Raw genomic sequence first — 144179 nt, 5'->3', positions numbered from 1 at the left:
TGCGACAATCACTCCGGTGCTGAAGCCTTAGTCCGAAAAATTATCAGAGCCGGTTACTACTGGAACCGGATGGAGGAAGATTTGAAGAATTTTGTCCCAAAATATGACGGGTGTCAAAGACATGCCCCGATGATTCATCAACCCGGGGAGTTACTACACTCGGTGATATCACCTTGCCCTTCATGAAGTGGGGAATGGACATTGTTTGTCCATTGCCATGGGCACCAGGTAAGGCCTGTTTTTTTTTGTTTATGACTGACTATTTCTCCAAATGGGTTGAAGCGCAGGCCTTCGAAAAGATTAGAGAAAAGGAAGTTATTTACTTCATATGGGACCACATTATTTGTCGTTTCGACATCCCGGCCGAGATAACATGTGATAACGGTCTGTTACACCTCGGAAATTTCTTCGTGAAAGTACAATGAATAGACCAACGAAGAGTATGAGTGTACGATGTTTTACTAAGAAGGGGATGACTACCTATGAGTTTTGAAAATGCGAAGTTGCAGATTCGCACTTCAGCCTAGTTGGTCGTAAAATAGAATACGGCCCGTAAAGTGGTTTATTGATTGTAAACTGCTCTCGTCCTCCAATATACAAAATTTCAACTTTCTGCCAAATGTCTACATGGTTAAATACGACTCAGAATACAGACCGTAAATAGAAATACAGCCCGTAAACTGTGACCGTAAACCACCATGACTCCAGCAAACCTTTCTCGTTCTGTTATGATTAAATACGTTCGTGAAGGACGGACCGTAAACCAGAATATGGCCCGTAAACTGGGTTTACGGCCACTGTGCACTTCGACTACTATTCATAAAAATCAGATTTTAAGTTAAGTATAAGGGACCCTTTTTCGTTCCATTCATTTCATTTTCACTCCACACTTCAAGAAACATCTACAATACTCTCTAATATTCACCCACAAGAGAAGCAAAGGAAAATCAAGATGAACAACACTAAAACCGTGAAATCAAGAGTGTAAAACTCATTAAAGTTCATCTACACCAAGAAATTGCAAAGGAAGTGAAGTAGGGTTTTTGGCATAGAAGAGTATTACTACTCAAGGCTCATTGCTACCACATCTAAGGTAATTTTTATGACTTTCTCATGATGATTGAAGTATTTATACGTCGAAACACTTGGATTATAGAAGAGTGTAGTAAATGGGTCATAAAATGTGAATAGTGACATAGTTGAATGATAGTTGGATTGAATTATGAATGTTGAAGAGTTGGGAGTATAAATATGTTATAAATGACGTGTAGACCATACAATAGGTGTGATGTATGAGAAAATGTGATGATGAGCTAAAACCCGTAAATGTGGAGAAATTGGAGAAAAATGGTGGAATGTGGTAAATGTAGATAAATGATGATTGTTTGTTATAGCACGTATATTGTACGTTCGGATATTTCGAGAAAGTCATGGCAAGTTAAGGGTAAGACCATTTTCAAAAATTATTTTAATGTACAAGTTGTTATGAATATTATTTATGAATATTATTGGTATGGAAATATTGAGAAAGACTAAGGGTAAAAAGGGAAATTGCCAGATGACTCATTGAAATACGGAAGAAGACTGAGGGAAAATTTGGAATTTGGAGAATAATTTTTCATGAATTACAAAAAAAAAAAGGGCTTGGACTTAAGGGGCCATTTGGCCGTCCAAAAGAGAAAAAAATAAATAAATGGGCCAAGGCCCAAATGGGAGCAAAATAAATAAGTGAAAAGAGATGACCCATGTATTAATTCAACTTACCACTTGGAACATTCAAGAAATTAGGAGAAGAGAAAAAAGAAGACAACAACACAAGGCCATTCGGCCAAAGAAGGAGAAAATTAGAACCTTGAATTTTGATCCCAAAAAATATTTTCTTCTAGTATACTAATTCAAGGGTCCTCTTTAATGTGGTATAATTATTGGAGCAAGAAAAACATCTGTTCTTGCAAGGAGCAACTTTAGGCAAGAAAGAAGATAAGTGGAAAAGGTAAGAATTTAATCTTCTTTTATATGTTATGGATGATTGTGTATGTTGTAGTCTGTAGAAATGAATGAAATTCATGAAAATATGGAAGAGTGTGGTGGCCGTGTATATGGAGTGTGTGTGGCCGTGTATGTGTGTGTGTGTAAGAATAATGACTCACTTATTTTATCTAGTGTTTTGGTTGTGATTGTTGTGGATGTTATGTTGAGAATGAAAGTTCAATGATCCTAGTGGAATTGTAATGGTTGGAGACTCGTTTTAGAAGTTAATGTGAATTGAATATAGTGTTCTTGTATTTATGGAAAACAATGTTGTTAGTGTGTGAATTGTTGGTGAAGTTCATGAAATTGAAGGAAGAAAATCTGTTGTTATTGTTCTTATTCCATTTTGAAGATTTCAGGTGGCATAGCATATGGGTTGAGTTATTGTGAATATTGTACGGATTGTTTGAAGTATTCTTGGATATTGTTAGAATAGTTGTTGGTATTGTTGTTGATATTTTGGCCGAGTTAAATTCTCGGATTTGTTGTTGATGATATAGCCGAGTTGAATTCTCGGGGATGTTGCATTTACAGGGGAAATGCTGCCAAAATTTCTGTAGATAAAGTGTTGGTTTAGAATTGGACTTTTAAGTGTTATGGCTAATGTTTGGAATATATGAATATTGTTGTAGATCTTGCGAAGCGAAAGACTTAAGTTAGGATTAACATAGAAAGCGGGCAAGGTATGTAAGGCTTACCTTTCTTTCTTTTGGCATGATCCCTCTGAAACGAGTATATGATGTATATGTATGATTTCAAAGAGATTTCTATTCTTAGAGCCACTAGGATGGCTAACGTCTTGATTTCCATAAGCTGTTTCATATGGCTTTGATACGTATCCATGGTTTCCAAAGTTCTATTGGGTATGCTTCCGAACGTGTCTACGATTCCTATTTGCCTATTGATATGAGCATACTTAGTATGGTTGAGGTTATGGCCTGACTGGATAACGAGCTAGGTATAAGAGTTCATGTCCTTAAATGGTTCTGTAAGTATTAATGTTTCTAACCTTTGCATACAGTCTTGGATCAGGCCGAACGTTCCTCGGCAGTAATATATTATAATTGTGGATCGGGCTGCACGTTCCGCAACAATATATTTATGGATTGGGCTGCACGTTCCGCAGTAATATATTGTATGGATCGGGCTGCACGTTCCGCAACAATACACTGTTTGATGTTCTATGAGTATGCATGCATGAATCTGTTATATGTATATATGATATATGATGTTGGCATATTGATTCGATCCATAATGATATTCGAAAGGTACTTAACATGATTGTGGCTTCGATTTTCCAAAAATGGCTTCTGAAACGTTTGAAGAAAGTTCTGTAGTAAAACGTCCATAACTTTTTCATACGAACTCCGATTGACTTGAAACGTGTTTACGAACCTCAAGTGTCGGTTTATGTACTTACCTATCGAGTCTTGATTTGTGTGCATATGGTTTCTCACTAATCTGTTCGTGCAAGCTCAATATGTCTATTCACCGAGTCCCGGGCCGGGTATGTTATTGTGCGCACTCCTCTGCATTGTCCACCGAGTCCCTTAATGGGCCGGGTACGGTATATGTATATGATGATATGATGATGATGATGATGATGTGTTATGGCGGCCAGGAGGGCGTATGGTGATTTGATTCACCGAGACCCTCACTAGAGGGCCGGGTACGGTATGTGCATGATATATGATGTGCACGTGCATGATTCTATCTACCGAGTCCCTTAACTGGCCGGGTATGGTATGTGATAACGATATGCATGATCTATGTTTTAAAGGCAAAAGTTTTTATATTCTGGACATTGTACATGTTTCTGTATTTTTACTGTCAGTTCTGCCCCTTTTCTGTGATCTCTGCATTTTCCGTACTGACCCCCTTTTTTCGGGGCCTGCGTTTCATGCCACGCAGGTACATACAGATGAGTAAAAGATTCGTCAGAAGATGTTTCAGCAGGATTGGCGAGCTCCATTTGCTCCTGGAGTGTTGCCGGGTCAGTGTATTATGCTATGATGTTTTGTTCGAAGTTAGAGACTTTGCAAACAGAGTCGTGGATGTCGGTTTTGTAAGCGGCTCCATCAGCCGATATGTCATCCTGTGTTATGATATAAATTCTATATGATTATGGATTTTGGTTTGATTTGAGAATAACGGAAAGAATATTTCTGGAAGTATTACTATGTATTTCATTCTATTTGATTTAAAAGTCCGAAAAGAGTATGTATATGATAAGAGTCAGGGTTCGCTCGGCCCTAAGTAAGGGTCGGGTGCCCATCACACCCTGATCAAGATTAGGGCGTGACAAAGTGGTATCAGAGCAGGTTTGTCCTAGGGGTTGTCTGCAAAGTCGTGTCCGGTAGAGTCTTGTTTATGGTGTGAAGCACGCCACATTTATAAACAGGAGGCTACAGGGCATTTAGGGATTGTTGACCTTCTTTCTGTCTTAGATCATGCAATAGAGCCAGGTCATAGGAACAAAAATTCGTCATATAAGCCTTACATACGACGGAGAAAAGTGAATGGTGATATGGAAAGCTACAGGGGTAGGTTTTGATATTTTGTTCTTTACCTGAAATTGGAAGCTGTGAATGGCTAGAATGTGATATATAGTCGTATGGTCTGTGAGGTATTGTCGATATTTGCTATGTACAGATTCTGAATAGTAAGGATGGTAGAGGAGACCCGGTCAGATTTTTTTTTCAAAATCCGGTTATTTGATCTGGTACGCCTAATGGGAAGGAGCGTGAAAAGGAAATATCGTAAAAAGGATAATAAGTGGGATGCACTATTTCAGAAGAGTTATGGATTTGGCATGATAGGAAGAATACTAGCGAGAACGACGATTAGCAGTCTGAAGGATTAAAATGGATAACATTCGAGGTTTAATGGGAACAAAGTCTGTTGGAGGATTCAGAGAAAGTCGACAATCAGTTTTGCTGTAAATTATTATGTATGGATGGTGAGTGGAAATCCGAATAGGCTGATACCCGAAGCATTCACAAGTAACGGTGATAAAGGCATATGTGCTACCATCGGGAATCTGGAAGCCCAGGACAGGCAGTAGTCATACACACAGGTGGGAGGTGAACACTGGGAATTGAAAAGGGTAAAACAGTAATTGTAAAAGAAAGGACGTGTTACGAAAATGTCTCGGAATCTGTAAGGCTTCAATTTTCCCTAGATCATGTAATAAAGGTCATGTGAGGAAGCGGACGCGATTATATCAGCATTAAGGTACCGGATTCCACCAAAGTTTCGAAGTTAAGTGTGCTAAGGTGGGAGCAATTTTAGGATGGGTGACCCCCTGGGAAGTATGCAAGAAATTCTATATATCGAGACATAAGAGACAAATGAGAAGTTAAAGTAACCTAAGGGAAACTAGAGTATTCGGGGTGGTTGGAGACCATAAGAGGTCGCGCAGGACGAGGCAGACTAGACTGGTGAAGAGACAGAGAGTGTGTCGCAACTATAAAAATTTGGATAGGCTTGAGTAGCGTTTGGAAGTATTTTGTGGGTTAGTTGATAATAATTATATATATATGAATGCGTATGATATCTTATATGTCATTGTATCAGTGGAGATGTGAGTCCCAGTAACCGGCGCTACGGTAAAGAAGGCCTCAATCGAGTAAAGGATACTGAAGCCCGAGTGACAGTAAAAAAATAAATGGTGCAAGTGTTATAAGATAAGCTGCTATTTTCACTATAGGTTAAAAATGGAAAAGTCTTAACACAACGATATCTGGAAAAAAAAGAAAGACTGTAGATGGAAGATAAAGAGATCAACGTGTCGGAAAAAGGTGAAAGTTAAGAAACCTTAGTGAGTAAAGCCCCGAGAGAAATTACCGGCAAGGTATGAGACTATATGGATAAAAAATTCAAAGATAGGCACGTGAAAAGAATACAGTGTGGTAATATGGAGCAAAAAGGGAATGTGCGAGGATCGAGCACCAATTCTAAATAAGTGGGGCTAAAAAAATAGTGATTGCAACAAGGAATGTAAAGTACGAGAAACGAACGATTAAGCCTTGTGACGATGTTAGAAGATTCCGGCTCTTGAAAGGTATATAAAGGAATAAAATGGACAGCTATATTAATATGGTTGCCTCGGATGTGGAAGAGCTTTCCTGAAAAGGTGGCTTAAGAATAGGACGGATTTGTGCGTTAGGAGGAATATTTCACGAACTTCAAGTTGATGCTGCAAACAACAAGAAAGGAAAAGGTACAAACCGTAAGGATTATGTGCTAAGAACAAGAGTAGCGGAATGCTCGAAAAATATGGATGCGTCGTTGCAAAGCAAGTGCATGGTTAAGAGGAATTACGAGTAAGTGAGCTAAATGAGTGACAGGACTAATAATGGATAGAAGGATATGGGAATGATTCACCAGACTGATGATATAGATAGGAGATGAAACAAAAACTTATGGTAAGAAGTTTTCGATATGTTATGCGTAGAGTTCGAAAGAAAGACGAGAAATGAAGTATAATCAAAGACGAGGGTACTCGAAGATTGTGACATATAAGGAACCCCTTATAAAGGGGGGGGGGGGGAGAACATATTATATTAGACTTAGAATGGACTCGCAACATTTTCAGGCTCCAGAAGAGGAGAATTTATTAGCTCGGGACTAGAGTTCAAAATATATCGACATATCAAGTGAATACATGAAAGGAATAGAAACGAGTTGACAATAAAGTGTACCATGAGGCCGACATGAGGAAAGAGGGCGGAAGACACCTTAAAAGAATGCTTTATGCCAACGTGAGTTATGATATGCTTAGAATATAACTTGAATCCCTCCTATCGGGCAAATTGTCGTCGTACCTAACTACGCAGTGATATGTTTTAAAGGGTAACAAAGAGAGCAAGAAAGGTCTACAAGCTAAGCGCACAAAGGATATTGCGGACAACAACGATTATTATAATAAAAGTACCAACGCTTGGTAGTTTGGAAATTCTTGAAAGAACGAAAGGACGCAGTGCCTATGAATGAAATAAAAGAGTTCGTAGATTCTAGAAAACAGTTCATGGACCACTAATTATATGAAACATGAGAAGATACGCTATGAAAATATATGAACCATCGATGTGAAGTGATGCTCGATCATATTTATAAGGAATCCACGCCGAAGAGCCAACAAGGAATAACGACGGATGAAACGAGCGCCAACACAAAGAAATTAAAGACAAAGTATACCTGAGTGGAGAAATGCGAGGGGAGGAAGTAAAGAAAAAGTTGTAGTAAGAACTTAGAGATGTTGCGAACTAAGAAGTTAAGTGAACTTGGATCATAAGTTACCATAAGGGTAACTGGGCTGCCAAGGATGATAAATGGCGAAGCAAACACCAAAGGCAGACGAATATTTATAGCATGATAAGCGAGATTGCGATACGATATATCAAATGAGAGCAAGGAACAGCCTGTGGCCATAACGGGTCGTCAAGTGAAGATTACGTACCAAAGATGTGGCTTTTGTTAAGGTGCGGTAACGAAACAATAACAGAAAAGAGATGATCTGGAAAAGACAAGGATAATGAGTTGGCGCAGCAGATTAGAAAACCCATGATATGGAATGAGGACTCATGTAAAGACCAAGGAGTTCAATTATAACGAAGATAGGGGGGGAAGATAAAGAATGGGCATGAAGGAAAGGACAACTATAAAAAGGACCCTCCCGGAGTATTATGACACCCCATGAGGTCAGTTGAACATTCGAGGACGGATGTTCCAAAGGGGGGGAGGATGTTACAGCCCGTATTTTGTACGTTCGGATATTTTGAGATAGTCGTGGCAAGTTAAGGGTAAGACCATTTTCAAAAATTATTTTAATGTACAAGTTGTTATGAATATTATTTATGAATATTATTGGTATGGAAATATTGAGAAAGGCTAAGGGTAAAAAGGGAAATTTCAAGATGACTCATAGAAATACGGAGGAAGACTAAGGGCAAATTTAGAATTTGGAGAATAATTTTTCATTAATTACAAAAACAAAAAAAAAATGGGCTTGGACTTAATGGGCCATTTGGCCGTCCAAAAGAGAAAAAAAAAACAAAAATGGGCCAAGGCCCAAATGGGAGCAAAATAAATAAGTGAAAAGAGATGACCTATGTATTAATTCATCTTACCACTTGGAACATTCTAGAAATTAGGAGAAGAGAAAAAAGAAGACAACAACACAAGGCCATTCGGCCAAAGAAGGAGAAAATTAGAGCCTTCAATTTTGATCCCAAAAAATATTTTCTTCTAGTATTCCTACTAATTCAAGGGTCCTCTTTAACGTGGTATAATTATTGGAGCAAGAAAAACATCTATTCTTGCAAGGAGCAACTTTAGGCAAGAAAGAAGATAAGTGGAAAAGGTAAGAATTTAATCTTCTTTTATATGTTATGGATGATTGTGTATGTTGTAGTATGTAGAAATGAATGAAATTCATGAAAATATGGAAGAGTGTGGTGGCCGTGTATATGGAATGTGTGTGGTCGTGTATATGTGTGTGTGTAAGAATAATGACTCACTTATTTTATCTAGTGTTTTGGTTGTGGTTGTTATGGATGTTATGTTGAGAATGAAAGTTCAATGATCCTAGTGGAGTTGTAATGGTTGGAGACTCATTTTAGAAGTTAATGTGAATTGAATATAGTGTTCTTATATTTATGGAAAACAATGTTGTTAGTGTGTGAATTGTTGGTGAAGTTCATGAAATTGAAGGAAGAAAATGTGTTGTTATTGTTCTTATTCCATTTGGAAGATTTCGGGTGGCATAGCATATGGGTAGAGTTATTGTGAATATTGTACGGATTGTTTGAAGTATTCTTGGATATTGTTAGAATTGTTGTTGGTATTGTTGTTGATATTTTGGCCGAGTTAAATTCTCGGATTTGTTTTTGATGATATAGCCGAGTTGAATTCTCGGGGATGTTGCATTTACAAGGGGAATGCTGCCGAAATTTCTGTAGATAAAGTGTTGGTTTAGAATTGGACTTTTAAGTGTTATGGCTAATGTTTGGTATATATGAATATTGTTGTAGATCTTGCGAAGCGAAAGACTTAAGTTCGGATTAGCATAGAAAGCGGGCAAGGTATGTAAGGCTTGCCTTTCTTTCTTTTGGCATGATCCCTATGAAACGAGTATATGATGTATATGTATGATTTCAAAGAGATTTCTATTCTTAGAGCCACTAGGATGGCTAACGTTCTTGATTTCCATAAGTTGTTTCATATGGCTTTGATACGTATCCATGGTTTCCAAAGTTCTATTGGGTATGCTTCCGAACGTGTCTACGATTCCTATTTGCCTATTGATATGAGCATACTTAGTATGGTTGAGGTTATGGCCCGATTGGATAACGAGCCAGGTATAAGAGTTCATGTCCTTAAATGGTTCTGTAAGTATTAATGTTTCTAACCTTTGCATACAGTCTTGGATCGGGCCGAACGTTCCTCGGCAGTAATATATTATAATTGTGGATCGGGCTGCACATTCCGCATCAATATATTTATGGATCGGCCTGCACGTTCCGCAACAATATATTGTATGGATCGGGCTGCACGTTCCGCAGCAATACACTGTTTGATGTTCTATGAGTATGCATGCATGAATCTGTTATATGTATATATGATATATGATGTCGGCATATTGATTCGATCCATAATGATATTCGAAAGGTACTTAACATGATTGTTGCTTCGATTTTCCAAAAATGGCTTCCTAAACGTTTGAAGAAAGTTCTGTACTAAAACGTCCATAACATTTTCATACGAACTCCAATTGACTTGAAACGTGTTTACGGACCTCAAGTGTCAGTTTATGTACTTACCTATCGTGTCTTGATTTGTGTACATATGGTTTCTCACTACTCTGTTCGTGCAAGCTCAATATGTCTATTCACCGAGTCCCGGGCCGGGTATGTTATCGTTCGCACTCCTCTGCATTGTTCATCGAGTCCCTTAATGGGCCGGGTACGGTATATGTATATGATGATATGATGATGATGATGATGTGTTATGGCAGCCAAGAGGGCATATGATGATTTGATTCACCGAGTCCCTCACTAGAGGGCCGGGTACGGTATATGTATGATATATGATGTGCACGTGCATGATTCTATCTACCGAGTCCCTTAATGGGCCGGGTACGGTATGACTTCATTCACCGAGTCCCTCACTAGAGGGTCGGGTACGGTATATATATATATATATATATATATATATATATATATATATATATATATATATATATATATATATATATATATATATATATATATATATATATATATATATATATGTATGTATATGTATATGTATATGCATGCATAATGATATGAAAGTATGATGACATGATTTTATCCACCGAGTCCCATAACGGGCCGGGTATGGTATGTGATAACGATATGCATGATCTATGTTTTAAAGGCAAGAGTTTTGATATTCTGGACATTGTACATGTTTCTGTATTCTTACTGTCAGTTCTGCCCCTTTTCTGTGATCTCTGCCTTACATGCTCAGTACATTTTCCGTACTGACCCCCTTTCTTCGGGGCCTGCGTTTCATGCCACGCAGGTACATACAGATGAGTAAAAGATTCGTCAGAAGATGTTTCAGCAGGATTGGCGAGCTCCATTTGCTCCTGGAGTGTTGCCGGGTCAGTGTATTATGCTATAATGTTTTGTTCGAAGTTAGAGACTTTGCAAACAGAGTCGTGGATGTCGGTTTTGTAAGCGGCTCCATCAGCCGATATGTCATCCTGTGTTATGATATAAATTCTATATGATTATGGATTTTGCTTTGATTTGAGAATAACAGAAATAATATTTCTGGAAGTATTACTATCTATTTCATTCTATTTGATTTAAAAGTCCGAAAAGAGTATGTATGTGATAAGAGTCAGAGGGTTCGCTCGGCCTTAAGTAAGGGTCGGGTGCCCATACACCCTAATCAAGATTAGGGCGTGACATTGTTGAATACAATATTGTGAACGTTGTTGTGAGCGTTTGGGAGTTAATATAGAATATGAGAAAAGTAGTATAACCAAAGGAAGTACTGCCCAAATTATCCCTAGAAAATGGTCACGCGTTCTTATAGTCGATTAACTAACGTTGATGTGAATTCTCTTGAAGGTAAAGACGCGAATATTGAAGAGGAACGATCAAGCGGTAGAATAGCTAAAGGAAAAGGTATGTAAGGCTTATCTTTTCTTTCAAAAGGCATGAATCCTTCAAGTCTTATATAATCCTTCTACAAAACGAAGCCTATAAGTCCTTCAATATATTGAATTACATACGAATATGATGGTGATGATAATGAGCTAGAGTATAGCGATTCAAGAAATTGTGGCATGATGTTCCTATAAGGATAATGATGTTATCTTTGTTAACACTCGCCTTATGCTCTATTTCCTTCAAGGCGAGGCACGATACACATAAACGTTCATAATATAAGCGGGGGCTCTCGACCTTACGTCACCCCGACATTGTTACAGATTGTTCATAAGCCTCAATGCATATCCTATGACCAATGTTTCAAGAAACTACGAGTCTATGTTCATAAAGGATTTCATGTGAGATAAAGGTAAGAGATACTCTATAGAAATGATAATGGAAATGATGAGCTTAAGCCCAAATATTTTAAAGACTAGAATGCGATACTTATACGAAATTCGTGCTAGGAATACGATGTGATTTTCATAGATTGTCTTTAAATTTAAATGTGTGCATTAATGAAAGGTTACGATAAGCTTATAAGATGTATGTGATGGCGATGATAATGGTGAGATATATTGATCCTTGTATGATGCATGTGATATGGTCGAGCCACTACGTGGCCGAATATGAAAGATATGTATGTGATATTGTCGAGCCACTACGTGGCTGAATACGGATACTGTCGAGCCACCATGTGGCCGAATACAGATATTGTCGAGCCCTACGTAGCCGAATACGGATAATGTTTTATGTGTATGAGAAGCTATGGCACTACGATGATGAATTATATGACATAATGATGTATACGCTATGATGGTTCATGTACGACGCTTATGTATATGTGATATATGTATGAAATGTATTCATCCTCAAAGGTCGCGCAGGTTTTGCCTTCACCTAATGACTTATAATTTCTCTATTATATTTGTTTCATTCATGCCTTACATACTCAGTACAATATTCGTACTAACGTCCGTTTTCTTTGGACGTTGTGTTCATGCCCACAGGTAGACAGGGAGACGGCGCAGACCTTTAGGAGCTATAAGCAGATTTGCAGAAGCACTCCATTATTCCAGAGGTGCTAATCGGGTTTATACTTTTGTGTATATATACATGTATAAGTTTTTTGGGCACAACGGGGTCTTGTCCCGTCCATATGTCTAGTACTCTAGTAGAGGCTCGTAGATACGTATGTGTGGGTTATATGGTCTCACAAGGTCACTACCGTATACACGTAGATATGTGTACATTATCTTTTGATAGCCAAAGGGCTTATGTATATAAAAGTATTTATGTTCTTTAATGAAAATGATTTTCTTATGATTATGAGTTTATGAACGAAAAATGAGGCTTAATGAGTATGATGAGTAGTAGAACGAGCGGTGCTCGGTGGTCAGCCTCGGGTACCCTTCACGGCCCCTAGCTGGGTCGTGACAGAAGTGGTATCAAAGCAGTTCGGTCCTAGGAAGTGTCTACGAGCCGTGTCTAGTAGAGTCTTGTTTATGGTATGTTGCGCGCCACATCAATAAACAAGAGGTTACAGGGCATTTAGGAAAAATGTCCATCTTTCCTCTTATGATATCGTGCGATAGAGCTGTGTATAAGATTTTATCCTCCCTAATAGTGTGTTGTGATTTCAGAATGCCGCCAAAGGGAAAAGCTACAGCCGCCCAGAAGGGCAAGACTACGGCAAAAAGGCGGGTAGAAAGAGAGCCTCCGATGTATGTAGAAGAGGGTGAGTCACATAATGAGGCCCTATCTAATACTTCCTCCACCCCGCCTGATGTGGAAGAACAAGGAGGAGCTCCAGCTCCAATTCCTCCCCCGGTTTCTTTTGGTCAACAAGTGACCGAGGCTATCCGCTTATTGACACAGCTAGTTGCCGCCCAGGCACAGCTACAGGGTTCGGGTTCAAGTGACAGGGCCGTTAGTACTAGAGCCCGCGATTTTATGACTTTAAATCCTCCGGAGTTCTTTGGGTCAAAGCCGGACGAAGACCCGCAAGGCTTTATTGATGAGATGTTGAGGACGTTGAAGATTATCCATGCCTCCGAGACTGAATCCGTGGAGTTAGCATCTTATAGACTCCGGGACGTGGCAGTCTTATGGTATAATAATTGGGTATTATCAAGAGGAGAGAATGCACCTCCCCCGGTTTTGCAAGAATTTCTTGATGCCTTCGTCCGCCACTACTTGCCACCTGAGGTCAGTTTAGCTAGAGCACATATGTTCTTAAATTTGAAACAAGGGAATATGAGTGCCCGGGAGTATAGCCTTCAATTCAATTCGTTGGCTAGATATGCCCCGACTATGGTGGTCGATATGGGAGATAGAGTGCATAGGTTTGTGAGTGGCCTAGGGCCACATTTGTTAAAAGATTGCTTAACGGCTTCATTGCAAGACGGGATGGATATCTCCCGCATTCAAGCCATGCTCAAAATCTCAAAGAGAAACGACCTCCGCAAAGAGGCGAGCGTGATATGGATCAGGGGCCAAGTAAGAGGACCAGATCCATAGATGCTGATAGCGACCATAGAAAGGGATCGAGGCAGACGTAGTCTAGGCACTCAGGTCAGTCGGTGACTAGTATACCTCCACGAGATGGAGACTAGGGGTCCGACTTCTCTAGTCATCTCGGACCGGATCAGAGTTTCACCGAGTCGGGCTCTCGGTATAGGAGTGATTCAGGCCAGAGGAGATCATCTATACCACAATGTACCCAGTGCGGTAAGCTACATTGGGGACCATGCCGATTGGGCTCGGATGTTTGTTATATTTGCGGCCAGTCTGGTCACATTATGAGAGAGTGCCCGTTTCGAGGAGGTAGCCACGCGGTTCAGCCCACAGGATCAGCGGCTGGTTCTTCTTCGGTGCGCCCGGGAGGGAAGAATTCCCCGGTTCCGACAGGGCGAGGCAGAGGCAGAGGGGGAGCAACTACTTCAGGTGCCACTCAGCCCCGTATATATGCTTTAGGTGAGCGACAGGGTCCAGAGTCATTTCTCGATGCCGTCACAGGTATATCTATACCTTTGATAATGTGTGAAAGGAGAAATAAATATTTATCATATTAAACAAGTATGAATTGAGAAGATTTATGCTATGTAGCAACGGTAATCGATAAAGTACGATATGTGGTATTAACAGTTTTTATATATATATCCTTGAGGATAGTATTTATCCACCACTGGTAATCTATATGAAATACCTTTAGAAATACTACCGATAAGACTTAAAGGGGATTGTGAGGACGATACTACACAAGCTTTAAGGAAGTACGGTGTGAAGGGTAGAACCTCCAAGATAGCAGTTGCTAAAGAATAGCGAAAAGATAGGGTCAGTTAGAAAAAAAGTAAGAGAGTGACATGCGCTACCGAGCAAGTTAGTTATTGATGAAAGCTTCCTTATCGTGCAGACTATATTGTCAATATATTTTTATGAAGATGTGAGTGTGAGGAAAATATACGAGACATGAGTTATAGAACTTTAGAAGTTACCACTATAGGATTATGGAGTTAGTAGTACGAGGCTGCATAATCAATAACGGACATGAGAGATGTCATAAAAGAATTTACTGTACGATGAAATGGGAATGGGAGAGATGTAAGTTAAGAACCAAGCTTGAAAAAGGTATGTACGTTTTATTTTCATGCTTTTGGGTCGTGTGTGGCCATAGATATGTTGCTATTATGTTGTGGCCCTGTGAGGCAATGATATTATGGGTTGTTGTGACAGGGTGGTAGTACCATATTACAAAGGAAACTCTGGCGAATTTTTCATTGAATCCCCGCTGACTTAACATTCCAGGACGAATGTTCCAAAAGGGGGGAAGAATGTTACACCTCGAAAATTTCTCCGTGAACGTACAATGAATAGACCAACGAAGAATATGAGTGTATGATGTTTTACTAAGAAGGGGATGACTACCTATGAGTTTCAAAAATGCGAAGTTGCAGATTCGCACTTCAGCCCAGTTGGTCGTAAAATGGAATACGGCCCGTAAAGTGGTTTACGGACCGTAAACTGCTATCGCCCTCCAATATACAAAATTTCACGTTTCTGCCAAATGTCTACATGGTTAAATACGACTCAGAATACGGACCGTAAATCGAAATACGGCCCGTAAACTGTGACCGTAAACCACCATGACTCCAGCAAACCTTTCTGGTTCTGTTATGCTTAAATACGGTCGTGAAGGACGGACCGTAAACCAAAATACGGCCCGTAAACTGGGTTTACGGCCACTGTGCACTTCGACTACTGTTCATAAAAATTAGATTTTAAGTTAAGTATAAGGGACCCTTTTTCATTCCATTCATTTCATTTTCACTCCACACTTCAAGAAACATCTAGAATACTCTCAAATATTCATCCACAAGAGAAGCAAAGGAAAATCAAGATGAACAACACTAAAACCATGAAATCAAGAGTGTGAAACTCATCAAACTTCATCTATACCAAGAAATTGCAAAGCAAGTGAAGTAGGGTTTTTGGCATAGAAGAGTATTACTACTCAAGACTCATTCCTACCACATCTAAGGTAATTTTTATGACTTTCTCATGATGATTGAAGTATTTATACATTGAAACACTTGGATTATAGAAGAGTGTAGTAAATGGGTCATAAAATGTGAATAGTGCCATAGTTGAATGATAATTGAATTGAATTATGAATGTTGAAGAGTTGGGAGTATAAATATGTTATAAATGACGTGTAGACCATAAAATAGGTGTGATGTATGAGAAAATGTGATGATGAGCTAAGACCCGTAAATGTGGAGAAATTGGAGAAAAATGGTGGAATGTGGTAAATGATGATTGTTGAATACAATATTGTGAACGTTGTTGTGAGAGTTTGGGAGTTAATATAGAATATGAGAAGAGTAGTATAACCAAAGGAAGTACTGCCCAAATTTTCCCTAGAAAATAGTCACGCGTTCTTATAGTCGATTAACTGACGTTGATGCGAATTCTCTTGAAGGTAAAGACGCGAATATTGAAGAGGAACGATCAAGCAGTATAATAGCTAAAGGAAAAGGTATGTAAGGCTTATCTTTTCTTTCAAAAGGCATGAATCCTTCAAGTCTTATATAATCCTTCTACAAAACGAAGCCTATGAATATATTGAATTACATACGAATATGATGGTGATGATAATGAGCTAGAGTATAGTGATTCAAGAAATTGTGGCATGATATTCCTATAAGGCTAATGATGTTATGTTTGCTAACACTCGCCTTATGCTCTATTTCCTTCAAGGCGAGGCACGATACACATAAACATTCATAATATAAGCGGGGGCTCTCGACCTTTCACCCCGACATTGTTATATATTGTTCATAAGCCTCAATGCATATCCTATAACCAATGTTTCGAGAAACTACGAGTCTATGTTCATAAAGGATTTCATGTGAGATAAAGGTAAGAGATACGCTATAGAAATGATAATGGAAATGATGAGCTTAAGCCCAAAGATTATAAAGACTATCATTCGATACTTATACGAAATTCGTACTAGGAATACGATGTGATTTTCATAGATTGTCTTTAATTTAAATGTGTGCATTAATGAAAGGTTACGATAAGCTTATAAGATTTATGTGATGGCGATGATAATGGTGAGATATATTGATCCTTGTATGATGCATGTGATATGGTCGATCCACTACGTGGCCGAATATGAAAGATATGTATGTGATATTGTCGGGCCACTACGTGGCCGAATACGGATACTGTCGAGCCACCATGTGGCCGAATACGGATATTATCGAGCCCTACGTGGCCGAATACGAATAATGTTTTATGTGTATGAGAAGCTATGGCACTACGATGATGAATTATATAACATGATGATGTATACGCTAAGATGGTTCATGTACGACGATTATGTATATGTGATATATGTATGAAATGTATTCATCCTCAAAGGTCACGCAGGTTGTGCCTTCACCTCATGACTAATGATTTCTCTATTATATTTGTTTAATTCATGCCTTACATACTCAGTAAAATATTCGTACTGATGTTCGTTTTCTTGGGACGCTGTGTTCATGCCCACAGGTAGATAGGGAGACAGTGCAGACCTTTAGGAGCTATCAGCTGATTTACAGAAGCACTCCATTATTCCGGAGGTGCTAATCGGGTTTCTACTTTTGTGTATATATACATGTATATGTATTTTGGGCACGACGGGGTCTTTTCCCGTCTATATGTCTAGTATTCCAATAGAGGCTCGTAGATACGTATGTGTTGGTTATATGATCTCACAACGTCACTACCGTATACACGTAGATATGTGTACATTATATTTTGATAGCCAAAGGGCTTATGTATGTAAAAGTATTTATATTCTTTAATGAAAATGATTTTCTTATGATTATGAGTTTATGAACGAAAACGGAGGCTTAATGAGTATGATGAGTAGTAGAATGAGCGGTGCTCGATGGTCAGCCTCGGGTGCCCGTCACGGCCCCTAGCTGGGTCGTGACACGGTCCTCAGTTCGTTGGCGGCAAAGTCAATTATTTCCTCGAAGGGTTCAAGATCAAGAAAATTGTATCAACTCCGTATCACCCGAGTGTGAACGGATAGGCGGAATCCACGAATAAAATAATAATTCAAAATCTGAGGAAAAGACTTGAAACATCAAAGCATCGTTAGAGGGAAGTACTACCGGAGGTATTGTGGGCTTACAGAACCACATCAAAATCAAGCACGTGAGAAACACCTTTCTCATTGGTCTACGCGGCCGAAGCCCTGATTGTCGTAGAAGTCGATGAACCGAGTCTCCAATTGAGGTACACAAACGAGGAGTCAAACGAGGAGGCCATGGCCATAAAACTCAATCTCACGGATGAACTTCGCGAAAACGTGTTGGTCCATATTGCAGCCTAGAAGCAGAGAATGGAAAGGTACTACAACCGGAGGGCCAATTTTCGACATTTCCAAGTTGGGGACTTGGTACTTCGGAAAGTTCCCTTGAACACCAAGAATCCCAACGATGGAAAACTAGGTCCGAACTGGGAAGGGCCGTACAAGATAACCGAGGTAACGGGAAAAGAATCGTATCAGCTGGAATCCATGCACGGGCAACGGTTGCGCAATAACTGGAATGCGGCTCATTTATAGAGATACTACTGCTAAGGTATGGACACTTGTGTTTATTTATTAACCTTTTCTTTTTATAGGAAGTCGAGTACTGGATAAAGTTAGGTGCTAGGTCTGAAAACACGTGTTGCACTCTTTTCCTTAGTACGGTTTTGTCCTAAAATGGGTTTTTCCGACAAGGTTTTTAATGAGGCAACAAGTATAACGTGTTACTAGATAAATACAAGGACAAATGCCCGGAAACTCGGGTCCACACCCTACGAGTGGGGACTTGATAGTACTTACCCGATTTTGCAGCTCGAATAAGCACTAGGGGACTACTAGACCCACATCGAGGTTTACCCCGGATAGTCGAAAATGGAGGAGCTCAACAAAGCAAGTGAATGCTAATAGATGCTACCCCGAAAAAATCCTCGAGATTTTTGTATTTCCCATCTCCGCCTAAAGCCGGACCTTCTGTATTAGGTTTCAATGTAAGGACCAAACGATCAGAACGAATCGTGTCCACTTAGTACTTGCTACGGCAAAAACAGAAAGAAACGGACAAAGTCTTCATATCATGTACATGCAAATACTTGCAATATTAAGATTATTAAAAATTCATTGCGGATGTGTCTTCTTGTTAAAGCGGCCTACCCTGGTGATTACCACCGAAATTCGGCATCATTTTTAACTAAATACCCTATACGGGGGATTATAGTCGAAATTCGACAAAGACAACAAGGTCACATTGAACCGAGCCAAAATCTTGTAAACACCCCGAATGGGGATTGCTATATTAAAAATTGGTAAGGCAGGGATTCAGGTGTCCAAACCTAATCTATGACAAGTGAATAGCCGAAACAATATCGGCCCTAAAAATGCCTAACGTGATTCGGAGACGTTTGAATTCACAAAGCATAAATAAGTCCCACGGGAAAACCACTCGATCAAATTCCCGGACAAAACATACAGGACGAAGAGAAAAGCCAATATTCAGGCACAGTCCGAAAAAATGACTCCGAGTCTCTTCTTGTCCTTAAAACGGACCAACAATTCAGGCAAAATTCATAACAAGCATTCAAGCAAAAGAATAAAGAGAATCAGAACGAAAAATGCACATTTCATCTTTGGAGGTCTTTTACACCCGAAATTCCTACGAAGTTAAAAAAAAAGCCAAAAAGGCAAAGGCAAAATAAAGGCTAAGTACAGGCTATGATCTATCCGGTGCAGCTGGAACCAGAACGCTCGAATACTGTCTGCTCGGAAACCTCGGAATCGGTATCAAGAGCTCTCTTGGCTTCATCCTCAGTCTTTCTAGCTTCGAGTATCAGGGCCGGGAGATCCGCAAAAAGATGTTCGACTTGCTCAAGGGTGGCCCTCTGGGACTTCCACCATTGATACTCCACCGCAATCGTGGTATGAGCTTCGGCAGCCTCCACACTCCTAAGGACTTCTGCCAAATCGGCCTCAGCCTTGGCTATCTTGGCCACTAATTAATCTCTCTCTTCATCGAGGACTCCTTGGATTTGAATGGCTGATTCGAGCTCCTCTTTGAGAAGGTCATTAGCCTCGGCTGTCTCCTCGAGTTCGGTTTTTCAGCTCGTCGCATATCCGGGCCCTATCATCAGCTTTTTGATCGAATACCCTTATCCTCTCCTTATACTTAGCACTCTCGGATTCAAGCGGCCGATGCCTCTCGGCCATGTTCACGGCATCAGTCTTGACCAAGTCAAGCTCCCCCCGGAGTTGAGTGATTATGGTTTCGAGTTCACCAAGCCTCGAAGAAAAACGAGCATTATCTTGGCTTAGGCCGACCTTGTCCGCTCCAGAAGCCGATTTTTCTCGACCATCCCGGCCAATTCATCCTTTAACAGAAGGTTTTCGGCCTTCGCTGCTTCAAGCTCGGGTTGAAGGTTGAAAAGGGCAACCACTCGGTTCAATTCATCCTCCTTCAATTGCAAAAGGTGCTGGAACTTCTCCGTTTCTCGACCCTAGGCATCCAGCTGGCCATTAAGGTCGTCAACTTCTTACTAAGCACAGATGAAGGATTCATTGATGAGCACCACACTCTGTAAAAGAAACGAGAAGTTAAACTTAGATAAACGAGACGCTAAAATTCACATTGAATAATGCAAGGATAGGCTGATAAGCTTACTCGATTGCCCGTGTGCATGCCCTCGTTAATGAGACTCTGCCAGGGGACTCCGGTCATCTTTCGCTTATCCGAGTCCGAGACGAGAGGCCTCAGATAGCTTGCTACTCCCACCGGACGAGACAAAAAGCTGCAATCCTCAGGGACGGTGACCATGATAAATCTGGTCCTTCTATGTTCCACACTCGGGGCCGGGAAGATACGCACCAGGATATCTCTCGAACCAGTCTCGGTGACCCGGCCGGCTGCCCTCGTGACTCCAGGGATAGGGAGAGGTCTGAAACCGGCAGCTTCCCCGGTTGTAGAAGGGGTATCCAAGAATATATCATCGAGGTTGTCGGACCTCGGAGCAGGAGTAGGAGAAGTCGGAACAGCTCCGACAGCCTCGGTAGGAGCGGTTGCCTTGGGTGTTGTAGTTGGGTCCCCGGCTGGTGTTAAACTGGTATCCAACGGAACCTCGGTCTCGGGACCGGCTCAGCCCTCTGTTCAGCCTCGACAGTTGGTGCATGCCCGGATCTTCTGGTCTTTTGCAGGGGGGTCTCCTCGGATGAAGCGTCACCTGAAATGTCAACATATTCAATTGACTTTAGAGGAGTAGGGTAAAGAACTTCTTCCCCACCTGTGTGCAATGCCGCAGCTGACGGTTCTTTCCCGGCTAAAGGAAACGGTGGAATAGTTGTATCCTCCTCCGGTATAGAGTCAATGGAGGGAGTCACACCAACCCTCCGAACAAGGAAATCGGTCTCTGTTTCGTATCTTAGATTCTGAACGACGCTTCTTGCCCTCTTTTTTAGTTTCTGCCCTTTGTCCGAGGGGTTTCTCCTCCTTTTGTTGGCAGCAGCAATAATACAGGACGTACCCGCTGAATCAAATTCAGGTGTCGGCGCAGCGGGTTCGGCTGCTGTCTCCGGTCTTGGGTCTACCGAGCCCTTGGGTAAACCTGAATACCGAAGATGTTATAAAAGGAAAAAGAAAAAGATGAGGATATAATGTGTTCCAAATCAAGCAAAATATTACTGTGGTTTTGGGCGATCCATCGGTCGCGCGACAGGATTCCCCATGTCAGTTCTCCATTGGTGTGCTGATCGAGGAGAGCTCCAACCCATTCATTCATGTTCCGGACAGGCGGATGTATCCATGCCACGGCTGATATAAAGAAGGGGAGAAATCGTTTTAATATGAGGGGGCAAGTGTTTAACAAAGCGTTCAAGGGTAGTTATTGAAAAAGGAACTGAGGAACTTACGATTATCATTCCACCTCTACGGAAAGGGCACATAGTCTGCTGAAATAATGTCCGCGGTTCTTACTCGGACGTAACGCTCTAGCCAACCTCGGTCCCTGTCTTCGTCCATCTTCGAAAAGATCGGATTTCGGCTTCACTTGGCGAGCTTGATCACACCCTCTCGGAACAACCTCGAAGAATATAAACGGATGAAGTGAGCCATCGTAAACTCCCTTTTTACGTCGTTGGCCAACAACTGGAGGCAGGCCACAGTCCTCCCGACTATCGGGCCAATTTGGGCCAGGGTCACATTATATGTCCGACACATATCCACTATAACCGGGTCTATCGGGGGGTCGAACTTGAATGTAAAGGGATAGGTATAAACCTTCAGGAAGCCCTCCCTGTAATCGGTGATCAATGCATCGGCCCCGGGTGCAAACACTTGCACCGGACGGTTATCCCATCCGCAGTCAGCCCGGACTTGGTCGAGTTTATCCTCGGTAATAAACAACGGGTATCGTCTTACATCGAACCCTCTATCAATAACCGGAGAAGGTTTCTCAACTTCAAACTCTTTGTTATAATTGGGTTTGGACGGTGCTATGTCAAAAGTAGTGGGCTCAACGACGGTCTTGCCCCTGGGTTGTGAAGTTGGCTCGGCCCCTTGAGAGAAAACCGAGGGAACATCCTGGGAGGTGGTTTCGGTGTTGGCAGACATTTGAATTAGATAATAAAAAAGGAGGTTCGGTGAACTCGAATGAGTTAGAAGGAACAAGTTACAAAAAATAATAAGAGCGAAGAGGCAGGTGAGAGAAAATTTCAAAATAGCAAAGTGAGAGGAGAAACGCAACCACAGTTTTGATCAAAGAACAACAATGGAGAAGTTGACAAAGTTGGTCTGTTGTGGCAATCAAAATAAGTAAGAAAATGGAAGAGGAAGACGATCAGAGGTGGAGAAATAAGAAGTAGAAGTGAAAGTGGTAAAATGAGAGGGTTAAAAGCCTTATATAGGCATGGGGGACTGAAACGGTTAAAGAAGCCAGCCAACCGGGGGGTGCCACATGTCCACAATTAATGAGACGTGAGTTGAAGAGACGTGCATTACGGCGGTTGCCAAAGTCGACCGCTCGGGGTGGGACCCGTGGCTGGCGGCTAAGGGACGTGACACAACTGTTCCCGCCAAAAATTTAAAGATAAGAATAGGCTTATGGCACCACCGGTTTGTTGATTCATCTACTTCCCGTTACTCCGGTAAAACTACAGTCCAGGAAGTGTGGGGACTATCTGTATACGGTAAAAACCGGATATAAGCAAAGACCGGTGAGACCGGGGACCGGAGATAAGAAGAGATGGGCATGATCACCGAGTCTTCCCTTAGAACTGGTGATATTGCACCAGCTGCGGTTGACTTGAGAAAAGTGAAGAAAATTTTTTTGGTCCGGAATCACCGGACCAAACTCTGCATCACAGCCAGTCTGGTTTCAGCATGACCGAGTTGATCGTGGCCGTTGGTCCGGTTTCAGCATGACCGAGTTGATCGTGGTCGTTACTCCGGTTAATCAGTTATAAAATCACCACGCGTCAACATCGTTCTGTCACATTGTACCGACGGCCGTATGGGTGTCAGACCGTATGGCCCAACCTTATCCTTTTAGGGTTTACTTTATTCTGAAAAAGGCTTTATGTTGTAGGCAAGGCCCATAAGGCAAAACTATAAATAGGAGGCATTTTCGTACTTTGAAGGGTGAGCTTTTCCAAGATCAAGAACATTGTAATAGAAATTATATATTGAAGCTCTCTCTCCTTTGGTCCGGATCAGTGGCATTTTAGCTTATTCTTCTAATATAGTTGGCTTAATCATAAACATTTGTATCTTGATTCGAATCACTAACACATATGTTCACATACATATGCTATAACACACAAATCTATAATTATTTCCTATAAATCCAAAATAGATTAAAGTTCATCCACATATCCTATACCTCACTTACAAATTCAATTGGTTACCTAAATTCGGGGTAAACACTTATAAACCTCTGTCAGAGATTTAAACATTTCCTTTGTCTTCAAATGATGGTAGAACTGTTTGTTGATGGCATAATTAAGTAAAATAAATTATAATTGTATATCATTTCTTTTATGTGTTCTTTAGAAATATGATATTTCCTACTTTTATCTTCTTTATTAATTTTCCGTGTTAGATCTTCAACTTTTACGACATATATGCATTTCCTTTTGAATAGCTTATAGTGAACATTTGATGAGACTGACAAAAGTCCAAAACTAACATTTAACAATCATTCGCCAAGTGCAGTTCTACCATCATTTGAAGACAAAGGAAAGGTTCAGATCCATGACGGAGGTTTATAAGTTTGTTATATTCCGAAAAATTCCAGTACAACAGATAAAAAAATCGAGCGATAATGGAGAAAAATTGCAGGTTAGCTCAAGAAAATTAGATAAGAATTAATAATCAGACATTATTCATGCATGGTCATAACACATAGTATATGACTTTCAGGAAAGTAAGACATTTGTGAGGGGTGATAACAAATTAATCAAACATTACGTGGTTGGCACATATGAACCTTTCAATGAGTTTTACATGGTAAATCGAAGAGAAGTTAACTACCTGTCAGAATATGAGAGCCCTTCCAACTTTGGTAAGGAAAATTAAGGAAGACAATAGAAATACTTCCTCTATTTTATTTCATTTTGTGTGACTTATCTTTCTTAGTCTCCTTAAAAAAGAATGAAAACTTTTAGAGAATAATTAACATTAAAATTTCATTTCCCTGTAATATCATGAGTTATTAGTAACAAAAATACCATGACTTATTTAGAATTACAAGTTTCTAAATCCTTTTGTTCTTTTGTCAACTTCTTGTTTAGTCATGTATAATTCACTTAAAATTGAGGAAATATATTGTTATTATTATTATTATTACATGTTCATTATTGTTGCCTTAGTTTATTATAGTAATTTTGGTACGATTTTGTGGCCAGAAGAGAAAAAGAGAAAATGAAGATTTATACGGATTTCAACATGTGACTCAGAATATGATGCATTAAGTGCTCCTGTGAAATCCTTTCTGTACCATTGGGATTTTGAGCTCATACTAGAGGCAGCCAATGCAAACCTCACCTAAGGTAAAATTGCAATGATTTTATTTATTCACGTAAAAATTGATGAAACCTGTATGTCTTCTGTTTTTTTAAGAAAAGTGTAGAACGATACACTAGTGAATTTTGACTTTATGTTGCAGTCATAACTTAATGTGTATGATGCTTAAATATTTTGTTTGTCCATTTCTGTTACTAGAGATTTTGTTTAGTAAAACTTATCGCACTCTTTTTGTCCCAATATTATTGTTCTTGTTAATAATTTCAAATTTAATTGAATGCAGGTTAAGAATTTTTTTATATATATTAATTATTAAGAGTGGGAACTCATTAAATTAAAAGTCGATTTACGAAAAATATCCTTTAAAATTTATTGAGTATTTTATCCATCAAAAAACTTAGCCTTCTTATTAGATGGGTAATAATTATATTTAATTAAAAATTAAAAAAAAATCCATCTGTATAGCTCACCGTTTTACTTCTTTTAACTTTCAAAGTTGCTTGAACAAGTCTGCAGCTTCTCTGCAACAAAGGTAAATATTCCTTTCTTCATATTTGGTGAGAATTTTTCTTTTTAACTTTAATAAAGGGCACACAAATGCCCTCATTCCACTTATTAAATTAAAAATGCTCTCAAAGTTTTTTTAGGTCTACAAATACCCATTTATTGATGAAGCAATGACATGGATATGTTGAGTAATTTAATTAACGGAAAAGGGTGAGAATCACCCTGTACTATCTCAGAAGGTCTAAATCATATACCATCCATCCACCTATTTTGCCAAAAATACCCATCCGCTCACCTTTCTAGCTCATTTTTGTCCTTAAAACTAACAGAACTCTTACTTATTTATTTTAATTTTTTTTAAATGTAATCTTTTTGTTGTTTTTTTCTCTTTTTTATTTTGAAAGTGACAATTGAGGTTCATATTTCACTAATTCTTAGGCATAATTTTTTTAACTTATGATTTGTTACATGTCATCTTTCTATTGGACAAATTTAAAACTCACTATACCCCACTTTTTCATAAAACGTACAAATTATTTTATTTGTTCGCCACAAAACACAACAAAAACATAGTTTTTTTATTTTATTTGTTCTTTCAAGTTTGTTATAAAACATACAAATTATTTTATCTGTTCACCACAAAAATGGCAAAATGTAAAATTAACTTTTTATGAACGAAAAATAAAATTAAGGTTGCTAATTGGTTCATAAGATTAATTTTTTATGAACAAAAACAACAAAAAATAATACTTTTTTGTTGCTTTTGTGCTGCACAAAGAAATTAATTTTTTATGAACAAATAAAATAATTTGTATGTTTTTTGACAAAGTTGAGTATGTTGGGTACGGGCGATGAAAAAATATTTTAATCTCACCCAATAGACTTATGACACGTAATAAGTAATAATTAAAAAAAAACTTGAGCATGAGACAGGTCTCAACCTCAATTGTCACTTTAAAAAAAAAAGAGAAAAAAACTAAAATAAAAAATAAAAAATAAAAGTGCTATTAAAAAATAAGAAAAAGGAGGTTTGTTAGTTACAAGGGAAAAAGTAAGCCAAAAAGGTAAGCAAGAGTTATTTTTAGCAAAATAGACGGTTGAAGGGGATATTTAGATCATTTGAGATAGTTCAGGGGCATTTTGGCCTTTTCCAGTTAAACTAAATAAGTAGCTTTATTTTAATGGTCCAAATAGATTTTAAGACGAGAAAAATTCATATATATAAGAACTTAGACCCATATATATATTTTTTTAAATCAAAAACAGCCAACATTAAGTTAGTTGTGGTTTCATTAAACAAACAATCTGTACAAAATCTGAAAATACAAGGCCAAAATTGCCTAAAGCAAGCACTAAGCAGAATAAGCAAAACTAACAAAGCCTAAATAACTACAAACTATCCAAGTCTTGATCTGATTTCACCAGAAGCCACCTCAGAGATCTCACCAGGTGCTATAAAATCAATAATCTCATAAGACTCCGTCTAACTTGGATTTTGAGTATGTTAAAGACCTGTTCTTTGCCCATCTGCATGTACTCCATGAATCTGCATTATGTTGTATATTCATCAGTACAGTTGACTTTCTATTACTATACAAATTCTTCCAATACCTTGAACATCAAGTTAATACCACACATTAGATAGAACATGCATAGTGACAGAAATCATGGCTACTGATCTTCCCTTTCAATCATCTTATCTCTATTTTTGTTGACTTTCTTGTGCTTTTACTTCCTTTTCAGCTTGTTGCAGTTTTACTGCATCCTGTGGAAATTTCCTTACATGATCTTCAATCTAGTTCTCTTGTATATACTGTCTAGAATCTGAATGATGGAATGTGCATTTTATCAATGTTAACCAGCTTCTTTGCAGCTACTGGTAGTTCTTGAAAGTTATTATTGTCCAGTGTACCTGCAAAATTAAAAATATGGTTAGCAAAAAAATTATCCAGTTGGTTTCCTTCTCTCATGACATGGCCAATGTGTATCAGTCCTTTGTTCCTCCATTCCAAGATGTTGTGAACCTCCATACGACCATGGCACTTCTCATTCACCTTCAACAATCTTCACCAGAGATAATGAATTTGTCTCTATATATAGTGCCATCAAATAGTTATTAACACAATAAACTATGGCATTGTACATTGCTTTTGCCTCAGCAACAAGACAGTGTGTATCTGCTATTCTCCTTGCACTAGCATGAATGAACTCCCCTACACTTTCCCTAACACAATATGCAGCTAAGCTAGGTCCAGATTCCCTTTTGATGCACCATCACTGTTACATTTAAACCATCCTTGAGGTGGACTTGTCCACTGAATCAAAGTAAATATCATCTGAGGTCTATAATCTTCAAGCTGTTGCACTAGATGAGGCCATGAATTGGACAAATTCTTCATCCAAGGGTACTTGGTTCTTGCCAGTTGGACTAAATTCAGATTAATGTCATATATCACCTTGTACTTAGACATGAACTTAGACCCATATTTTTCAAAAGTAGTAATATTTTCTTGTTTACCAAACATAGAAAGATTTTTGTTACTAAACGTATACAAGCACAATAAAAGAAAAGTTACTGGTAAAATTTATACAAGCAAGAATCACGGTATTAATGGATATCGCGTGATCTTCTTCCCAAATTTTCTCCCTAAACCAAAAATAGTCGATTATTCCCCTATTTTTCCCAGTTTTGTTCCACAATTCCAATCGCAATGAAGCTGCGTCTCAATCAATTTTGATGCATAATAAAAAATCTCCCATTTTATTTCACACACACTATCGAAAACCCAACTAGTTTTCATACAAATTCTAGATGCAAATTCGATAAGAATCAGCTCTACGCAGAGTTTTGGATGGGAACCCACGAATCTGGGCCATTGTACGTTATGGGGGGAAGGAGGAAGAACTAAGAATAGATATGTTAATGGTGGGGGATTCAAGTTTTCAATAAATGGTGAGTTGAAGAGTGATGTGTGCTTCAAAGCGTCTAACAATGAGAAGAGAGCTTGTATTTATAATGAAAGGTAATACACTAATTAACTCACTCATATAACTGGAAAGGAAAATTTATTTCCAATCAAAAGGAGATTCAGGATGGGCTAAATTTAAGGGTCATTGAACAAAATTTATTTCAATCTTAAGGAAAGCTTTAAAAATCAAAAGAAAATGTCAATTCTATTTCAAACATAATTTCAGGGATTAACAAAAAATTAGGAGATGAAGTAAGGGTTTCATAAGTTAGGGCTTTTTCATTTTTTAAACATGTTGCCAGATATAAAGAGAGTAGATGTGAAAAAGAAAAGAAATCAACAAACATGGAGATGTATTAAAATCTAGACAAGAAAAGTTGACATATATGTAACTACTTGCTGTTTGATGAAATATGAAAAGGTCTTACCACATGCCACTCGGATCAACCTAGAATCGATTTGGTTTCAAGAGATCTTCGTCTTTTTCCCTTTTGATTTGAATTTGACTTCGGATTTATCGCATTCAATAGTTTCCAAAAACTAACAAGGAGGAAGAGATGGATGGGAGAAAGGAAAGAGATCACGAATTTACCAGTGAAGGCGCCAAAAATCAAAGAGTGGGACGAGAGACGGCTAGGGTTCCGGGCGAGTGAAAGGGAATTGGGTGTGACTAAGGAGTGAGAATGAATTAGGCCTTAGGATTTCTAAATAAGGGTCATCTATTAAGATGAGAATGAATGTGGATCGTTAGAGCAATTGAGATGGAGGGTGGTGATTTAATGAGTTGTTTGGGTATCCATCGGGTTATTCAAATGTTGAAATTTGGGGCTCGAGATTAGGTTGAATTTGAGATTTTTGTGGATTAAATATTTACTTGTAACGACCCGTTTCGTCGTTACTGTGACTTTCGGGAAATTCGCAACCTTGACCCCCTTAAAACACTTTCAGTTCGTTGAGCCCTTAAAAATCGCCAACTTGATCGGACCAGTCGTGCGAATTATGTTGAAAATATGGCATTGGGCCACCGGGCCTAGTCATACCGTCGTGGTGACAGTCCTTCCATCCCAGCGCTGGTGCAACAGCAGTAGGAAGCTCCGTTGAAGCGGAGGTGTGGAATCATTAAAGGACCGCCCCAGCGGTGGCGGTGGGGCTACCGCTGAAGCGGTGCCTCCATAGCGACCGCTAGATCGCCACAGCGGTTGACGGGCAGTTATATCCCTATTTAAAGCTCATTTAATGACTTGACCTAATATTCATTTCCCTAAAATCTGCAGCCGCCACTAAGAGCAAATTCCAGCCCTAGGGACTTAAATGTTGGGAAGGCAACTCTTTAAATCCCTCATTTCATCTTCCTTTAATTCTCTCTCTCTTCTTGCACCATTTATGATTATAGTAGAGAATTAAATGTGGGTTCTTTCCCTTATATTAAGAGACCTTTGGGTAAATGTGGCAATGATTAACCTAGAACAATTAGTAACCTCAAGATAACTCTATTATTGCAAATCTAGACTAAATAGCTATTAAGGGTAAGGGATATTAAGGGTAAGATTGATCAGAAAGGGTGAAGGGTTAAGTACGTCTAGTCCACAGAGTGTAATTAAAAAATAGTAAGAATCGTGAATAGGATTAAGAAGTGTTATGTTATAGGATGGATTATGAACAGGATGTAATGTGAATACCATAAGAACTACTATAGAAATGAGTTAAGCCTAGCAAGGAAGTAACTAAAGGATATGATGAGATTAGTGTGAAACGGAAAAGCAAATAGAGAACGAATAAGAAATACTTACCAAGTCCTATACGGAAAGTTCATAATAGAGGTCAAGTGGTAACGAAAGTGAAAGCGAGCACAGGAGGAGAAGAAGTTAATTAAAAGAAGAAGATAGGAGGAAAGCGAGTGGGATTACAGTGTGGCGATGTGTTATGATGTGTATAGCTAAGAAAATGAGTAATATAAGCGACAGAATTGTGAAAGCCCAAACTAAAGGAATATGAGCAACGAGACAGAATGAATGCTAGAAATGACTGGTATGATAAGAACAAATAGAGACGAACAGAATATGTTTTGAAAACGAGAAAGGGGTTATGTAGAAGTAGTGTTTTCCGAAGGATATAGGGGTAGCATGAGATCCTCGTGCACAAAATAAAAGATGGACATAGACTGGAGAAATGAAAGGAATACTAAAGGAAGCACTCAAGATAGACGTAATTAATTAAGTATGAGTATAGGACAAAAGGGAAATATATAGCTGCGGACTGAAGGTGTAGTACGACGAAAATGTGATAAGACAAGACCACTATTACAACGAATTTGATATGATTTTGAGTAATATTAGAAGTTAGCGTTGGGAGTACTGCGTGTATGTGACTTCACCGCGGAAATGGTGAAATCCCTAAGGGACAAGGATTGCAGACTTGCGAAACAACTGATATATTGTGAATTTATTAGAAGAAATAGATGATATCCGTTGGGATAAAGACGGTGTTATAGGAAAGCTTGGGACACTTATCATTAGAATATAAGTGCTACCGAATGGAAGAATTTGAAACGACTATGAGCACTAGCTAGGCACTGATCGAAATAAATGGAATGTGGCTTTGGGTAAATTGCTACATTAATTACATTACTCGAGTACCAACCATCAGATAAGATTTTGTACTATATATCAAGAGTTCTCATCGCCTCGTGATTGTGTTGGAGTTTCATACATGGGTAATCTAAGTTATAAATGATATAAAGGAAGACATGGATATGGTGCAGTATACCAAATGTATTGGAAAAGAACCATATGAATTGGAAGATTAGAAATGGGGACATAGAGTAGAATATAAATAGATAATGATGTGGGTACACCCTAAAGGGGGAAGCGGATGAGAAAAAAATGCAAGTGTAAAATGCAATCAACTGACACTGCAACACGTTTAATGTGAATTCTTAAACTATAATTGAGATCCCTTGCTAAAACAAGTTAGTGAGATCTGAAGGCCAGCAATAAGCGGATAGAAGCCAAGATGGTATTGGAGACAGTGCTGAGAATTATTGGTAAAGATCTTGGATAATATAACATCAGAAGGTGGATGCTTATAAAAAGGAAGAATACGACAAGAAAATGGTAACGAGTAACTTAAAAGATATTATAAATGATAGCAAGGTTATACTGGATTAGAGGTTAAGATGTGAACAACGGAGTTATTGGCTAATGATATTGTGACATATAAGTAGCAACGGAGAAAGGATAGGAAATCTCTCCTATAGTAGGATATGAGAAAACCAAATGGTGAATAGAGGAAGGGAAAGGAGTTTGGCAAAATAGACAGCAAGTGAATGATAGTACAATAAGATATGTAGAGTAAAATAAGCCAGGAGAAGGAAAGACTATGACTAAGATTGGATGCACTTTGTACAAATTGTACAAGAATAGTTATGCAACCTACGAATATTTGTATACTAAGGACAAGACCAAGCGAGTACTTGATAAGAAGAGTAAGAATTCAGTAACAACAATGTGGTTGTGATATTTCAGATACATCAAAGAAAGGTATAAGATAGTTGAAGGCAAAACTACAGAGATATAATTAGTACTGAGGGAAAAGCCATAGTTGGGCCCCGATACCATTGAAAGGTGCGAGAGAAGAATGAAAGGTAAAGTATAAAGACTAGTGAAACGACGCTAAGGTATTTTCTGGACTGATTTGAGCACCTACACATACTCTTGTAAAGATTACAATAGGATGCGTGGTAGGAGAACTAAGAGAAAATTTGAGTAAAGGGGCAATAGAAGAGTTTGAGTCAAAAATAAGGAAATGACACGAGATAATATGCCTAAAGTAGTGCCGGTTACATTAAGGAAAATTACGAAATGATTTAACCGAGACAATTAGAACAAGCAGGTCACTGTTTACTGGATGACAGTAAAGCTATAATATGACGGGACCCTAGCGCTATTTGATAGCCAACCCTAAAGATCGAGATCAAGAAGTAAAAACAAGTGATAGTTAAAGACATTTAAAAGAAAGTCAGAAAGTGACACATGATGCTGAGGATTCCACAATACGGACTGTCACAGCGGAGTAAAGCAAGGATATTGGAGTACAAAAATGTTACCCTCTGGGAAATTTCGTTTTACTCGTAGAACCTGCGAAGGGTCCACAGGTTATCAGAGACATGCGATACTCCTCGTAGCTTCGAGTGAAAGTTCGACTCATAAGATGACAATATAATGGAACCAATATGAGGGTTATAGGAAGTGTCTTGAAAACTAATTAAGTCATAAGAAATGTCTTTGGGCAAAGCAAAGTTGAAAACCACTCTACAGGGCATGTTTGCCAATGAGTTTGTGGAAGGTCTTACTTCCTATGATCATAACCCCTTTAAATATTTAGAATTTGGGAAACCTTCTTTGACGAAAGTTGTAGATCTTTGAAATAGCTTTCCAACGATAGGTCGCCCAGCCCAAACGGAGCTACGTACAAAAAGTTATGCCCATTTTACTGAAGCCTGTCTTCGCTGGGAAATGGGTGACTTCGACGGGAAGATCGACGTTTCGTCGATCTGATCGACGGTTCGTCCTTTGAACCGTCAAATGTGCATTGTTCACTGAAAATTTGGCCAATTCAACGGAGGAGATCGACGTTTCGTCGATCTGATCGACGAAACGTCGAATGAGCCGTCGATTGGAAGTACGTTTTCAGCTGATCTAACTTCGGGAGGCCATAACCCTATTATAGGTTGGGAATTTGGAAAAATGTATAACATGAAAGTTGTAGATAATTGAAATATCGTTCCAACGGTATATTATGGGCCTCGAGGAGACATCTGGTTAGGGAGATATGAACGTTGTAAGACAGAAAGGTCATGCTGGACAGTGGACTTGGTCCAACCCGAACTCAAGTTGGGTCAGACCCATTTCCACTTAATATTTAAGGGAAATGTCCAACCCTAGCAGCCTCCTTCCCTCATATTTTCAGATTTTAGAGAGAGAGAAAGGATAGTTAGAGAGAGAAAGGAGAGGATCCAACAAGTTGAAGGCCTCAAATCCCAAGGCTCGTGAAGGATAAAGTGTAGTACAAGTTCTTGCCGTCGTTCTAAGCTACAAATCAAACTTTGGAAGTTGATTTCGTGGTGGATGCTCACAAAAGGTAATATTCCTACTCTCAAATCATTTATAGTTGAGAATTGATGAATTCTTGGGAGAATAACAAATGGGTTTGATAAAGGAAATTATATGAATTATGCTAGAGTTTTGGATTGTTGATTTGGGATTGTTGTATTCATGTGGGTGATGAAGAATGACGTTATTACACCTAATTGAGATTGTAGAATCACCTAGAAGTAATAGAATGAGAATTGTGTGAAGAAACACCATTAATGGAGATTGTGAAGCTTTATGCCCACTAAGTGTTTGATAAAATGCTTAGATGAGCAAATCATGAATATTATTGCTAATATAGAATCCCTTTGACTTGTATTGCTATAGATCAAAGTTGAAAGGGGTGACGAACATTGTATTACGCTCAAAGGCTGGAATTAAGGTATGTGAGGCTAACTAACTACGTTAGGGAATGTTCATAATTCTCCCTACGCCTCATTCTTCATACTTGTTAGCAATTTGACTCAGAATATAGTTTAGCCCTAGTTTCATGATATGATATAGAACTGTTATCTTCTAAGGTTGCAGTTACATAATTCGTTCATGGTTGTCACTTTGAACATCATGAACTCAACACGTAATCTTTATAGACTTATGCATTATAATCACATGAGTCTCAGTCAGTGTATAACCAGTTATTTGCAAGAGTCCCATAATCAGAAACAGTTATCATGCTATCAGATATAGCCAGTCTCAGTTTTGTAAATTGTTAATGTTGAACACCTGTATCTGTACTTTTGGGCCCTAGGCCACAGTTTATGCATACGTATTGCTTGGGCCAGAGGCCACAGTTTTTGTGCACATTATTTGGGCCCCAGGCCACAGTTATATTTACAGTTTTACAGGTGATTCTTCATTCAGAACAGGGAGTACTTCAGCTTCTTGCTTTCCTGTTTAGTACAGTTACAATTATCAGTTTCAGTTTCAGTTCCAGTATTTTATTGCTTCAGTTGCTTTACATACCAGTACAATTCAAATGTACTGATGTCCCTTTTTATTTGCTTGGGGGCCTGCATCTCGCGATGCAGGCAACGATATACAGGTTGACGACTCAGCTATTTAGGAGTGTACGTATCAGCTACTGGTGAGCCCCAAATTCCTTCGGGGCGTTGTCATCTATCTAGTTAATTCAGTTTATAGGCAGTTTTATTATTCAGTACTCTTAGAGGCTTCATAGACACAGTTCAGATAGTCAGATATTTGTTATGTTAGCCTTGTAGACAGTTATACTTAGTCATTCAGTTGTTTTGGTTTAGCCATGTTAGCTACTTTCAGATATATTTCAGATTGTCTAAGTATTTCCGCATTATGATTTCAGTCAGACCTTTAGTATATCAGCATGTGTTTAATTGTTTCCACATTCAGTTATGTTTTGATATCACATGTTGATTCAGTCAGCCAGTTGGTTCGCTCGGTCACATGCAGTCAGGCACCGGGTGCCGTGTTACGTCCAGGCCCAGGTTCGGGGCGTGACAAAGCTTGGTATCAGAGCCCTAGGTTCAAGTGTCTTAGGGAGTCTATGAAGCCGTGTCCAGCGGGGTCTCTTTTATATGTGTGAGGGCCCCATACATATAAATAGTTGACCACCAAGACATTCAGGATTTGTCTCATTTCTTTCTACTCTAGATTGTGCCATAAAGCTTAGAGCGATAAGTAACTTCTCTTCCTATCGAATTACGTACGTTTCGAATGCGCAGGAGACGAACAGGTAATTCAAGGTCCAAGTAAGGATGTTTACCCATAGGGGGTACAATTGAGCAGTACTTACTGGTAACGAATGAGACTTCAAGTGCTATTAAAAGTGGAATACAATGTAAGATGCCCGAGAAGGGGTGTAGTAGAAAGAATAGTAAGTTGAATGATAATGATGTTCTTGAGAAAGGAGAATGGGATACCACAGGGAGAGGATATTAGAGAAATTAGAAAAGGAGCTAAGTCTGCAGAAAACATAAATCATGAAGGATCTCAAGAAAGTGGTGGCAGACAGTTTTCTACCGAAGGTCATCAGGACCCACTCCATCTGCAGTTAAATATTGAAAGGGAAAATAAACAGGAAAGAGTAACAGGTACAGTTTGAGTTGGACATATGAGGTAAGTTCATCATTTTTATACTGTTGTTGAAATTGGAAGCCCTGTATGGCTATGATATGATATGACATATATATATATATGTTGGCCTTGTAAGGCATTGTTGGTATTTCTTGCGTGCAGGTTTTGGGATAGTAAGAAATACAGAGGAAACTCTGCCAAAATTTTTCCTAGAAATAGAAGGAGAATGAGATATAAGTTCGTAGTATGTCTTGAAAGGTCGTGTCAACAGTAATGATAGGATTTGACCAAGTTGCAAGTCTGACTTCGAGAAATAAAGTTAACTGTAAAATTGATAGTAATAGTAATTATGAGGTCAATATCGATATGGTAAAAAGTAATGCTAGGATAATTTGGAAGGACTTGTGATACTAAGAGATGATATGGAAAAGGCTGGCCAATCTTAATGGAGTATTATATTGAGGTATCGACTGAATTGATAAGCAGGGATAAATTACGACGAGTTTATATTTAAAATAAGTAATAGTATGATTGAGACAAGAATACCAAGGAGGAAGAGTTGTGACGAATATGAATGATTTTAGTTTGTTTAAGTTTTAGTCAGATCAGAGTTAGAGAGTACGACAGCTGTAAGTTAATTCAAAAGTAATTATTATTATGAGATAAGGAGATGTGACAGTCCTCTCTTAAGCTATGTGAGTAAGTGTTTATTCCAGATGGGTATAGTCTGATATGACTTTGAAATGTATAGAAAGTTTGGGTATCTTTCGTATAAGATAGATAAAGGTTTCTTAAGTGTGATCCATAGTTCAGAAAAGATAGTATACAACCATAGAATAGAGTCAGATGATGAGGGAGAGTTAGAAATAACTTAGGTTATTCAGAGCAGAATAAGAAAATATGAAGCTAGCAGGTGATTAACAGAAAAATAGTAAGTAAGTTTTGAGTAGATACAATGCATTAGCAATTTTAGCAGAACTATTAGAAATATGATTTGATTTCCTATTCAAATGAACACCTTGAGTGGGTGACAGTTCAGATACATCCGAATATGTGTGTTAGAAACCAATGGCTTAAGTTAAGTTTAGAGTAGAGTGATTAGTGGAAGAAGAAATCAACTAAGTCGTAAGACAGCAAACTACAGAAGAATAACCTTTAAGAGTTGTAAAAAAAAAAAGGGGTTTGTCCTAAGATTTACAGTGTGAGCAGAGTTAAGTCGTTAAGATGGAGTATGCCAGTTATGAATACAGGAGCAACCCGTTCATGTAAGTAAATTTAGTTTTTCCCCATGAGAAATTGCTCAGATGTGAGTCAAAAAAAAAATCGTCAGTGTTGTAGAGTACAAAGGAATTACAGAAGATAAGGAAGGTTAATTGGATCTCATCAAAAGAGAAGAATTTGTAAGTATAAGACGTTAGCCTTGGTCTAAGGGGGAGATGCATAAATCGCTAGTAAGTCCAGTGAGATAATTGAAGACCCGAAGGGTTAGTATGAGATATGAAGAACCTTAATTCAGTTAGGTTGGCATAATGAGATAGTCTCCATAGGGAATAAGCCTAACCCGAAATGAGTAGAATGATTGTCGGACGAATCGTGTTAAGTTCAATTACTATCGATTAGGCGATCCCAGAAAAGTTATAAGATCATGCCTAGTTATGTGTCAAAAGGGTAGTGCCATTGCACAAGACTCTAATATTTAAGGGGCTAGTGAAAGACTTAGCACACAACAGTACTATGAGTATTTTACAGTACTATGAGTATTTTAGGAAGTATCTCAAAAAAAAACAAAAATCAAGTATAGGAAGTACAGCTCATGATTTAGGCAGACAAGAGAACTAAGGTGAAAGAATTTCACCGCTTATCCAAGCTAGGGAATTCAACTTCCAGACTCTGAAGCGGGTGGAGTTATTGCCCGGAACATGGCATTCCTTCTTAGTCATTAAAGTTAGAGAGAAGCAGTTTGGTGATTCCTACTTGTTAAAGATGAAAGAGGGGATTCACGAATATAAAGCCTTAGCTTTTGGACAAAGGGGAGATAACGGTACCTTGAGATACCAAGGCAGATTATGCGTTCCAGATGTAGATGGGCTCAGAGAGCTAATTATGTCAGAAGCTCACCATTCTAGGTCTACCTCGTTCAGATAGGAGGAATGATTTAATTTGAGTGATTGTGGACAGACTTACGAAGTCAGCGCACTTCTTGCCAGTTAAGACCACAGATTGAACAGAAGATTATGCGAAGTCATATGTTAATGAAATTGTCGGATTGTATGGGACCCTAGTGTCCATTATTTCAGACTATAGTGCTCAGTTCACAGCGAACATCTGAAAATCCTTTCAGAAAGGATTGGGTACAAAGGTGAACCTTAGTACAACTTTTCATCCTCAAACAAATGGTCAGACAGATACGCTATTCAGATCTCATGTTATAATGTTCATGTTAGTTCAATACTCCGATATTTATGTCAGCTTAGTACTCAGATATCAGTCCAGTACTCACGTATTCATGCCAGTCCCGTACTCAGTTAATCCAATATTCAGTCAGCTCAGTATTCAGTTAATGTTACTCAGTTAATCCAGTATTCAGTCAGCTCAGTATCCAGTTAATGTTACTCAGTTAATCCAGTATTCAGTCAGCTCAATATTCAGTTAGTGTGTTAGTTTCGTATTCAGTTAATCCAGTATTCAGTCAGCTTAGTATTCAGTTAGTTCAGTAGACATTCAGTTCAATGTCTCAGCAATTCAGTAATCATGTATTCATTCGGTTCAATAACCATGTGTCCTTGATTTCAATGGTAATTGGGATGACCACCTGCCTCTTATTGAGTTTACTTACAAAAACAATTGCCATGCTAGTATTGGGATGGCACCATTTGAAGCTCTGTATGGGCGAAGGTGTAGATCACCAATTGGTTGGTTCGAAGTTGGTGAAGCAGAGTTGTTAGGACCAGATTTGGTTTATCAGGCTATGGAGAAAGTCAAGTTAATACAGGAGCGTTTGAAAACGGCCCAAAGTCGCCAGAAGTCTTACGCAGATGTGAGGCGAAGGGACTTAGAATTTTCAGTTGACGATTGGGTGTACCTTAAAGTGTCACCTATGAAGGGTGTCATGCGATTTGGCAAGAAAGGGAAGCTCAGTCCCAGATATATTGGACCTTACAGAATTTTACGAAAGGTTGGTCTAGTAGCTTATGAACTTGAGTTGCCACAAGATTTAGCTGCTGTTCATCCAGTGTTTCATGTATCCATGTTGAAGAAGTGTGTGGGAGACCCTTCGTTGGTTGTTCCTGCCGATGCTATAACAGTTAAGAATGGCCTTACCTATGAGGAGATCCCTATAGCCATTCTTGATCGTCAAGTTCGCAAGTTGAGGACTAAGGAAGTTGCCTCAGTGAAAGTCCTGTGGAGGAGTCAGAAAGTTGAGGAAGCTACATGGGAAGCTGAGGAGGATATGAAATCTAGGTACCCGCACTTGTTTCAGCCAACAAAAGAGATTTATGATGAAGCACCAAGATTTTGAGGTATGTAAGCTTTCTTTTCATGCTTTTGGGTCATGTGTGGCCAATTTATAATGCTATTGTGATGTAGACTTGAGAGGCAATGATATTATGGGTTGCTGTAACAGGTTGGTAGTGCCTTATTACAGGGGAAACTCTGGCTAAATTTTTGTAGAATCCCGAATGCTTATCATTCGAGGACGAATGATCCCAAGGGGGGGATATTGTAACACCTCGTAGCTTCGAGTGAAAGTTCGACTCATAAGATGACAATATAATGGAACCAATATGAGGGTTATAGGAAGTGTCTTGAAAACTAATTAAGTCATAAGAAATGTCTTTGGGCAAAGCAAAGTTGAAAACCACTCTACAGGGCATGTTTGCCAATGAGTTTGTGGAAGGTCTTACTTCCTATGATCATAACCCCTTTAAATATTTAGAATTTGGGAAACCTTCCTTGATGAAAGTTGTAGATCTTTGAAATAGCTTTCCAACGATAGGTCGCCCAGCCCAAACGGAGCTACGTACAAAAAGTTATGCCCATTTTACTGAAGCCTGTCTTCGCTGGGAAATGGGTGACTTCGACGGGAAGATCGACGTTTCGTCGATCTGATCGACGGTTCGTCCTTTGAACCGTCGAATGTGCATTGTTCACTGGAAATTTGGCCAATTCAACGGAGGAGATCGACGTTTCGTCGATCATGAGCCGTCGATTGGAAGTACGTTTTCGGCTGATCTAACTTCGGGAGGCCATAACCCTATTATAAGTTGGGAATTAGGAAAAATGTATAACATGAAAGTTGTAGATAATTGAAATATCTTTCCAACGGTATATTATGGACCTCAAGGAGACATCTAGTTAGGGAGATATGAACGTTTTAAGACAGAAAGGTCATGCTGGACAGTGGACTTGCTCCAACCCGAACTCAAGTTGGGTCAGACCCATTTCCACTTAATATTTAAGGGAAATGTCCAACCCTAGCAGCCTCCTTCCCTCATATTTTCAGATTTTAGAGAGAGAGAAAGGATAGTTAGAGAGAGAAAGGATAGTTAGAGAGAGAAAGGAGAGGATCCAACAAGTTGAAGGCCTCAAATCCCAAGGCTCGTGAAGGATAAAGTGTAGTACAAGTTCTTGCCGTCGTTCTAAGCTACAAATCAAACTTTGGAAGTTGATTTCGTGGTGGATGCTCACAAAAGGTAATATTCCTACTCTCAAATCATTTATAGTTGATAATTGATGAATTCTTGGGAGAATAACAAATGGGTTTGATAAAGGAAATTATATGAATTATGCTAGAGTTTTGGATTGTTGATTTGGGATTGTTGTATTCATGTGGGTGATGAAGAATGACGTTATTACACCTAATTGAGATTGTAGAATCACCTAGAAGTAATAGAATAGGAATTGGGTGAAGAAACACCATTAATGGAGATTGTGAAGCTTTATGCCCACTAAGTGTTTGATAAAATGCTTAGATGACCAAATCATGAATATTATTGCTAATATAGAATCCCTTTGACTTGTATTGCTATAGATTAAAGTTGAAAGGGGTGACGAACATTGTATTACGCTCAAAGGCTGGAATTAAGGTATGTGAGGCTAACTATCTACGTTAGGGAATGTTCATAATTCTCCCTACGCCTCATTCTTCATACTTGTTAGCAATTTGACTCAGAATATAGTTTAGCCCTAGTTTCATGATATGATATAGAACTGTTATCTTCTAAGGTTGCAGTTACAGAATTCGTTCATGGTTGTCACTTTGAACATCATGAACTCAACACGTAATCTTTATAGACTTATGCATTATTATCACATGAGTCTCAGTCAGTGTATAACCAGTTATTTGCAAGAGTCCCATAATCAGAAACAGTTATCATGCTATCAGATATACCCAGTCTCAGTTTTGTAAATTGTTAATGTTGAACACCTGTATCTGTACTTTTGGGCCCTAGGCCACAGTTTATGCATACGTATTGCTTGGGCCAGAGGCCACAGTTTTTGTGCACATTATTTGGGCCCCAGGCCACAGTTATATTTACAGTTTTACAGGTGATTCTTCATTCAGAACAGGGAGTACTTCAGCTTCTTGCTTTCCTGTTTAGTACAGTTACAGTTATCAGTTTCAGTTTCAGTTCCAGTATTTTATTGCTTCAGTTGCTTTACATACCAGTACAATTCAAATGTACTGATGTCCCTTTTTATTTGCTTGGGGGCCTGCATCTCGCGATGCAGGCAACGATATACAGGTTGACGACTCAGCTATTTAGGAGTGTACGTATCAGCTACTGGTGAGCCCCAAATTCCTTCGGGGCGTTGTCATCTATCTAGTTAATTCAGTTTATAGGCAGTTTTATTATTCAGTACTCTTAGAGGCTTCATAGACACAGTTCAGATAGTCAGATATTTGTTATGTTAGCCTTGTAGACAATTATACTTAGTCATTCAGTTGTTTTGGTTTAGCCATGTTAGCTACTTTCAGATATATTTCAGATTGTCTAAGTATTTCCGCATTATGATTTCAGTCAGACCTTTAGTATATCAGCATGTGTTTAATTGTTTCCACATTCAGTTATGTTTTGATATCACATGTTGATTCAGTCAGCCAGTTGGTTCGCTCGGTCACATGCAGTCAGGCACCGGGTGCCGTGTTACGTCCAGGCCCAGGTTCGGGGCGTGACAACTTCCATGGCTGCTCGGCCAGCCATGGATGGAGGAAAAATAATTTTGTTGCACGTTGTGATCAAGTTTCAAGTGAATTACAAGTTCAAGGGGGTGATAGCAACATTGGATATTGAATTGAGGAAGAAGAAATTGTGAAATTGGAGCAATTAAGTGTAGAAATTCCTCCGAGAAAATTAAGGTAAGATTTTCTTGTTTTGTAGTATAATTATATTAATGGTGTTGTAATGGAAGGATTAAAAGTGGATTGGACGAAATTGGAACTAAGAAAATGCATGAAATTGATGTTATATGAAATTGTGGGTTGAAATGGATTCAGAAAGGTTGTTGGGTTGTTAGAATTGTTATGGGCTGAATTGTAAGAATTTTGTATGTATATCTCTATTTTTTGTATTTCTGTGATAACAGGAGAATAATTGAAAATTCGGGTTAGGCGAATATATAGGGGAAATGCTGCCCGATTTCCGTTAAGTCCTTAACTAATGAAAAACCCTAATCGAGAAAGTATAAATTAAAGAATAAGTTCTATAGGCGATTGGTCACGGATTTATGAGCTAGGAAGTATAGTTACTAACGTTAGCGTTACTGTTATATTAAATAGGCTAAAGGGGCGACGAAGCTGTCACGACCCAACCCCGTGGGCCATGACTAGTGTCCGACCTTGACACCCGTATACGTACCTGTTAGATATAGTCAAACTGAAACTACGAACAATATGGAAACTTACGAAGAACTCCGAAGGTCCATAACGTCATCATATATATATATACGTCCTCATTGACGAAGAGATAAAATGCAACGTTTGGTTGGTATTAAAGGAAGAAAATGAACAATGAAGAGTGCTTTTCAAGAGTAAAAATAAATATGACTCCACTGCCTACAAATTCACGTCAATATCCCTACATATATATATATATGTAGCTTAGTGGGCTAATCCCTCTTTATCATATAAATGATAAGTGTTAGTATTATTAATGGTCATGCACTATTTCCACGTGTCAACATGCACTTTAAGTGTTGTTGACTCATTACGTCATAAAAGGCTACATAATGCCATTCATTACTTAAGTTGCCACCTCAACCTTTGCATAGTCCACTTGCTGCCCACCTATCCATGGCACACTTGGATTATGCCCACATAATTTTTATCCCATAATCTTCATTAATTTTTGTCTTCTACTACAATCTCCCATTGGCCAATTATACACATAGTTAATTTTTTTTATCTCAATTCACTTAAACAGTGATCACCTTTAACATACTCCATACACCTATTACCGTAATCATGTAATATAACACTAGTCCATAGCCTCATTTTCCATACATGAAATATTATTCTCAATCACCGGGGTCACACTTGTTAAATCCTAAATTATTTCGGGACCTCAAACTCTTTGTACACCGAGCTCTCGATCTTTTTTTTTTATCCTTGAATATGATCAAATTCTTCGGGCTCGGGTAAATTTTCTCATGTTGGACGATTCAATTTCCTAGTCCAAATATACGGGATATTATAGCTTGGACCGTATTTCATTCAAATAAATTTCGAACCTCGACGAAACTTATTTTCTTCGATTTGATAAACTTCTAATCCTTACGATACATGTGTACCATCACTTTAACCACCTATAAGCTTGGGGGATAACCTCGTTTCCGTTACTAATGTCATTTAACTCGCACGCTTTCCAATGCTTGAAAACATGGGATGTAACAAATCCCCACTCAATATTCTAATCATGGTCAATTAATCCCACTTCACTAATATCTCCACTAATTGTAATTACTAAGCAACCGTGCATTATTAAAATCGAGATTAAAAGTCCTTGTCTCATATCTCAAAAATAATCCTGTCCTTGAACTTATGTCGATTAGCTTACGAATAACTCGATGTATAAAAATACGGGATATAACATCCTTCCCACCTTTAGAACATTCGTCCTCGAATGTTAAACTGGTCCTAAACTCCCAATACTTTCTCAAGTGTTCTCTTATTTAATTATGCCCTTCACATACCTCTTCCATTGGTCGATTCGCTATAATTCACTATAACGCATTCCAGGTCTCTAAGTAACCATTCCTGTAATATTTCCTCTTTCTCTCGCCTCGCGAGGTAATAATTCCACATCGTTGTCTTCACTCTTGTCCTCATTTTGAGTCGGTTGTCAGTTGTATTGCGAGCTCTGCTACTGAAGGGTTACTCTTTCCCTTGTCTACATACTGTTCAGTTGTACTGTCACTGATTGATTCGGACTTGTATTCATGGTGCACTTAGTCATGACTCGACTCTTTCTTTTTCTATAGTTACTCCCTTAAGATAACGTATCGTTCACTTCACTTCACCTTCTAATCTTTAACAAGATCTGGTAATGTGCAGACATCCCTCATCGGTTTATTAGACTTTACAATTCTTAGAGTATTTCATACCTCCTGTAACTTGTAGACCCTTCATAGACTCTACGAGTAAAATGAAATTTTCCAAGGTGAAATTTTACTTCAATAACCTTATATTGCCTTGCTGTTCCAGTCTATATTCTGGAATCTTCAGCCTCAAGTATCACTTCTCGACTTTCTTTTTAACTGTCATTTTTCTTAGCTCTTAATCTCGATCTTTAGGGTTGGCCATCAAGTAGTGCTAGAGTTCCTTCATATTATAACGTCAATGTCATCCAGTAACCAGTAACCCGCTTGTTCTAACCGCCTCGGTTAAACCATTTCACAACTTCCCTTAATCCAACTTGTAACATCTTAGGCATATTATCTCGTGTCGTTTCTTTATCTTTACTTTAAACTCTTCTATTGCCCCTTTACTTAAATTTTCTCTTAGTTCTCCTATCACGTATCATATTGGAATCTTTACAAGAGTATGTGTAGGTGTTCAAATCATCCCGGGAAATACCTTAGCGTCGTCTCACTAGTCTTCATGCTTTACCTTGCATTCTTCTCTCGTATCTTTTAATAGTATCGGGGCTCAACTATGGCCATGTCCTATTTGCCCTCAGTACTAATTCTATCTCGGTAATTTCGCTCAAACCACCTTACACCTTTCCTTAATGTATCCAAAATATCGCAACCGCATTGTTGTTACTAAACTCTTACTCTTCTTATCAAGTACTCACTTAGTCTCATCCTTAGCACACAAATATTAGCAGGTTGCATAACCATTCTTGTAAAATTTGTATGAAGTGTATCTAATCTTAGTCAGAGTCTTCCCTTTTCCTGGTTCATTCTTCTTTACATATCCGTACTAAAACTCCTTCGTAGCCTTTCTTGTCATACTCCTTTCCTTTCCCTTCTCCTTGCTACTTATAAGTCGCAATATCATTAGCGCACAATTCTATTGCCAAATCTTAGCCTCTAATCTAGTATAGCTTTGCTATCCTTCGTAATATCGCTTAAATTACTCGTTGCCATTCTCTTGTCGTACTTTTGCTTTTCATAAGCATCTACCTTTTAATGCCACATCATTCAAGATCTTTATAAATAATTCTCAGCACTGTCTCAAATACTATCTTGACTACTATCCGTTCATCGCTGGCTTCCATATCTTACCAAATTGTTTCAGCCAGGGATCTCGCTTGAAGTATTAGCATCCATATCAAATATATTGCAGTACCAATTGTTTCCAGCTTACACTTGCATTTCTCTCACCCGCTTCCCCCCTTAAGGGTGTACTTATACCATTATCTGTTTATATTCTGCTCTATATCTCTATTTCCAACCTCAAATTCATCTAATCTCTTTTCCAATTCACTTGGTATACTGTACCATATCTATGTCCTTTCTTCATAATTTATAACTTGATTATCCACGTACGAAACCTTAACAAAATCACGAAGCGACGAGAAACTATCTATATATAGTATAAAATCTCATCTGATAATCTGTACTCGAGTAATGCAACCAATGTAGTAACTCGCCCAAGGCCACATTCTGTTTACTCCAATCAACTATTAATTAGCACTTGTAGTCATCCCAAATTCTCAATCAGGTAGCACTTATATTCTGATGATAAGTATCTAAGGCTTACAGTCCTTATCCTTTAAGGATTTCACTATTTCCGAGGTGAAATCATATAAACGCGGTACTCCTTTATGCCTTATGCTCTTTTACCCTTTTTGGTCAATCTTATCCTTCATATCTCACAAGCTGTCTTATCAATACCTTCATATTTGTCACAATTCTTCCTCCTCCGTACTCTTGTCTCAATCATACTATTACTCCTTTTAACTATAAACTCGTCGTAGTTTATCCCTACTTATCCGTTCACTTGATACTTCAATAAACCGTTCTGTTAAGATTTACCACCTTTCCTAAATCATACCTTATTGTCACAAGCCCTTTCCAAGTTATCCTACCATTTCATCAACAACACATAAAACACATGATCTAAGACATCCCACAAGTTTGAGTTTTCCTTCTACAAATTCCATCTCAAATTAGTTGATTAAGAACTAATAAACTCAAGGACATGAAGATATAATGAAATGTTACCTCAAGAATACAAGAACGCTCCAACTCCAAGATTACGTCACCATGAAGCATCCTCCAAAACCACCACAAGAAGAAGGACTAGAATCCGACAAACACCACGGGACTTCTAATGCTTGATTCACATAGGTTACCTTCAGATTTGTTCTTGAGTCATAAACGAACTATTTAGTTCATAAACTGCTTGCTGTATGCTTTGTACTCTTCAAATAAAAATGAAACTTAATTGTGGGCATGAGCCTCTCCTAAGGTAAAATGTGACTGGAAAGTATTCTGGTCCATTCAAATGAATTCCAAACTTTGCTGCTCATATATACTTCTTCGAAATCAAGTTTCCCAAATGAGAATGATGCCTCTTACGGATGACGTGGAAGGTATCTCTTAAAGCTTTAATCCAATACGATAAATTTACCATATCGATATCGACCTCATAACTACTATTACAATCAATTCAACCGTTAACTTTATTTCTCGAAGTCAGACATACTTGCAACTTAGTCAAATCGTATCGTTATTGTTGACATGACCTTCCAAGACATATTAGGAACTTATATGTCATCCTCTTTTTCTTTCTAGGAAAATTTTGGCAGAGTTTCCTCTGTATTTCTTACTTATCCCAAAACCTGCACGCAGGAAATACCAACAATGCCTCACAGGGCCAACATATATACGTATATATCATATCATATCATAGCCACACAGGGCTCCCAAATTTTCTCTTAGTTCTCCTACCACGCATCCTATTGTAATCTTTACAAGAGTATGTGTAGGTGCTCAAATCAGTCCAGAAAATACCTTAGCGTCGTTTCACTAGTCTTTATACTTTACCTTTCATTCTTCTCTCGTACCTTTCAATGGTATCGGGGCCCAACTATGGCTTTTTCCCTCAGTACTAATTATATCTCTGTAGTTTTGCCTTCAACCATCTTATACCTTTCTTTGATGTATCCGAAATATCACAACCACATTGTTGTTACTGAATTCTTACTCTTCTTATCAAGTACTCGCTTGGTCTTGTCCTTAGTATACAAATATTCGTAGGTTGCATAACTATTCTTGTACAATTTGTACAAAGTGCATCCAATCTTAGTCATAGTCTTTCCTTCTCCTGGCTTATTTTACTCTACATATCTTATTGTACTATCATTCACTTGCTGTCTATTTCGCCATACTCCTTTCCCTTCCTCTATTCACCATTTGGTTTTCTCATATCCTACTATAGGAGAGATTTCCTATCCTTTCTCCTTTGCTACTTATATGTCACAATATCATTAGCCAATAACTCCGTTGTTCACATCTTAGCCTCTAATCCAGTATAACCTTGCTATCCTTTATAATATCTTTTAAGTTACTCGTTACCATTTTCTTGTCGTATTCTTCCTTTTTATAAGCATCCACCTTCTGATGTTATATTATCCAAGATCTTTACCAATAATTCTCAGCACTGTCTCCAATACCATCTTGGTTTCTATCCGCTTATTGCTGGCCTTCAGATCTCACTAACTTGTTTTAGCAAGGGATCTCAATTATAGTTTAAGAATTCACATTAAACGTGTTGCAGTGTCAGTTGATTGCATTTTACACTTGCATTTTTTTCTCATCCGCTTCCCCCTTTAGGGTGTACCCACATCATTATCTATTTATATTCTACTCTATGTCCCCATTTCTAATCTTCCAATTCATATGGTGCTTTTCCAATACATTTGGTATACTGCACCATATCCATGTCTTCCTTTATATCATTTATCACTTAGATTACCCATGTATGAAACTCCAACACAATCACGAGGCGATGAGAACTCTTGATATATAGTACAAAATCTTATCTGATGGTTGGTACTCGAGTAATGTAATTAATGTAGCAATTTACCCAAAGCCACATTCCATTTATTCCGATCAGTGACTAGCTAGTGCTCATAGTCGTTTCAAATTCTTCCATTCGGTAGCACTTATATTCTAATGATAAGTGTCCCAAGCTTTCCTATAACACCGTCTTTATCCCAACGGATATCATCTATTTCTTCTAATAAATTCACAATAGATCAGTTGTTTCGCAAGTCTGCAATCCTTGTCCCTTAGGGATTTCACCATTTCCGCGGTGAAGTCACATACACGCAATACTCCCAACGCTAACTTCTAGTATTACTCAAAATCATATCAAATTTGTTGTAATAGTGGTCTTGTCTTATCACCTTTTCGTCGTACTACACCTTCAGTCCGCAGCTATATATTTCCCTTTTGTCCTATACTCATACTTAATTAATTACGTCTATCTTGAGTGCTTCCTTTAGTATTCCTGTAATTTCTCCAGTCTATGTCCATCTTTTATTTTGTGCACGAGGATCTCATGCTACCCCTATATCCTTCGGAAAACACTACTTCTACATAACCCCTTTCTCGTTTTCAAAACATATTCTGTTCGTCTCTATTTGTTCTTATCATACCAGTCATTTCTAGCATTCATTCTGTCTCGTTGCTCATCTTCCTTTAGTTTGGGCTTTCACAATTCTGTCGCTTATATTACTCATTTTCTTAGCTATACACATCATTACACATCGCCACACTGTAATCCCACTCGCTTTCCTCCTATCTTCTTCTTTTAATTAACTTTTTTTCCTCCTGTGCTCGCTTTCACTTTCGTTACCACTTGACCTCTATTCTGAACTTTCCGTATAGGACTTGGTAAGTCTTTCTTATTCGTTCTCTATTTGCTTTTCCGTTTCACACTAATCTCATCATATCCTTTAGTTACTTCCTTGCTAGGCTTAACTCATTTCTATAGCAGTTCTTATGGTATTCACATTACATCCTGTTCATAATCCATCATATAACATAACACTTCTTAATCCTATTCACGATTCTTACTATGTTTTAATTACACTCTGTGGACTAGACGTACTTAACCCTTCACCCTTTCTGATCAATCTTACCCTTAATATCCCACATGCTGTCTTATCAATACCTTAATAATTTGTCATAACTCTTCCTCCTCCGTACTTTTTCCTCAATCATACTACTACTCCTTTTAACTGTAAATTCGTCGTATTACCCCTACTTAACGGTTCACTCGGTACCTCAATAAAATGTTCTGTTACGAGTTGCCACCTTTTTCTAAATCTTCCCTTAGTATCACAAGCCCTTCCGAATCATCCTAGCATTTCACCAACAACATATGAAATACATGATCCTAGACAGCCCACAAGTTTAAGTTTTCCTTCCACAAATTCCATCCCCAATTAGTTGATCAAGAACTAATAAAATGTTACTAAACCACCACCAGAAGAAAACTAGAATCCGACAAGCACCACAGGACTTCTTAGTGCTTGATTCACACAGTTTACCCTCTGATTTATTTTTTGGGCCATGAGCGAACTATTAGGTTCACAAACTACTTGCTGTATGCTTTGTACTCTTCCAATAAAGTGAAACTGGATTGCTAGACATTTTTTCCGTTCAACGTGAGCCTTTTTCTAAGGCAAAATGTGGTTGGAAAGTATTCTGGTCCGTTCAAATGAATTCCAAACTTTGCTACTCATATATGCTTTTTCGAAATAGCATTTTCCAAATACGAACGGTGCCTCTGACGGGTGACATAGAGGGTACCTCTTAAAGCTTTAGTCCAACATAATAAATTTAACCTATCAGTATCAACTTTCAAGACATATTATGAACTTATATCTCATTCTCTTCTTTTTCCTTTTTCTGAGAAAATTTTGGCAGAGTTTCCTCTGTACTTCTCACTATCCCAAAACCTGCACGCAGGAAATACCAACAATGCCTCACAGGGCCAACATATATACGCATATATCATATCGTATCATAGCCACACAGGGCTCCCAATTTCCAGTAAAAAGTATAAAGGTGTCAGAACTTACCTCACATATCGCACCTCGAGACGTACCTGCTCCTTTAACAATCTATCCTGTTATACCTTCCGATCTACCTCCCCTTTCATTCTTCAACTTTACATGTCGATCATATCTCGGTATTCTTACCTTATCCGACATGCCTCTTTCGCACCGTTACTTACCTGTGTACTTTGTAACTTCCAATATCATCAGTCACTTCCTTTTGTCGATGTCGTTCTTAAGCTGAAATCAAAGGTTAGTATAAGGAATTTCATTTCCTATGGCTGGGCTCTATTGCACGATCTTAGATATGAAAGAAAGGTAACATCCTAAATGTCCTGTAGCTTCCTGTTTATATATGTGGTGCACAATGCATCGATAAACAAGACTCTACTAGACACGGTCTGTAGACACTCCGAGGACGAACTGCTCTGATACCACTTTTGTCACAACCCAACCCCGTGGGCCATGACTAGTGCCCGACCTGGACACCCGTATACGTACATGTTGGACATAGTCAAACTGAATCTAAGAACAATATGGAAACTTGTAAAAGAACTCCAAGGTTCATGATGACATCATATATATATATATATATATATATATATATATATATATATATCCAGATAGACTGTCTCTTGAGGAGTCACAACTAATCAAATCATAAAAATGATACACAAGCCGACAAAGCTGCCACTATATATCAATATCATACGCAAGCCGACAAGGCTACCTCTACAGACGAACATCATATTATAACACATCGTATAGACACAGCTGAACAGAACTTATACACAACCCACACATATGTCTACAGACCTCTAAGAGTATCAACAGTGAAATATGACGGGACAGGGCCCCGCCGTACCCCTGGATAAACATATACATATACAATATAAGATCTGAACCAAAGTCTAGACTCTGGAACAACGGAGCTCTCTGAGACAGCTGAGTAGAAGTCTGAAGGGTCACCAAACCGACTATCTGTACCTGCGGGCATGAAACGCAGCCTCCCGAAGAAAGAGAGTCAGTACGGAATATGTACTGAGTATATAAAGCATGAAATACAGTAAAAAGGATCATAACTGAAATAGGGAGTACAGAAAACAAGTACAATGTCCAAAATACCAAAACACTTGCCCTTTTGAAACATAAATCATGCATGTCAATATCACATATGATACCCGGCCCATTATGGGACTCGGTGAACATGGTCGCAACCCCGTCTTTGGCGCCATAACACAACATAACTCCATAAACACATCATAACGCCATAACACAACATAACACCATCATATATATATATATATACCGTACCCGGCCCTTAAGTGAGGGACTCGGCGAACAATGCAGTGAAACTGTGCACGATAACATACCCGTCCCGGGACTCAGTGAAGAACATATTGAGGCATGCACGAGCAGAGTAGTGAGCAACCATATGCAATTTAAAACATTATCAACAATCAAATAGAATAAGTAGAAGGGAATAACACCTGAGTATTAATAGCGACAATCATATCAAATATCCCTCGAATGTCATCATAAATAATATCAAAAGAGCCTTAGGAATCATAGACATATGTAAATATAGTATGAAATAGCTTATATAAGTCAAGGACATTAGTTATCGTAGAGTTTCTAAGAATAAGAGCTCATATATATATCGACTACTATCCAACGTATAGAAAACTGAAGAGGGAAGCTCAATCATTTTAAGAGTTCTAACATCAAGAAGTGAATAAGAATCATGAATCACACTCGAAACTTATGAATAGAATTACCCCAAAGCTCATATCATTCGTCACTTAAATCTAAGACATGCCAAAAGAAAGAAGGGACAACTTTACATACCTGCTGAAGGTTATTTGTAATCTCGTTCGCTTCGTCGCCCCTTTAGCCTATTCAATATAACAATAATGCTAAAGTTAGTAACTATACTTCCTAGCTCATAAATCCATGACCAATCGCCTATAGAACTTATTCTTTAATTTATACTTTCTCGATTAGGGTTTTTCATTAGTTAAGGACTTAACGGAAATCGGACAGCATTTCCCCTATATATTCGCCTAACCCGAATTTTCAATTATTCTCCTGTTATCACAGAAATACCAACAATAGAGATATACATACAAAATTCTTACAATTCAGCCCATAACAATTCTAACAACCCAACAGCCTTTCTGATTCCATTTCAACCCACAATTTCATATAACATCAATTTCATGCATTATCTTAGTTCCAATTTCGTCCAATCCACTTTTAATCCTTCCATTACAACACCATTAATATAATTATACTATAAAACAAGAAAATCTTACCTTAATTTTCTCAGAGGAATTTCTACACTTAATTGCTCCAATTTCACAATTTCTTCTTCCTCAATTCAATATCCAATGTTGCTATCACCTCCTTGAACTTGTTATTCACTTGAAACTTGATCACAATGTGCAACAAAATTATTTTTCCTCCATCCATGGCTGGCCAAGCAGCCATGGAAGTTGTTACAATTTGTTTTTCTAAGTTTCAATAAAGAAAGAATGAACTAGTTGTTGATTCATTAATCAACTGTCACATATATGATTCTCCTTATAGTGACACTTTAGTACCACTAACCTTGACCACTTGATGCCACATGGCAGCCTACTTGGTGCCACATGGCAGCCCATTATTATATTTTTTGTTTTTCGAGTTGGGCACACAACCAATAATTAAATTAATTAATCACTAATCCCTTACTTAAAAATTTAATCATAATTAATTAGTTCCTAATCTCCAATAATATTGTTACACTAATTAAAATTTATAAACAATTTATGTAATAATTAAAATTGAAAATTAAAGGTTCCTATTTCATGTCCGAAAATAATCCGCCTTTAACTTGAGTCGATTAGCTTGCGAATAATTCGACGCATAAACATACGGGGTATAACAAATGGCACAATTGGGAGTCTTTATATTGTCGCTCCTTCACTTCTATGTCCAAGGACGAAGTTGTGGGATCATTGATACTAATCCCCACATTACCCGAATCTATTACACGTACTCCAAGACTAGCTAGTTGGCGGAGCTCATGAACCATCTCTTTCTTTTCCGAAGGGATTTCACGTAAACTGCCCATCGATCGGCGACTAAGCGCATCGGCTACTACATTCGCTTTTCCCAGGTGGTACAAAATGTTCACATCATAATCTTTCAACAATTCTAACCATCACCTCTGCCGCAGGTTCAACTCCTTTTGCTTGAAAATGTATTGAAGACTTTTGTGAGCTGCATAGATATCAACATGCACATCATACAAATAATGCCTCCATATTTTTAATGCATGAATAACCACAGCCAATTCGAGATCATGAGCTGGGTAATTCTTTTCATGTTTCCGTAATTTTCTCGAAGCATATGCAATCAGTTTTCCATGCTGCATCAGTACGCATCCTAATCCGACACCGGAGGTGTCACAATATACCACATAGCCATCTGGCCCTTCTGGAAGTGTTAAGACCGGAGCTGAGGTCAATCTGCCTTTCAACTCTTGGAAATTGCGCTCACAAGCATCATTCCATTGAAATTTGGCTGACTTCTAGGTTAGATTCGTCAATGGGGCTGAAATAGATGAGAATCCCTCTACGAACCTTCTATAATAACCTGCCAAACCCAGAAAACTACGAAGTTCTGTAGGCGTCGTAGGCCTTGGCCAAGTCTTCACAGCTTCGATTTTCTGAGTGTCGACTCGGATGCCATCATTTGAAATAACATGGCCCAGAAATGTCACAGAATTTATCCAAAACTCGCACTTTGAAAATTTTGCATATAACTCCCGGGCTCGAAGAATGCCAAGGACAATTCCCAAATGATCTGCATGTTCGGATTCCGTGTGAGAATACACCAGAATATCATCAATGAATACTATCACAAATAGATCTAAAAGAGGCCTGAATACATTGTTCATTAAATTCATAAACACGGCCGGAGCATTAGTCAACCCAAAATGACATCACTCTAAATTCATAATGACCATATCTCGTTCTAAAAGCTGTCTTGGGAATATCTTCTTCTCTAACCCTCACTTGATGATAACCCGACCTCAAATCTATTTTAGAAAACCACTTGGCACCTTGCAATTGATCGAATAAGTCATCAATCCTTGGAAGAGGATATTTGTTCTTTACCGTCACTTTGTTCAATTGCCTATAATCGATACACATTCGTAGAGAACCGTCTTTCATTCACACGAACAAAACCGGTGCTCCCCATGGTGATGAACTGGGTCTAATAAACCCCTTTTCAAGCAAATCTTTCAACTGTGCCTTTAACTCTTTCAACTCTGCCGGAGCCATTCGATACGGAGGAATATAAATAGGCTTGGTGTTCGGCAACACATCAATAGCGAAGTCGATCTCTCTTTCGGGAGGAAGTCCTGGAAGCTCATCAAGAAATACATCTGGGAATTCATTCACTACCTAAACTGATCCGAAAGTTGGTAAATTTGCCTCGGGGTCATGAACCCGAACTAAGTGATAAACATATCCCTTGGCTATCATCTTCCTTGCCTTAAGATAGGAAATAAACCTACCTTTTGGTGATGCTGCATTACCCTTCCATTCAAGCACGGGCTCTCCCGGAAATTGAAATCGAACCACTTTATATCGGCAATCAACATTAGCATAGCACGATGCCAACCAATCCATGCCCATAATTACATCGAAATGTAACATTTCTAACTCAATCAAATCAGCTGTGGTCTGGCGATCACATATCACAACTACACAATTTTTGTACACTTGCTTTGCTCTCATGGGATCACCAACCGGAGTAGACACCTCAAAAGGTTTGATTGTCTCAGGTTTCACCCCAATACAACCAGCAACATAAGGAGTAATATAAGAGAATGTAGAACCCGGATCTATCAATGCATACACATCGCGGGAGAATATAGACAATATACCTGTAACCACATTCGGAGAAGACTCGAGATCCTGTTGTCCCGCTAAAGCATAAACACGGGGCTGAGTGGCACCTGAGGTAGATGCTGCCGCTCTGCCTCTACGTCAACCTGCTGACATCTGAGGCGTCTGCCCTACCGGGCGCACTGATGAAGAAGCAACTGGTGAGCCTGTGGGCTGAACCCCACCTCTACCGTACCGCGAGGGACAATCTCGCATCAAATGCCTAGTTTGTCCACAAACATAACAGGCATCCGTGTCCTGACGACATGGCCCTGAGTGTAACTTTTGGCACCGGCTACATCGTGGAACTGGTGGTTTCCTCTGACGGTAATTACCCCCAAACTGAGAACCCGAAGCTCTTGAACTCTGACCCTGTCCTGAAGGAAAAAAGCGATCAAATCCCCTATCCATGAATCGTGGAGGCGCACTAGTCACTGACTGGCTGGAATTTCAGGAATAGGTCTGCCTCGATCCCCCTCTATAATCACTGCCTATGCCCATAGATCTAGCCCTTTTGCTTTGTCCTCTGTCACCGTCGCGATCACCCCTTTGTAGTTATTGTCGTCCCTCTAAGTTCTGGGCATGGGCTTGTATTCGAGAAATATCCATCCCATCTTGCAAAGAGGCCGTTAAGCAATCCTTGAACAGGTGTGGCCCTAAGCCACTCACAAATCTATGTACACGATCTCCCATGTCGGCCACCATAGTCGGTGCATATCTAGCCAAGGAATTAAATTGCATGCTATACTCCCGGGCACTCATATTTCCTTGCCTCAAATATAGAAATCTATCCGCTCTAGCTCAGCGGACCTCGGGTGGTAAATAGTGACGAATAAATGCATCCACGCATTCTTGCCAAACCGGAGGAGGCGCATTCTCTCCTCTTGATAATACCCAGTTGTTGTACCATAAAACTGCCACATCCCGGAGTCTATAAGATGCCAACTCCACGGATTCAGTTTCGGAGGCATGGAGTCATAAAATCACGGGCCTTGGTACTTGCTGCCTGATCGCTTGAACCCATATTTTGTCGTTGTGCCTGTGTGGCAACCAATTGTGTCAATAACTGGATGGCCTTGGTCATTTGTTGACCCGAAGCAATCGGTGGAGGGATTGGAGCTGGGGCTCCTCCTTGCTCTTCCACATTAGGCGGAGTAGATGAAGTATTAGACAAGGCCTCATTATGTGAGTCGCCTTCTTCTATGTTCATCGGAGGCTCTCTTTCTACCCGCCTCTTATACACGACTCTATCGCATGATCTCATGAGAAGAAAGATGGTCATTTTTCCGAAATGCCCTGTAGCCTCTTGTTTATTGATGGGCGCGCAACACCCCATAAACAAGACTCTACTAGACACTTCCTAGGACTGAACTGCTCTGATACCACTTTTGTCACGACCCAGCTAGGGGTCGCGACGGGTACCCGGGGCTAACCACCGAGCACCGCTCGCTCCACTACTCATCATGCTCATTAACTACTCTTTTATCGGTTTTATACTCAAATCATAAGAAAGTCATATTTCATTTGTAAACATAAATAGTTTCATATACATAAGCCTTTTTAGGCTATCAAAAATAATATATATACAATTATACCATAGTAACTTTATTCGACCACGTAACCCACATTGAGTATCTACGATCCTGTAAGGAAGTAAAAAACGCATAGACGGGATAGGACCCCGTCGAGCCCAACTTATACAAATATACACAAAAGGATAATCAAGCACCTCCAGAACAAAGGAGTTCTTTTAATCGGCTAACAGCTCCTACGACTCTGGCTCAAGCTCTCCTCCCTGTCTACCTGTGGGCATGAACACAACGTCCAAAGAAAACGGACGTCAGTATGAATATTGTACTGAGTATGTAAGGCAAGAATGAAATAGATTTAATAGAAGGGTCATGAGCCATAAGAGAAAGATATAACCTGCAAGAGTGTCACAAGTAATTACGTTTTGTACATATATCACATTTTACATAATCATGGTACGTAAGTCATCACATCACAAACCTCATCACATCACATGTCTCGTCATATCACATATCTCGTCACATCACAAAACATATCTCATCGTTATCCCGCGTCCGGGTAACCATCGTATGCCGCTCAATAGTGGTGATCATGCCCGGCCCTCTAGGCTCGGTGTAACATCGCAGCCCGCCTTAGCGGTGACATGCCCGGCCATCTAGGCACGGTGGAATCATAAGCATCCCGCCTTAGCGGTGACATGCCCGGCCATCTAGGCACGGTGGAATCTCATCGTCACAAAATCAATCATTACCCATCACTATTACACATTCCATGAACGTATCATATTCTTATCGTAGCTTGGCATATTCACACATAACATAGGCATATTATAAGCTAGGGTCATTAATCATCTTATAAACATATCATGACTTAGCATTATTTCACATTTAGCATTAGGAGTATACATTAGACTTTGAAAACAACAATAGCTATGTCGGGGTGACGTAAGGTCGTAAACCCCCGAATATATTATGAACATTTCTGAGCACTTTGCCTCACCTTGAAGGAAATAGTGCATAAGGTGAGTATTAATAACAACGATATCACTAGCGTCATGGGATCATCATATCATGAACTATCAAATCTCTATAATTTAACTCATTATCATCATCATCATGCTCGTATGTAATTTACTATATTTAAGAACTCATAAGTTCCATCATATAGGAGGATCATGGAAATCTTGAAAGATTCATGCCTTTGAAGGAAGGGATAGACCTTACATACCTTTGACATTTAACTAAGCTATCGCTTGCGTGTTCTCCTTTAATGCACACGTTCTACCTTCAAGAGAATTTATACCGTCATTAGCTAAGCAATTATAAGAACGGGCTTTCTAAAGCTAGGGAAAATTAGACAGCACTTCCTTTGTTTATACTATCTCCCCATATTCTATATCAACTCCCAACACTCACAATATAGCAATCAACAATCATCATTCATATACAATGACCATAATCCACCATTTCTCTTCATTTCTCCACATTCATGGTTTTAGCTTACTATCGTGTTTTCTTGTATATAATACGTATTTCATGGCCTAAATGTCATTTATGACGTATTCATACTCACAACACAACAACATTTATGATTCAATCCAACTACCATCCAAACATGGCACTATTCACTCATTAATGACCCATTTCCTATGCCTTTCTACAATTTAAGTATCTTAATATTCCATTACCTTAAACAACATGGTTTAGTCATGAAACTTACCTTAGATGATGGTTGAACAAGTCTTGAGTGGATTTTCCCCTCAAGCACCAAAACCCTATCTCACCTCTTTTGGTTTTCTTTGAGGAAGATGAACTTTACCTGGGTTTCATAAACTTTGATTCTTAGATTTGGTGTTGTTGATCATTGATTCCCTTTGATTTTCTTGTGGATGGATGTTGGAGAGTATTCTAGAGTGTTCTTGTTTTGTGGAGTGGAGGATGGAATGAAAACGAAATAAGAAGGGTCCCTTATATTAAATATACAAGGCTGGCCGAACCACTTTATACGGACCAACATACGGTCTGTATAATTTTTACTGACCCTATGTCGGGACCGTATATTTGGTCCAGTGAGCCATGTTGTTCTGGACTGGATCTACAGACTGGACATACGGTCTGTGAATATTATACGACCAGTATGTCTGGCCGTATGTTGTCCAGTTCTCCAGAACTTGTTTTCGTCGACTCGTTTGATCTCCAATCCTTATGGAACCTCCTTGGCGCTTGTTTAACATCTCAATACCAATCTAAGGGACGTTATTACTTGTCTCCAAGACATCATTATGCCATCATAGATTCGTTGCTCGAAATTCTTATCCAATACACAACATATGGTTCACTTTCCTTGGCAACTTTCTTTCCTTGCATTATATGCCTTTGGAATCTCGTCGAGGGTCATCAAATACTATTTCTTACTCATCAAAACATCGCGTATGCTATGCCTTTTGTTAGCCTATTCACTATAGATATACAAGGGATTTTCCAAGGTGTAACAGTCGTAAACCTAGTTTACGGTTCGTATTCCAGTTTACGGGCCGTATATCGTGGTCGTATTTAAGCATATCAAAACAAGAAAGGTATGCTGAGGGTCATGGTGATTTACGATCGCAGTTTATGGGCCGTATTTCAATTTACGGTCTGTATTCCAAGTCGTATTTAACAATTTAAACATTTGACAGAAAGCTGAAGTTTTGTGAGTTGGAATACGACATGGTGGTTTACAGGCCATATACCACTTTACGGTCCGTATTTCACTTTACGGTCGACTGGGCCAAAGTGCAAATCTGTGACTTTCAAGTCTTCAAAACCTATAATTTAGTCATTGTGGAGCATAACCTATCTCTTGTTCCCATTGCCTTTGAAATCTTACTTAAGGTCGTCAAACATCCTTCCCTTCTCCTTAAAACATCAGATATCCGTATTATCCGTTAGTCCATTCGTTGTACGTTCACGGGGAAATTTTTGAAGTGTAACAATAGGTGCTTGACTGCATCCCTTCAGGACAATATGGATACTTAACACATTCAGGCCCATGCTCAGAATTTAGAAGAAAGTCTACAACAGCAAAGAAGTGAACGTGAGCATGATAGGGGACATGGCAAGAGGGCCAGATCTTCGGGTCCGATGAGTGAGTTTAGAAGGGGGCATAAACAACAGTTTTCTAGGCATTCAGGCCTTTCTATGACTAGTGCGCCTCTATGGTTTTTAGGCCAGAGATTTGATAGATCTACTTGTTCCGGGCCGAGTAAGAGTCTTCGGGGTCTCAATTCAGAGGTGATTCGGGTCAAGTGAGGCCACCCGTACCATGATGTTCCCCGTGTGGGAAGTTACATTAGGGTCAATGCCAATCGGGTTTAGAGGTTTGCTATTCATGTGGTCGACCAGGCCATATTATGCGTGATTGCCCCTCAGTTCATGGTAGAGGTAGGACCCAACCTTCAGGGTTGGTAGCCGGAACTTCAGCATCTGTACGCCCTATGGGGCCAGGTTCACATGCGGCAGTCGGCCATGGTAGAGGCAGAAGGAGAGTTCCCAGTTCCAGCGGTCCTCAGCACCGTATTTATGCTTTGGCTGGACGCCAAGATCTCGAGTCTTCTCCTGATGTGGTCACAGGTATATTATCGGTATTTTCTCATGATGTATATGCTTTGATTGATCGGGGCTCCACATTGTCATATGTTACTCCATATATTGCAGGTCGGTTTAGAGTCGAGCTGGAGTTGATCAAAGCTTTTGAGGTGTCTACACCCGTTGGTGAATCGGTAATAGCTAGCCGAGTATATAGAAACTGTATAGTTGTGATTTGTGACCGTCGCACTACGATTGACTTGCATGAGTTAAAAATGGTAGATTTTGATGTCATTATGGGCATGGATTAGTTGGCTTCTTGCTATGCCAATGTTGATTATAGAATGAAAGTGGTTCGTTTCCAATTTCTGGGAGACCGAGTTTTAGAATGGAAAGGGAAGACCACATCACCAAAAGGTAGGTTTATTTAGTATCTAAAGGCAAGGAAAATTATCACAAAGGGTTGCATTTATCACCTGGTTCGGGTTCATGATATAGAAGCGGAATCGCCAACTCTTCAGTCAGTTCCCGTGGTAAATGAGTTTCCGGATGTGTTCCCGGAAGAACTTCCAGTCCTTCCTCCCGAGCGGGAAATTGATTTTGCTATCGATGTGTTGCCAGACACTAAGCCTATATCTATTCCTCCTTATAGAATGGCTCCCGCAAAATTGAAAGAGTTAAAGGAGCAATTGAAAGACTTGCTTGAGAAAGGCATTATGAGGCCTAGTTCATCCCTGTGGGGAGCACCCGTATTTTTTGTCCAGAAGAAAGATGGCTGCTTGAGAATGTGCATTGACTATCGACAATTGAATAAGGTGACGATTAAGAACAAATATCCTCTTCCGAGGATTGATGACTTATTTTATCAATTACAAGGCGCCAAATGGTTTTCAAAGATCGATTTGAGGTCCGGGTATCATTAAGTGAGAGTTAGGGAGAAAGATATCCCTAAGACAGCCTTTAGAACAAGATATGGCCATTTTGAGTTCCGGGTAATGTCATTTGGGCTAACTAATGCACCGGTAGTAATCATGGATTTGATAAACAACGTGTTCAGGCCCTTCCTAGATTTGTTTGTGATCGTATTTATCGATGATATCTTGGTGTATTCTAGATCTGAGGCAGAACATGCGGATCATTTGCGTACTGTCCTTAGAGTTCTTCGAACTAGAGAGTTGTTTGCAAAATTTTCTAAGTGGGAGTTTTGGTTAAACCCAGTGACATTCATGGGGCACATTGTTGCAGCCTATGTTATTCGGGTAGATAGTCAAAAGATTGAGGCCGTGAAGACTTGGCCAAGGCCCACAACTCCTACAGAGGTTCGTAGCTTTCTGGGCTTACCAGGTTATTACAAGAGATTTGTTGAAGGTTTTTCTTCTATTTCTGCACCACTCACAAAGTTGACCCAGAAATCAGCAAAGTTTCAATGGACAGATGCTTGTGAATGTAGTTTCCAAGAGTTAAAGGATAGATTGACTTCTGCCCCAGTTCTGACACTACCAGAGGGATTGGAAGGATATGTTGTTTATTGCGATGCCTCATGCATTGGGCTAGGCTGTGTATTGATGCAACATGGTAAGGTGATTGCGTAAGCTTCGAGGCAATTACGGAAACATGAGAAAAATTACCCAACCCATGATCTAGAATTGGCTGCAGTGGTTCATACTTTAAAGATATGGAGACATTATTTATATGGTGTCCATGTGGATATTTATACAGATCATAAGAGTCTTCTGTATATCTTCAAGCAGAAAGAGTTGAATTTGCGGCAACGACGATGGTTGGAGTTGCTAAAGGATTATGATGTTGATATCCTATATCACCCCGGAAAGGCAAATGTTGTGGCTGATGCTCTTAGCTGTAGATCTATGGGAAGTTTGTATGATGTATGACCAGAGAGAAGAGAAATGGCTCGTGAGCTCTAGCTGTTAGCTAGCTTAGGAGTTCGAGTAGTGGATTCAGATAGCAGGGGAACTACCATTCTGAATTCAGCAGTCTCGTCGCTAGTAGCGGATGTGAAAGGGTGACAATACGAAGATTCCATGCTAATGCATTACAGAGATACACTCCCTCAGAAAGAGGAGTCATCATTTGAGATTGCAGGAGACGGAGTTCTCCGATGCCGAGGTAGATTATGTGTTCCTGACGTGGCAGGTTTACGCCACTAGATATTGAGAGAAGCTCATTGTTCCTGTTATTCTGTTCACCCCGGAGCGACGAAAATGTACCATGATCTTAAATCGATATATTGGTGGAACGGGATGAAGAAAGATATAGCAGAATTCGTAGCTCAATGTCCCAACTGTCAACAAGTGAAAATCGAGCAGCAAAAGCCGGGCGGATTGTTGAAAGCTTTAGAAATTCCAACTTGGAAGTGGGAATTAATTAACATGGACTTCATTGCAGGCTTACCCCGTTCTCGACGTAAGTATGATTATATATGGGTGATTCTGGATAGACTCACAAAGTTAGCTCATTTCTTACCAGTCAGAACGACGTATGTGGTAGAAGATTATGCAAAGCTTTATGTAAAAGATATAGTGTGACTCTATGGTGTCCCAGCATCTATTATCTCTGATAGAGGGACTCAGTTTACAGCTAATTTTTGGAAGTCTTTCCAAGAGGATTTAGGGACCCAAGTAAGTCTTAGCACGACATTTCATCCGCAGACCGATGGGCAAGCTGAGCGCACCATTCAAACTCTTGAAGATATGTTACGGGCATCTATGATAGATTTTGGAGGTAATTGGGATGATCACTTGCCTCTCATTGAATTTGCTTATAACAATAGTTATTATTCTAGCATTCAAATGGCACTGTATGAGGCTTTATATGGCGAAAGTGTATATCCCCAATTGGGTGGTTCGAGGTAAGAGAGACTAAGTTGATAGGGCCAGACTTGGTCCAGCAAGACATAGAGAAAGTCAAGCTCATACAAGATCGGTTATTAGCAGCCCAATGTCGTCAAAAGTCCTATGCGGATAATCGTCGAAGGGACTTAGAGTTCCAGGTGAAGGATTGTGTATTCTTGAAAGTGTCACCGATTAAGGGTGTAATGAGCTTTTGCAAAAAGGGGAAGCTTAGTCCCCGGTACATTGGGCCCTATGAGATTGTGCGCAAAATAGGCAAAGTGGCCTATGAGTTAGATTTACCTCCTGATTTGGAGTCAGTTCACCCAGTTTTCCATGTCTCTATGCTTCGTAAATGTGTTGGAGATCCTACTAGGATCGTACCAATAAATGATGTTCAAGTGACTGAAAAGTTGACTTATGAAGAAGTACCCATTTCCATACTAGATAGGCAAGTACGGAGGCTTAGAAACAAAGAAGTAGCCTCAGTTAAGGTTTTATGGAGAAACAATAAATGAGAAGAAATGACATGGGAAGCGGAAGAAATTATGAGATCCAAGTACCCACATTTATTTAATCCCTTAGAAGAGATCCAGATGAGATATCAAGATCATAAGGTATGTATGTTTTCCTTTTATGCTTTTGGGTGGTGTGTGGCAAAATTCTATTGCTTTTATGTTGTGGCCCTGTGAGGAGTTGTTTTTATGGGTTGTTGTGACAGGATGGTAGTGCTATAGTACAAGGAAAACTCTGGCGAAATTTTTATAGAATCCCCGAGAACCTAACATTCGAGGACGAATGTTCTTAAGGGGGGGGGGGGGGGGGGAGAATGTTACACCTCGAAAAAATTTCCGTTGATGCACAAGTGAATAGACTAGTGAAGAGCACGAGTATACGGTATTTCAATAAGTAAGAAATGACATTCGATGACATTTGAAAGATGTTCGAGATAGGGGAAGAAAGTTGCCAAGAGAAGGCAAGGCATACGATAGGTAACAGAAAGGAATTACGAGTAACGAGTTAACGAGGATTTAATGATGTCATGGAGAAGAGTGATAACGTCCCTTATATTTGTATTGAGGTGTTAAACAAGTGTTAAGAAGGTTCCATAAGGATTGGAGATCAAACTAGTCGACGAGAACGGACTACGGAACACTGGGATTATACGGCCAAACATACTGGCCGTATAAATTATACGGTCCGTATGTTAGGACCGTATAATCAGCCCAGGTTGGTACATTTTACTGGACCAAACATACGGCCCGTATAAAATGTACGGACCGTATGTTGGTCCGTATATCTGGTCGGGATCAGATTTGGTTCATTAAATAAGGGACCATTTTGAGTAATAGCTTGAATTGAGTCATGATTCTTGATGTGTTGTGATATAGATATGTTATAAATGATGTTAAGAACATAGGATAGGCAATTTATATGAATGAATGTAGTCGTGTGTTATGACCATGGATATGGGTGATTGGAAGTGAATTGAGAAAATATAGTTAATGTGGATAAATAAAGACTATTGTTATGATATTGTGAATGTATTATTGACGTTTGGGAGTTGATTTACGATATGGAGGAATGTCGTATAAATAAAGGAGATGCTACCATTTTTCTCTAGCCTTAGTCATGTATGCTAGCTATCGGTTTTCTAATGCTAGTATAACTCTAATGAAGGTAGAAACATGAGCATTGAAGGAGAACGTGCGAGTGATAAAATAGTTGAATGGAAAGGTATGTAAGGCTAACCCTTCTTTCATAAGGCATGGTTCTTTGGCTAAATATCTATTCTTCTATGAGCCTATGATGCGCTCCAAATGATTCTATCTTCAAAAAGCTACAAAGCTTATAATCCTTGATATTTTTTTTTTTTGGCAAAGCCACCAGAAAGGTGGAAATTTATTGATAAAGAAAATATGTACATATCAATCCAAAAGTGATTATTCAAATAACTAAAAACAGCAAAAGAAAGAAAATGACCAAGTGGAAATGGAAATATAGATTCTGGTTTTAAACCAGACTAAATAGCTATTAATCCAAGGGCCTTGACTTGATAACATCTATCACACCTTCAAAGTCTCACAGGTGGCATGTTTCAAATCAGTTGAATCATTCTTCAGACCACTTCAATGTAGCTGTGATCTTCTTGTTCAAACCAGAATCTGCATGGAGCCAGCACCACTCTCACCTTTGTACCATTGTCCAAGTGCATGAATCCTATCTTCGATATGTGTAGCAAATATATCTGGACATCTTAATATGTTTTCTGTATCTGAACATGCTAGTTCATACAACATTTGAATCTTCTTTCAACTACTGTACTTTACATTTCAATGTTGCAGTTGTCCATAGCATAAACTTTTGCATGAAATCAGGTCTCTATGGTACATGAACCATAATTAATACATTCTGCTACTTATGTGTTGAGTATCACACCATTTATACCAAGGAATGAGCATGCCAAGCATACTAATACCACCCTAATACAACTGCTGCAAGTACTCACAAACAATTGGCAGAATGTACTCAGTAATAGTTACAACATTGATGTCAATCTGGTGCTTTGTCTTGAAGGGTTCTTATTCTCAAGTTTGGAATTCCTCTCTTCTCCATATTCAGAATCCTCTTAGCTTGACTGGGTAATTCCTGAAAACTATGAAACTGAACTGAACCTGCAAAAACAAAAACCAAGTTAGCTAAAACATCTGCAAGCCCATTTCCTTCTCTATGTTTATGCTCCACAAATACTATTTGATCCTCCATCATCCTCCTTATATGCTCCACCAACACTGAAATGCTCCAAGGGACCTTCCATTCAACATTTAAGATCATCTTCATGGTCATGGAATCAGTCTCAATGATCAATGGAAAAAGCTGCTTTTCTACATAGTGGCTCAGTCCCATTCTAATAGCTTTAGCCTCAGCCACAATATTTGTTCCATCTGTCAACATTTTAGAAGCTGCATATACCAAATCTCCCTCTTCATTTCTTATACAAAAGGCAGCAGAACTTGGACCTGGATTTCCTTTAGCAACCCATCAGTATTACACTTATAAACTCCACATGCAGGTCTCCTCCATGTAATAATTTTGCATATAACAGTAAGCTTATATCCTTCAAAGAACTGAACAATCTGATGCCATATAGTTGGAATATTCAGCCCAGGAAACTGAACTTTACATAACATATGAATGTTCATATTTATGTCATATATCACTCTATTCAGAATCAAAATACCACCATGAAGCCTATTGTTTCTCCACTTCCATATTTGCCATACAATAAAAGCAGGCACTGCTTTGTATATTGTCTTCATTTTGAAATGGAATTTTGCTTCCCACCAACTTCTTATAGCATGTTTAACCTGAACACAATTCAAGCTCAATCCAGCCCCCTTATTGAAGTATCTCCATACCTTTGCAGCCAAATCTCCACACAGAAATGAATGGTTTATTGTCTCTATCTGAGCATTATGGTAGCAGCAACACTTTGAAACTAATGGAATGCCAATACTTGCAACCACTTCATCAATTGGGACTTTAAACTTCCACAATATCCACATTAAGACTGATATTTTAAAAGGTACACCTTTTATCCACATATTCTGAAATGGCCCTATTACATTAGCTTTTTGTCTCAGCAAGTGCCATGCAATACTTATTGTAAACTCACCTGTGCTTGTCATCATCCACCAAGGTCTATCCCATTCATTTGATGCACATTTAATGTCAATTTCCTGTAATATATGCTGCACAATATCTTTAGGAAATATCTGCATGAGTTTGTTGACATTCCATCTTCCATATGTCATAAGTTCAGAAACATCTTCAGCATGCTCATTCATGTGCCAGGACTGGGGAACCAGATAACTAAGAGCACCTAGCATAGTCCAATTGTCAAACCAAATGTTTGAACGTCCAATCTTTGGCTCCCACCAGATTTCCTGTTCTACACATTCCCTTGCTTACAACATCATCTTCCAGACTTGTGACCCTCCCTTCCATTGAACCAGCTGAGGAATTTGTTTTTTGCAGACTTGAAATTATCCCATAGTGAACTAGTGGTTCTAAACTTCCACCATAGTTTAGCACATAAAGCTTTGGATGTGTCATGAATAGATCTAAATCCCAACCCACCTTCATGTTTGGGAATACACATGTTAAGCCATGCTGCCCAGTGTCTGCATCTACCTTCCTCCTTATTATTCCAAAAGAACCTGGCAAAGATCCTGTGTAGTTCCTTTATAACACATTTAGGAGGCCTTACAGCAGATAAAACATGAATTGGAATATTTTAAAGGACACTTGTAATCAACACAGCTTTTCCTCCATAAGACAATAACTGGCCTTTCCAAGTTTGTAACTTGTCTTTGACTTTCTTCAATAATTCAGTATAATCCACTTTTCTTTTTCGGGCATGAGTAATTAGTACTCCAAGATATGTAAAAGGAAATTTTCCTCTCACAAATCTTGTAACAATTGCAACCTGCTGACTAACCTCATGTTATACTTTGCTGAACATATGAAAGGAACTTTTGCTCTTGTTTATCAGTTGTCCAGATACCTTCTCATATTCCTGTAGAGTATTCATGATCATCTGTAATGACTGGTTATCTGCTGAAGAAAAGATGATTGTATCATCTGCATATGCCAGGTGATTCAAATTAGCACTCCACTTTGGCATCCCATACCCAACAAAACCAGGCTGATCAAATGAAGAATTTAGTGCCCTTGAAAGACCCTCTGCAGCAATAATGAAAAGAGCAGGAGAAAGTGGATCCCCTTTCTTGACTCCCCTTGTAGAATGGAAGAAACCATATGCCTGGCCATTTAGGAGAACAAAATACCAATTATTTGCCAACAGTCTCCATATAAGATCAATGAAAAAGGGAGAAAATCCCATCTTTCCCATCACTTTACAAAGGTACAAACATGAGACAATATCATATGCTTTTGCCATATCTAACTTGTTCACAACATTTGCTGGTTTTCCTCTCTTCCTTATATCAGTTACAATTTCTTGTGTCAACAACACATTTTCAATTATATTCCTTCCTTTCACAAAGCCAGACTGATTTGGAGAGATCACCTTTGTAAGTAGCTTGTCTAGCCTGTCATGAACTACTCTTGATATGACCTTATTGATAAAGTTGCTAAGACTTATAGGTCTCATATCAGAAAATGCCTCAACAATATTTTTCTTTGGTAACAAAACAAGATTAGTGTGAGTAATGGATTTGGGAAGAGTTTGTCCTTCGAAGAAAGATTTAACAACACTATATACATCAGCCTTTATCACCTCCCAACACTTCTGATAAAATATACCAGAAAATCCATCAGGGCCACAAGCACTGTCCCCATTTAATTCAAATACAACCCTCTTTACTTCCTCCATAGTAGGTTGAGCAGCAAGTAGTATATTATACTCCTCTTTAATCAACTCTTGAATATGATGAAAAATTGGAGAATCTTCATTAACCCCCTCATAAGTAAATTTCTTATGGAAAAAGTTGACAGCTTGAGCAACAACACTATCAACATCCTCAATCCAATTTCCAGCATCATCTTTAATCCTCCTAATCTGGATTCTTTTTCTTCTTCCTTTTACCAGACTATGGAAATATCTAGTATTCCTATCACCTTCTGAAAAACAATCCATCATGGCTTTTTGCCTCCAGAATTCCTCCTCATAGTGAAGATACAATTTAAGTTCAGCTTGTGCCCTTTGCATGACCATTCTATTTTCTGCTGATGGAGTTTCTTCAAACAATTGTTCTTTAATCTTAACTATTTCCTCTCTGATAGCAAGTTGTTTAAAAATGTCCCCAAAAGTATTCTTACTCCATGTGCTTAAAGCTATTTTCAGTTTCTTCATTTTGAGCTTAAATGACAGAAATACATCATCTGTTAAGGCTGTTTCCCATTGCTGTTTAACAAAATCAAGAAAAGTATCATGTTCCACCCAGAATTTGAGAAATGTGAATGGTTTGATAAACTTTTCCCCTTGATCTCCACATGATACAAGTAATGGTGCATGGTCAGAACTAGTCCTTGATAGATGTTCCACTTCTAATTGTCCAAACCAATTCTGAAATGCATCATTATATACAATCCTATCAAATCTCTTAAATATACAGTCATTAGCAGCCCTACCATTCCACCATGTGAAAGGACTCCCTTTGAAAGGCATCTCATGCAACTCACAGGAATTCAGACAAAAGGCAAAGTCTTCATATTCTTGTGGCAAAACTGGTAGACCTCCTATTTTCTCTTCTTCATTCAGTATAACATTGAAATCACCTCCAACCAGCCAAGGAGCTGTCATATTATTAGCCAAGAGGTATAAACTGTCCCACAACTGCATTCTCTCCACATCTGAACATTTAGCATACACCATTGTAACCACCATTTCTTTATTGAAATATTGAAATTGCAGGTTTACAGTAATAGCCTGCTCAGTATCTAATAGAACCTCAACATCAACATTATCTTGCACAAAGAACCAGATTTTTCCATTACAGTTGGAATTAGCATAAGGCATTCCAAGTTTCCTTCTATATTTCTGAATTTGGTTCTGATGTTGAAAAGGCTCCATCAGAGCTACCAAAAAGAACTTATGATGCTTGTTTAACATTTGAACTCTATGAAATTCTTGTTGAGACTTTACTGATCTTATGTTCCAGAATAAAGTTTTAACAATAATTTAACATATTTCTTAAGGTTACTCTTTGTTGAATACCTCACAGTTTGAGGAACCTGTGAGTTTTGCTTTCTTCCTTTCTTTGGACCTTTGCCTTGTGATTTTGGAGATACTCCTGCCTCTACACATATCTGCTATAGTTTCATATCAATAGCATCACCCTCAGCATCTTCCTTCTTATTGGTGATCAAATTCACCTTATCATGTTCATCTTGTACCTTGTGAGAGATTACATCATGTAACACCTTGTTAGGTGATACCCTTACAGCAACATTCAGAGGCTGCATATCTCTAATATCAGGAATAATGGCCAAGGATAAATTCCTTTGCTCAGCATCAGCAACTTTCTCAGGATAATAACCAATCAGCTGCAAGTTACAGTTAGAGCTATGTACCTCCTCATCAGTAATATCCTTCAGAATTACTGCTTGAGTAGACTCATTGTGATCCATGGAAACATCCATGTCTTGCATCTTTTCAACACAACCTTCATTAAAATATAGATCACCTGCTTGAGTACTTTCAGACATCTGATTTTCCAATGAACTTTCATAGGCCACATATCCATCTTGACTCCTATTACTATTAATTCTTTGTTGAGCATGTGCATCTGTATCCCTACTTCCAGTATTTTCAACTCATTGTTGGTGATTATCTTCCTCATATCTTTTCTGCCCCATTTCAGCCTTTTGATCATCTGCAGATAATTCAGTATTCTCATCTTCCTGACAGCTATTAGACTTCTTTGAACCATAAACCTCTTCAACCTCCATATAATTTGCATTACCATCCAGCTGTGGACTATCAATAGCTATTACACTGTAATTAACAGCTTCACTTTTGTGCACCTTAGCAGTATCATTCTCATAGACTTCACCCTCTTCTATAGATTTGGTTCCATTTGTATCCTGATGTTCATCCATACCCAAATTTGCAGCATCTACACCAGCACACTCCTTGCTATGATTCTCCTTGTCATCTATACAGTCAGCTGCAACCCCTTGTTCTATATAATGCTCATCTTGACTGTTACTGATCCTACTAATATCAACATCCTCTACTCCTTGATTAAGTAACTCAAATTTGTTTGATACCATAACTTCTTTGTTTCCATCATTCCTCCCATTTGTATACACTTTGTTCTTGACCTGCCCTTTGTTTCCAGGATAAGTTACAACAGTACCACTGGATAATACCTTTGGTAAGTATAGTTGCACTGGTTTTTTCCACCCCCTATTCCTTCTATATCCTCCTTGTTGGATTTGCCCTTGCTTACTTGTTCCAGGCTCATTTACTACAACTGCAGCCTTTCCTTTGTTCTGAGTCCCTTCCCCAATATCTATCATCTCCTTTTCCAACAGTTCTGGGTGTAGTACCCAACATTCCTCATTAGAGTGTTGTAAAAAGTACTTTGTGCAATAATTTGGCAAGTAGTAATATTGAATATTAACTTTAATCGACCTGATATCCTTTGTAATATCATCTTCAATTTCCATCCACACAAACTTAGGCAAATCTGCAAGCAAATCAACCTTCACTTTCACTCTTGCACAGTTTGGTCTGGTCTTATTGATTGTAGCAGCATCTAGCTGGATTGGCTTGCCCACAGCAGAAGCTAATGTAAACAAAGATTCCTTGGCAAAAAAAGTAGGGAGAAGGTTTGGAAACGAAATCCAAGCCATAGCAATTGAAGTCTCCTTTTCCACACCGAATTTAGAATCATATATTAATGGCCTCATTTGATAAAAATGTCCATCTTTTGCCTTCAACCAAAAGAAGCTCTTTGAAGATATATTAATAAAATCTTCCTTCAGATCACATCTTATCAATACATGCCTATCTCTCAAAAAGAATACATGAATGTTACCCTTTACACCACACTGAAGAGGTATAATAGATCGCAACTCTTCTAGTTCAGGCCATCCATACGAAAATTTACCAGCAATGGCATATTGTAGATTTTCAATCCTTTCCATTCGTAGTACTTCAGACGATGACCATCTTACAACGTGTTTACCATCTATAATGTCAACCATCTTCATAGGAATGGATTCACACGTGTGCATGGGATCTTTACCAGTTTCATGCATTAAAGTTTGACGATAATTCTGTGTTGTGGACGTAGGGACTGTTTGTAACTGCTGAGCAGTGCTGGACGAAGGAGGAAAAAGGGATAGGGGAGGGAAATCTTGAGGAGAGAAAGCCTGACCAACCACCAGATGCGGCGGCTGGCCAGTGGCCGGAGTGGCCATAGTATTGTTAGGGTTTCAAGCTAGGGTTTGCATGGGAGGATAGAGAAGAGAGCGTAAGCTTTACATACTCAGTCTGCCTTTTGAATCCTTGATATGTATTATGAATGTACTAAATTCCTTATATGACGAATAATCCTGTAAGGATAGACGTAATGAACGACGATAACGATAATGATGACAATGATAGTAGTGATAATGCTGAAGATGCCTATTAGCTTATATGTATGTGTGCCTATGTATGGCTATTATGAAACCCCGAGCTTATATGGCTGGGTAGAATATATAGATGTATATATATATATATATATGTATATGATGATGCGCGCACCACTGCAGTTGGGTACCGGTAACACTGAGCCTTGGTAGGGCCAGGTATGTGTAACACTGAGCCTTGGTTGGCCAGGTATGTATGATCACCGAGCCTAACCATGGCCGGGTACGTGAAACACCGAACCTTCATGGTCGGGTATGCTATGGAAATGATATGTATATGATATGGATATGTATATGATATAGATATGAGTATGAATACGGACATGATACAAATATGAATAAGAATGTGTATAAGAATATGATTATGGATACGAATGTAAATGAGTACGGATATAAATACGGGTACGGATACAAACGTATGTACACAATCACGTATTATAAATAGAAAGTTCCTATGAAAGGCAAGTAAGTGCTTATGACATTGATACTACTATCTCCCATTTTTTGTTATTTCTTAAGTTGCTTATTATGCTTCTATATTGATATTGATCATGCTTTACATACTCAATACATTTTTCGTACTGACGTCCTTTTGTTTGTGGACGCTGCGTCATGCCCGCAGGTGACCAGGGAGACAGGCTTGATTCATAGCTATATTTCTCAAGGACTACATAGCGGAGCTCCATCTCATTCGGACCTATAGCTTTTGGTACTTATTCTTTTGTGTACATATTTATGGGCATAGTTAGGTCCTGTTCCGCCTATATGATATGACATAATCTCCTTAGAGGCTCGTAGACATGTGTATATGGTTAGATGTGTTTGGCCTTGTCGGCCTATATTTTGGACGTCATTTTGTCAGCCTTATCGGCTTGTGTACTTTGATATGGGAGGTATTATTGTCCAATGGGATTAGTATGATTGATGCATAGAAATGTGTAATTTTATATGTGGCTCACCTAGATGAAAAGAGTAATGTATGATAAGGGGTACCCGGGTGGGCTAGTACCGGGTGACCGTTGCGGCCCCTAGTCTGGTCGTGAGAAAAGTGATATCAGAGCAGTTCTTTCCTAGGGTGTCTCTACAAGCTGTGTCTAGTAGAGTCTTGGTTATGGGTGTGCTGCGCGCCACACTTATAAACAAGAGGCTGCGGGCATTTTAGGAATGATTGACCTTCTTTCTTCATAACATCGTACGATTGAGCTATGTTATAAGGACTTCCTTCTCCTTAACCGTGTATTGTGTATTTTAGAGATGCCTGTAAAAAGAGAAAGGCTACGGCAACCCAAAAGGGCAAGACAGCGGCAGAAAAGCGGGCTGAAAGAGCACCGCCAACAGTTGTAGAGGAAAGTGAGTCCCAGAATGCTGCTCAATCTCAGTCCTCCCAGACAGTCCCTATTTCTGAGGAGCGTGAGGGAGCGTCAGCCCCAGCTCCAGCACCTCTGGCTCCTCCATTGGATGCTTCAGGCTAAGATGTAAAAGAGGTCATTCATTTGCTTATTCAATTCGTTGCTGCCCAGACTCAGTGGCAATGTACAGGGCAAGGTGATAGGGCTGTTAGTGCAAGGGCCCGTGATTTCATTAGTTTAAACCCTCCGGAATTCTTTGGATCAAAGCCGGATGAGGACCCTCAAAATTTTATTGATGGTATGTTGAGGACGCTTCGTTTAATACATGCTTCGGACACCGAATCGGTGGATTTAGCATCATATAGATTGAGGGATGTCTCGATCTATTGGTACACGATTTGGATGGCTTCACGAGGAGCTAATGCACCTTCCCCGGTATGGCAAGAGTTTATTGATGCTTTCCTCCGACACTATATGCCTCCGGAAGTTTGGCGACCTAGAGCCGATAAGTTCTTAAATTTGAGGCAAGGTAGCATGAGTGCTTTAGAGTATAGTCTCCACTTCAATTCTTTGGCTACGTATGCTTCGGCCCTGGTAGCGGATATGGGTGACCACGTGCACCGATTTGTGAAAGGCCTAGGGCCACATTTTATGGATAGGTGCTTGACTGCGTCCCTTCAGGTCAATATGGATATTTCACGCATTCAGGCCCATGCTCAGAATTTGGAAGAAAGTCAACAACAGCAAATAAGTGAACGCGAGCATGATAGGGGAGATGGCAAGAGGGCCAGATCTTCGAGCCCAATGAGTGAGTTTAGAGGTGGGCACAGACAGCAGTTTTCTAGGCATTTAGGCCTTTCTATGACTAGTGCGCCTCCACGGTTTTCAAGCCAGAGATTTGATAGATCTACTCGTTCCGGGCCGAGTCAGAGTCTTTTGGGGTCTCAGTTCAGAGGTGATTCGGGTCAGGTGAGGCCACCCGTACCATGATGTTCCCAGTGTGGGAAGTTACATTAGGGTCAGTGCCGATCGGGTTTACAGGTTTTCTATTTATGTGGTCGACCAGGCCATATTATGCGTGATTGCCCCTCAGTTCATGGTAGAGGTAGGACCCAGCCTTCAGGGTCGGTAGCTTGATCTTCAGCATCTGTACGCCCTATGGGGCCAGGTTCACATGCGCCAGTCGGCCATGGTAGAGGCAGAGGGAGAGTTCCCAGTTCTAGCGGTCCTCAACACCGTATTTATGCTTTGGCTGGACGCCAAGATCTCGAGTCTTCTCCTAATGTGGTCACAGGTATATTATCGGTATTTTCTCATGATGTATATGCTTTGATTGATCCGGGCCCCACATTGTCATATGTTACTCCATATATTGCGGGTCGGTTTAAAGTCGAGCCGGAGTCGATCAAACCTTTTGAGGTGTCTACACCCGTTGGTGAATCGGTAATAGCTATCCGAGTATATAGAAACTATATAGTTGTGATTTGTGACCGTCGCACTACGATTCACTTGCATGAGTTAAAAATGGTAGATTTTGATGTCATCATGGGCATGGATTGGTTGGCTTCTTGCTATGCAAATGTTGATTTTAGAATGAAAGTGGTTCGTTTCCAATTTCCACGAGAACCAGTTTTAGAATTGAAATGGAATACCGCATCACCAAAAGTTAGGTTTATTTCCTATTTAAAGGCAAGGAAAATTATCATCAAGGGTTGTATTTATCACCAGGTTCGGGTTCAAGAAGTAAAAGCGGAATCGCCAACTCTTCAGTCAGTTCCCGTGGTGAATGGGTTTCCGGATGTGTTCCCGGAAGAACTTCCAGGCCTTCCTCCCGAGCGGGAGATTGAATTTTATATCGATGTGTTGCCAGACACTAAGCCTATATCTATTCCTCCTTATAGAATGGCTCCCACAGAATTGAAAGAGTTAAAGTGTTACACCTTGGAAATTTTCCGTTGGTACGCAAGTGAACGAATATCGGAAAGGGATTACGAGCAACGAGTTAGCCAGGACTTAGTGATGTCTTGGAGAAGAGTTATAACGTCCCTTAGATTGGTATTAAAGTGTTGAACAAGTGTTAAGAAGTTTCCGCAAGGATCGGAGATCAAACAAAGTGATGAGAATAAGTTCAGTGAACTGATGAGTTTTACGGCTCATTATACGGATCGTCTAATGGACCGTAAAACCATCACAGTGGAGGTTGGTTGCTGGGGGAATTTTACGGTCAGTTATACGGACCGTATAAATTTATACGGACCGTATAACGAACCGTCAAATGGTCACAGTGAAGGGGTGCAGGCAGACCCATTTCACGGTCTATTATACGGACCGTATAACCATTATACAGACCGTATAATGGACCTTATAGTGGAACCCGACAGATCATTGGAATGTTATTAAATAAAGGACCAAGTTCATGAAATCATTTCAACATTTCCTCCCTCTCTCTAAAACATCTCTCTACATTTATTATACAAGTTTTCAAGGATTATAAGCCATCAACAACATTAAATAAGTGAATCAAGAGTAAGAACCCATCAAGGATCATCTAAAGTCAAGAAATCCAAATGGAGAAAAACTAGGGTTTTGCTCAAAGTGGAATATTATCAACTAAAGCTTGTTCCTACAGCATCTAAGGTAAGATTCATGATATTATATGTTGTTTAAGGTATTTGAGAGTTAAAATGCTTGGTCATTAGAAGAGAATAGCAAAATGGGTTATGAATGATGAATAGTGACGTTTTTGAGACATAGTTTGAATTGAATCATGATTGTTGTTGTGTTGTGATATGAATGTGTTATAAATGACGTTAAGATCATGAAATAGACATTGTATATGAATGGACAAAGTTGGGTGTTGTGACCATGAATAGGGATAAATGGAAGTGAATTAAGAATGTGGATGATGTAGATGACTAAAGGCTATTATTATGATGTTGTGAATGTATTGTTGACGTTTGGATGTTGAATTACGATATGGAGGAATGTTGTATAAATAAAGGAAATGCTTTCCGATTTTCTCTAGTTTTATCCATGTTTGCTAATTGTCGATTCTAATGATGGTACAACTTTAATAAAGGTAGAAACATGAGCATCGGAGGAGTATGTGCAAGTGTAGAATAGTTCGACGAAAAGATATGTAAGGCTAACCCTTCTTTCATAAGGCATGGTTCTTTGGCCAACCTCTTAAATCCTCTATATGAGTATGTTGTCTCCAAATGATTGACATTCCGAGCTCATAATCTCACAATCCTTGATATGTACTACGATTGTACTATGCACCCCATATGACGAGTAAGCCTAAGATAAAGATGTAGCGATAACGATGATAATAATAATGATGCTAAAGGTGCCTACGGGCTATTATACTTACATGTGCCTATGAAGGGCTATAATGACACCCCGAGCTTATAACACCGGGTAGGATATATGTATATGAATATGTATAAAGTATGTATACGATTACGAAACGCGCGCACACCTCTGCAGATGGTACGGATAACCCTGAAGCCTTGGTAGGGCCAGGTATGAGTAACCTTGAGCCTTGGTTAGCCAAGTATGTATGAAACACCGATCCCATGAGGTCGGGTATGTTATGTAAATGCCTATGTATATGAAATGACTATGTATATAATATGAATATGAATGTGATAAGACAATGTATAAGAATACGAATAAGGGCATGTACACGAACATGAGCACAAGTGTGGTACGAGTACTATTATGGAATACGGATAATGACGTAGGTGTACAAATACGTATGAAAAATGGAAAGTCCTACGAAAGGCAGGTAAGTGCTATGACGATAATAATATTGTCTCCCCCTTGTATGCTATTTCATATGTTGTTCATGATGCTTATTTATCGATGTTGCTCATGCTTTACATACTCAGTACATTCTTCGTACTGACGTCCTTTTGTTTGTGGACGCTGCGTCATGTCCGCAGGTGCACAGGGAGACAGACTTGATCCATAGCTGCCTATTCGGAGATTACATAGCAGAGCTCCATTTCTTCCGGAGTCATAGCTTTTGGGTACTTATTCTTTTGTGTATATAATTATGGGCATAGCGGGGTCCTGTCCCGCTAATGTGATATATCATACTCTTAGAGGCTCGTAGATATGTGTGTGTGTGGGTAGATGTGTTTGGCCTTGTTGGCCTATGTTTTGTATATCATTTTCTCGGCCAAGTGGGCCCATGTACATTGATGTGGCATAAATGCCTACGATGATATAAATGGGACTAGTTGACGAATGAATGGAAATGCATGTGTAATTATGTGGCTCACCTAGATGTAAGTATCAGAGTAAGCTAAGAGGGTGCTCGGGTGGGTTAGCACCGGGTGCTCGTCACGGCCCCGAGTCGGGTCGTGACATAAAGGAGCAATTGAAAGACTTGCTTGAGAAAGGCTTTATTAGGCCTAGTTCATCCCCATAGGGAGCACCCGTATTGTTTGTCCGGAAGAAAGATGGCTCCTTGAGAATGTGCATTGACTATCGACAATTGAATAAGGTGACGATTAAGAACAAATATCCTCTTCTGAGGATTGATGACTTATTTGATCAATTACAAGGCGCCAAATGGTTTTCAAAGATCGATTTGAGGTCCGGGTATCATTAAGTGAGAGTTAGGGAGAAAGATATCCCTAAGATAGCCTTTACAACAAGATATGACCATTATGAGTTCCGGGTAATGTCATTTGGGCTAACTAATGCACCGGCAGTATTCACGGATGTGATGAACAACGTGTTCAGGCCCTTCCTAGATTTGTTTGTGATCGTATTTATCGACGATATCTTGGTGTATTCTAGATCCGAGGCAGAACATGCAGATCATTTGCGTACTATCCTTAGAGTTCTTCGAACTCGAGAGTTGTTTGCAAAATTTTCTAAGTGTGAGTTTTGGTTAAACTCAGTGACATTCTTGGGGCACATTGTTGCAGCCAATGGTATTCGGGTAAATAGTCAAAAGATTGAGGCCGTGAAGACTTGGCCAAGGCCCACAACTCCTACGGTGGTTCATAGCTTTCAGGGCTTAGCAGGTTATTACAGGAGATTTGTTGAAGGTTTTTCTTCTATTTCTGCACCACTCACAAAGCTGACCCAGAAATCAGCAAAGTTTCAATGGACAGATGCTTGTGAACGTAGTTTCCAAGAGTTAAAGGATAGATTGACTTCTGCCCCAGTCCTGACACTTCCATAGGGATTGGAAGGATATGTTGTTTATTGTGATGCCTCAGGCATTGGGCTAGGCTATGTGTTGATGCAACATGGTAAGGTGATTGTGTATGCTTCGAGGCAATTATGGAAACATGAGAAAAATTACCCAACCCATGATCTAGAATTGGATGCAGTGGTTCATGCATTAAAGATATGGAGACATTATTTATATGGTGTCCATGTAGATATTTATACAGATCATAAGAGTCTTCTGTATATCTTCAAGCAGAAAGAGTTGAATTTGCGGCAACAACGATGGTTGGAGTTGCTAAAGGATTATGATGTTGATATCCTATATCACCCCGGAAAGGCAAATATTGTGGCTGATGCTCTTAGCCGTAGATCTATGGGAAGTTTGTATGATTTATGACCAGACAAGAGTGAAATGGATCGTTAGCTCCAGCTGTTAGCTAGCTTAGGAGTTCGAGTAGTGAATTCAGCAGTCTCGTCGCTAGTAGTGGAAGTGAAAGGGAGACAATACGAAGATTCCATGCTAATGCATTACAGAGATACACTCCTTTAGATATAGGAGTCATCATTTGAGAATGCAGGAGACAGAGTTCTTCGATGCCGAGGCAGGTTATGTGTTCCTGACGTGGCAGTTTTACGCCACCAGATATTGAGAGAAGCTCATTGTTCCCGTTGTTCAGTTCACTCCGGAGCGACGAAAATGTACCATTATCTTAAATCAATATATTGGTGGAATGGAATGAAGAAAGATATAGCGGAATTCGTAGATCAATGTCCCAACTGTCAACAAGTGAAAATCGAGCACCAAAAGCCTGGCGGATTGTTGCAAGGATAGAAATTCCAACTTGGAAGTGGGAAGTAATTAACATGGACTTCATTACAGGCTTGCCCCGTTCTCGACGTAAGTATGTTTCTATATGGGTGATTGTGGATAGACTCACAAAGTCAGCTCATTTCTTACCAGTTAGAAGGACGTATGTGGCAGAAGATTATGCAAAGCTTTATGTAAAAGAGATAGTGCGACTCCATGGTGTCCCAACATCTATTATCTTTGATAGAGGGACTCAGTTTACAGCTAATTTTTGGAAGTCTTCCAAGAGGGTTTAGGGACCCAAGTGAGCCTTAGCACGACATTTCATCCGCAGACTGATGGGCAAGCTGAGCGCACCATTCAAACTCTTGAAGATATGTTACGGGCATGTATGATAGATTTTGGAGGTAATTGGGATGATCACTTGCCCCTCATTGAATTTTCTTATAACAATAGTTATCATTCTAGAATTCCAATGGCACCGTATGAGGCTTTATATGGGCGAAAGTGTAGATCCCCAATTGGGTGGTTCGAGGTAGGAGAGACTAAGTCAATAGGGCCAGACTTGGTCCAACAAGCCATAGAGAAAGTCAAGCTCACACAAGATCGGTTATTAGCAGCCCAAAGTCGTCAAAAGTCCTATGCGGAAAATCGTCGAAGGGACTTAGAGTTCCAAGTGAAAGATTGGGTATTCTTGAAAGTATCACCGATGTAGGGTGTAATGAGATTTGGCAAAAAGGGAAAACTTAGTCCCCGGTACATTGGGCCCTATGAGATTGTGTGCAAAATAGGCAAAGTGGCCTATGAGTTAGATTTACCTCCTGATTTGGAGTCAGTTCACCCAGTTTTCCATGTCTCGATGCTTCGTAAATGTGTTGGAGATCCTACTAGGATCATACCAGTAAATGATGTTCAAGTTACTGAAAAGTTGACTTATGAAGAAGTACCCATTGTCATACTAGATAGAGGGAAGTACGGAGGCTTAGAAACAAAGAAGTAGCCTCAGTTAAGGTTTTATGGAGAAACAATAAACGAGAAGAAATGACCTGGGAAGCGGAAGAAATTATGAGATCCAAGTACCCGCATTTATTTCAGCCCCTAGAAGAGATCCCAGATGATATCAAGATCATAATGTATGTATGTTTTCCTTTTATGCTTTTGGGTCGTGTGTGGCAAAATTCTATTGCCATTATGTTATGGCGCTGTGAGACACTGTTATTATGGGTTGTTGTGACAGGATGGTAGTGCCATATTATAGGGGAAACTCTGGCGAAATTTTTATAGAATCCCCGAGAACCTAACATTCGAGGATGAATGTTCTTAAGGGGGGGAGGGAGAATGTGACACCTCGAAAAATTTGCGTTGATGCACAAGTGAATAGACTAGTGAAGAGCACGAGTATACGATATTTCAATAAGTAAGAAACGACATTCGATGACTCTAGATAAGATTTTAAAGATGTTCGAGATAGGGGAAGAAAGTTGCCAAGAGAAGGCAAGGCATACGATAGGTAACGGAAAGGAATTATGAGTAACGAGTTAACGAGGATTTAATGATAACGTCTCTTAAAATATACGGTCCGTATGTGTCACGACCCAACTAGGGTCCGCGATGGGTACCCAGGGCTAACCACCGAGCACCACTCGTACTATTACTTCTTAGACTCATTCAACAATCATTTATTGATTTCATGCTCATTTTACAAAGAAACTGCTTTTCATTACAAAACATAATGCTTTTATACAATAACATATATCAATATATTTACACCATATCCACGTCGTGAAACCACATAACCCACATTGAGTATCTACGAGCCTCTATGGAATGACATGTACCAATATACACAAAAGATTCATCATAAGCACCTCTGGAACAAAGGAGTGCTTTCGGTCAGCTATCAGCTTCTAAGAGTCCGGAGCAAGATCTCCTCCCTGTCTACCTGTGGACATGAACACAGCGTCCAAAGAAAACGGACGTCAGTACGAACATTGTACTAAGTATGTAAGGCAGGAATGAAATGAACAGTGTCATAGAAGCATCATGAATCATAAGAAAAGATATAACCTGCTTGGATGTTATAAGCAACATACTTTTTACATGTATCACATTGTACATCATCATAGTATATGTGTTGTCACATCCCATATATCATTACATTCATCATCACATACATCATCGCGTACATCATCAAATCGTACTCCGCATCATTACCCGCGTCCGGATAATCCTCATATGCCGCCCACTAGTGGTGATCATGCCCGGCCCTCTAGGCTCGGTGTAAACATAGCATCCCGCCTTAGCGGTGACATGCCAGGACATCTAGGCGCGGTGGAATCATATGTAGCCCGCATTCACGGTGACATGCACGGCCAAATAGGCGCGGTGGAATCTTATCATCACAAAATCAATCATAACACATCACTATTGCACATCTCATAGCATAGCATTATTTTACCATTTCTCGGCGTCTTATACATATCATCATCGTATTACAACTAGCATTGTTAATCATCTTTTAGACATATCATATATTAGCATTGAGAGTATAAATTAAGCTTTAAGGGAAATCTCACTATGTCGGGGTGACGTAAGGTCGTGAACCCCCGATTGTATTATGAACATTTATTAGTATCGTGCCTCACCTTGAAGGAAATAGAGCATAAGACGAGTGTTAACAAAGATAACATCATTAGCGTTATAGGAACATCATGCCACAATTTCTTGAATCTCTATACTCTAGCTCATTATCATCACCATCATATTCATATGTAATTCGGTATATTGGAGGACTCATAGGCTTCGTTTTGTAGAAGCATTATATAAGACTTGAAGGATTCATGCCTTTTGAAAGAAAAGATAAGCCTCACATACCTTTGTCATTTAATTGGTCTAGCGTTTGCTTGTTCTCCTTCAATATGACGTCTCTACCTTCAAGAGAGAATTCATACCATCGTTAGTCAATCGACGATACGAACGTGCTACTATTTCTAGGGAAGTTTGGGCAGCGTTTCCTTTGTTCCTACTACTTTTCCCATTTTTCATTTCAACTACCAAGCATTCATAACAACACTCACAATATCGTATCAACAATCGTCATTTATCTACATCTACCACATTCCACCATTTTTATCCAATCTCTCCATATTTATTGGTTTTGGCTCATCATCACATCTTCTCATATATAATACTTATTTCATGGTCTAAACGTCATTTATAACATATTTATACTCACAACACATCAACATTCATGATTCAATCCAACTATCAGCCAACTGTGGCACTATTCACATTTTATGACCCATTTACTACACTCTCCCATAATCCAGGTGTTTCAATGTATAATTACTTCAATCATCATGAAAAAGTCATAAAACGTACCTTGGGTAGTGTTGGAACAAGCCTCGAGCAACAACACTCTTTTATGCCAAAAACCCTATTTCACTTCCTTTGCAATTTCTTGGTGTAGATGAACTTTGATGAGCTTCATACCCTTAGTTCCATGGATTTCATGTACTTTATCACTAATTTCCCTTAAATTCTTGTGGATGAAATGTTTGGAATGTTCTAGAGTTCTCTTGAGTTGTGTAGATGAGAAATGAAATGAAAATGAATAAAAAGGGTCCCATATATTAATCACAAAATCTGATTTTTATGAACAGTAGTCGGGGTGTACAGTGGTCGTAAACCCAGTTTACGGACCGTATTCTGGTTTATGGTCCGTCCTTCACGACCGTATTTAGGCATATCAAAACCAGAAACTCAGGCTGAGATGTGGTGATTTACGGACACAGTTTACGGGCCATATTTCACTTTACGGTCCGTATTCTGAGTTGTATTTAACCATTTCATCATTTGGTAGAAAGTTGAAGTTTTTGGAATGTTGAAGGATGATGGTAGTTTACGGTCCGTAAACAACTTTACGAGCCGTATTCTATTTTATGACCAACTGGGTCGAAGTGCAAATCTGTAACTTTCTCATTTCCAAAATTCATAAATAGTCATTCCCTACTTATTAAAACATCGCACACTCATACACTTCATTGTTCTACTCGTTGTACGCTCACGGAGAAATTTCTGAGGTGTAACAGTGTTTCCCCCTTTTGGAACATTCGTCCTCGAATGTTAATTCACCGGGGATTCTAGGAAACTTTCGCCAGAGTTTCCCCTGTAATATGGCGCTACCATCCTGTCACAACAACCCATAATATCATACCATTGCCTCACAGGGCCATAACACAATAAAATTCTAAGAAATGATGGGATTAGGGGTGTTTAGTTACTTTAATTATTACACTTCATTTAATGCATACATACCTTATACTGCTGGCGTTTCACCTTGAATTTCTCTTGGGTATTGGAATAAATACGGGTACTTTGACTTCATACTCTCTTCCGCTTCCCATGTCATTTCCTCTCGGTTATTGTTTCGCCACAAGACTTTAACTGACGCTACTTCTTTATTTCAAAGTTTCCGCACTTGCCTGTCTGGAATGGCCATAAGCACTTCTTCATAGATAGCCTTTCTATCACTTGCACATCATCTATCGGGACAATATTTGTGGGATCTCCAACATACTTGCGGAGCATCGAAACATGGAAAATTGGATGAACCGATTTAATCTCCGAAGGCAAGTCCAGTTCATAGGCTACATGACCCATTTTACGGACAATTTTATAGGGTCCAATGTATCTAGGACTTAACTTCCTTTTCTTGCCAAATCTCATCACCCCTTTCATTGGCGATACTTTCAGAAATACCCAATCATTAACCTGAAATTCCAAGTTTCGCCGGCGTTTATCTGCCTAAGACTTTTGGCAACTTTGGGCTATCAACAGTCGGTCTCGGATCACTTTAACCTTTTCGACTGCTTGTTGAATCAATTTGGGGCCTATTAATTGTGTTTCTCCGGTTTCAAACCATCCAATTGGAGATCTACGCTTTCTTCCATGTAATGCTTCATACAGATCCATTTGAATACCGGAATGGTAGCTATTATTGTGTGCGAATTCAATAAGGGGTAAATGCTCGTCCCAGCTACCACCAAAATCCAACACACATGCCCGTAGTATATCCTCTATGGTCTGGGTAGTACGTTCGGCTTGTCCATCAGTCTGTGGATGAAATGTCATGCTGAGCTTGACTTGAGTGCCAAGACCTTCTTGGAAGGACTTCCAAAACATGGCCGAAAATTGTGCCCCTCTGTCTGTAATAACGGATAATGGAATTCCATAAAGTTGCACAATTTCTTTTAAGTAAAACCTAGCATAATCTTCCGCTGAATACGTGGTTCTAACTGGAAGAAAATGAGCTGATTTTGTGAGTCTGTCCACGATCACCTATATAGAGTCATATTTCCCTCGTGAACGGGGCAATCCCACAATAAAATCCATATTGATTACTTCCCATTTCCAAGTAGGGATTTCCATTGCCTGTAATAATCCTCCTGGCTTTTGATGCTCGGCTTTTACTTGTTGGCAATTTGGACACTATGCTACGAATACTGCTATGTCCCTCTTCATGCCATCCCACCAATATAGCAATTTGAGATCCTGATACATTTTGGTTGCACCTGGATAAATAGAATACCGAGAATAATGTGCTTCCTCTAGAATCCGTCGGCGCAATTCTGCCACATCCGGCACACATAGTCTGCCTCGGTATCTAAGGATCCCATCTGTGGAAACTTCAAATGGTGATTTCTCCTTTTTATGAGATAAGTTTCTGTACTGGCTTAACTGGGAGTCTTCATACTGTCGTTCCTTCACTTCTATATTCAAAGATGAAACTGTGGGGTCATTAATGCTAACACCTGCACTACCCGAATCAATGGCACGTACTCTAAGATTAGATAATTGATGGAGCTCACGAACCATTTATTTCTTTTCTGGAGGGACTTCACATAGACTTCCCATGGATCGGCGGCTAAGCGTATCGGCTACTACATTCGCTTTTCTAGGGTGGTATAAAATATTCACATCATAATCCTTCAATAATTCTAACCACCGCCTCTGCCGCAGGTTTAACTCCTTCTGTTTGAAAATACATTGGAGACTCTTATGATCTGTATAGATATCGACATGCACACCATACAAATAATGTCTCCATATCTTCAATGCATGAATGACTGCAGCCAATTCAAGATCATGAGTGGGATAATTTTTTTCATGTTTCCGCAGTTGTCTCGAAGCGTAAGCAATAACTCTACCATGTTGCATCAATACGCATCCTAATCCCACTCCGGAAGCATCACAATACACAACATAGCCATTTGACCCTCCTGGGAGTGTTAGCACTAGAGCTGAAGTCAATTTGTCTTTCAACTCTTGGAAACTGCGCTCACATTCATCGTTCCACTTAAATTTAGCGGACTTCTGAGTTAGCTTCGTCAATGGGGCTGAAATATATGAGAAGCCCTCTACGAATCTCCTGTAATAACCGGCCAAGCCCAGAAAACTACGAACTTCTGTAGGCGTCGTAGGCCTTGGCCAAGTCTTCACAGCTTCAATTTTCTGAGTGTCGACTCGGATGCCATCATCTGAAATAATATGGCCCAAGAATGTTACAGAATTCAGCCAAAACTCACACTTGGAGAACTTCGCATATAATTCTCGGGCTCGAAGAATTCCAAGGACAATTTGCAAATGATCCGCATGTTCTGATTCTGTGCGACAATACACTAGAATGTCATCGATGAACACTATTACAAATATATCCAAGAGCGGCCTGAATACATTGTTCATCAAATTCATGAACACCGCCGAGGCATTTGTCAGTCCAAACGACATCACTCGGAACTCATAGTGGCCATACCTTATCCTGAAAGCAGTTTTAGGAATATCCGCTTCTCTAACTCTCACTTGATGGTAACCCGATCGCAAATCTATATTAGAAAACCATTTGGCACCCTGCAGCTGATCAAACAAATCATCGATTCTGGGAAGAGGGTATTTATTCTTTATTGTAACCTTATTCAATTGCCTGTAGTCAATACACATTCGTAAAGATCCGTCTTTCTTTCGCACGAATAAAACTGGTGCTCCCCACGGCGATGAACTGGGTCTAATAAACCCCTTTTCAAGCAAGTCTTTCAACTGCGTCTTTAGCTCTTTCAATTGTGCCGGAGCCCTTCGATAAGGAGGAATAGAAATGGGCTCGGTGTCCGGCAACACATCAATGCAGAAATCAATTTCCCTTTCTGGAGGAAGACCTGGCAGTTCATCTGGAAATACGTCCGGAAATTCATTCACCACCGGAACAGATTGAAATGTTGGCGAATTTGCTTCTGTGTCATGCACTCGAACTAGATGGTAAATATAGCCTTTAGCAATCATCTTTCTTGCCTTAAGGTAGGATATAAACCTACCCTTTGGAGATACTATGTTACCCTTCCATTCAAGTACGGGCACCTGAAGTATATGCAACCCCTTTACCTCTGCCTCGGCTAGCTGTCATCTGGGGAGTCTGTGCTGTCGAGCGGTCTGATGAAGAACCAACAGCTGAGCCTGTGGGCTGAACTCCACCTCTACCATACCGCGAGGGACAATCTCGTATCAAATGCCCAGTCTGACCACAAATGTAACAAGCATCTTTGTCCTGGCAACACGGCCCTGAGAGTAATTTGTGGCATCGACTACATCGTGGAACTGGGGGTCTCCTCTGACTATAATCACCCTCAAACTGGGAACCTGAAGCCCTCGAACTTTGACCCTATCCCGAGCGAAAGGAGCGGTCAAATCTCCTATCCGAAAACCTAGGAGGCGCACTAGTTGCTGATTGGTCCGAATGTCGGGAATAGGTCTGCCTTTGTCCCCCTTTATAATCACTTCCTGTGCCCATAGATCTAGTCGCTTGCTTTGCCTTCTGTCGATATCACGATCACTCCTTGTTGGTTGCTGTCGCCCCTCTAAGTTCTGGGCATGGGCCTGTATTCGGGAAATATCCATCCCGTCTTGTAGGGAAGCCGTCAAACAATCTTTGAATAAATGTGGTCCCAAACCACTCACAAATCTATGCACCCGATCTCCCATGTCAGCCACCATAGCGGGGGCATACCTGGCCAAAGAATTGAATTGCAAGCTATATTCCCGAGCACTCATGCTTCCTTGATTTAGATTCAAAAACCTTTCCGCTCTAGCTCGGCGGACCTCGGGTGGCAAATAGTGGCCAGTAAAATCATCCACAAATTCCTGCCATACGGGTGGAGGCGCATTCTCTCCTCTTGATAACACCCAATTGTTGTACCATAGGACTGCCACATCCCGGAGTCTATAAGATGCCAACTCCACGGATTCAGTCTCGGAGGCATGAATAATTTTTAAGGTCCTCAACATTTCATCAATAAACCTTTGCGGATCTTCATCCGGCTTTGACCCAAAGAACTCCGGAGGATTTAAATTCATGAAGTCACGGGCTCTAGTACTGGCGGATCGATCACTCGGGCCCGCATTTTGCCGCTGTGCCTGGGCGGCAACCAACTGTATCAATAACTGGATGGCCTCGGTCATTTGTTGACCCGAAGCAACCGGCAGAGGAATTGGAGCTGGAGCTCCTCCTTGCTCTTCCACATTAGGCGGGGTAGAGGAAGTGCTAGATGGAGTCTCATTTTGTGACTCGCCTTCTCCAATATTCACCGGAGGCTCTCTTTCTACCCGCCTCTTTGTCGTAGTCTTGCCATTCTTGGCGGCTATAGCTTTTCCCTTGGGCGGCATTCTGAAATTGCAACACTCTGTTAGGGAGGATAAAATCTTATACACGGCCCTATCGCACAATCTCATAAGAAGAAATATGGTCATTTTCCTAAATTCCCCGTAGCCTCTTGTTTATTGATGTGGCGCGCAACACACCATAAACAAGACTCTACTAGACACGGCTCGTAGACACTTCCTAGGACGAACTGCTCTGATACCACTTCTGTCATGACCCAGCTAGGGGCCGCGACGGGTACCCGGGGCTAACTACCGAGCACCACTCGTACTATTACTTCTTAGACTCATTCAACAATGATTTATTGATTTTATGCTCATTTTACAAACAAACTGCTTTTCATTACAAAACATAATGCTTTTATACAATAACATGTATCAATATATTTACACCATATCCACGTCGTGAAACCACATAACCCACATTGAGTATCTACGAACCTCTATGGAATGACATGTACCAATATACACAAAAGATTCATCATAAGCACCTCTGGAACAAAGAAGTGCTTTCGGTCAGCTATCAGCTTCTAAGAGTCCGGAGCAAGATCTCCTCCCTGTCTACCTGTGGGCATGAACCCAGCGTCCAAAGAAAACGGACGTTAGTACGAACATTGTACTAAGTATGTAAGGCAGGAATGAAATGAACAGTGACATAGAAACATCATGAATCATAAGAAAAGATATAACCTGCTTGGGTGTTATACGCAACATACTTTTTACATGTATCACATTTTACATCATCATAGTATTTGTGTTATCACATCCCATATATCATTACATACATCATCACATACATCATCGCGTACATCATCACATCATACTCCGCATCATTACCCGCATCTGGGTAATCCTCATATGCTGCCCACTAGTGGTGATCATGCCCGACCCTCTAGGCTCGGTGTAAACATAGCAACCCGCCTTAGCGGTGACATGCCCGGCCATCTAGGCGCGGTGGAATCATATGCAGCCCGTATTCGCGGTGACATGCCCGGCCAAATAGGCGCGGTGGAATCTTATCATCACAAAATCAATCATAACATATCACTATTACACATCTCATAGCATAGCATTATTTTACCATTTCTCGGCGTCTTATACATATCATCATCGTATTACAACTAGCATTGTTAATCATCTTTTAGACATATCATATATTAGCATTGAGAGCATACATTAAGCTTTAAGGGCAACCCCACAATGTCGGGGTGACGTAAGGTCGTGAACCCCCGATTGTTTTATGAACATTTATGAGTATCGTGCCTCGCCTTGATGAAAATAGAGCATAAGGCGAGTGTTAACAAAGATAACATCATTAACGTTATAGGAACATCATGTCATAATTTCTTCAATCTCTATACTCTAGCTCATTATCATCACCATCATATTCATATGTAATTCGGTATATTGGAGGACTCATAGGCTTCGTTTTGTAGAAGGATTATATAAGACTTGAAGGATTCATGCCTTTTGAAAGAAAAGATAAGCCTCACATACCTTTGTCATTTAATTGGTCTAGCGTTCTCTTGTTCTCCTTCAATATCACGTCTCTACCTTCAAGAGAGAATTCATACCATCATTAGTCAATCGACGATAAGAACGTGCTACTATATCTAGGGAAATTTGGGCAGTGTGTCCTTTGTTCCTACTACTTTTCCCATTTTTCATTTCAACTACCAAGCATTGATAACAACACTCACAATATCGTATTAACAATCGTCATTTATCTACATCTACCACATTCCACCATTTTTCTCCAATCTCTCCATATTTATTGGTTTTGTCTCATCATCACATCTTCTCATACATAATACTTATTTCATGGTCTAAACTACATTTATAACATATTTATACTCACAACACATCAACATTCATGATTCAATCCAACTATCAGCCAACTGTGGCACTATTCACATTTTGTGACCCATTTACTACACTCTCCCATAATTCAAGTGTTTCAACGTATAATTACTTCAATCATCATGAAAAAGTCATAAAACTTACCTTGGGTAGTGTTGGAACAAGCCTCGAGCAACAACACTCTTTTATGCCAAAAACCCTATTTCAGTTCCTTTGCAATTTCTTGGTGTAGATGAACTTTGATGAGCTTGACACCCTTGGTTCCATGGATTTCATGTAGTTGATCACTAATTTTCCTTAAGTTATTGTGCATGAAATGTTTGGAATGTTCTATAGTTCTCTTGAGTTGTGTAGATGAGAAATGAAATGAAAATGAACGAAAAGGGTCCCTTATATTAATCACAAAATCTAATTTTTATGAACAGTAGTCGGGGTGCACAGTGATCGTAAACCCCGTTTACGGACCGTATTCTGGTTTACGGTCCATCCTTCATAACTGTATTTAAGCATATCAAAACCAGAAACTCAGGCTGAGACGTGGTGATTTACGGACACAGATTACGGGCCATATTTTACTTTACGGTCCGTATTCTGAGTCGTATTTAACCATTTCGTCATTTGGCAAGAAAGTTGAACTTTTTGGAATGTTGAAGGATGATGGTAGTTTACGGTCCATAAACGACTTTACGGGCCGTATTCTATTTTATGACCAACTAGGTCGAAGTGCAAATCTGTAACTTTCTCATTTCCAAAATTCATAAATAGTCATTCCCTACTTAGTAAAACATCGCACACTCATACACTTCGTTAGTCTACTCGTTGTACGTTCACGGATAAATTTCTGAGGTGTAACGGTATGTTAGGACCGTATAATCAGCCCAGGTTGGCACATTTTACTGGACCAAACATACGGCCAAACATACGGTCCATATAAAATGTATGGACCGTATATTGGTCCGTATATCTGGTCGGGATCAGATTTGGTTCATTACATAAGGGACCAAGTTTTATTTCATTTCATTTCCATATCACCCCCCTTCTCTCTAAAACATCTCTCTACATTTATTCCACAAGAATTCAAGAGATATTAGTGATCAACAAAATAAACTAAGTGAATCAAGTGTAAGAAACCCATTAAAGATCATCCAAATCAAGAAATCTCATTGGAGATGAACTAGGGTTTTGGCTCAAGTTAAGTATTTCCAGCCAAAGCTTGTTCCTACAACATCTAAGGTAAGATTTATGGTATTTCCATGTTGTTTAAGGTATTTGAAAGTTGAAACACCTGGATTTTATAAGGATATAGAAAAATGGGTCATGAATGTGGAAATAGTGCCATTTTGAGTAATAGCTTGAATTGAGTCATGATTCTTGATGTGTTGTGATATGGATATGTTATAAATGATGTTTTGAACATGGGATAGGCAATGTATATGAATGAACGTAGTCGTGTGTTATGACCATGGATATGGGTGATTGGAACTGAATTGAGAAAATATAGATAATGTGGATAAATAAAGACTATTGTTATGATATTGTGAATGTATTATTGACGTTTGCGAGTTGATTTACGATATGGAGGAATGTCGTATAAATAAAGGTGATGCTGTCCAATTTTCTCTAGCCTTAGTCATGTATACTAGCTATTGATTTTCTAATGATAGTATAACTCTAATGAAGGTAGAAACATGAGCATTGAAGGAGAATGTGCGAGTGATAAAATAGTTGAACGGAAAGGTGTGTAAGGCTAACCCTTCTTTCATAAGGCATGGTTCTTTGGCCAAATATCTATTCTTCTATGAGCCTATGATGCGCTCCAAATGATTCTATCTTCAAAAAGATACAAAGCTTATAATCCTTGATATGTATTACAATTGTACTAAATTCCTCATATGACGAATAATCCTTTAAGGATAGATGTAATGAATGATGATAACGATATTAATGACAATGATAGTAGTGATAATGCTAAAGATGCCTATGAGCTTATATGTCTATGTGCCTATGTATGGCTATTATGAAACCCCGAGCTTATATGGCCGGGTAGAATATATAGATGTATATATATATATATATATATATATATATATATATATATATATATATATAGATATGTATATGATGAAGTGCGCGCACCACTGCAGTTGGGTACAGGTAACACTGAGCCTTGGTAGGGCCAGGTATGTGTAACACTGAGCCTTGGTTGGCCAGGTATGTATGATCACCGAGCCTAACCATAGCCGGGTACGTGAAACACCGAACCTTCGTGGTCGGGTATGCTATGTAAATGATATGTATATGATATAGATATGAGTATGAATACGGACATGATACAAATACGAATAAGAATGTGTATAAGAATACGATTATGGATACGAATGTAAATGAGTACGGATACGAACGTATGTACACAATCACGTACTAGAAATGTAAAGTCCCTATGAAAGGCAAGTAAGTTCTTATGACGTTGATACTACTATCTCCCATCTTCTGCTATTTCTTATGTTGCTGATTATGCTTCTATATTAATATTGATCATGCTTTACATACTCTATACATTTTTCGTACTGACGTCCTTTTGTTTGTGGACGCTGCGTCATGCCCGCATGTGACCAGTGAGATAGGCTTGATCCATAGCTATATTTCTCAGGGACTACATAGCGGAGCTCCATCTCATGAGGAGCTATCGCTTTTGGTACTTATTCTTTTGTGTCCATATTTATGGGCATAGTGGGGTCCTATTCCGTATTTGTGATATGACATACTCTCCGTAGAGGCTTGTTGACATGTGTATATGGTTAGATGTGTTTGGCCTTGTTGGCCTATATTTTGGACGTCATTTTGTCAGCCTTGTCGGCTTGTGTACATTGATATGGGCATAGTTGCTAATGTTGATATAAAGGTATTGTTGTCCAATGGGATTAGTATGATTGTTGCATAGAAATGTATGATTTTATATGTGGTTCACCTAGATAAAAAGAGTAATGTATGATAAGGGGTGCCCGGGTGGGCTAGTACCGGGTGCCCGTCGCGGCCCCTAGTCGGGTCGTGAGAAAAGTGGTATCAGAGCAGTTCTGTCCTAAGGTGTGTCTACAAGCCGTGTCCAGTAGAGTTTTAGTTATGGGTGTGTTGCGCGTGTCACGACCAAGTTAGGGGCCGCGATGGGCACCCGGGGCTGACCACCGAGCACCGCTCGTTCTATTACTCATCTTATCTATTTAATGTTGTTTTATCAATTTTTATACTCAAATCGTAAGAAAACCATCTTTCATTTCAAAACATAATACTTTTATACGCATAAGCCTTTAGGCTATCAAAATAATATATGTATACATATACATAATGGCAACCTCGTGAGACTATATAACCCACACCGTGTATCTACGAGCTTCTACTGGAGTACAAGACACATAGATGGGACAGGACCCCGTTGGGCCCAACATATACAAATGTACACAAAAGAATCATCATAAGCACCTCCGGAACAAAGGAGTGCTCTCAATCAGCTACCTGCTCCTACGAGTCTGGCTCAATCTCGCCTCCCTGTCTACCTGTGGGCATGAACACAGTGTCCAAAGAAAACGAACGTCAGTACGAACATTGTACTGAGTATGTAAGACAGGAATGTAATAAGAATAATAGAAGGATCATGAGCCATAAGAGAAGGAAATGACCTGCATGAGTGTCATAGGCAAATACATCCCTTACCTATATCATATTTTACATTTTCATGATACATATGTCATCACATCACACATATCATCACAAATATCATCACATCGTAATCCGCATCATTAACCTGTGTCCGGGTAACCATAATATGCCGCCCACTAGTGGTGATCATGCCTGGCCCTCTAGGCTCGGTGTAAACATAGCAGCCTGCCTTAGCGGTGACATGCCCGACCATCTAGGCACGGTGGAATCATATGCAGCCCACTTTAGCGGTGACATGCCCGGCCATATTTGCACGGTGGAATCACATCGTCATATAGTCAATCATAACCCATCATTACTACACATCTCATGAACATATTATATCTTATCATAGCTTGACATTTTCATACATAACATAGGCATATTATAAGCTGGCATTATTGATCATCTTGTCGGCATACCATGACTTTGCATCATTTCCCATTTAGCATTAGGAGCATACATTAGACTTTGAAGACAACCATGGCTATGTCGGGGTGACGTAAGGTCGTAAACCCTCGATTATATTATGAACGTTTATGAGTACTTTTCCTCACCTTGAAGGAAATAGTGCATAAAGTGAGTGTTAACAATAATGATATCATCAGCGTTATGGGATCATCATATCATGAACTATCGAATCTCTATACTTTAATTCATCATCATCATTAGCACGCTTGTATGTAGTTTAGTATATTTAAGGACTCATAAACTCCATCATATAGGAGGATCATGGAAATATTGAAAGATTCATTCCTTTAAAAGAAGAGATAAGCCTTACATACCTTTGTCGTTTACTAATCTATCACTTGCTTGTTCTCCTTCAGTGCATACGTTCTACCTTCAAGAGAATTTGTATCGACATTAGCTAAAAATTATAATAACGGCTTACTAACGCTAGAGAAAATTGGACAACATTTCCTTCGTTTATACGACTCTCCCCATATTCTATATCAACTCTCAAACGTTCATAACAACATTCTCAATATGATAGACAACACTCATCATTCGTTTACAATATCCGTATTTCACAATTTGTCTTCAATTTCTCTATAATAATGGCCATGGTTCATAGTTGCATTTTTCTCACATAGGATTTTTATTCTATGTTCTAAATGTCATTCATAATATTTTTATAATCACAAATTATCAATGATCATGGCTCAATTCAAACCTTTACTCAATAATGCTACTATTCACACTTTCATGACCCATTTCTTTCATCCTTCTATAATCCAAGTGTTTCAACTCTTCCATACCCAAAATAACATGTAAATTCCATAAAACTTACCTTAGATGTCGTAGGAACAAGCCTTGAGTGGTATTACTCTTCTTGCACCAAAACCCTAGTTTACTTCTCTTGAAATTTCTTAACTTAGATGAACTTTGATGAGTTTCCCACACTTGGTTTTGTTGATTTGATGAAGTTGATCATCAATTTCTCATGAGTTCTTGTATATGAAATGTGTGGAACTTTCTAGAGAAGTCTTGAGTTGTGGAGAATGAAAAATGAAAATGAAATAAATGAACTTGGGTCTCTTATTTAAAACTTGAAATCTGATTCGAAATGAACAGTAGTTGAAAGTGCACAGTGGTTGTAAACTCGATTTACGGTCCATATTCTAGAATACGGGCCGCATTTCATGGGCGTATTTAAGCATAACAAAACCAGAAAGGTAGGCTGAGGACATGGTGATTTACGAACTCAGTTTACGGGCCGTATTTCAGTTTACGGTCCGTATTTCAAGTCGTGTTTAACCATTCAAGTCTTTGGCAGAAAGTTGAATTTTTGGAATGTTGAAAGACGACAAGGCAGTTTACGGACCGTATACCACTTTACGGTCCGTATTTCATCGACGAGACCAAAGTGCAAATCTGCATTTTTTCACATTTTCAGAACCTATAAATAGTCGTTTGGCTCATAACTTACCTCTTATTCCCATTTCCTTTGAAATCTTACTTAGGGTCGTCAAACATCATTCTTCTGATTAAAACATCGTATACTCGTATTCTTCGTTAGTCTATTCACTGTACGAGATTGGAAATTTCCGAGGTGTAGCATTCTTCCCCCCTTTTGGAACATTCGTCCTCGAATGTTAAGTCATCAGGGATTCTAGAAATATTTTGCCAGAGTTTCCCCTGTAATATGGAACTACCATCCTGTCACAACAACCCATAATATCATTGCCTCACAGGGCTACATCACAATATCAACATATCTATGGCCACACACGACCAAAAGCATGAAAAGTAAGCATATATACTTATATCGTTGGCGTTTCATCTTGAATCTCTCCTGGGGGTTGAAATAAATGCGGGTACGTGGATTTTATCTTCTCTTCCGCCTCCCAAGTCATTTCTTCCCGGTTGTTGTTTCACCATAAGACCTTGACTGAGACTACTTCCTTATTTCGAAGTCTTCGCACTTGCCTGTCTAGAATAGCAATAGGCACTTTTTCATATGTTAGCTTTTATGTTACTTGCACATCATTTATCTGGACAATCTTTATGGGATCTCCAACACACTTACGGAGCATCGAAACATGGAAGACTGGATGGACTGATTCAAGCTCTGAGGGTAAGTTCAAATCATAGGCTACATGACCCACCTTGCTGATAATCTGATAGGGTCCAATGTATCTAGGATTTAATGTTACACCTTGGAAATTTCCCCCGCTAGCGTACAGTGATTAGGACAATGAAGGGTATGATGTATATGATGTTTTGACGAGGGACAACGTCCTTTAGACTGGTATTGAGGTGCTAAATAATTGTTAAGAAGGTTCCATAAGGATCGGAGATCACACGAAATGACGAGAATAAGACTCAGTGAACTGATGGGTTATACGGTCAATTATACGGACCGTATAACCTTATACGGCCGTATAATGGACCGTAAAAGAGTCACAGAATGAGGCAGAATGCGGTTGCTGAAGGGATGATTTTACGGTCAATTATACGGACCGTATAATGTACCGTCAAGTTGACACAGAAAAAGGGTAGTCATTGGAGCAGTTTTACGGTCGATTATATGGACCGTATAAATTTATACGGACCGTATAATGGATCGTGTAATGATGTCGGGTCAGATTTCAATTTTTTAAATAAGGACCCAAGTTCATTTTATTTTATTTCATCTTCTCTCTTGTCACACCCTAATCTTGATCAGGGTGTGATGGGCACCCGACCTTTATTTAAGGCCGAGCGAACCCGCAAACACTTATCACACATACAATCTCTGTGGACTCTTAAATCAAATACAAATGAAATTCGTAATAAATGTTTTCAGAGTATGCTTTTCATCTTTCTCAAATCAAATAAAATCGGTAATCATATGGAATTTATATCGTAACACAAAATGACACATCGGCTGATGGAGCCGCTTACAGACTGACTTCCAATACCCACTACTATGTCTGCAAAGTCTCTAACTTCGAACAAACATAATAGCATAATACTCTGACTCGGCAACACCCCAGGAGCGAACGGAGTTTGCCAACTTCGCTGGAACATCTTCTATAATAGCTTCAACTCATCTGGGTGTACCTGCGCGGCATGAAACGCAGCCCCCGAAGAAAGGGGGTCAGTACGGAATATGTACTGAGTATGTAAAGCATCAAATACAAAAATCAGAATCGTAATCGAAACAGACAGTACAAAAGTGAGTACATTATCGAGATTACCAAAGCGCTTATTTCCCAATCACAAATCGTGTATGCATATGTCATATGTCAGAAAAAGTGTAGATCCCAAATACCAGAATGTTTGGCTTCCAGACACAGATCATATATGCCGAAGTCCGATGTCAGAAGGGGTACAGAAGGTACAGAATTGCCAGAAGGGTTACTTTCCAAACACAGATCATGCATGTCAGAATCATATATCGTATATGCGTAAGACAGATAACAGATCCCGACCCTTTAGGGGACGCAGTGGATCGGATCATATATCACGTATGCATATAACAGAACTTGGCCCTCTAGGGGACGCGGTGGACAGAGTTATCATATGCCAAAATCATTTATCGTATATGCATGTAACAGAACCCGGCCCTTTAGTGAGGGACGCGGTGAACAGAATTATCAATGCATGTCAGAATCATATACCATATATGCAGATAACAGATCCCGGCCCACTATTGCGGAACGCGGTGAAAGAATCATCATATGCCATCCTGGCCGCCATCCTCATATCATCATATACAGACATACATATAACAGAACCCGGCCCGCAAGGGAGAGGGACGCGGTGAACAATGCAGAGGAAGATGCACGATAACAGAACCTGGCCCGGGGCGCAGTGAAGAACATACTGAGGCTTGCACTAACATAGCAGTGAGAAACCATATGCACACATATCCAGACTCAATAGATACATACACTTACTGACATCTGAAGGCTCAGAAACAAGTTTCGGGTCAATCCGACTTAGTATGCGAAAGTTATGAGCGTTTAAAGTACAGAACGTTCTACGAATGTTTCAGAAGCCATTTTTGGAAAATCAAAGCCATGATCATGTCAAGTACCTTTCGGATATCGTTATGGATCAAATCAAATGGAGCTTTTGGGACCATGTATACATATCAAATTATATCAAAGACTCGATGAAATGATCGAACAAACTATTATTTGAAAATCAGGATTTTTGTCATACCAAATATCATTCGAATGCCACTCAGAAACATATCAAACATCATAAGCACATCAAGAGCCATAGGGATCATAGTCATATATCAAACCGATCCGAGACCATATACCAAAGTTAGGAACATTGATACATACTTATGGAATTCTTTTAGGAACAGAAACTCTTTGAACGCTTCAGAAGCTTTCTTTGGAGAATCAAAACAATAGTCATATCAGTAGCTTTTCGAATCTCATTATGGATCAAATCAGATAGGTCTTTTGGAACCATACATACGTATCAAAACATAGCAGACTGTTTTCAAAAGTCGAACACATTAATTCTTACAGAACTCTTTTAAGAACATATCAAAGTGCATACGAATCATAAACGAGCTCGGAATCACAGAATAGAGTAACCCCAATGTGCATATCAACATCATACCTTACTTGGCTCTAGGACATGCCACAGAAAGAAAGGGTAAGTCTTACACACCTATGCCACACCTTATTAGCTACGCTTATTTATCCAATCTTGCTAGTCTACATACAATGAATTCACATAATCATTAGATTCATCGTCATTCACTTGCCTTAGCTTCTCAAATAATTTCACTTATAGTCTGCCGAAATTTCGGCAGCATTTCCCCTGTAAATACACCATCCCCGAGAATCTAACTCGGCCAATTTATCAACCAACAATCCGAGAATTTAACTCGGCCAAATTATCAACAGCAATACTATCAATCATACCAACAACATCAAAAATCAATTCAAGACGCATGCTAACATTAACAACCTTTGTCATACGATTCAACGACATTCCATTTGTATTCAATTCAATCACACATAATCAAGCTAACACCAATGATTCCACATTCAAGTATTAGTCCTAAATCCTTCTTACATGATTCAAGAACACTTTAAACAATTCACATAATATTCAAAGCAACCCAATCAACATACTACTCCACCCGAAACCTTCCAAATTCCACAAAAACACTAACAACACATTTCCTTTCTTCCAAATTCATAAACTACATCAACAATCTATACTTTAGCAATATCATTCATTCTCATAATCATAAGAAACCATACTAGTATCACATTAACTGCTTCCATAATCCACGAACGATTAAAACTTCATTTCAAACCATTAAATCCTTATTTTACATCATAGAATCTACCACAACAACAATTAAAATACTAAATAAAATCATCTCAACATACCCAACTAGGGCAGAACCTATATTGCCACCACCACACACCCACATATTGCATGAATTTCATCCAATTCCACATACTACAATAATCAAATTACTAAATAAAATCAATTCATCATATCTTAACAACATACCACCCATTAGGCCATACCCTATATATTCATATTTTATGAATTTCATTCATTTCTATATACTTCAACATACATAAATCATCCATAACACATGTAAAAGAGGATTGAATACATTCCTTTTTCACTTAGCTCTTCTTGCTCGGCTAGGTTCCCGACTTGCACAACAAGTGCTCTACTTTCTCCAACAATCACTCCATGTTAAAGAGGACGTTTCAATTAGTTAGATTGCTAAAAGAAATAATTTATTTTGATCATATCCCATGGCTTCCATTTTTGGAGCCATGGCCGAATGCCTTTAGCTCCCTCTCTCTTTCTTTTATTTTTTCTTCTCCAATCTTCTTGAAAATTCTTGAGTAGAAGATGACTTTGTCCTCTTTTTATTAGCAATATTTAACTCCCACATGGGCCTTGGCCCATTAGCTTCGCCGGCCACCTTGGCCATTTTCTCAAGCCCAATTTTTTTTTATTTCAAGCCCATTTGTTTCATAACCAATTTTTGTAATTCATGAAAACTATTTTCCTAATTTCCAAATTTTCCCTTAGCCTTCCTCAATATTTACGCATCAATATTTTCATAGACAACTTGTGTGCTAAACAAGATCAAGAACATAGCCTTGCTCTTAACTTCCCGCAATTATCTTGAATTATCTGAATGTACAAAATGTGGGATATAACATCTCTCCACGACCCAACATCTCTCTAGAACCTTCCAAACCTCTTCCAATACAAGAATCCAAGTGAAAATCAAGATTAACCACACCAAGTTCATGAAAACAAGAGTGTGAAACCCAAGTAAAGTTCATCCTCCTCAAATAAAACCAAAAGAGGTGAGATAGGGTTTTGTTGCTAGAGGAGAAACTGCACTCAAGACTTGTTCAACCATCATACAAGGTAAGTTTCATGACCATTTTATGTTGTTTAAGGTATTGGAAGGTTAAGGTACCCGAATTGTAGAAGAACATAGCAAATGGGTCATTCAAGAGTGAATAGTGTCAAGAGTGAGTGGTAGTTGAATTGAATCATGAATGTTAGTGTGTTGTGAGTATGAATATGTTACAAATTACATGAAGACCATGAGATAAGTGTGATACATGAGAAAATCCGATAGCGAACCCCAAAATCATAAATGTGGGGAAAAATGAAGAGAAATGGTGGATCATGGACATTGTATAGAATGATAATTGTGATTTGCTATATTGTGATTGTTATTGTGGGTGATTGGGGGTTGATATGAAATACGGGAAAAGTAGTATAAACAAAAGAAGTGCTGCCCATTTTTCTCTAGAAATATTAGTGCGTTCTTATAGTTGGTTAACTAATGATCGTACGAATCCTCTTTTTGAAGGTAGAGGCGTGACATTGAAGGAGCATAAGCAAACACTAAATTGCGTAAACGACAAAGGTATGTGAGGCTTAACTCTTCTTTCAAAAGGCATGAATCCTTCAAGCTTTCCACAAATCCTTCTATAACATGAAGCTTAAGAGTCCTTCTATATATTAAATCCCCTATGAGCATGATAGTGATGATAATGAGCTAGAGTCTAGAGACTCAAGAAATTGTGGCATGATGTTCCTACAATGCTAATGATGCTATTATTGTTAACACTCGCCTTACTTTTCCTTCCCTTCAAGGAGAGGCATGATACTCATAAATGTCCATAATACAATCGGGGGTTCACGACCTTACGTCACCCCGACATAGTATGGCTGTCTTAAAGCCTAATGAACACTCTTAATGCTATTGTATGTTATGACAATAAGATGATAAGTAATGCTAACTTGTAACACTATGGGATACATGGAACACTAAGAAATGATAACATGATGCTATGGCTTGAGATGTATAATAATGACATGTTATGATTGATGTTGTGATGATATGATTCCATCGCGCCTATGTGGCCGGGCATGTCACCGCTAATGCGGGATGCGTATGATTCCACCGCGCCTATATGGCCGGGCATGTCACTGCTAATGCGGGCTGCGATGTTTGCACCGAGTCGAGAGGGCCGGGCATGATCACCACTAGTGGGCGGCATATGAGGGTTACCCGGACGAGGGTAACAATACGGATTATGATGTGATGATGTATATGACGACGTACGTGATGATGTATGGGATGTGATAACATGTGTACTACGATTGTGTAAAATGTGAAATATGATAGTAATACGATTGCCTATGACATGTGCGCAGGTTATATCTTTGTCCTATGACTCAGGATCTTTCTATTATGTTTGTTTATTTCATTCCTGCCTTACATACTCAGTACAATATTCGTACTGACGTCCTATTTCTATGGACGCTGTGTTCATGCCCATAGGTACACAGGGAGGAGATCTTGGTCCGGATTCTTAGAGGCTGCTAGCTGATTGGAATCCCTCCATTGTCCCGGAGGTGCCTATGATGATTCTTTTGTGTACATTTGTTGATGTCATCTCTTAGAGGCTCATAGGTACTCGACGTGGGTCGTGTGGTTTCATGGCATGGTCATTATGTATATATATATATATATATGTATGTGTATATTATTTTGCTAGCCTAAGGGCTCGTATGTATAAAAGCATTTCGTTTCTAAATAAAAATGGATTTTATTATAAATTAAGTATGAATCGGATAAATGATTGCTAAATAAGCTTAATAAGTGATGGAACTAGCGGTGCTCGGTGGTTAGCCCCGGGTACCCGTCACGGCCCATAGCTGGGTCGTGACACTTAACTTCCCTTTCTTGCCAAATCTCATCACCCCTTTCATGGGCGATACTTTCAAAAATACCCAATCACCAACTTGAAATTCCAAGTCTCGTCGGCGATTGTCCGCATAAGATTTTTGGCAACTTTGGGCTGTCAACAATCGAACTCGGATTACCTTAACCTTTTCTACCGCTTGTTGAATCAATTTAGGGCCTACTAGCTGTGCTTCTCTGATTTCAAACCATCCGATTGGGGATCTACATTTCCTCCCATACAAAGCCTCGTACAGAGCCATTTGAATACTGGAATGATAGCTATTGTTGTATGCAAATTCAATAAGGGGCAAGTGATCATCCCAACTACCACCGAAATCCAGCACACATGCTCGTAGCATATCTTCCAAGGTCTGAATGGTACGCTCGGTCTGCCCGTCAATTTGCGGATGGAATGCCGTGCTAAGCTTCACCTGGGTACCTAGACCTTCTTGAAAGGACTTCCAGAACTTGGTTGTAAACTGTGCTCCTCTATCTGTAATGATGGATAACGGAATACCATGAATATTTGCACAATTTCTTTGTGATACAACCGGGCATAATCTTCAGCCGAGTAGGTAGTTCTAACCGAAAGAAAATGGGCTAATTTCGTCAATCTATCCACGATCACCCATATAGAATCATATCTGCCTCGAGAACGAGGTAACCCCACAATAAAATCCATATTGAACACTTCCCATTTCCAAGTAGGTATTTCTATAGCTCGCAACAAGCCTCCTGGCTTTTGATGTTCGACCTTCACTTGTTGGCAATTTGGACATTGAGCCATAAATTCTGCTATGTCTCTTTTCATGCCATCCCACCAATACATCATCTTGAGATCATGATACATTTTGGTTGCACCTGGGTGAATAGAATACCGAGAATAATGTGCTTCTTCTAGAATTCGTCGGTGCAATTCTGCCACATCCGGCACATATAGCCTGCTCCGGTATCTAAGAATTCCATCCGTGGAAACTTCAAATGGAGACTTCTCTTTGTCATGAGGCGTGTCTCTGTAATGGTACAATTTAGGATCTTCATACTGACGCTCTTTCACTTCCATATCCAAAGACGAAACTGTGGCATCATTAATACCAATCCTTGCACTACCTGAATCAATTACACGTACTCCAAAATTAGCTAGTTGATGGAGCTCGTGAACCATCTCTTTATTTTTCGGTGGAACTTCACATAGACTACCCATGGATCGGCGGCTAAGCGCATCGGCTACTACATTCTCTTTTCCGGGGTGGTATAAAATGCTAACATCATAATCTTTCAATAATTCTAACCACCGCCTTTGCCGCAGATTTTACTCCTTCTGTTTGAAAATGTATTGAAGACTCTTGTGATCCGCATAGATGTCTGTCACGACCCATCCCCGTAGGCCGTGACTAGTGCCCGGACTGGGCACTCCTACGCGCTCATTTACCAGATACAGCATACAGACGACTCGTACATAAATGAATATCAGACGGGGCTCCACACTGGTGCCTACAACCATATATACTGTATAGAAGCCGGCAAGGCTATCATACTATACATAACGTACCGAAGCATAAATACACGCGGCCGATAGGGCCGCAACGGCGGATGGGCCGCCCAAACACAATTTACACAACGCGTCCAAACATAACTGTACATTACCCACGTCTATGTCTACAGACCTCTAACACGGATCAACATAATCAGATGGCGGGACAGGGCCCCGCCGTACCCTGAATAAACATAAACATACACATCGGAAGAGTATGTACCCGAAACGTCGGCTCCGGAACAAAGGGAGCACTCCGAACCGCAAAAGGGAAATCCTACGCCAGTGGGTCACCAAAACGTTAATCTGTACCTGCGGGCATGAAACGCAGCCCCCGAAGAAAGGGGGTCAGTACGAAAGATGTACTGAGTATGCAAAGCATGAAATACAGAAAACGAAGACATAACCGAAGTAAAATGTACAGAAGGTGAGCACAATAGCCAGAATACCAAAGTGTTGCATCTGACGTACAAATCATACATAAAAGGTTCCGGAAGGCAAATACGACAATCAAAATGCAAAAATACTTTGCTTTCTTTTGAAAAACATTTTCGTCTCATACACATAGAAAATCAAACACATAATTACCGCGGCCAAAATTCCAGCGGTCACTATCACACATACCGCGACCAAGTGTCCAGCGGTTAGCATCCCAAACTCGACATACAGCGGTCAGGGGTCCAGCGGTCAACATCACATAGTGCGGCATACCGCGGTCAGGGGTCCAGCGGTCAATGTCGCACACACCGCGGTCAGGGGTCCAGCGGTCAATATCACATAGTGCGCACAATAATATAAATGCCAACTTTATTACTTTCCAAATATAAATCATACATGCCAGAATCATGCATCACACAAGAATCGTATATCAGGAAAAATACAGAAGGTGAGTAGCTTATCCAGAATATCAGAATACTTACTTTTATATCATACAAGAATAGCTCAAGTGAGACAAACGAAAGAAGTTTCAGAACTTGTGGGCCCACCTCGGGTCAAGTCGAGGTGGCGGATATAAATTACAAACATTGGACTCTATGGAGTCATCCATGATGGTTTCAAAGCGAGTCTATCACGTCTGTACGGGTTATGGATGTTTGAACAGTTTTCCAGCAAAACTTAAGGGCTATAATTCAATTGTGCTGAATGAATAGTACCAAAATTCAGACTCGCATTTCTATGAGCAGAATAACCCACGAGGCTCAAATCCGAATCTAGTACACGTAGGACATGCCAAGAGAAGAAAATGGTAGCTTTACATACCTTAGTTGCGCCTTACGCTTGCTCAAATTCAATTTCCGTTTCGCCCAAAACCTACAATTGGTCATAGTTACCAATTATGAGTTGCTAGTTTTTAGCAATTCAAACTTAAGTCTATATTTGTCTACCGAAATTTCGGCAGCACTTCCCCTATACATATAGCATCCCCGAGACTTAGCTCGGCCCAATATATCAACAACAACAACCCAACAATCCAACAACACCAACAATTACCACACAACGCACTATAACATAAATAATCCTCTTTTCTATATAGTTCAACAACTTCCATTCCAACTTCACACTATCAAACTAATATCAACATTTTCCATATCCATTAACTAATTCAAGATCATTACAATACGCTTTGAAAGAATTTCATATCATTTCTACAAACTATTCACAAGATATACAAATATACAAACTTTCCACCAAAACCATAATCCACCTAAACTTCCAATCTTCAACATAAACATCCACAACATATTCTTATCTTCCAATTTCATTTACAACCACAACAAATTTAATCTTACAACTTCATTCTCATAATTACATAAACTATAATAAAATCACATACTTTCCGACAACCACTTAACAACAATTTTCGCATGCCAACTAGAACCATTAACCTTCCATTTTCATTACAGGACTACAACAACACAATTAACATACTAAATAAAATAAATTCATCTTCTCTCCAACACTCACCACATTCGGCCACCTACAAGCACACCCATAACACATCAATTTCACACTTTTATTCATTTCCACATGCTACAACATATATATATAATTCTTCCAATATAAAAGAGTAAGATTCTTACCTTTTCTTCAAATTTCAACTCGCCGCAAACGTTGTCCTCTTGCTTAACTAATTATGCCACGTCGAAGAGCGTCTTGAACTTGTTAGGAATTCAAGAGGAACAAGATTTTTGAACCAAGATTGGAAGCTAGAATTATTTTTCTTTCCTTTCGCTCTTTCTCTTGGCCGTAGGCCTTTCTTATTTTTTTTTCTCTCAATTGTTCTTGAAGCTTCTTACAAAATGATGACTTAGCCCCTCCTTTCTTATATTTACACAATATGTTACAACTTGGGCTTGGGCCAAGGCCTCTTGGCCGGCCACCCCCCTCAAATTTGGGCCTCTTCTCTTATTTCTTTTTTGGGCCAACCCGGCTGGTCACGAGTTGTGTTTAATTTTACATATGCGATTCATATAACTTTTCACATGTTCCAAAAAAAATCTTGACGTGTGGGCCCCACCTCAGCTTACAAATAATCCGACGTTCGAAAATACGGGATATAAGAATGTCAACATGCACACCATACAAGTAATGTCTCCACATTTTCAATGCATGAATAACCGCAGCGAATTCGAGATCATGAGTTGGATAGTTCTTTTCATGTTTCCGCAGCTGTCTCGAAGCGTATGCAATAACTCTACCATGTTGCATCAATACACACTCTAATCCAACGCCAGAAGTATCACAATACACAACATAGCCATTTGACCCTTCTGGAAGTGTTAAGATCGGAGCTGAGGTCAATCTGCCTTTCAACTCTTGGAAGCTGCGTTCACAAGCATCATTCCACTGAAATTTAGCTGACTTCTGGGTTAACTTCGTCAATGGGGTGGAAATAGATGAGAAGCCCTCTACAAATCTCCTATAATAACCTACAAATCCCAGAAAACTACGAACTTCTGTAGGCGTCGTAGGCCTTGGCCAAGTCTTCACAGCTTCAATTTTCTGAGTGTCAACTCGAATGCCATCATCTGAAATGATATGGCCCAGAAAGGTTAGAGAATTTAGCCAAAACTCGCACTTTGAAAATTTTGCATATAATTTCGAGCTCGAAGAATACCAAGTACGATACAAAAATGATCTCCATGTTCTGATTCCGTGTGAGAATATACCAAGATGTCATCAATGAACACTATCACGAATAAATCCAAGAGTAGCCTGAATACATCCTTCATCAAATTCATGAACACTGCCGGAGCGTTAGTTAATCCAAACGACTTCACCCGGAATTCATATTGGCCATATCTCGTTCTGAAAGCAGTTTTAGGAATGTCTGCTTCTCTAACTCTCACTTGATGTTAATCCGACCTCAAGTTTATTTTTGAAAACCACTTGGCGCCTTGTAATCAATCAAATAAGTCATCAATTCGCGGAAGAGGATATTTATTCTTTATCATCACCTTATTCAACTGCCTGTAATCAATACACATTCGTAGGGAGCCATCTTTCTTCCTTACAAATAGAACGGGTGCTCCCCACGGTGAAGAACTGGGTCTATAAACCCTTTTTCAAGCAAATCTTTCAACTGTGCCTTTAGCTCTTTCAATTCTGCCGGAGCCATTCGATACGGAGGAATAGAAATAGGCTTGGTGTCCGGAAACACATCAATAGCAAAACCAATTTCTCTTTCTGGAGGAAGACATGGAAGCTCATCAGGAAATACATCTCGGAATTCATTCACTACTGGAACGGATTGGAAAGTTGACGACTTTGCCTCGGTGTCATGAACTCGAACTAGATGATAAATATAGCCTTTAGCTATCATCTTTCTTGCCTTAATGTAGGAAATAAACCTACCCTTTGGAGATGCTGTATTGCCCTTCCATTCAAGCGCGGGCTCTCCCGGAAATTGAAATCGAACCACTTTCAACCGGCAATCAACATTAGCATAGCACGAGGCCAACCAATCCATACCCATAATTACATCAAAATCTAGCATTTCCAGCTCAATTAAATCAGCTTTGGTCGGGCGATCACATATCACAACTACACAATTTTTATACACGTGTCTCGCTATCACGGGATCACCAACCGGAGTAGATACCTCAAAAGGTTTAATTGGCTCGGGTTTCACCCCAATACAACTAGCAACATATGGAGTAATATAAGAGAATGTAGAACCTGGATCTATCAATGCATACACATCACGGGAGAATATAGACAATGTACCTGTAACCACATCCGGGGAGGACTCAAGATCCTGTCGTCCGGCTGAAGCATATACACGGGGCTGAGTGGCACCTGAAGTAGATGCTGCCCCTCTGCCTCTACCTCGGCCTGCTGACATCTGGGGAGTCTGCCCTACCGAGCACACTGAGGAAGAACCAGCTGCTGAACCTGTGGGCTGAACTCCAACTCTACCACTGATCGTCGGGCAATCTCTCATCATGTGCCCAACCTGGCCACAAGCATAGCAAGCATCTGTGTCCTGGCGACACGACCCTGAGTGCAATTTCTGGCACCGGCTACATCGTGGAACTGGTGGTCTCCTCTGACTGTAATCACCCCCAAACTGAGAACCCGAAGCTCTTAAACTCTGACCCTGTCCTGAAGGAAAAGAGCGATCAAATCTGTTATCCACGAATCGTGGAGGCGCACTAGTCGCTGACTGGCCTGAATGTCGGGAATAAGCCTGCCTCGATTCCCCTCTATAATCACTGCCTGTGCCCACAGATCTGGCCCTCTTGCTTTGCCTCCTATCAATGTCCCGATCACTCCTTTGTGGTTGTTGTTGCCCTTCTAAGTTTTGGGCATGGGCTTGTATACGGGAAATGTCTATCCCATCTTGCAATGAAGCTGTCAAACAATGTTTGAAAAAATGTGGCCCTAAGCCACTCACGAGTCTATGTACCCGGTCTCCCATGTCGGCCACCATAGTCGGGGAATATCTAGCCAAAGAATTAAATTGCATGCCATACTCCCGGGCACTCATATTTACTTACCTCAAATTTAGAAATCTATCTGCTCTAGCTCGGCGGACCTCGGGTGGCAAATACTGACGGATCAAAGCATCTACAAATTCTTGCCATACAGGTGGAGGCGCATTCTCTTGTCTCGATGCTATCAAATTATTATACCACAATACCGCCAAATATCGAAGTCTATAAGAGGCCAACTCCACGGATTCAGTCTCAGAGGCATGAATAATATATAGGGTCCTCAACATCTCATCAATGAAACCTTGCGGGTCTTCATCCGACTTCGACCCAAAAAACTCCGGAGGATTTAGACTCATAAAATCACGGGCTCTGGTACTGGCTGACCGATCACTTGGGCCCGTATTTTGCCGTTGTGCCTGGGCAGCAACCAACTGTGTCAATAGATGTATAGCCTCGGTCATTTGTGTTATATCCTGCATTTTCGAACGTCGGATTATTTGTAAGCTGAGGTGGGGCCCACACATCAATATTTTTTTTGGGACATGTGAAAAGTTATATGAATCGTATATGTAAAGTTAAACACAACCCGTGAAGGGCCCTGGGGCCAAATCAAAGTGGAAGCCCTCCAAACGAATATTTTTAAGAAAACGTTTTCGGATGACCTGACTTGGAGGGGAAAAAACGGCATTATAAGTTTAGAATTTGGGAAACTTCCCAGAGATAAAAGTTGTAGATAATTGAAATATATTTCCAACGGTAGGTCGTGGGCTCCCAGGCGACGTCGGTACAAGGAGATATGGACATTTTAAGGCGGAAAGGTCAAGCTGGGCAGTGAAATGGGCCCAACCCGATTCCAATCCGGGTCAGGCCCATTTCCTTATTATTTAAGGGAGTTTTCAGCCTCCTCCTCCACATTTCAGATCAGAAAAGATCCAGAAAATTCCATTAGAGAGAAAGAGAGAAAACTTCAAGGCTAAGAAGATCATTTTGATCAAAATCCGAGCCCCGAATCCCGAAGCTCATGAAGAGAAAAACGTTGTACGTTGCGTTGCCTTCAATTTGAGATAAATATTAGTCTTGGGGGATGAAATTTTCGTGGTGGATCTTCTGATAAGGTATTTATAAAATTCCTTTTATGTTATTAAAGTGTTTATTTAGAGTTTTAACGAATTATAACGGAGAAAACAGCATTATAAACTCGTTTGTTGTTTTGTTGAAATTTATGGGTGAGGGGCTGTTTTAATTGAAATTGATCGACTGATTTGAATTAATATTTTGGTTGTTTTAATCATGGATTATGTGAGGAGAGTGAAGGAACTTAATGGTTATTAAGTTGTTGTAGGAAAACATACAACTTTGTTATGGTTTATGTAAAAATGGAAATGAAAGTATCAAGAGGAAAATTATGATTATTGTGGATGAATTTGGAAGATGGAAATGTATAATGAACTTGTATGTTGAAGGTTAGGAAAAATTGGAAAAGTAGTGGCTTAATGGAAAGTTTGAATGTTCGCATACCTTATGAATATTGGGTGAAAATGGTATGGATGCTTCCGATGTATGTTGTAATGAATTTGGTGGGTGATGAATATCAAAATAACAAGTTTGGTTTGGAAATGTAAGTTTGAAACGAAAGATGTGTCGTTATGCCGAAACGATGGCTAGTGATGCCATAGTGTGTGTTTTAATGTCTGTTGTTGTTTTTGCTGTTGTTCTAGGTTGTTGTGTAGTGAATTGAGCCGAGCTAAGTCTCGGGGATGTCTTATATACAGAGGAAATGCTGCCGAAATTTCGGTAGGCAAACATGTGTTAAGTTGGATTATTGAAAAGTTTGAAACTAACAAATGGTAAACTTGACCATTTCTAGATTTTGGACGAGATTGGGATCGACGCCAAGCGAGCGTAAGGCGCTATCGAGGTATGTGAAGCATTTTCCTTTGTTCCTAGGCATGTTCTGGATGTGATCGGCTCGGCCGCGAGCCTTAAGTACGACTCCGTTCCCCGGAATTCGAGACGGAAAACCGCTCCAATTCCTTCAATTCAATTGAAGCTATTTTCTTACAAATTGCCTTTAAAGTGAATTTTTGTACAAAACTCCCCTAAACGGAGTCGGAACACTTCCAAACGATTATGGATGACCTCATAAGGTCTATTAGCGATAATTTACATATGTTGCCTCGAGTTGGTCCGAGGCGGGCCCGCAAGGCCCGATATCTTCTGTAATACTTTAAATACTTCCGTTTTGTCCGATTTTCTCAGAAACCATCTGAACTATTATTTTGATTATGATACAACTATTTTTATGAAATTCTTATAAAATAACTTCTGAACATCTGAGAATCCGATTCTGATAATAATATGTCGTGCCTTCCCAAGTAGGATATAGGCGCGTACTATGCATACTATCCGTATACTCTGATTTTGGCTCGCCGTTTGGCACCCTTTAGTCTGATTGAGTCTGTATGTGAGTCTGTATGTATGTGGTTTCCCATGGATCTGTTCGTGGCTGTCTCAATGCGTTCCTTCACTGCGTCCCGGGCCAGGTTCTGTTATCGTGCATATTTCTCTGCATTGTTCACCGCGTCCCTCGGCGTAAGGGCCGGGATCTGTATGTTTGTATGATACTATGATCTGTGTATGGGGATGGCGGCCAGGATGGCATATGATCTTATCTGATTCTGTCTGTCCACCGCGTCCCGTACTAAGAGGGCCGGGTTCTGTTTACCGCGCCCCCAGACAGGGCCGGGATCTGTATGTCTGTATGCATGTGCCATCAGTATGTATATAAGCACATGCCTCTGTATGATTCTGTATGATTCAGTATGACTCTGCACTACTCTGCATGCATAATTCTGTCAGGTATACTTCTGTCTGTCCGTCTGAACTACGACTATGTTTGTATGTCCGTATGGATTCCGATTCTGTATGTCCGTATGGATTCTGATTCTGTCTGTCTGGACCATGATTATGTCCGTCTGTCGGGACTATGACTCTGTCTGTCCGGCTTATGAGCCAGTCTAGTATATTTATGCGCTTCCGGTCCAGATCATGATTATGTTTGATATATTTCTGCTTTACATACTCGGTACATTTTTGTACTGACCCCCGGTTCTTCGGGGGCTGCGTTACATGCTCGCAGGTACAGGCGCACTCGGTAACACGCCGCCAGTCTAGGGCACAGGTTCTGCTATCTTGAAGAGCTCCTTTTGATTCGGAGCATGTACTTTGGTATATATATCTTCTGTTTCCGCATGTTCTGTATGTATGGAAGTTCTGGGTACGGCGGGGCCCTGTCCCGTCATATGATTCTGTATGTCTGTAGAGGCCTGTAGATAGATGTGTGGGTTACGGGTTTCGTCTGTATGTTAGCCTTATCGGCTTATCTGTAAATGTCTGCATGTTCAGGTATATATATATGTTTGCGCACGTGCCGTATCTGTATCGGCCTACTTCTGTAATATCCGTTTGAAAAAAAAATCTGTACGATACGAAATTCGGTCAGGTAGGTATGTACGGGTACCTAGCTAGGGTGCCAGTCGTGGCCCACGGGGTTGGGTCGTGACAATTTGTTGACCCGAAGCAACCGGTGGAGGAATTGGAGCTGGAGCTCCTCCTTGTTCTCTCACATTAGGCGGGGTAGAAGTAGTATTAGATGGGGCCTCATTGGGTGAATCGCCCTCTTCTATATTCATTGGAGGCTCTCTTTCTACCTGCCTCTTTGTCGTAGTCTTTCCCTTCTGGGCGGCTGTAGCTTTTCCTTTTGGCGGCATTCTGAAATCACAACACACTATTAGGGAGGATAAAATCTTTTACACGGCTCTATCGCACGATCTCATAAGAAGAAAGATGGTCATCTTTCCTAAATGCCCTGTAGCCTCTTGTTTATTAGCGTCGCGCGCAACACACCATAAACAAGACTCTACTAGACACGGCTCGTAGACACTTCCTAGGACTAAACTGCTCTGATACCACTTTTGTCACGACCCAGTTAGGGGCCGCGATGGGCACCCGAGGCTGACCACCGAGCACCGCTCATTCTACTACTCATCTTATCCATTTAATGCTATTCTATCAATTTTTATACTCAAATCATAAGAAAATCATCTTTCATTTCAAAACATAATACTTTTATACACATAAGCCTTTAGTCTATCAAAATAATATATGTATACATATACATAATGGCAACCTCGTGAGACCACATAACCCACACCGTGTATCTACAAGCCTCTACTAGAGTACGAGACACATAGACGGGACAGGACCCCGTTGGGCCCAACATATACAAATGTACGCAAAAGAATCATCATAAGCACCTCCGGAACAAAAGAGTGCTCTCAATCAGCTACCAGCTCCTACGAGTCTGGCTCAAGCTCGCCTCCCTGTCTACCTGTGGGCATGAACACAACATCCAAAGAAAACGAACGTCAGTACGAACATTGTACTAAGTATGTAAGACAGGAATGAAATAAGAATAATAGAAGGATCATGAGCCATAAGAGAAGGACATGACCTGCATGAGTGTCATAGGCAAATACATCCCTTACCTATATCATATTTTACATTTTCAAGATACATATGTCATCACATCACACATATCATCACATTGTAATCCGCATCGTTAACCCGCGTCCGGGTAACCATCATATGCCGCCCACTAGTGGTGATCATGCCCGGCCCTCTAGGCTCGGTGTAAACATAGCAGCCCACCTTAGCGGTGACATGCCCGCCCATCTAGGCACGGTGGAATCATATGCAGCCCCGCCTTAGCGGTGACATGCCCGGCCATATTGGCATGGTGGAATCACATCGTCATATAGTCAATCATAACCCATCATTACTACACATCTCATGAACATATTATATCTTTTCATAGCTTGACATTTTCATACATAACATAGGCATATTATAAGCTAGCATTATTGATCATCTTGTAGACATTCCACGACTTTGCATCATTTCCTATTTAGCATTATGAGCATACATTAGACTTTGAAGACAACCATGGCTATGTCGGGGTGACGTAAGGTCATAAACCCCCGATTATATTATGAAAATTTATGAGTACTTTGCCTCACCTTGAAGGAAATAGTGCATAAGGTGAGTGTTAACAATAATGACATCATCAGCGTTATGGGATCATCATATCATGAACTATCGAATCTCTATACTTTAATTCATCATCATTAGCACGCTCGTATGTATTTTAGTATATTTAAGGACTCATAAACTCCATCATATAGGAGGATCATGGAAAGCTTGAAAGATTTATGCCTTTGAAAGAAGGGATAAGCCTTATATGCCATTGTCGTTTACTAATCTAACGCTTGCTTGTTCTCCTTCAGTGCATACGTGTTACACCCCGGAAAAAGTCCTCGTATACGTACAATGAATAGACCAATGAAGGGTATGACGGTGTGATGTTATACTAAGTAGGGAATGACCACACCTGAATTTGGGAATGAGAAGTTGCGGAATTTCATTCAGCCCAGTGGTCGTAAAGTGATTTACAACCCGTAAAGTGAATTACGGACCGTAAAGTGCCATCGTCCTCCAGCCTTCCAAAAATTTCAACTTTCTGTTAAGTGTGGAAATGGTTAAAAACGACTTGGAATACGGCCCGTAAACTGGTTTACGGACCGTAAACCCCGATCGTAAACTGCCATAATCCTCAGCCAAACTTTTTGTTTTGATGTGCTTAAATACGACCACACTATACGGTCCGTAAACTGTGGTTTACGACCATTGTTCACCCCGACTGTTGATCATTAAAAATCAAACTTTGAATTAATAAAAGGGACCCAAGCCTCATTTTATTTCATTCTTCGTCCATACAACTCAAGAATGCTCTAGAACTCTCCAAACACTCCCTCCATAAGAATCCAAGAGAATCAAAGGGAAACTAAGATCATCAACATCAAATCCAAGCAACAAAGTGTATGAAGCCTAGTTGAATGTCATCTTCTTCAAGAATTCCAAAAAAAAAGTGAAGTAGGGTTTTGGTGAAAAAGGAAGGATTTCACTCTAAGATTGTTCAACCATCATCTAAGGTATGTTTCATGACTATACCATGTGATTCAAGGTATTGGAAGGCCTATATACTGGAAATATAGAAGAATATAGGAAATGGGCCATTATTGAGAAAAAAGTGCCATAGTTGACATGCTATGATTATGAATACATTGTAAATGCTGTTTCGGTCATGAAATAAGTATTATATACAAGGAAATGTGATAACGAGCTATAACCATAAATGTGAAGGAAATTGGAGGGAAATGGTGGGTTTTGCTTAAGGCATATAAATGATGGTTGTTGATTGTAATAATGTGGATGTTGTTGAGAACGTTGGGAGTTGATAGGGACTATGGGAAAAGTAGTATAAATAAAGGAAGTTCTGCCCAATTTTCCCTAGAAATAACGACGCGTTTTAATGTCGATTAACTAATGTTAATACGATTCTCTCGTGAAGGTAACGACGTGGCCTCGAAGGAAGACGAGTGATCGATAGCGTAGCTAAGAGACAAGGTATCAGAGGCTAGCCTTTCTTCCTAATGGCATGAATCCTATAGTATAAGTTCCTTTCCTCTTCATGAGTTCCTATATCCATAACTATCCACATAAAATAAGAGACATGATACGATGATGCCATATTGATAATGATATTAATCATTGCTTACACTCACCTGATGTACTAATTCCTTCAAGGTGAAGCAGAATGTCAATAATTGCTCTATAATGACATTGGGGGACCACGACCTTACGTCACCTCGATAGGATATATATGATCTTGAGCCTTATGCATGTACTATGATAAAATAAGCATATTATGATAAGCATATGATTATAAGTATTTTATGATAAGCATGTCATGATTGCAACACACTGCGCCTAGTTGGCCGGGCAGTCACCGCTAAGGCGGGTAGCTATACGGATACACCACGACCTTCGGGCATGGGCAGACACCACTAGTGGGCGGCATGAGATGGTACCCCGGACGCGGGCTAATATTACTGATTATCACACCGTTCCGATATGGACGGGCAGCTTGCATGTCACGCATATACGATATGATGATAAGTATGAGTAAGACAGCATGCATCACTTCTCTTATGATTATCATTCAGATTCAGATGTTCATATTGATGTTCTCATTATATTATTGTGTTGTCCTTCTTCATTATTCATGCCTCTCATACTCAGTACAAAATTCGTACTGACGTCCTTTTTCTTTGGACGCTGTGTTCATGCCCACAGGTAGACAGGGAGGTGAGCTAGATCCAGATCCATAGCAGCGGTCAGCTGAGTGAGAGCACTCCATTGTCCGGAGGTGCTTATGCTCATTCTGTTGTTATATAGATGCATGTTTTGGGCACGATGGAGTCTTGTTCCATCTATGTGTATTTATTCTGTCAGTAGAGGCTCGTAGATATGTAGTGTGGGTTAGATGGTCTCACATGATGTTACTATATGTATATATTATTTTTATAGCCGAGAGGCAAATGTATATAAGGCATTTATGTTTCTACTTAAAATATGATTTTTCCTGCATTTCGTGTATAAAATTTGCAAAGAAGTATTAAATGAGTAAGATGAGCATTAGAACGAGTGGTGCTCGGTGGCTAGCCCCGGGTACCCGTCGCGGCCTCTAGCTGGGTCGTGACAAAAGTGGTATCAGAGAAGTTCGTCCTAGGAATTGTCTACGAGCCGTGTCTAGTAGAGTCTTGTTTATGGTGTGTAGCGCGCCACGCTAATAAAAAAGCGGCTATAGGGCATTTAGGAAAATGACCGTCCTTCTTTTTATTAGATCGTGCGATAGAGCCATGCGTAAGATTTTACCCTCCCTAATATTATGCTGTGATTTCAGAATGCTGCCAAAGGGGAAAGCTACAGCTGCCCAGAAGGGCAAAGCTACGACAAAAAGACGGGCAGAAAGAGAGCTTCTGATGAATGTAAAAGAGGGCGAATCACAAAATGAGGCCCCGCCCGATGTAGAAGAGCAAGGAGGAGCCTCACCTCCAATCCCTCCACAGGGTGCTTCGGGTCGGCAAGTGACCGAGGCCATACACTTATTGACACAATTGGTTGCCGCCCAGGCACAACGACAGAATGCGGGCCCGAGTGATCGCTCCGCCAGTACGAGAGCACGTGATTTTCTGACTTTTAATCCTCCGGAATTTTTCGGGTCGAAGCCAGATGAGGACCCACAAGGCTTTATCGATGAGATGTTGAGGACGCTGAAACTTATGCATGCTTCTGACACTGAATCGGTAGAGTTGGCTTATTATAGACTTCGCAATGTGGCGGTACTGTGGTATAACAACTGGATAGCGTCGAGATCAGAAAATGCGCCTCCTCCTGTTTGGCAAGAGTTTGTTGACGCCTTTATTCGTCATTATTTGCCACCTGAGGTCCGCCGAGCTAGAGCGAACAGGTTCCTGAATTTGAAGGAAGGAAGCATGAGTGCTCGGGAGTATAGCTTGCAGTTTAATTCCCTAGCTAGGTATGCCCCGACTATGGTGGCCGATATGGACGATCGTGTGCACAGATTTGTGAGTGGTTTGGGGCCACACTTATTTTGAGATTGCTTGACGGGCTCGTTGCAAGACGGGATGGATATTTCCATAATACAGGCACATGCTCAGAATCTTTAGGAACGATAACAGCTACAGATGAGTGATCGTGATAATGACAGAAGGCAAGGCAAGAGAGATAGATCCATGGGAGCGAGCAGTGAATATAGAGGGGGACCGAGACAGGTGCATTCTAGGCACTCAGGTCAGTCAGCGTCCAGTGCGCCTCCCAGATTCTCAGACAGGAGGTTTGATCGTTGTTTTCAGACAGGAAAGGGCCAGAGTTCGAGGGCCTCAGATTCTCAGTTCATAGGAGATCCCAGTCAGAGGATACCCTCAGTACCGCGGTGTAGCCAGTGCGGTAGATTGCATTCTGGACAGTGTCGTCAGGGTTCGGATGCCTGTTATGCCTGCGGGCAGGTTGGTCATATTATGAGAGATTGCCCTTCAGCAAGAGGTAGGGTTGGGACTCAGTCCACAGGTTCAGCGGCGGGTTCTTCCTCAGTACGCTCGACAGCACAGACCTCTCAAACTACAGCAGGTAGAGGCAGAGGTAGAGGGGGAGCATCTACTTCGGGTGCTGTTCAGCCCCGCGTATATACTTTGGCAAGGCGACAGGATCTTCAGTCCTCCGCAGATGTTGTCACAGGTACCTTGACTATAATCTCCCGTGATGCATATGCTTTGATCGATCCGGGTTCTACTTTATCTTATGTTACCCCATATGTTGCTGATTGTATTGAGGCGAAACCTGAGTCGATTAAACCTTTCGAGGTGTTCACTCCGGTTGGTGATCCGGTAATAGCGAGGAAAGTGTACAAAAAGTATGTCATTGTGATATGTGATCGTCAGACCAAGGCCGATTTAATTGAGCTGGAAATGGTAAACTTTGATGTAATAATGGGCATGGATTGGTTGGCGTCGTGCTATGCTAATGTCGATTGCCGGACGAAAGTGGTTCGATTCGAATTTTCGGGAGAGCCCATACTTGAATGGAAGGGTAAAACGGCATCTCCAAAGGGTAGGTTTATTTCCTACCTTAAGGCAAGAAAGATGATAGCCAAGTGCTACATTTCTCATTTAGTTCGAGTTCATGACACCGAGGCAAAGCCACCAGCTTTTCAATCAGTTCCGGTATTGAATGAATTCCCAGATGTGTTTCCAGATGAACTTCAAGGTCTTCCTCCAGAAAGGGAGATTGATTTCGCTATTGATGTATTACCAGACACCGAGCCCATCTCTATTCCTCCGTATCAAATGGCTCCGGCGGAATTGAAAGAGCTAAAAGCACAGTTAAAAGATTTACTGGAGAAGGGGTTTATAAGGCCTAGTTCTTCACCGTGGGGAGCACCAGTCTTGTTCGTGAGGAAGAATGACGCGTCTCTACGAATGTGCATCGACTATAGGCAGTTGAATAAGGTGACGATAAAGAATAAATATCCCTTCCGAGGATTGACGATTTGTTTGATCAGCTGCAGGGTGCCAAATGGTTTTCAGAAATAGATTTGCGATCGAGCTATCATCAGGTGAGAATTAGAGAACCAGATATTCCCAAAACAGCCTTCAGAACGAGGTATGGCCACTATGAGTTCCGAGTAATGTCATTTGGGTTGACAAATGCCCCGGCGGTGTTCATGAATTTAATGAATACTGTGTTCAGGCCATTCTTGGATCTCTTCATGATAGTATTCATCGATGATATTCTGGTGTATTCTCGCATAGAGTCAGAACATGCGGACCACCTAAGAATTGTCCTTGGCGTTCTCCGAGCTCGAGAATTATATGCAAAATTTTCAAAGTGCGAGTTCTGGCTAAATTCCGTGGCATTTCTAGGTCATGTTATTTAAGATGATGGCATCCGAGTCGACAGTCAGAAAATAGAAGTTGTGAAGACTTGGCCAAGACCTACGACGCCCACTGAAGTCCGTGGTTTTCTGGGGTTGGCAGGCTATTATCGCAGGTTCATAGAGGGCTTTTCGTCTATTTCAGCCCCATTGACCAAGCTAACCCAGAAGCCGGCAAAGTTTCAGTTTTGATGTGCTTAAATACGAGCACACTATACGGTCCGTAAACTGTGGTTTACGACCATTGTTCACCCCGACTGTTGATCATTAAAAATCAAACTTTGAATTAATAAAAGGGACCCAAGCCTCATTTTATTTCATTCTTCGTCCATACAACTCAAGAATACTCTAGAACTCTCCAAACACTCCCTCCATAAGAATCCAAGAGAATCAAAGGGAAACTAAGATCATCAACATCAAATCCAAGCAACAAAGTGTATGAAGCCTAGTTGAATGTCATTTTCTTCAAGAATTCCAAAAAAAAAGTGAAGTAGGGTTTTGGTGAAAAAGGAAGGATTTCACTCTAAGATTGTTCAACCATCATCTAAGGTATGTTTCATGACTATACCATGTGATTCAAGGTATTGGAAGGCCTATATACTGGAAATATAGAAGAATATAGGAAATGGGCCATTATTGAGAAAAAAGTGCCATAGTTGACATGCTATGATTATGAATACATTGTAAATGCTGTTTAGGTCATGAAATAAGTATTATATACAAGGAAATGTGATAACGAGCAATAACCATAAATGTGAAGGAAATTGGAGGGAAATGGTGGGTTTTGCTTAAGGCATATAAATGATGGTTGTTGATTGTAATAATGTGGATGTTGTTGAGAACGTTGGGAGTTGATAGGGACTATGGGAAAAGTAGTATAAATAAAGGAAGTTCTGCCCAATTTTCCCTAGAAATAACGACGCGTTTTAATGTCGATTAACTAATGTTAATACGATTCTCTCGTGAAGGTAACGACGTGGCCTCGAAGGAAGACGAGTGATCGATAGCGTAGCTAAGAGACAAGGTATCAGAGGCTAGCCTTTCTTCCTAATGGCATGAATCCTATAGTATAAGTTCCTTTCCTCTTCATGAGTTCCTATATCCATAACTATCCACATAAAATAAGAGACATGATACGATGATGCCATATTGATAATGATATTAATCATTGCTTACACTCACCTTATGTACTAATTCCTTCAAGGTGAAGCAGAATGTCAATAATTGCTCTATAATGACATTGGGGGACCACGACCTTACGTCACCTCGATAGGATATATATGATCTTGAGCCTTATGCATGTACTATGATAAAATAAGCATATTATGATAAGCATATGATTATAAGTATTTTATGATAAGCATGTCATGATTGCAACACACTGCGCCTAGTTGGCCGGGCAGTCACCGCTAAGGCGGGTAGCTATACGGATACACCACGACCTTCGGGCATGGGCAGACACCACTAGTGGGCGGCATGAGATGGTACCCCGGACGCGGGCTAATATTACTGATTATCACACCGTTCCGATATGGACGGGCAGCTTGCATGTCACGCATATACGATATGATGATAAGTATGAGTAAGACAGCATGCATCACTTCTCTTATGATTATCATTCAGATTCAGATGTTCATATTGATGTTCTCATTATATTATTGTGTTGTCCTTCTTCATTATTCATGCCTCTCATACTCAGTACAAAATTCGTACTGACGTCCTTTTTCTTTGGACGCTGTGTTCATGCCCACAGGTAGACAGGGAGGTGAGCTAGATCCAGATCCATAGCAGCGGTCAGCTGAGTGAGAGCACTCCATTGTCCGGAGGTGCTTATGCTCATTCTGTTGTTATATAGATGCATGTTTTGGGCACGATGGAGTCTTGTTCCATCTATGTGTATTTATTCTGTCAGTAGAGGCTCGTAGATATGTAGTGTGGGTTAGATGGTCTCACATGATGTTACTATATGTATATATTATTTTTATAGCCGAGAGGCAAATGTATATAAGGCATTTATGTTTCTACTTAAAATATGATTTTTCCTGCATTTCGTGTATAAAATTTGCAAAGAAGTATTAAATGAGTAAGATGAGCATTAGAACGAGTGGTGCTCGGTGGCTAGCCCCGGGTACCCGTCGCGGCCTCTAGCTGGGTCGTGACAAAAGTGGTATCAGAGAAGTTCGTCCTAGGAAGTGTCTACGAGCCGTGTCTAGTAGAGTCTTGTTTATAGTGCGTAGCGCGCCACGCTAATAAAAAAGCGGCTATAGGGCATTTAGGAAAATGATCGTCCTTCTTTTTATTAGATCGTGCGATAGAGCCATGCGTAAGATTTTACCCTCCCTAATATTATGCTGTGATTTCAGAATGCTGCCAAAGGGGAAAGCTACAGCTGCCCACAAGGGCAAAGCTACGACAAAAAGACGGGCAGAAAGAGAGCTTCTGATGAATGTAAAAGAGGGCGAATCACAAAACGAGGTCCCGCCCGATGTAGAAGAGCAAGGAGGAGCCTCACCTCCAATCCCTCCACAGGGTGCTTCGGGTCGGCAAGTGACCGAGGCCATACACTTATTGACACAATTGGTTGCCGCCCAGGCACAACGACAGAATGCGGGCCCGAGTGATCGCTTCGCCAGTACGAGAGCACGTGATTTCCTGACTTTTAATCCTCCGAAATTTTTCGGGTCGAAGCCAGATGAGGACCCACAAGGCTTTATCGATGAGATGTTGAGGACGCTGAAACTTATGCATGCTTTTGAGACTGAATCGGTAGAGTTGGCTTCTTATAGACTCCGCGATGTGGCGGTACTGTGGTATAACAACTGGATAGCGTCGAGATCAGAAAATGCGCCTTCTCCTGTTTGGCAAGAGTTTGTTGACGCCTTTATTCGTCATTATTTGCCACCTGAGGTCCGCCGAGCTAGAGCGAACAGGTTCCTGAATTTGAAGGAAGGAAGCATGAGTGCTCGGGAGTATAGCTTGCAGTTTAATTCCCTAGCTAGGTATGCCCAGACTATGGTGGCCGATATGGACGATCGTGTGCACAGATTTGTGAGTGGTTTGGGGCCACACTTATTTTGAGATTGCTTGACGGCCTCGTTGCAAGACGGGATGGATATTTCCATAATACAGGCACATGCTCAGAATCTTGAGGAACGATAACAGCTACAGATGAGTGATCGTGATAATGAAAGAAGGCAAGGCAAGAGAGCTAGATCCATGGGAGCGAGCAGTGAATATAGAGGGGGACCGTGACAGGTGCATTCTAGGCACTCAGGTCAGTCAGCGACCAGTGCGCCTCCCAGATTCTCAGACAGGAGGTTTGATCGTTGTTTTCAGACAGGATAGGGCCAGAGTTCGAGGGCCTCAGATTCTCAGTTCATAGGAGATCCCAGTCAGAGGATACCCTCAGTACCGCGGTGTAGCCAGTGCGGTAGATTGCATTCTGGACAGTGTCGTCAGGGTTCGGATGCCTGTTATGCCTGCGGGCAGGTTGGTCATATTATGAGAGATTGCCCTTCAGCAAGAGGTAGGGTTGGGACTCAGTCCGCAGGTTCAGCGGCGGGTTCTTCCTCAGTACGCTCGACAGCACAGACCTCTCAAACTACAGCAGGTAGAGGCAGAGGTAGAGGGGGAGCATCTACTTCGGGTGCTGTTTAGCCCCGCGTATATACTTTGGCAAGGCGACAGGATCTTGAGTCCTCCGCAGATGTTGTCACAGGTACCTTGACTATAATCTCCCGTGATGCATATGCTTTGATCGATCCGGGTTCTACTTTATCTTATGTTACCCCATATGTTGCTGATTGTATTGAGGCGAAACCCGAGTCGATTAAACCTTTCGAGGTGTTCACTCCGGTTGGTGATCCGGTAATAGCGAGGAAAGTGTACAAAAAGTATGTCATTGTGATATGTGATCGTCAGACCAAGGCCGATTTAATTGAGCTGGAAATGGTAGACTTTGATGTAATAATGGGCATGGATTGGTTGGCGTCGTGCTATGCTAATGTCGATTGCCGGACGAAAGTGGTTCGATTCGAATTTTCGGGAGAGCCCATACTTGAATGGAAGGGTAAAACGGCATCTCCAAAGGGTAGGTTTATTTCCTACCTTAAGGCAAGAAAGATGATAGCCAAGTGCTACATTTCTCATTTAGTTCGAGTTCATGACACCGAGGCAAAGCCACCAGCTTTTCAATCAGTTCCGGTATTGAATGAATTCCCAGATGTGTTTCCAGATGAATTTCAAGGTCTTCCTCCAGAAAGGGAGATTGATTTCGCTATTGATGTATTACCAGACACCGAGCCCATCTCTATTCCTCCGTATCAAATGGCTCCGGCGGAATTGAAAGAGCTAAAAGCACAGTTAAAATATTTACCGGAGAAGGGGTTTATAAGGCCTAGTTCTTCACCGTGGGGAGCACCAGTCTTGTTCGTGAGGAAGAATGACGGGTCTCTACGAATGTGCATCGACTACAGGCAGTTGAATAAGGTGACGATAAAGAATAAATATCCCTTCCGAGGATTGACGATTTGTTTGATCAGCTGCAGGGTGCCAAATGGTTTTCAGAAATAGATTTGCGATCGGGCTATCATCAGGTGAGAATTAGAGAACCAGATATTCCCAAAACAGCCTTCAGAACGAGGTATGGCCACTATGAGTTCCGAGTAATGTCATTTGGGTTGACAAATGCCCCGGCGGTGTTCATGAATTTAATGAATACTGTGTTCAGGCCATTCTTGGATCTCTTCGTGATAGTATTCATCGATGATATTCTGGTGTATTCTCGCATAGAGTCAGAACATGCGGACCACCTAAGAATTGTCCTTGGCGTTCTCCGAGCTCGAGAATTATATGCAACATTTTCAAAGTGCGAGTTCTGGCTAAATTCCGTGGCATTTCTAGGTCATGTTATTTCAGATGATCGCATCCGAGTCGACAGTCAGAAAATAGAAGCTGTGAAGACTTGGCCAAGACCTACGATGCCCACTGAAGTCCGTAGTTTTCTGGGGTTGGCAGGCTATTATCGCAGGTTCATAGAGGGCTTTTCGTCTATTTCAGCCCCATTGACCAAGCTAACCCAGAAGCCGGCAAAGTTTCAGTGGAACGTTGCATGCGAGCGTAGTATCCAAGAGTTGAAAGACAGGTTGACCTCGGCTCCAGTACTAACACTCCTAGAAGGGCCAGATGGCTATGTCGTATATTGTGACGCTTCCGGTGTGGGACTTGGGTGTGTATTGATGCAGCATGGTAAAGTTATTGCATATGCCTCGAGACAATTGCGGAAGCACGAACAGAATTATCCAACCCATGATCTTGAATTGGCCGCGGTTATTCATGCTTTAAAAATATGGAGGCATTATTTGTATGGTGTACATGTTGATATCTATACAGATTACAACAGCCTTCAATACATTTTCAAACAAAAGGAGTTGAATCTACGTCAAAGGCGGTGGTTAGAACTGTTGAAAGACTATGATGTAAATATTCTGTACCACCCGGGAAAAGCTAACGTAGTGGCTGATGTGCTTAGCCGTTGATCAATGGGTAGCTTATGTGAAGTCCTTTCAGAAAAGAAGGAAATGGTTCGTGAGTTTTAGCGACTAGCTAATCTTGGAGTGCGCGCAATTGATTCGGGTAGCATAGGTATTAGCATTAGTAACCCCACAGTCTCATCCTTGAGTGTAGAAGTGAAGGAACGGCAGTATGAAGATTCTCAATTCAGCCGATACCGAGACCTGTCTCGTGAAAAGGAAAAGTCTCAATTTGAAGTTTCCACAGATGGAGTCCGTAGATATCAAGGCAGGTTATATGTACTGGATGTGGCAAATTTGAGCCAACGAATTTTAGAGGAAGCACATTATTCTCGGTATTCTATCCACCCAGGAGCAACAAAGATGTACCATGATCTGAAAATGATATACTGGTGGGATGGCATGAAAAAGGACATAGCGATATTGCCAGTAGGTAAAAGGACATAGCGAAATTGCCAGGAGGAAAAAGGACATAGCTAAATTGCCAGTGTCCAAATTGCCAACAAGTAAAAGCCGAACATCAAAAGCAAGGAGGGTTATTGCAGGCAATGGAAATTCCCAGGTGGAAATAGGAAGTAATTAATATGGATTTTGTGGTGGGACTACCCCGTTCTCGAGGGAAGTATGATTCTATATGGGTGATCGTGGACAGACTCACGAAAACAGCTCATTTCCTTCCAGTTAAGACCACGTATGCGGCGGGAGATTATGCTAAGTTGTATTTGAAAGAAATTATGCGACTTCATGGAATTCCTTTGGCCATTATTACAGACAGAGGGGCACAGTTTACAACTAAGTTTTGGAAGTCCTTCCAAGAAGGTTTGGTACTCAAGTCAAGTTCAGTACGGCATTTCATCCACAAACTGACGGGCAAGCCGAGCGTACTATTCATACCTTGGAGGATATGCTACGAGCGTGCACGTTGGATTTTGGCGGTAGTTGGGATGAGCATTTACCCCTTATTGAATTTGCCTAAAACAACAGCTATCATTCCGGTATTCAAATGGCCCCGTATGAAGCATTATATGGAAGAAAATGTAGATCTCCAATTGGATGGTTTGAAACCGGAGAAGTACAATTGATAGGCCCCGACTTGATTTAACAAGCAGTCAACAAAGTCAAGATCATCCGAGATCGATTGCTGACAGCCCAGAGTCGCCAAAAATCCTATGCAGACAATCGCCGACGGAACCTGGAATTTCAAGTTGGTGATTGGGTGTTTCTAGTAGTATCACCGATGAAGGGGGTGATGAGATTTGGCAAGAAAGGAAAACTAAGCCCTAGATATATCGGACCTTACGAAATCAATAGTAAGGTGGGTCAGGTAGCGTATGAGTTGAAATTTCCTTCGGAGCTTGAATCAGTCCATCCGGTATTCTATGTTTCGATGCTCCGCAAGTGTATTGGAGACCCAATAAGAATAGTCCCGGTAGATGATGTGCAAGTGACAGAGGAGCTAACCTACGAAGAGGTGCCTGTTGCCATTCTAGATAGACAGGTGCGAAGACTTCGAAATAAAGAGGTTGCTTCAGTCAAAGTCTTGTGGCGGAACAGTAATCGAGAAGAAAGGACAAGGGAAGCGGAGGAGAATATGCGATCAAAATATCCAGACTTATTCCAAACCGCATAGGAGACTCAAGATGAAACGTCGACGAGATGAGGTATGTATGCTTTATTTTTATATTTTGGGTCGTGTGTGGCCATAGATATGTTGATATTGTGATGTAGCCCAGTGAGGAGAATATATTATGGGGTGTTGTGGCAGGTAAGTAGTGCCAGATTTCAAAGGAGACTCTGGCGAAATTGTTCTAGGATTCCCGAGTATTTTAACATGCGAGGACGAATGTTCCAAAGGGTGGAAGAATGTTACACCTCGGAAAATGGTTAAAAACGACTTGGAATATTGCCCGTAAACTACCATAATCCTCAGCCAAACTTTCTGTTTTGATGTGCTTAAATATGACCACACTATACTGTCCGTAAACTGTGGTTTACGACCACTGTTCATCCCGACTGTTTATCATTAAAAATCAAACTTTGAATTAATAAAATGGACCCAAGCCTCATTTTATTTCATTCTTCATCCATACAACTCAAGAATGCTCTAGAACTCTCCAAACACTCCCTCCATAAGAATCCAAGAGAATCAAAGGGAAACTAAGATCATCAACATCAAATCCAAGCAACAAAGTGTATGAAACCTAGTTGAAGGTCATCTTCTTCAAGAATTCCAAAAAAACAGTGAAGTAGGGTTTTGGTGCAAAAGGAAGGATTTCACTCTAAGCTTGTTCAACCATCATCTAAGGTATGTTTCATGACTATACCATGTGATTCAAGGTATTGGAAAGCCTAGATACTGGAAATGTAGAAGAATATAGGAAATGGGCCATTATTGAGAAAAACGTGCCATAGTTAGGTGGTAGCTAGGTTGGATCATGAAAGTTGACATGCTATGATTATGAATACGTTGTAAATGATGTTTAGGTCATGAAATAAGTATTATATACAAGGAAATGTGATAACGAGCTATAACCATAAATGTGAAGGAAATTGGAGGGAAATGGTGGGTTTTGCTTAAGGCATATAAATGATGGTTGTTGATTGTAATAATGTGGATGTTGTTGAGAACGTTGGGAGTTGATAGGGACTATGGGAAAAGTAGTATAAATAAAGGGAGTTCTGCCCAATTTTCCCTAGAAATAACGACACGTTTTAAAGTCAATTAACTAATCTTAATACGATTCTCTCGTGAAGGTAACGACGTGACCTCGAAGGAAGACGAGTGATCGATAGCGTAGCTAAGCGACAAGGTATGTCAGGCTAACCTTTGTTTCTAATGGCATGAATCCTATAGTATAAGTTCCTTTCCTCTTCATGAGTTCCTATATCAATAACTATCCACATAAAATAAGAGACATGATACGATGAAGCCATATTGACAATGATATTAATCATTGCTTACACTCACCTTATGTACTAATTCCTTCAAGGTGAGGTAGAATGTCAATAATTGCTCCATAATGACATCAGGGGACCACGACCTTACGTCACCTCGATAGGATATAGATGATCTTGAGCCTTATGCATGTACTATGATAAGATAAGCATATTATGATAAGCATATGATTATATGTATTTTATGATAAGCATGTCATGATTGCATCACACCGCACCTAGTTGGCCGGGCAGTCACCGCTAAGGCTGGCAGCTATACGGATACACCATGACCTTCGGGCGTGGGCAGACACCACTAGTACGCAGCATGAGATGGTATCCCAGACGCGGGAGGCCTGGACGCGGGCTAATATTACTGATTATCACACCGTTCCGATATGGACGGGCAGCTTGCGTGTCATGCATATACGATATGATGATAAGTATGAGTAAGACAGCATGCATCACTTCTCTTATGATTATCATTCAGATTCAGATGTTCATATTGATGTTCTCATTATATTATTATGTTGTCCTTCTTTATTATTCATGCCTCTCATACTCAGTACAATATTCGTACTGATGTCCTTTTTTCTTTGGACGCTGTGTTCATGCCCACAGGTAGACAGAGAGGTGAGCTAGATCCAGATCCATAACAGCGGTCAGCTGAATGAGAGCACTCCATTGTCTGGAGGTGCTTATGCTAATTCTGTTGTTATATAGATGCATGTTTTGGGCACGATGGAGTCTTGTTCCATCTATGTGTATTTAGTCTGTCAGTAGAGGCTCGTAGATATGCAGTGTGGGTTAGATGGTCTCACATGATGTTACTATATGTATATATTATTTTGATAGCCGAGAGGCAAATGTATATAAGGCATTTATGTTTCTACTTAAAATATGATTTTTCCTGCATTTCGTGTATAAAATTTGCAAAGAAGTATTAAATGAGTAAGATGAGCATTAGAACGAGTGGTGCTCGGTGGCTAGCCCCGGGTACCCGTCGCGGCCCCTAGCTGGGTCGTGACAATACGTTCTACCTTCAAGAGAATTCGTATCGACATTAGCTAACAATTACAAAAACGGCTTACTAACGCTAGAGAAAATTGGACAACATTTCCTTTGTTTATAAAACTCTCCCCATATTCTATATCAACTCTCAAACGTTCATAACAACAATCTCATTATGATAGACAGCACTCATCATTCGTTTACAATATCCGCATTTCACAATTTGTCTTCAATTTCTCCATAATCATGGCCGTGGTTCATTGTTGCATTTTTCTCACATAGGATTCTTATTCCATGTTCTAAATTCCATTCATAACATTTTTATAATAAAAAATTATCAATGATCATGGCTCAATTCAAACCTTTACTCAACAATGCTACTATTCGCACTTTCATGACCCATTTCTTACATCCTTCTATAATCCAAGTGTTTCAACTCTTCCATACCCTAAATAACATGTAAATGCCATAAAACTTACCTTAGATGTCATAGGAACAAGCCTTGAGTGGTATTCTTGCACCAAAACCCTAGTTTACTTCTCTTGAAATTTCTTAACTTGGATGAACTTTGATGAGTTTCTCACACTTGGTTTTGTTGATTTGATGAAGTTGATCATTAATTTCTCATGAGTTATTGTATATGAAATGTGTGGATGTTTCTAGAGAAGTCTTGAGTTGTGGAGAATGAAAAATGAAAATGAAGTAAATGAACTTGGGTCTCTTATTTAAAACTTGAAATCTGATTCGAAATGAACAGTAGTTGAATGTGCACAGTGGTTATAAACTTGGTTTACCGTCCGTATTCTAGAATACGGGCCGTATTTCATGGGCGTATTTAAGCATAACATAACCAGAAAGGTAGGCTGAGGACATGGTGATTTACGAACTCAGTTTACGGGCCGAATTTTAGTTTACTGTCCGTATTTGAAGTCGTATTTAACCATTCAAGTCTTTGGCAGAAAGTTGAAGTTTTGGAATGTTGGAAGACAGACAAGGCAATTTATACTACTTTACGGTCCGTATTTCATCGATGAGACCAATGTCCAAATCTGTAACTTTTCACATTTTCAGAACCTATAAATAGTCGTTGGGCTCATAACCTACCTCTTATTCCCATTGCCTTTGAAATCTTACTTAGGGTCGTCAAACGTCTATTGACTGTATGAGATTGGAAATTTCTGAGGTGTAACAGCGCACCACACTAATAAACAAGAAGCTGCGGGCATTCTAGGAATGACTGACCTTCTTTCTTCATAACATCGTGCGATAGAGCTATGTTATAAGGACTTCCTTCTCCTTAACTGTGTATTGTCCATTTCAGAGATGCCTGTAAAGAAAAAGGCTATGGCAGCCCAAAAGCGCAAGACGGCGGCAGAAAAGCGGGCTGAAAGAGGACCGCCAACAGTTGTAGAGGAAAGTGAGTCCCAGAGTGCGGCTCAATCTTAGTCCTCCCAGACAATCCCTATTTCTGAGGAGTGTGAGGGAGCCTCAGCCCCAGCTCTAGCACCTCCGGCTCCTTCATCGGATGCTTCAGATTCATTTGCTTACTCAATTGGTTGCTGCCTAGACTCAGCGGCAAAGTACAGGGCAAGGTGATAGGGCTGTTAGTGCAAGGGCTCGTGATTTCATTAGTTTAAACCCTCTGGAATTCTTTGGATCAAAGCCAGATGAGGACCCTCAAAATTTTATTGATGGTATGTTGAGGACGTTTCGTTTAATACATGCTTCGGACACCGAATCGGTGGATTTAGCATCATATAGAATGAGGGATGTCTCGATCCATTGGTACACGGTTTGGATGGCTTCACGGGGAGCCAATGCACTTCCCCCGGTATGGCAAGAGTTTCTTGATGCTTTCCTCCGACACTATATGCCTCCGGAAGTTTGGCGAGCTAGAGCTGATAAGTTCTCGAATTTGAGGCAAGGTAGCATGAGTGCTTTAGAGTACAGTCTCCGCTTCAATTCTTTGGCTACGTATGCTTCGGCCATGGTAGCAGATATGGGTGACCGCGTGCACCGATTTGTGAAAGGCCTAGGGCCACATTTGATGGACAGGTGCTTGACTGCGTCCCTTCAGGACAATATGGATATTTCACGCATTCAGGCCCGTGCTCAGAATTTGGAACAAAGTCTACAATAGCAAAGAAGTGAACGCGAGCATGATAGGGGACATGGCAAGACGGCCAGATCTTCGGGTCCAATGAGTGAGTTTAGAGGCGGGCACAGACAGAAGTTTTCTAGACATTTAGGCCTTTCTATGACTAGTGCGCCTCCATGATTTTCAGGCTAGAGAATTGATAGATCTACTCGTTCCGGGCCGAGTCAGAGTCTTTCGGGGTCTCAGTTCAGAGGTGATTCAGGTTGGGTGAGGGCACCCGTATCATGATGTTCCTAGTGTGGGAAGTTACATTAGGGTCAGTGCCGATCGGATTTAGAGGTTTGCTATTCATGTGGTCGACCAGGACATATTATGCGTGATTACCCCTCAGTTCATAGTAGAGGTAGGACCCAGCCTTCAGGGTCGGTAGCCGGATCTTCAGTATCTGTAATCCCTGTGGGGCCAGGTTCACATGCGCCAGTCAGTCATGGTTGAGGCAGAGGGAGAGTTCCCAGTTCTAGCGGTCCTCAGCACTGTATTTATGCTTTGGCTGGACACCAAGATCTCGAGTCTTCTCCTTATGTGGTCACATGTATATTATCGGTATTGTCTCATGATGTATATGCTTTGATTGATCCGGGCTCCACATTTTCATATGTTACTCCATATATTGCGGGTCGGTTTAGAGTCGATCCATAGTCGATCAAAACTTTTGAGGTGTCTACACCCGTTGGTGAATCGGTAATAGCTAGCCGAGGATATAGAAACTGTATAGTTGTGATTTGTGACCGTCGCACTAGGATTGACTTGCATGAGTTAAAAATGGTAGATTTTGATGTCATTATAGGCATGGATTGGTTAGCTTCTTGCTATGCCAATGTTGAATGTAGAATGAAAGTGGTTCGTTTCCAATTTCCGGGAGAACCAGTTTTAGAATGGAAAGGGATTACCGCATCACAAAAAGGTATGTTTATTTCCTATCTAAAGGCAAGGAAAATGATCACGAAGGGTTGCATTTATCACCCGTGGTGAATGAGTTTCCAGACACTAAGCCTATATTTATTCCTCCTTATAGAATGACCCCCACATAATTGAAAGAGTTAAAGGAGCAATTGAAAGACTTGCTTGAGAAAGTCTTTATTAGGCCTAGTTCATCCCCGTGGGGAGCACCCGTATTGTTTGACCGGAAGAAAGATGGCTCCTTGAGAATGTGCATTGACTATAGGCAATTGAATAAGGTGACGATTAAGAACAAATATCCTCTGCCGAGGATTGATGACTTATTTGATCAATCACAAGGCGCCAAATGGTTTCCAAAGATCGATTTGACGTCCGGGTATCATTAAGTGAGCGTTAGGGAGAAAGATATCCCTAAGACAGCCTTTAGAAAAAGATATGGCCATTTTGAGTTCCGGGTAATGTCATTTGGGCTAACTAATGCACCGGCAGTATTCATGGATTTGATGAACAACGTGTTCAGGCCCTTCCCAGATTTGTTTGTGATCGTATTTATCGATGATATCTTGGTGTATTCTAGATCCTAGGTAGAACATACGGATCATTTGCGTACTATCCTTGGAGTTCTTCGAACTCAAGAGTTGTTTGCAAAAATTTTTAAGTGTGAGTTTTGGTTAAACTCAGTGACATTCTTGGGGCACATTGTTACAGCCGATTGTATTCGGGTAGATAGTCAAACGATTGAGGCCGTGAAGACTTGGCCAAGACCTACAACTCCTACGGAGGTTCGTAGCTTTCTGGGCTTAGCAAGTTATTACAGAAGATTTGTTGAAGGTTTTTCTTCTATTTCTGCACCACTCACAAAGCTGACCCAGAAATCAGCAAAGGTTCAATGGACAGATGCTTGTGAACGTAGTTTCCAAGAGTTAAAGGATAGATTGACCAAGTCCTGACACTTCCAGAGGGATTGGAAGGATATGTTGTTTATTGCGATGCCTCGGGCATTGGGCTAGGTTGTGTGTTGATGCAACATGGTAAGGTGATTGTGTATGCTTCGAGGCGATTACGGAAACATGAGAAAAATTACCCAACCCATAATAAAGTAGTGGCCGCAGTGGTTCACACATTAAAGATATGGAGACACTATTTATATGGTGTCCATATGGATATTTATACAGATCATAAGAGTTTTTAGTATATCTTCAAGCAGAAAGAGTTGAATTTGCGGCAACAACGACGGGTGGAGTTGCTAAAGGATTATGATGTTGATATCCAATATCACCCCGGAAAGGCAAATGTTATGGCTGATGCTCTTAGCCGTAGATCTATTGGAAGTTTGTATGATGTACGACAAAAGAGGAGAGAAATGGCTCGTGAGCTCCAGCAGTTAGCTGGCCTAGGAGTTCGAGTAGTGGATTCAGATAGCAGGGGAACTACCATTCAGAATTCAGCAGTCTCGTCGCCAGTAGCGGAAGTGAAAGGGCGACAATATGAAGATTCCATGCTAATGCATTACAGAGATACACTCCCTCAGAGAGAGGAGTCATCATTTGAGATTGCAGGAGACTGAGTTCTCCGATACCGAGGCAGATTATGTGTTCCTGACGTTGCAAGTTTACGCCACTAGATATTGAGAGAAGCTCATTGTTCCCGTTATTCTGTTCACCCCGGAGCGACGAAAATGTACCATGATCTTAAATTGATATATTGGTGGAATGGGATGAAGAAAGATATACCGAAATTCGTAGATCAATGTCCCAACTGTCAACAAGTGAAAATCGAGCACCAAATGTCGGGCGGATGTTATATCCCGTATTTTGCGTATTCGGATAATTCAAGATAATTGCGGGAAGTTAAGGGCAAGGCTATATTTTTGACCTTGTTTAGCACACAAGTTGTTTATGGAAATTTTAATGTGGAAATATTAAGAAAGGTTAGGGGAAAAAAGAGAAATTCGCAAGATGGCTCATAGAAAATATGGAGGAAGGCTAAGGGAAAATTTGGAATTTGAAAAATAATTTCATGAATTACAAAAAAAAAAAAAAAAAAGTGGGCTTGAATTAAGGGCCAAAATGGTTGTCCATGTTGGAGTGGGCCAAGGCCCACATGGAATTAAAATAAATAAGCCCAAGAGATGACTTATTTCTCATATTATCCGTCCTTTTCATCTTAGAAGAATGGAGAAACTTGGAGAAAAATGGAGGAGGCCATTCGGCCATAGAGCAAGAAAAAGGAACCCTTGGAAATCTTGATCAAAAAATATTTTCTTCTAGTATTCCTACTAATTTGAAGGTCCTCTTTTACGTGGTATAATTGTTGGAGCAAGAAGACCTCTCCTTGTTGCAAGTTCACAATCATGGTCAAATGAGAAAGTAAGGGAAAAAGGTAAGAATTAATCTTATTTTATATGTTATGGATGATTTGTGAGTGTTGTAGTGTGTACAAATAGATGAAATTCATGAAAATATGAGTGTTGGGTTGAAGCCGTATGGATGGTTGTTTTGTGTAGAAGTGATGAATTAATTTTACTTAGTATTTTAATTGTTGTTGTTGTAGATTCTATGGTGCAAATGAAGGTTTAATGGTTCAAATTGGTATTGAAATTGTTGTGGCTTGTTGGAGAAGTTAATGTGATTTGAATGTAGTTTCTTCTATCTATGGAAAATAATGTTGCTAGTATGTGAATTGTTGGTGTAGTTCATGAATTTGGAAGGAAAGAAAATATGTTGTTATTGTCCTTGTTGAATTTGGAAGGTTTCGGGTGAAGTGGTATGTTGGTTGAATTGTTTGAAGTGTTCTTGAATCATGTTAGAATGATTCGGATTAATACTTGAATGTGAAATCATTGGTGTTAGCTTGACTATATATGGTCGAATTAAATATAAATGAAATGCCGTCGAATTTTGTAGAAAGGATTGTTGGTGTTAGAATGCATTTGAATTAATTGTTGAAGTTGGAGATATAATTGTTGGCATTGTTGTTGATAATTTGTCCGAGTTGAATTCTCAGATTGTTGTTGTTAAATTGGCCGAGTTAGATTCTCGGGGATGGTGTATTTATAGGGGAAATGCTGCCGAAATTTCGGCAGAATATAAATGAATTCATTTGAAGGACTAAGACGAGCATATGTCGATGAGTCTAATGATTATGTCAATTCTTTTGAATGTAGACTAGAGTGTTTGGACAAATAAGCGTAGCTAATTGGACGTGGGACAGGTATGTAAAGCTTAACCTTTCTTTCTTTGGCATGTCCTAGAGCTAAGTAAGTTATGATACTTATCTTGGGGTGACTCTATTCTTGATTCCGAGCTTGTTAATGATTCTTATTCACTTGTTGATGTGAGTATACTTGGTATAGCTGAGCTTATTGTATGATTGAATAACAAGAAAAGTCTAAGGAGTTCTGTAATTAGTAATATTCCTAACTTTCGTAGATGGTCTCAGATTGTTTTGGAAATGCTCGTAGAGGTTTCTATAATGAATAACGTTCATAAATTTCATAAGTGAGCTCGGATTGTTTTAGAAACGTTCATGGGGGGTTCTATAAAGAATGATGTCCATAATGATATTTGAAAGGTACTTGATATGATTGTTACTTTAAATTTCCAAAAATAGCTTCTGAAACGTTCGTAGAAGGTTCTGTACTTCAAACGCTCATAACTTCCTCATACTAAGTCGGATTGCCCCGAAACTTGTTTCTGAGTCTTCAGGCCTCGGTAAGTATACTTAACCATCGAGTCTTAAAAGTTGTCTTATGTGCATTTAGTTCTCACTGCCCTGCTCGTGCATATGGTTGTTAACTTTCTTATATTAACTCGGATTTACTTGAAACGTGTTTGTGTTTACTAATGTTTTCAAGAAAATTTGTTTTGTACTAAGGGAAACATAAAGTTGATTTTTCTTGTAAAACCACTCCGAAGGGGGTGCGAGATTTTACTATTTAGATTTCCAAAACCACTCCGAAGGGGGTGCAAGATTTTACTATTTAGATTTTCAAAACCACTCCGAAGGGGGTGTGAGATTTTGAGCCTAAGTCATTGGATGGTTTCATGACGTGACTAAGTGTGCTATATAATATATGGCCTCAGCTTATGCCTGAACTACGGCCTCTGCTTATGCCTGAGTATGCTACGGCCTCAGCTTATGCCTGAGTGTGCTATGGCCTCAGCTTATGCCTGAGTGTGCCAAGGCCTCAGCTTACGTCTGAGTGTGCTATATAACATATGGCCTCAGTTTATGTTATGGATCATTCAAATATTTTCATGCATGTGCATACTTACATACATGCCCGAAGGGGCCATCATTATTATTATGCCCGAAGCGGCATGGCCGAAGGGGCCATCATTATTATTATGTCGCAAGTGACATGCCCGAAGGGGCCAGGACTATTATCATTATATCACAAGCGGCATGCCCGAAGGGGCCATTATCATTATTATGCCGGACGCGGCCTGCCCGAAGGGGCCATCATTATTATTAAGCCGGAAGCGGCTGCCCGAAGGGGCCACCATTATTATTATTATGTCGGAACCGGCATGCCCGAAGGGGCCAGGACTAGCATTATTATGCCGGCGGCATGCCCGAAGGGGCTATCATTGTTATTAAGCCGGAAGCGGCTGCCCGAAGGGGCCATCATTACTATGCCGGAAGCGGCCGTCCGAAGGGACTATTTTGTTAGCATGTTTGAAGCAGTAAGTGAGTTAGATTGCATCATCTACCTAAAGAATGTGAGTTCGGTTGCATTATGTACTTAAGCATTGTTTTGAGACTTCGTGTATACATTTATGCTTCTTCCAGCGAAGGCTGCAGGTATTGAGTTTGACTGTGATTTCTTCTCTCCTTAATTAAGCTATGGTTATGATTTGTTACCGCTTTACATATTCAGTACATATTCCGTATTGACCCCCTTTCTTCGGGGGCTGCGTTTCATGCCGAGCAGGTACACCCAGATGAGTAGAAAACTGTGCTAGAAGGTGTTCCAGCGGGATTGGCGAGCTCCATCTCAGTTCGGAGTGTTGCCGGGTCAAGTTCTTATGTCATGGTATTTTGTATATGTTAGAAACTTTGCAGACAGCGTCCTGTGGGTATGGTGTCGAGAAGTGCGAATCATTTATAGATGATAAAAGAGTATGTATTTTCAGATGATTCCAGTTGATTTAAAGTGCGTAATTGATTGAAAGTTTTTCATAATCTGTATAAAGAGAATGATCTCTATGTGAAAAAGTTTCATGTTTTTAAAAGTTTTTGAAATGATAGGTTTTGGTAAAGCGAACGTTTAAGGGTTCGCTCGACTCTGATGAGGGTCGGGTGCCCATCATACCCTATCAAGATTAGGGCGTGACAGCGGATTTTTGCAAGCTATAGAAATTCCAACTTGGAAGTGGGAAGTAATTAACATGGACTTCATTACAGGCTTACCCCATTCTCGACGTAAGTATGATTCTATATGGGTGATTGTGGATAGACTCACAAAGTCAGCTCATTTCTTACCAGTCAGAACGACGTATGTGGCAGAAGATTATGCAAAGCTTTATGTAAAAGAGATAGTGCGACTCTATGATGTCCCAGCATCTATTATCTCTGATAGAGGGACTCGGCTTACAGCTAATTTTTGGAAGTCTTTCCAAGAGGGTTTAGGGACCCAAGTGAGCCTTAGCACGAAATTTCATCCGCCGACCGATAGGCAAGCTGAGCGCACCATTCAAACGCTTGAAGATATGTTACGGGTATGTATGATAGATTTTGGAGGTAATTGCGATGATCACTAGCCCGTCATTGAATTTGTTTATAACAATAGTTATCATTCTAGCATTCAAATGGCACCGTATGAGGCTTTATATGGGAGAAAGTGTAGATCCCCAATTGGGTGGTTCGAGGTAGGAGAGACTAAGTTGTAGGGCCAGACTTGGCCCAGCAAGCCATAGAGAAAGTCAAGCTCATACAAGATCGGTTATTAGCAGCCCAAAGTCGTCAAAAGTCCTATGCGGATAATCGTCAAAGGGACTTAGAGTTCCAAGTGAAAAATTGGGTATTCTTGAAAATGTCACCGATGAAGGGTGTAATGATATTTGGCAAAAAGGGGAAGCTTAGTCCCCGGTACATTGGGCCCTACGAGATTGTGCGCAAAATAGGCAAAGTGGCCTATGAGTTAGATTTACCTCCTGATTTGGCGTCAGTTCACCCAGCTTTCCATGTCTTAATGCTTCGTAAATGTGTTGGAGATCCTACTAGGATCGTACCAGTAAATGATGTTCATGTGACTGAAAAGTTGACTTATGAAGAAGTACCCATTGCCATACTAGATAGGCAAGTACGGAGGCTTAGAAGCAAAGAAGTAGCCTCAGTTAAGGTTTTATGGAGAAACAATAAATGAGAAGAAATGACATGGGAAGTGGAATAAATTATGAGATCCAAGTACCCGCATTTATTTCAGCCCCTAAAAGAGATCCCAGATGAGATATCAATATCATAAGGTATGTATGTTTTCCTTTTATGCTTTTGGGTCGTGTGTGGCAAAATTCTATTGCTATTATGTTATGGCCCTGTGAGGCATTGTTATTATGGGTTGTTGTGACAGGATGGTAGTGCCATATTACAGGGGAAACTCTGGCGAAATTTTTATAGAATCCCCGAGAACCTATCATTCGAGGACGAATGTTCTTAAAGAGGGGAGAATGTTACACCTCGGAAAATTTTCCGTTGATACACAAGTGAATAGACTAGTGAAGAGCACGAGTATACGGTATTTCAATAATTATGAAACGACATTCGATGACTCTAGATAAGATTTCAAAGATGTTCGAGATAGGGCAAGAAAGTTGCCAAAAGAAGGCAAGACATACGATAGGTAACAGAAAGGCATTACCAGTAATGAGTTAACTAGGATTTAATTATGTCTTGGAGAAGAGTGATAAAGTCCCTTAGATTGGTATTGAGGTGTTAAACAAGTGTTAAGAAGGTTCCATAAGGATTGGAGATCAAACGAATCGACGAGAACGGACTTAGGAACACTGGGGATTATACGGCCAAACATACTGGCCATATAAAATATACGGTCCGTATGTTAGGACCGTATAATCAGCCCAGGTTGGCACATTTTACTGACCAAACATACGGCGCGTATAAAATGTACGAACCGTATGTTGGTCCGTATATCTGGTCGGGATCAGATCTGGTTAATTAAATAAGGGACCAAGTTTTATTTCATTTCATTTCCATATCACACCCATTCTCTCTAAAACATCTCTCTACATTTATTACACAAGAATTCAAGAGATATTAGTGATCAACAACATAAATTAAGTAAATCAAGTGTAAGAAACCCATTAAAGATCATCCAAATAAAGAAATCTCATTGGAGATCAACTAGGGTTTTGGCTCAAGTGAATTATTTCCACCCAAAGCTTGTTCCTACAACATCTAAGTTAAGATTTATTGTATTTCCATGTTTTTTAAGGTATTTGAAAGTTGAAACACTTGGATTGTAGAAGGATATAGAAAAATGGGTCATGAATGTGGAAATAGTGCCATTTTGAGTAATAGCTTGAATTGGATATGTTATAAATGATGTTAAGAACATGGGATAGGCAATGTATATGAATGAACGTAGTCGTGTGTTATGACCATGGATATGGGTGATTGGAAGTGAATTGAGAAAATATAGATAATGTGGATAAATAAAGACTATTGTTATGATATTGTGAATGTATTATTGACGTTTGGGAGTTGATTTACGATATGGAGGAATGTCGTATAAATAAAGGAGATGATGTCCAATTTTCTCTGGCCTTAGTCATGTATGCTAGCTATCGGTTTTCTAATGATAGTATAACTCTAATGGAGGTAGAAACGTGCGCATTGAAGGAGAACGTGCGAGTGATAAAATAGTTGAACGGAAAGGTATGTAAGGCTAACCCTTCTTTCATAAGGCATGGTTCTTTGGCCAAATATCTATTCTTCTATCAGCCTATGGTGCGCTCCAAATGATTCTATCTTCAAAAAGCTACCAATCTTATAATTCTTGATATGTATTACGATTGTACTAAATTCCTCATATGACGAATAATCCTATAAGGATAGACGTAATGAACGACTATAACGATAATGATGACAATGATAGTAGTGACAATGCTAAAGATGCCTATGAGCTTATATGTATGTGTGCCTATGTATGGCTATTTTGAAACCCCAAGCTTATATGGCCGGGTAGAATATATAGATGTACATATGTATATATGTATATGACGATGCCCGCGCACCACTGCAGTTGGGTACGGGTAACACTGAGCCTTGGTAGGGCCAGGTATGTGTAACACTGTGCCTTGGTTGGCCAGGTATGTACGATCATCGAGCCTAACCATGGCCGGGTACGTGAAACACCTAACCTTCATGGTCGGGTATGCTATGTAAATGATATGTATATGATATGGATATGTATATGATATAGATATGAGTATGAATACGGACATGATACAAATACGAATAAGAATGTGTATAAGAATACGATTATGGATACGAATGTAGATGAGTACGGATATAAATACGGGTACAGATACGGATGTATGTACACAATGGCGTACTAGAAATGGAAAGTCCCTATGAAAGGAAAGAAAGTGCTTATGACGTTGATACTATTATCTCCAATCTTCTGCTATTTCTTATGTTGCTTATTATGCTTCTATATTGATACTGAGCATGCTTTACATACTCAGTACATTTTTCGTACTGACTTCCTTTTGTTTGTGGACGTTGCATCATGCCCGCAGGTGACCAGGGAGACAGGCTAGATCCATAGCTATATTTCTCAGGGACTACATAGCGGAGCTCCATCTCATTCGGAGCTATAACTTTTGGTACTTAGTCTTTTGTGTACATATTTATGGGCATAGCGGGGTCCTGTTCCGCCTATATGATATGACATACCCTTCTTAGAGGCTCGTAGATATGTGTATATGGTTAGATGTGTTTGGCCTTGTCGGCCTATATTTTGGACGTCATTTTGTCAGCCATATCGGCTTATGTACATTGATATGGGCGTAGTTGCTAATGCTGATATAAAGGTATTGTTGTCCAATGCGATTAGTATGATTTATGCATAGAAATGTATGATTTTATATGTGGCTCACCTAGATGAAGAGAGTAATGTATGATAAGGGGTGCCCGGGTAGGCTAGTACCGGGTGCCTGCCGCGGCCCCTAGTCGGGTCGTGACAATTGTGTGTTCGGGCTTGTAGCCTGTAGATTTCTTAGGTTGTTTGATGTGATTTTTCTTTAATATCGGTGGATATATGTGACTTAAAAGTACCGGGTGAAACCTATTGTTGTGTCTAATGTTGGGAAATTCCGGTAATATATTATTGTTATGTTATCCCATTAATAGTGAACCTCGTTTATAAATGGGAGAATAAAATACACTAACGATTGTGATTGAGTTCTAAAAAGAGTTGTGACGAATGATTGTGAGTGTAGGCTGAGATTACTTGCTCTAAGCTAATAGGCTGATTTAAGGATGTGGTAATAATGTATATCGATTGATTGACTTATTGTGTGTTGGGACTAGCCACCCCTCTGTGTTGTGCTTGAAAGTTCTATTGTGGTGGCTTGATGCCGTGAGTTGTTGATAGAGATTAGATCTCATTATCCGTCCTGGTTCGGATATATTATTTGGATATCCACTATAGTATGTATGGTTCGGATATATTGTTGGCATACCCAATGTTGGTATTATGATATAGATATATTGTAGGCATACCCACTGTTGGTATTGTGATATGATACGTTGTTGGCATACCCCATTGTTGATACTTGAGATATTAATCTTGATGTTGATACACGCATTGCACGCATTCTCATTCATTCATGATGGATGGTCGATACCCGGTGATGATCTGGTATCGTTGATTGAGTGAAACTGATATTTGATAAACTCTTTTATTTGAGTGACTATGAGAAGGCCGATGTCCGATGATTAATTCCAAAATCGTTGATTGTATGAAACTGATATTTGATAAAACTCTTTTACTTGAGTGATTGTGAGAAGGCCGATGCCCGATATATATTGATGGCATACCCGCTATTGATATTGTGATATGATACGTTGTTGGCATACCCCATTATTGGTACTTGTGATATTGAGCTCGACGTTGATACACACATTGCACGCATTCTCATTCATTCATGATGCATGGCCGATAACCGGTGACGATCCGATATCGTTGATTGAGTGAAACTGATATTTGATAAACTCTTTTACTTGATTGATTGTGAGATGGCCGATGTCCGATGTTCCATTCCTGTATCGTTATTGCATGCCGATTCCGATGTTATTCAGGAATCGTTGTTAGTGCATGGACTCCGCGAGTACCCCAGAGTAGTACTGGTAAGACTCCCCCTATGAGCAATTAGACAGGGTCCCGTCTGTAAGTTGGGCAAAGTTTCGAGATGGGTGGCACTTAGACTTCGCGAGTCACACAGGGTTGTGCTACCGAGACGTCGCTATTTCCGTTCAGAGTACATGTGTACACCTCATTTGCATGGTATGGGATTGCATTGATACATCTTGCATTGCATTGCATTATGGCTTGTATGAGATGATTTGGTGTTTACTTGTGATGATTCGATTCGAATTAATTTATTCAGACTTGGCACTTTTGGGATTAGATGCTTTACTTAGGCAATGACGTGTACTTGAATTTGGATTCATTAATTTCACTTGTTGAGGTATCCCAAAGATCATCCGTAAGATTAGTTATATGTTTGGTCTCTATGTGATGTAGGATAACGGGTGTCTTAATGATGAGTTGACTACTAGATTGAAACGATCGATTTAATGATATGTGAGTTCTGAGATCGTTGTGAGATTGATGGTGCATTATTAGAGTGAACTTAATGCTTAAAGGTATTGATATACAGTGTGTGGTAGATAGACGCACGACTTGATTGGGTTGTTATCATATTTATTTGTGAATTCTTTTACTAATATGTGTTACTAACCACTGTCGGCTTATGATACTTACCCAATACGCGTGTTTTGTACTGATATTGCACTTGGAACACCCTCTTTGGGTTGTAGATTGTTTCAGATGGTTTATCGAAGCATATGTGGAAATACGCAGTGCCTATCTTGAAGGCCTCATCCCATTTAATTTCGGGATAGAGGTTGAGTCTTGGAATGTAGTGGTAATCTGAAATCATTAGTCGCTCTTGTACTAGTCTAGACTAGGTTGTGGGAACTTGGAAGGAGTTCTTATCTATTTAACGGTTGTAAATATTTTCCATATTGGAATTTATTAACCAATTTATTTCCGCTGTTAATTGTACTTAGCTTTTGGAATATTCAAATTATCTTTACTTGATTACTGTGTATTGATTGAGGGTTCGCCTACCGAGGAGGGAAGGGTAGGTGCCCGCACGACCCTAAATTGGGTCGTGACAAGTTGGTATCAAAGCCTAGGTTACCGATCTACTAGGTACAAGAGCAATGTGTAGTGAAGTCTCGTGGAATGGTTTGGAGACGTCTGTACCCATCCATGAGAGGCTATGAGGTATGTTAGGAAAAGTCCCTTCGTTCTTTCTATTCGAGCTACTTTGGTCGAATTGGTATCTCGGTAGGGTCCAATTGGTATCTAGGCGATCCCAATATGTATCTGTGTATTCTTGTTGTATTCTCCCTCGAATGGCAGAAGCCCGTTCTAAATTTTGTACGATCGATTTCGTATGTCGAGTTGCAATATGATATGAGATATGCCGTCTTGATTCAGACTCTTGACCAAGTTCAATTTTAGTTATTGTTTGGCTATCCGTTGTGGGAATTTTTTTATGACTGTGTCATTGTTGGTTCTTTGAGAGATGGGGAGTTGGTAATAAGAGTCGAAAGACATCTGTGATCCTAGTGGTCAGTTGCTCGGAAGTGGTTGATGCATGGGGGCTTAATAAGAGCAATCTGCTTGTGGATAGGATTGGTTTTGGGAAAAAAGGGTTTTACTCCGACAAGGGTTATGATGGTATGCGTGGCACGTGTGAATCTATGGCAGGTTAATGATTCTTCTATGGTTAAGCTTTTAGCATTGGTACATGAGAATGTGTGTAAACTTGCTAAAGATTATCAAATTCAACGAATATAGTGATTGTGTGTAATAGATAAGAGAAGTTGAGAGTAAGTACTAAAAGGCACGATATTGTGAGAGAGCATAGAGAATCTGAATTTTTAAAGGGATTGGTATTGGTACTTGTTGTGTAAATGGAATTGAGTCGTGATAACGAGGATTTGGATAGAAAATTCATGGGCACTAAGAAGGCAATAATTGGTATCTGGCATGTTTATGAGAATACGTTTGTGACTTTTATGAGAGTGGATTCTGTATTCCAGTGCGATGA

The sequence above is a fragment of the Lycium barbarum genome, chromosome 5, assembly GCF_019175385.1.
Source record: "Lycium barbarum isolate Lr01 chromosome 5, ASM1917538v2, whole genome shotgun sequence".
Classification (NCBI taxonomy): domain Eukaryota; kingdom Viridiplantae; phylum Streptophyta; class Magnoliopsida; order Solanales; family Solanaceae; genus Lycium; species Lycium barbarum.
Note: the sequence above shows the minus strand (reverse complement) of the source record.